General features: G+C 43.8%; 2 protein-coding genes across 3 annotated transcripts; both read left to right on the forward strand.

The window, feature by feature from the left end:
• Positions 1–13,482: 13,482 nt before the first annotated feature.
• Positions 13,483–24,889, forward strand: LOC135556332 (protein NDNF-like). 2 transcript variants are annotated; one of them, XM_064989451.1, is made up of 4 exons: positions 13,483–13,548; positions 20,439–20,642; positions 21,092–21,216; positions 22,758–24,889. In XM_064989451.1, exons 2-4 carry the CDS (start codon positions 20,443–20,445, stop codon positions 24,149–24,151), a joined length of 1,719 nt encoding a protein of 572 aa, XP_064845523.1. In that variant the 5' UTR covers positions 13,483–13,548; positions 20,439–20,442; the 3' UTR covers positions 24,152–24,889. The 2 variants fall into 2 exon arrangements, with proteins under 2 accessions (XP_064845523.1, XP_064845522.1); XM_064989450.1 differs by lacking the exon at positions 13,483–13,548 and adding an exon at positions 13,843–14,252.
• A 21,346-nt stretch (positions 24,890–46,235) lies between these two features.
• Positions 46,236–119,476, forward strand: prdm5 (PR domain containing 5). The gene is made up of 16 exons (XM_064989453.1): positions 46,236–46,501; positions 47,268–47,351; positions 50,752–50,874; positions 52,507–52,675; positions 52,790–52,967; positions 53,651–53,749; positions 53,886–54,007; positions 55,365–55,444; positions 57,769–57,853; positions 57,950–58,107; positions 69,339–69,432; positions 82,077–82,237; positions 86,448–86,541; positions 106,176–106,261; positions 113,950–114,054; positions 117,009–119,476. Exons 1-16 carry the CDS (start codon positions 46,403–46,405, stop codon positions 117,171–117,173), a joined length of 1,902 nt encoding a protein of 633 aa, XP_064845525.1. The 5' UTR covers positions 46,236–46,402; the 3' UTR covers positions 117,174–119,476.
• The last annotated feature ends 24,703 nt before the right edge of the window (positions 119,477–144,179 follow it).

Here is a 144,179-nt window from a genome sequence, read left to right on the forward strand (position 1 = left end):
ATAGACTCAATTAACTTAGAAAATCAGCTCCTACTGAGTAAAGTGTTCGATAGGTAGTTTCACAAAACAATATGCCTTTTGAACACTTCTTTGAACATTTGTATATATGAAGTTGAAGATATAATATTAAAAACAGCTGTGCTGAATCTTATCTTGTTGGTTATTTTCTGGTGTTTTATGGAACATTTAGCCTGTCAAGCATTACATAAAACAATATTACATATACAGTAATATATAGATAAATTATATTCATTTGTTGGTGAAGCTTGAACTTCCATTCTTGTAAAAGGAGAATAAAAATAACCATCAAAATTGAAATAGCTAATTATTTTAGAAGTAACTTAGTAACTTTTACTCTGAGTACTTTTTACATGTGCTACTTTTTACTTTTACTTTAGTAGTTTTTTTACACCAGTACTTTTACCTCTACTTGATTTCATTAAAGTAGCAGTACTACTACTTGAGTAGGATTTTACAGTACTCTTTCCACCCCTGGCCTCAACATCTTGCTAAATTTATCTGAATTTCTGTTGATGTCCATTTTGAAAGTGCTGAAGGAATACCTTGTTGCAGCTCATTTGCTTGCACTTGCTTATACTTAATGATATAAGAACCAACATTATGAATTTACTTAACATAAATGTAAAAATGTTGGTATGGTTCAAAAGTCAAAACTCATGTTGGCGTTCGTTCTATAGAAGGACAATGCAGTTCTTATCGACTTACACAAATCCACAAGGAATCAGTACAAGCCACATTTGTTTATGCAAGTCAGCCATATGAGCTATGGTTTTAAAAAGTCCGTAAATGAGGCTGAACGAACTGTTTCGCTGCCAGACGAAGCTCCGCTGAGAGCCAAGTGTAGCAGTGGTAAGGATTCACTCCATGGTGTTGAAAGGAAAGCCTAAGAAAATGAATTTACATGTGCTCTATCTGTGCTTGGAGTTCAAGAAACTTAACCCAAAATAAGCAAGTAATGTCAAAAGTCCTATTGAAACATTCAGTGAAGGTGTTAAGGACGTTATTCACAAACCTCCAAATAACCTATCATTTCCGTTCTCAGAGCATTAATAAATCCTCCCAGGAAAACATTCAAACATCCAGAGAAAAGAGCTCTCAGAACCTCCCTGCAACCTAAAAATAAACATTCCCAGAACAGGCAAAATGTTCATTTCTGTTCTCATATCATTTAAAAAACTTTACGTTTTACCTGTCGGGAAATGTATGGCCTCGTTACCTCAACCAATGTGAAACCAAAAAATTAACTTCCAAAGAACCAAAAAAAAAATGTGCCAGCTGGGATACTAACTTTTCTTCAAACAGCCAGTAGAATCTGGGTGCTTCAAATTAACAGTCCAGTATTTTTCTCATCTCACAGCAAGTGACGGAATTCCAGTATGAGGTCCAAAGACGCTTGTCAGCAGACGATGATCAGTAAGAACGGTGAACTTCCTCTCATACAGATACTGGTGAAACTTATGCACTCCAAAAACTGTGCCTAGAGCTTCTTGTTCTCTGTGCGTAGTTCCTTTCTGCTTTTTTCAATGTCCTCGATGCGAAAGCGATCGGCTTCTCTTCATCAGAAGGCATAATATGGGACACGACTTCTTCCACACCATAGGGACTAGCATCACAAGCTAGTTGGATGGGCAATGACAGATCGAAGTGCATCTACCTCAATTTCACTCGTGTTTCCTTGGTTTTCATGACTGCTTCTTTGCATTGTTATGTCCATTTTCATGTTTTGTCCTGTTAAAGCACTTGATGCAGCGGCTTCAGCTTCGTTGCGGAGCTCGGAATGAAGCTTTCATTGTAATTGAGTAACCCCAGGAAAGTACGCAGTTGGCTGACATTCTGAGGAGCTGGGATGTCCAAGATCTCCTTGACCTATGTTGCTCCCGCTAGCTAGCAAGGAGGACTCTGGAAGGCAGGGGCAGAAATAGTCGGCGAATACTGTTATTTTCCTTTTGACAGATATTCAAAAGTGTCACACAAGCATGAAGATTTATTTTGACACAATGGGGTGCTCGAGGGGGGGTCGTTCCTGCGGGGGGGGGGGGGCCTTCCTGTGCTGTAGATCTGAGCGGTACTGTAGATCTCGGTTTGCTTTTGGACTCAGAAAGTGATCTTGACTCAGAATCCAGACTGTAGGCTACCATTGAAAATAACCGTTTTAAACTTCGAAAACCGACTTCTTCCAGATAGAATAGTTCCCGAAGGTTCAGACTTACTCGTCGCCAGTCTTTTGTTATTTCTCGTGGGTTTCATAACCACGTCTTTATAATTCAATAATGATGAGACAGGAGATAGGAATTCAGTCCAGCCATTTATCTGGAACCTGATCATCGACAACATATGCAAACCCCCATGATGTTCTGCGGCACAACCCCAAAACACCACACATACTGTATTGTATAACCCTCTATGCTTTTTACTTCTACATACTACATACAGTCAGTGCATCTGATACATCATTACAGTGCTAATGAATACATATAGACCTGTTAGTTTTATAGATCTGGAGAGTTTCATCCAAACTCAGTGTAAGTTCTGTTTGCTTAGTTAGTGCTGCTGTGTATGATTGTATAGTAAGTGCTCTTTTAACAGGTTTCATGAGAAACCCAGATGAGGTGCTATAAAGAACACTGTACAGCAGATAAGCAAGGAGCCTCCGAGGAGGCACTAAATATGATGCCAGAAAAACATTGAGATCTGGAAGAATGGTTTCCTTTTTCTCAAGTACTTTTCCTGTTTCTCCACAGCAGACCTCACTTTAAGGGCTAGTTACATTCCTGTCTCTATGCAGAGCGTGCTCTACAGCTTGTGTTGGGGGGCTTTGTGTCGGCCTGTGTTTATGTGTAGACCGTGGGGGCTATACGAGGTCGTATCTGTGTGTGTACACAGGGATTACAGCACATGACAGTATGTGTGAGGGTACGGTCATAGTTTCTGTTTGAGCGTATATGGGTTGTTCTCTCTAAGCTTAGAGACTAATATTTGTGTTGAGTGTTTGTGCTGACCAGGACTGGTCCTGCTGTTCCAGCTGTAGAGGCTGACCTGACCCGGTCCAGTGGTCCAGCTGGAGATGATGCTGACCTGGTCTGGTCACTGGCAGCTGTTCTGATGGACGATAGAGGGAGGTCAGGGCCCTGTCAACCACCAGGGGGCACTGTTCCCTAGGCATACACTGCATGGGATCAGAGAGAGAGAGGGATAGAGAGAGAGAGAGAGAGAGAGAGAGAGAGAGAGAGAGAGAGAGAGAGAGAGAGAGAGAGCATGGTCAGTGATGAAATCAGTGGAGGCTGCTGAGGGAAGGAGCCTACAAGAAGGGCTAATCAGAGAGTTAGATGACTTTGTTAAATATAAGTAATTCATCATCTGATACTGATACAGCCAAGTGTCTTCCTCCGTTAAGACTGTCGATGTGGTTTGGAAGGCTAAGTGTAGGTTTGAGTCGGGACTGCGATAAACTTCTTAACAATAACTGCAATACTGCCATCGGTAGGACGATAACGAGAGCGCAACCTGTAATCCTTCTCTATTAGTCTTCGTAATGCGTGTTCTCCAATCAATTAACCATAACGCATATGTGACATAGTATATGACCATAAAAACGCATGTGAAACATTTTAGGCTTACATTTAGGTGTACACCTCCATGTAATATAGCCTATGCAACATGATTATGAGGCCATAGCAGTGTGTTTGTCTCCAAGGCTGAATAAAGAGAGAGCTCCTTATTAAATTCATTCTTAATCCTCTTTTTCAACCTGTTGGCTGTACGCTACATCCCTTCTACACACTAAAATAATAAATGCAATTATACATTTAAAATGGGGAAAAAACCCTACACAGAGTGCAATTTGACCAGTCAGTCAAAAACATGTGATGAAGTAGCTTTGATTATCAGAAATTGCTGTTGGCCTTACAGTACCAGTCAAAAGTTTGGACACACCTACTCATTGAAGGGTTTCTTTATTTTTAACATTTACTACATTGTAGAATAATAGTGAAGACATCAAAACTATGAAATAACACATATGGAATCATGTATTTTCCAAAACAGCGTATATATTTTATATACTTTGAACACTCTTGGCATTCTCTCAAGCTAGATGCCCTCAATATCACACAAATTATCAAGGAACCCACCAGGTTACAACCCTAAATACTTAAACATGGGCACCCTCATATATATTATCCTGACCAACTTGCTGTAACGGCTTTCTTTATGTGAAGGAGAGTCGGACCAAAATGCGGCGTGGCTATTTAGATTCATGTTTAATAAAACAAAGGAAACATGAATCAATACAAAAACAATAAACGTAACGTGAAAACCGAAACAGCCTAAACTGGTGCAAACTAACACAGGAACAGGAACAATCACCCACAAAACCCAACACCAAACAGGCTACCTAAATATGGTTCTCAATCAGAGACAATGACTAACACCTGCTTCTGATTGAGAACCATATCAGGCCAAACATAGAACTAGACAGACTAGCCATGCAACATAGAATGCCCACTCAGCTCACACCCTGACCAACCAAAACATAGAAACATACAAAGCAAACTATGGTCAGGGTGTGACAATTGCCCTCCAAATGCACCTCTGCTGTTTTCAATCAGGATCTCAGCGATTACTGCCTCATTGCCTGCATCCGTTATTGGTCCACGGTCACTGTCAAACGCTCCCTAAAACACTTCTGCGAGCAGGCCTCTCTAAACGACCTGGCCCGGGTATCCTGGAAGGATATTGACCTCATTCCATCAGTAGAGGATGCCTGATGGTTCTTCAAAAGTAATTTCCGCACCATCTTAAATAAGCAATCCCCTTTCAAAAAATGTAGAACGAAGAACAGATATAGCCCTTGGTTCACTCCAGACCTGACTGCCCTCGACCAGCACCTATATATCCTGTAGCGTACTGCACTAGCCTCGAATAGTCCCGGCGATATGCAACTTTTCAGGGAAGTCAGGAACCAATACACACAGTCATTTAAGAAATCAAAGGCTAGCTTTTTCAAACAGAAATTTGCATCCTGGAGCTCTAACTCCAAAATGTTCTGGGACACTGTAAAGTCCATGGAGAATAAGAACTCCTCCTCCCAGCTGCCCACTGCAGCTGTCACCACCAATAAATCCACGATAATCAAACAGAAAATATGACCGTGCACTCACACATGCTGTCATGTGCTGTAATCCCTGTGTACACACACAGATACAACCCCGTATAGCCCCCACTGCCACCACCGATAAATCCACGATAATCAAGAATTTCAACAAGCAATTCTCTACGACTGGCCATGCTTTCCTCCTGTCTACCCCAACTCCGGCAAACAGCTCTGCACCCCCTGCAGCAACTTGCCCAAGCCTCCCCATTTCTCCTTCACCCAAATCCAGATAGCTGATGTTCTGAAAGAGCGGCAAAATCTGGATCCTTACAAATCAGCCGGGCTAGACAATCTGGACCCTCTCTTTCTAAAATGATCTGCCGAAATTGTTGCAACCCCTATTACTAGCCTGTTCAACCTCTCTTTTGTATCATCTGAGATCCCCAAAGATTGGAAAGCTGCCAGAGTCATCCCCCTCTTCAAAAAGGTTGACACTCTAGACCTAAACTGTTACAGACCTATATCCATCCTGCCCTGCCTTTCCAAAGTCTTTGAAAGCCAAGTTAACAAACAGATCACTGACCATTTTGAATCCCACCGTACCTTCTCCGCGGTTTCTGAGCTGGTCATGGGTGCAACAGAGTCACGCTCAAGGTACTAAACGATATCATAACTGTCATTGATAAAAGACAGTACTGTGCAGACATCTTCATCGACCTGGCCAAGGCTTTCGACTATGTAAATCACCACATTCTTATCGGCAAAATCAACAGCCTTGGTTTCTCAAATTAATGCCTCGCCTGGTTCACCAACTACTTCTCAGATAGAGTTCAGTGTGTCAAATCGGAGGGCATGTTGTTCCAACCTCTGGTCTCTATGGGGGTACCACAGGGTTAAATTCTCAGGCCGACTCTGTTCTCTGTATATATCAATGATGTCGCTCTTGCTGCGGGCAATTCCCTGATCCATCTCAACGCAGACGACACCTTTCTGTATACATCTGGCCCTTCTTTGGACATTGTGTTAACTAACCTCCAAACAAGCTTCAATGCCATACAACTCTCCTTCCGTGGCCTCCAACTGCTCTTAAACGCTAGTAAAACTAAATGCATGCTCTTCAACCGATCGCTGCCCACACCCGCCCACCCGACGAGCATCACTACTCTGGATGGTTCTGACTTAGAATATGTGGACAATTACAAATACCGAGGTGTCTGGTTAGTCAGTAAACTCTCTTTCCAGACTCATATTAAGCATCTCCAATCCAAAATTAAATCTCCAATCAGCTTCCTATTTTCTAATCAAAGCCCCCTTCACTCACGCTGCCAAACATACCCTCGTAAAACTGACTAACCTACCGGCCTTCGACTTCGGCAATGTAATTTACAAAATATCCTCTACTCAGAAAACTGGCTATCACAGTGCCATCTGTTTTGTCACCAAAGCCCCATATATTACCTACCACTGCAACCTGCATGCTCTCGTCGGCTGGCCCTCGCTACATATTCGTCGCCAAACCCACTAGCTCCAGGTCATCTATAAGTCTTTGCAAGGTAAAGCTCTGCCTTGTCTCAGCTCACTGGTCACCATAACAACACCCACCCGTAGCACGCGCTCCAGCAGGTATATCTCACTGGTCATCCCCAAAGCCAACACCTCCTTTGGCCGACTTTCCTTACAGTTCTCTGCTGCCAAAGATCGCTGCACCTGTACAAAGCCCATCAGTAAATAGCCCATCCATCAAACTACCTCATCCCCATATATTGTAATTACTTTGCTACTATGGCCTGTTTATTGCCTGATCTCCTTTCTCCATTTGCACACACTGTATATAGATGTTTATATTGTGTTATTGACTGTACTTTTGTTTATCCCATGTGTAACCTTGTGTTGTTGTTTTTTGTCGCACTGCTTTGCTTTATCTTGGCCAGGTCGCAGTTGTAAATGTGAACTTGTTCTCAACTGGCCTACCTGGTTAAATAAAGGTTAAAAGAGGTGTGCCTTGAATTCTACATAAATCACTGACAGTGTCACCAGCAAAGCACCCCAACACTTCCTCCTCCATGCTTCACAGTGGGAACCACTGTCATCCCTCCACCTTTTTGGTTGGAATCAAAAATCTCATATTTGGACTCATCAGACCAAAGGACAGATTTCCACCGGTCTAATGTTCATTGCTCATGTTTGTTGGCCCAAGCAAGTCTCTTCTTATTATTGGTGTCCTTTAGTAGTGGTTTCTTTGCAGCAATTTGACAATGAAGGCCTGATTCACGCAGTCTCCTATGAACAGTTGATGTTGAGCTGTGTCTATTACTTGAACTCTGTGAAGCATTTATTTGGGCTGCAATTTCTGAGGCTGGTAAGTCAAATGAACTTATCCTCTACAGCAGAGGTAAGTCTGGGTCTTCCTTTCCTGTGGCGGTCCTCATTAGAGCTAGTTTCATCATAGCGCTTGATGGTTTTTGCAACTGCACTTGAAGAAACTTTCAAAGTTCTTGAAATTTTCTCGGATTAACTGTAAATTCTTGAAGATGGATGGTTGTTTATATTTGTTTATTTGAGCTGTTCTTGCCATAATATTTGTATTTTTTATTTGTATTTTTTTTATTTCACCTTTATTTAACTAGGCAAGTCAGTTAAGAACAAATTATTATTTACAATGATGGCCTACCCCAGCCAAACCCAGACGACACTGTGCCAATTGTGCGCCACCTTCTGGGACTCCCAATCACGGCCGGATGTGATTCAGCCTGGATTCAAACCAGGGGCTGTAGTGACGCCTCTTGCACTGAGATGCAATGCCTTAGACCACGGCGCCACTCAGGAGCCCATTTAACCAGCATGGCTACCACAGCATTCTGCAGCGATACCCCATCCCATCCGGTTTGCGCTTTGTGGGACTATCACTTATTTTTCAACACCTCCAGGCTGTGTAAGGGCTATATGACCAAGAAGGAGGGTGATGGAGTGGTGCATCAGGTGACCTGGCCTCCACAATCACCCGACCTCAACCCAATTGAGGTGGTTTGGGATGAGTTGGACTGCAGAGTGAAGGTGAAGGCAGCGAACAAGTGCTCAGCATATGTGGGAACTCATTCAAAACTGTTTGAAAAGCATTACTCTTTAAGCTGGTTGAGAGAATGCCAAGAGTGTGCAAAGCTGTCATCAAAGCAAAGGGTGGCTACTTTGAAGAATCTCAAATCTAACATGTATTTTGATTTGTTTAACACTTTTTTTGTTACTACATGTTTCCGTATGTGATTATTTCAGAGTTTTGATGTCTTCACTATTATTCTACAATGTAGAAAAGAGTAAAAATAAAGAAAAACCCTTGAATAAGTAGGTGTCCAAACTTTTGACTGGTACTGTATGTTAAGGATGCTTCCATGAACAAGTGTTGAAACACGTCCAACTCCGTCTACGATTTTAGTTGGCTGATATGGAATTTGTTACAGGAAATAATCACGGCCGTATGGTGAGGTTAGCATAGGGCTAAATCTGCAGGTTTATGTCATCGGAACAGCTAACATGTAGCCTTTGATCAAATGCCTCTACGTCAACGATTTAAATTGGCTGATTCTTAAACTTAACCTTGATCTTTTTCTAGTGTTTGCATGTATGGCCCCCCAGTGTTTTCCTGTTAGCAGCTCTTCAACGACACATTGTTTATTTGAACTTCATGTTAATTCTGTAAATGGGTGAGTTGTGTAACCATGCTGCTGTGCTGCCAGTGATGCAATGCTTCCTCTGAGTGTGTCCTCCTGTGGCCTGGACGAGAGGCAGAGTAGGAAGTCAAGCTCTCCTCCACTCGTCTCACTCTGACTCTCCCCGGCTGTGTTTACAAAGCACATACCATGCCTCTGGCTGCTTTGCTCTAGAGTTGCAGTAAAAAGGCCTGGACTAAACGTCTGTGTGTATACAGTATATTTGTGTGTGTGTGTGTGTCTGTGTGTGATTGTGAATCCAAACTTTGGGCTATGTTTATGTCTACTGTCCCCTGGGTATTTTGGGCACCACTGACATGCTGCTCCATTATTGGATAATAAGATGAAGTCGGCCGCTGACACACCGCACTCTTATTGGATAAGAGGAAGTTAGACACTGACACGATATTCACTCTTCACCCTTGTCTTCTTTCGTCTGGCTTCAATTGGAGCTTTTCGTCTTCTACCTCAGTCCCCCGCACCTCTCTGATTCAGAGGGGTTGGGTTAAATGCGGAAGACACATTTCAGTTGAAGGCATTCAGTTGTACAACTGACTAGGTATCCCCCTTTCCCCATGATTGAAATATCATTTTTAGAGAGAAGGAGGGCAGGAAGGATAGACACATTTTTCAGAACAATTAATCATTCATGTCACTAAAAAGTCCAGTGATGTTAATCTGTGTGTCCTGTTTCTGAGCATCTTCAGCTGCGTTTAAACAGGCAGCCCAATTCTGATCTTTTTTCTACTAAATGGTCTTTTTCAGAGCTGCTTGGATTGTTCAAAAGACCAATTAGAGAGAAAAAAATGATGGATTGCTGACACAACCAGAGATATATTAAAACTGTTAGTCCAACAGAAGGGGCTCTTCCACATAGTTTATGGTCTTTTACAGGTGTCTTTCATCTGAGCGATATTTACTGAAAGACAAGTTGTGTTCAGATAAAGTTTACTTACTGCTATCATCCTCCCCTGCCTCTTTCCTTACCTTGAACTGTAGCCCCCTTTGCTTCTCTCCCACTCTGCTCTCCTCCTTGGAAACTTTGTAACAATATATTTTGCCAAATGTCTTTGAATGACTAGAAGAAGAAGTAGTGGCCATTGGAGGTCAGAGTTCAGCCTTTATGCCTAATCCGTCCCTGGTCCCTCTGGTCCTGTCACAAACACAACAGGACAACAGGAAGGGGAAACCATAAATGGTGAAAGCTGTTTACACAGCAACTGTTGCCATGGCACAAGCTAATGTCTGTCCAGAGTAAATGATTAGCTGTGATGTGTAGTGGACTGCTCTGTTAGCCAGCAGGGGACACTGGCCAGGGAACAGCCTCCTAGTTAGCATTCCACAGCTCTGAGGAGGAGACCCATAGATAACCTAGAGAGTGTATGTGTGTGTATCTCGGAGTGTGTGTTTCTGATTTCGTATGTTTATGTTTTTTGTCTGGTGTCCATGTTTCTCCCTAACAATTATCTTATTGTATCTAGTGTGAATACACCCCCCCCCTCACCCCACTAGCCACCACCTCCACACACACTAAATACATTCCAGCCTGATAAGCTATGGCATTCCATCCTCCCTGCATTAATAGCTTAGGGGAGTAGTTGAGAAGTGTGTAAGGGGAACATTTAAAAGAGGTAACAATCAGTCATTGCCGTACAGCATCCCCCAATGCTAACAGACTCCAGGTCAGTGATAACAATGACTCTCGGAGAGAACGCATCTCCACTCTGACAGGCTGACCAATCCAGGATTAGGTGCATAGAGATGCATGCTGATGAATGTTAGGAGTGGGCTATAATAATGTATGGGCTGAATCTGACTCAACATTACAGTAAGCATTTGAATGGAATGTATGTCTAGAAAAAGTACACCACTTTAACATAATGTTTTTAATCACAATTGGCTATAGGTAGTGTAATGCTAAAAGGTGTCTAATAGTTTTCCGGTATGTGCATGGAATGCTTTTGTCAGTGAATGTGTGTGAAAACGAGATACTAATCAGCCCTGCAATGCGGCTGAAGTACAGTGGAGAGAATTATGCCATGAACATTTTTCACCTCTTTATCCCCCTCAGTCCTTTTCCCATCTGTGGTATAATGTCCTTACTGTGGATACTTTCCCAAATCTTTGTCATGTCAATAGCCAAACTGTTTTCTGTCTCGCTCTCTCTGAGAGTGAGAGAAAGAGATAATGTGTGTTTGAGATTGTCCCTCCCCAGAGTGGATTCCTTTTCCTAGCTCAGGGGTGTAGCCCAGACCAGGTTGAATTTGGCACCAATTTGAATCTGGTCTGTGTGAGTGTATGTGTATGAGAGAGAGAGAAGGGGAGGGAGAGAGAAAGAGAGAAAGAGAGAGGGATAGAGAGAAGCTGGTCCTGGGGCTCTGTGGGATCGGTTTGTGTTTGCTGCCGACAGCAACACAATTAGATCCAACCAAATCATGAGAAAACAAGAAGAAAATTACTTGACACATTGGAAAAATAACAAAGAATACAGAGCAAACTAGAAATCTACCTGACCACTGTGACTGACTCAAAATGAAAGAAATCTTTGACTATGTACAGACTCAGTGAGCATAGCCTTGCTATTGAGAAAGGCCTTTGAAGGCAGATCTGGCTCTCAAGAGAAGATAAGCTCTGTGCACACCGCCCACAAAATGAGATGGAAACTGAGTTTCCTAACCTCCTGCCAAATGTATGACCATATTAGAGACACATATTTCCCTCAGATTACACAGATCCACAAAGAATTTGAAAACAAATCAAATTTTGATGAACTCCTATATCTATTGGGTGAAATACCACAGTGTGCCATCACAGCAGCACGATGTGTGACATTTTACTAATAGAAAAGATCAACCAGTGAAGAACAAACACCACTGTAAATACAACCTATATTTATGTTTATTTATTTTCCCTTTTGTACTTTAAGTGTTTGGACATCATTACAACACTGTATATAGACATAATATGACATTTGAAATGTCTTTATTCTTTTGGAACTTAGAAGTGTAATGTTTACTGTTAATTTGTGTTGTTTGTTTCACTTTTGTTTATTATCTATTTCACTTGCTTTGGCAGTGTAAACATATGTTTCCTATGCCAATAAAGCCCCTTAAATTGAAATTGAATTGAAAGAGAGAGCAAGCGAGAAAGAGAGCGAGCGAGAGAGCAGCAAGTGAGAGAGAAAGAATGGCTTTGCATTATGCGGAGTGATAGCAGGATGTGAGATGCAAGGTCAGGAAGTCAGGGGTCTGGAGCTCTACTTCAAGTTGCTCCCAAATCATTTATCAAACTTGACACAACCTTCCCTACAGGATCCAGACAGTCCGGACCATGCAAGGAGCCAGGAGTGGCCTGCACTTGCCCACCTACCACTGTGGCAGCATAGTCTGCATAAAACCCTGTGCGCTGACGAGACCACTTCGCCATGGCGGCAGCCATGTGCCCGGAGAACCGTTAGTTTACAGTGGACACAACAAGAGCCATGTCCATAAACTTCGTGTGTTTGATGTATTTGATATCATTCCGCTCCAGCCATTACCACGCGCACGTCCTCCACAATTAAGGTGCCACCAATTTCCTGAGATAGAAAGTCCACTCGGTAATTCCCTAGCCAGTGCGCTAACCAGTCTAGGCTAGTGTGCGCGGATTTACGCCTCCAGAGAGACCACTGACGCTAGATGATGCTGTTGCACCAAGGCGTCTCACTCAATGTTTTTTACTTTAATTGCGGTATGTTTGTTAGGCCTACTTACTGTCTATACTGATACTATAATGTGCGAAATTACGCATATATATTTGTTTTTGGCTGAAAAAATATATTATATATAGAATAGTCTACGCATATTGAATTAGTCTGCATTAAGTGATGTGATTAGGCTAGAGGTCAAATTGGAAATGTATGATGGAAAATTATCTACATATTTAGGCCAGACTGTTCTCTAACATAATGTTAAATAATTGCCAAGTTCTCTCCTATCCAACGTTGCTTTCCTTTTTCTCTCCCCTTAACGAGGTAGAGTATGCTAACCCTTCATATATACTATGCATTATTGCTACACTTGTTCCTGCTAATGCGTCAAGGGATTCGGGGTAATGAAACAAAAGTTTTAAACGGTAACGCTCCAATCTATTTTCTGGACGGGTGGGATAAAGGCATCATTTTACTCGGGCTACTTTGCTGAGCTCGGCAACCCCCATGAAGTCGTAAATTATTTACAATTCACATCACCGACAGAACTGAGTCAAAGGCTCTTATCTTGGATAAATATTTACTTCCCTGGGTTATGGCCCGGGAACAGACAAAAGCATCTCTGTACCGCCGGCGTTTTCACACCTTTAGGCTACACGGAATAATGTATTGTAAGCAACAAAAACACATTCGGCCCAGTCGAATTGTTTTGGTATAAACACTCCGGACAAACGAAAGCAACCCGGAGAAAACGCTCTTTATGGATACATTACACATAAATTACACACGACAGATGAAGGAATAAAATGGTTGTGCTTACACATCTATCTAGGCTCATGATAAAACACAGAAACTCTAACCCGAGGGTTGCGTGACTTTGAAAAGGGTCCTACCCAAGTGTGCTCGTTTTCTGCGCGCATTACGACGTACGTAAACAGCTCACAGGGGATCCCCGCTCTTAAAATAACAGAGGTGAAGACACCAGATCTATGCCTTGTTTTGCTTTGCTCTAGGTTTACAGACACGTCTCTCAAGTATTTCTGGTAAGTTCAACCTTAGTGTTCGCCTGGTAGGGATATTACCTTATTCGATGGAAAAATGTTTTTAAAGTTTTATTTTGAATGCAAAGAAAAAAGGTTTAATACAATGTATGTAAAACGTGTGTAATTGTCATCCAATTTATACAAATTAGGTCTACTTGGTATGGCTATAGCCATTCAAAGTAAATCCAAAGTAATGTAGAAATATAGGTTTTTCATTCATAAAGTGATGTCAGTTTAAGTTCATGTCTGTGATAGGTCCGTTGCTGGTTCTGGCTGGTCTCTGGTTGGTTTTTTATTTGTTGGGGTTGTGATGTCCAGGAGGAGTGGGCTGGTTATCGGAGTGCACCAAGGGAGAGCGCAGAGACAGAAGTTCGCACCAGTTTGCCAGTCGGAATCTCAATAGCAGCCGCGCGACAGGGGACGGACGCGCAGCCAGAACTCAGGATACCTACCCACTCAGATTCTGAAACAAGGCTCAACCCTCCAGAACTGCCACCAACTAACCAGACCTGTAATCCCATTGCCACCATACAAGAACTGACTCGAGGAATCTATTGGACAGTGAAAAGGACAACTGTTTTGCGTTTTTTTTTCCTTCATTTTTTACATTTTTTATTGTGGTCTCATAATTGTTTCGCTGGTTAGGAAAAAGCAACATATTCATACAACTTTCCAACTATTTTCATCATCCCTAAAACTGAAAGGTAAGACGCTCATTCACAAAATACTTTAAATGTATCAGTGGCTCTTTAGATCTCTGTTTTATATAAATATCCCATGAAATAGCCTAAACTTACGAATGCCAAATCACATCGATTGAAAACGCTGCTTTCGGGCAACATTTTGTAGTAGCCTGGTCTACTCTATATGGTTTGTGGAGCGCTTTTTGAAGATAATGAGACGGTTCCATAAAAAAGAAAAACAGAGAGGGACTCTCCGATTAAATAACGCTTGCCTTTGAAAATACTGCCAGATAGAGGGGAAAGGGTTTTGTGGTTTACAACTCCGGGAAGTTAAGGTTTTCAAACACATTTCAATCAAGCCCGGGCTCGCATGATCTTTTAATTTGGTTTCCTTAGTTTGGCTGTGGCCATTATTTCACTTGGCAAGGTTAATGTCGCGCAAAAAGGATAAACTTTTGAGTGAGTTGAAAAGGACACGCGGAAGGCAGTGTCCTCGAGCTCGGGGCTCTGGACCTGAGGCGCGCTGCTTTGTGCTCTTAACTGGGTTCCCATGCTCCCAGGGGTGACGGAGCACCCTCCAAAGCCGCCAGACGCAATTCACCAAGATGCGTTATCACCCCATTCTATAGTGCGTGGCATACATTCTCTTCACGTGCCCTTTTTATGGTGGTGCTGCCGATGCAACATGCCACACATGTTGGGACATTGTTTTTTTTAAATGGGACATCAGTTTTTGGAATAGTTTTACTCAACCCCGTGCGAGCCGCCGCACCTGCACAATAACCGCTATCCTGCTCTGATTACTCTCTTACACAATATATTCACATTTGGAGACCCTTAAAAATCTTCTTAAATGTAAAACAAACTACTGCATTTTTTTAAAACAATTGATCATTGATCATATAAATCCTCTCTTATTAACTTTTTTTGGAAATACATTTATTTGAGCCGTAATAAGATATTTTTCATTGATTAAACGTGTTATTCGTTTATAAATAATTTGTATAAATGAATGCATTTTACGTTATGAATTTTACGCAAGGAAATCAGAAGGGAAGGAATTCCAAGTTAGTGCTTCTGTTATTCACCTCATCCATCCCTTGGTGAGACTTGTTTTTCCCCCAGCTGCATTCCCTATTGGGCTCAGGAGTATAATGAGAGACAGACTCAGAATGGGAATTTGAATAACTGTATTTAGTAGCAGAGAGAAGCCACACTGCCTCCCGTACTTTCTCAGGAGAATGAATCATGAACAAAAAGTCTGAAAATGGGAAGGTCTGTGTTGCATACCGTAACTAAACCGTGATTTGCATATGAAAACTCTGGGCTGAAAGAATTCCGCCAGTGTTGCTACTGCAATTTATGCGTCCGGAGAAGTGACGAGCTGCAGTATATACAGTCTTCTTCTCGTTGCGTTTGCTTTGTGCGGACCGCTGGAGTGGGATGTCACGTCCAGAGTCGTTGCTGGAAGATTAAGGACATAGCGACAGGTTTTTAGTCCCTTCAATTAAACTATTCATTTTATCCACCCACACCCTCTCCCAGTGTCCAAAACATTCACTCTGCAAATCCCTCATTATGCCTCTTCAAATGGACACAAGCAGAGGCAGTGCCCTCAGACTGACGGATCTCTCTCCTGAAGAAGGGGTCTGTGCTCTCTGCCCAGTGGAACATAATGGATACATGACTGCCTCATTTCCCACGATGCTGGTCTATGCCCTTATCGTTGATATGCTGATGGGCAGAAAGTGGACCACTTCTTTCCCATGGGGCTTTTTGTGGGCTAATCTTGTGTGCGCTTCCCTTTAGTCATAATGACAGCAACGAAGTGCACATCAGTCAAAGGTGCGCCCCTCATTTGAATGGCTCATTTGTTGTGCAGTAATAGAAAGTGCCCTATGACCTGACCCGCTCCACCAAGCAACATTCCAGGATGCCGTGCTAACCGCTGCCTCGCTCAGAGATGGACCATAAAACAGAACAAGAGAGAGGCAGGCAGGGATGGAAAATAGGCTCCCCTTCCTGAACATGCTATTGTGCCAGCAGCAGCAAAGTCTTTGAGTCTTTGTGGGCTGATGATGATGATGATGTGGGTGGTTTAGAGACAGAATATGAGTGATGATGTAGACTTATACACACTCTGAGGAATTTGACGGTTTAGAAGACATACACAAACAGAGAAACTCACATTGTGCACAGACAAAAGTTCTGCCCCTGGACAGAAGCCTAAACCACAGTCTCTACCAATTCATTAATGAGCTGTTTGGCTCTCCAAGAGCACCAGACGTGCTCTGGGTTTGGCTCTCCATCAGAATGGGCCCAGGTTATGTGTGGTTGATTCCATCTCAGGCTCTTAGCCCTCAGCCCAGCCTGCCTGTCTGTATTCCCAATGATTGTATCCCCAATCACAGCAGTGATGGAGTCTGCTACTGAAGAACTACCGACCGACCGTAAATCTGCCTTCAGAGCAGCTTTAAGAAATCAAACAAAGGCTCCAGGTCCTGTGAGCCCTGCCAGGCGTCTTCTTGGGGAGAATCTGAAATGTCTCTTTATTTGTGTTGAAATGAAAGTGTATTTGTTTCCTTCCCGTCCTGCTAATGAGCTCCATGTGGGAGCTGGCATGAGGTTTACCCGTCCGTCCTGACAGGGAGTCATGGAGCTGGGTGTGGGAGGCTGGAGGGAGGATGAGGTTGGGACTGCTGCTGGATGGAGAGGGCAAATCAGAGAAGACTTTGGAGGGATGGAGAGACGGTGGGGCGATGTGGTAGTGTAGCGGTAGTCAGAGGCCTGGTATACACACTGGCAGGCAAAAATGCAGACACGCACACACAATCTTCTTTTACATACATATGCTTACACACACGCACGCACGCACGCACGCACGCACGCACGCACGCACGCACGCACACACACACACACACACACACACACACACACACACACACACACACACACACACACACACACACACACACACACACACACACACACACACACACACACACACACACACACACACACGCAGAGGCCCTTACACACACTCCACATGGGTCTTTCAAGTTGGAAATGTGGAGGGCAGGACTATTGCTGGGCCGTGTGAATGACAGGCGTAAGCTGCTCCGTTGTGCATACATGTTCTCTGTCACTCAGAAACACTGGTTAGGTGTGCTAGTTATCAGGCTGTGCTGGGCTAGCTTCACAATGACTGACTGACTGACTGACTGACATCTGGAATACCAGCTGACTCCCTGACTCACCAACTGATCTCAAACTGTACATACATATAGTATATAGTTCAGAAATTCACACTGGCTATCTACTCCGATTTCAGAGCACTCTCGTCTGAGTGTGCCAGAGCGCAGAATAACTGATGAATTTATGAATGCTCAACACCCGTTGAATATGGCCGGTGTCAGTAATATTCGGCAAAAAAAGTGCAATTAAATTGTTGCCAGCAGCCCAGTTACATTCATCAACACTCTGGATAACATGAAAACAGCCTAACCAGCTCTGCAGGGTGAGTAAAATGGTCAGAGTGAGGTGTTCTCTGATTTGTGTCTTTAAGTAGCTAGCAAGCTAGCCAACGTTAGCCAGCTTGGGTGCTTGACTGCTGTTGTGAGATCAGAACGCTCAGATCAACCCTACTCCTCGGTCAGAGTGTCCAGTGTAGTGCGAAACGCTCTGACTTTACAAATGGACAATCGGACAATGCTATGAATTTACGAATGCCCAGAGCGCACTCCAGATTAAATTGACGAACACACCCATAAAAACATTCATAAACAAACATCTACGTCCTACAACCAAACTGACCACACACAATGACTTCTTTATCATGTAATACATTTAGTTTGTTTAATGTATGGATTGATTGAGACATAAAAATAGTATCCACGAGTTCATCCAGAGGTATCCCTTTAGCATTGTTATCTGGCTAAGTTGTCATACACATAGTTCTGGTAAAGGCATGATATAGGCACAGGGTAAACACTGGTTCATTTGTTGTTGTCATAGGAGAACTAACCATAATTGTAAAGTCATATAATTTAGATGGTTATTACGTAGTTATTACTATGGGTCAAACAGTTGAACTGTGACATACCTTTATTTCCATCAATTACTATCTTAATTATGCTTTGTGCACCTAACCTGTTCAGTATTATCCTTACCCCCCCCCCCCCCCCCCCCCCCTACCCCTACCCCCCTACCCCCCACCCCTCAAGCTGCCACAACTTACCATTTATTATGCATTAGACTTTTTCTTTAACAACCAAAAGAGCTTCAAGTTTTGAACAAAGTTCCAGTCGTAGTGACACTGAAAAATAAATGAATATATAAATATACAAAAAACAGCAGCAAAACAAAGTTGACACGATTGTGGCCGGCTCTGCCTTCAAATTATCCTCCCCCCAAATTACTATCATACATTCTCCCTCACTCTAATTAAACATTAGGCTTTATTTGTTCCAGATGCAGCTTTTTTGAAGTTTTATTTTGGTAAAGGGAGCCTGTGAATGGTAGAGGCAGGCCTGCAGACTCATGCATGCACAAACATTCCAGATTCCAGCCTGCATGACCCATACATACTGCCTGTGCTGCACCACACAACCTCAAGGTCTAGACATTAGCACAGTCAAATCCAACTGTTTTAATGTGCAGGTGTCATCTTTCAGCAGTGGCTCATACATGAGATCGGAGCCTGGATAGAGGAACGTAGCATTTAGTGGTAACGCTTCTCAGACTTGGGATACTGCAGCACTTTGAGCAACTCAAACCAAAGCCATTGGTTTAAATCAGTATTACCACACGCGGTGGGCAAGTTGCTTACATTGGAAACAGCACATCAAGTGCATGTTGGATTATGCCACAAATGTTTGCAAGCAAATCTGCTGGACGATTCCACACTAATTAATAATTGAGAGCGCACATGTCCCATATCTGATGACATCAGTCCAGTAGTGTCATTATGTGGGCTTGGTGCAGCTGAGACTGGGGTCTCTGGGAGCCTCTGTGCTTTGTTTTGGGGCTGAAGAGTGAGAGACAACTCTGTAGAGCTCTGTACATACCACCTCAGGACTGTCTCGAGTATTAATAGACATGTCTTTGTTCCGACCGACACGCTTCTGAAGTGGAATAAGACAAGCGGAGATAAGCATCTTCTCTCTGTGAGTCAAATCTCAAAGTACCACTTAGAAGGCTTTCCTCCACCTCTCTGAAGTCAGGCTGAATGAGGGAAGGCTCAGCTCAGACACGAGAGGCCTAAAGGGACAAATTGACACAGCTATCAAGGGCTTTTCTCTGGCTTGTGTTTTCAAAGGAAGACAATGTAGTAACGAAGCCATGTTTATAGCATGGAAGCATGTCCAGCTTTGGGTTCTCTGGTTTGACTTATCTGTCTTTCCAGAGGGAGGGAGGAATGATAGGATAGGATGTCTGTGTGACAAGGACAGAAAGAGAAGGGATAGAGATTGTTTGTGTGTGCAAGAGACAAAGATGAGCTATATTTGCAACAGAAAAATAGATGGAGAGCTCGGGTGGAAAAGAAAGAGGGAGCGAGAAAAGGAGAGCAAGAGGGGTCATTAAAAGGACACACTCTCACTTGCTGTAAATGACAGTAAAGTATCTGGCTAATCTGCTATCATTATCCTGATTAAATCACCAGGGATTTGCCTTTCCCATCAGCTGCAATCAATGTGGCCAAATCAATAGACAGAGGATATCTGAGTGTTCCTGATCTTCAGTGAGCTGCAAAGACCTGTGTACTGAGCCACGCCCCATAGCCGTGGGGATATCTACTGAACAGTACAGTTTAGCGGCTAGTGCCAATCTCTTCTCCTCTTCTATCCCCTTCAATCTACTTTCTCTGACCTTGGGGGAACCTTTCTCACACTCGCCACTGTATTCCTCTTGATCTTCTCCCTCTTTCTGGTCCAAAGTGTCTTTTCTCTTTTTGTCTGCCTTCCACTTTCTCTCTTTTTCCAAGAGATGGGGCCTCTGTCCATCTCTGTCTCTCAGTTTCCTCTCTTTGGCAGCGAGTTACTGGTTTCCCTTCCATTCTGATGGACTTAACAGGCACAACTGGAAGTACATTTTCAAGTTCCTCTTCCAAGCATTGATTGAAAGATGTCCAATATTCACTACTTTTGCTTTTCTAACGTGAATTCTACTTGTTCTGATGGTCCTGCATGTCTGATTTATGTGTTGCAGGAGGATGAGGCTGGATTTTGGACCTCAGGGCTGGCCTCTGGCCCTGGCTCTACTGCTGGGGGTTGTAGTGGGCCAGAAGCTGCCCACGCGAGACGAGGGCCTGTTCCAGATGCAGATCAGAGACAAAACCCTGTTCCATGATTCCTCCATTATCCCAGACGGAGCCGAGATCAGTGGATACTTGTTCAGGGACACGCCCAAAAGGTAATGAGTTTAGGTCTATGTAAAGACAGCCGTCACTATCAACAACCATTACCAACATGTAGGTTTACTGCTCCAAACATGTACATGTACTGTATGTCTTATCTTACCAAATGCATGAGGCCAGGTTGTGTATCGCTCAAAGACAGCGTCGTAGCCTTCCCCCACTAAATAGCACTGTAGGCTCTGTATGATGACTTATGGCAAATGGATGCATGGGGAATATGGAATGCATTGTAATGTATACTAGGATGAGGAAATGCATTATAGATGAGAAAGAGATGTTCATGTGATTTAGGTCATGTCTGCCGATAGAGGCCCATGTCATTAGCATTCCATAGAGTGGCCATAGACTTAGTGTGTAGAGTGATTTCAGTAGTTAAACCTGCAGTTAACCCTGCGTTCTGTTTGATCCCTGTCATTTACCTGGGCAATACTTCTTGTTTCTGAAGGTACTACTTTGTGGTGGAGGAGGACAACACCCCACTGTCTGTGACGGTGACACCATGTGATGCTCCTCTGGAGTGGAAGCTAACTCTGCAGGAGCTGCCTGAGGAGGCCAGTGGAGAGGGATCAGGTATTTACATAAACATGATTTATAGAACTGATAGCTAATGTAAATTGGGCTATTACACTAATTACATTGTAAAACTTGTGTAATATATGTTTGATGTACAACAAGTACATCAACAATCATCTCACTAATTTATCAGGATGAACATAAACTAACAGCAACATAAACATTTGATTGATATAGTTTTGAATAAAATGAGAAAGACTTTGTACATTTTGTTGTGGTTGGGCCGCATTGCTGGTGGGCTTTTTTGGTGTGGTTGTGATATGGTTATTAACTAACTAGTGACACAATGTCTGAACTGACCACACTGAAGTCTGAATTGACCACACCTCTGTAGTCTGTGAAAAGGGCACAGAGCTCTGAGTAGAACAGACTGCCCTTGGCTGGCTGGTTGGTTGGCTGGCAGACAAACACAGTGTATGAGTAAAGAGTTTAGAATGTGATTAAGCCTTCCTCATTCCTCCCCCATAAACATTTTTATATAGTTAGGTACAATAACCCCCCTTGTCCATTCCTAACGTATACTCCCTTTGTCCTCCAAAGGGAAGACTCTCTCTCTCGCTCGCTCTTTCTCAACCCTCTCATTCTCACACACTCAGTCACTCTCTCTCCATCTGGACATTGTCTTAGAAACACAAGAAATCAATCAACTCCCTCAAGCCCAGTCCCATTAGAGCACAGACATGGACTGCAGCGGTGGTTTTAGAGTGTGCATAATGTGAGGGTGTGAAAGTACATGTGTATGCACGTGTAGGACTTTATGAGTGTGCACGTGTAGGACTATATGGGTATGCATGTGTCTGTGCCAATGAATAAATGGGCTCCTTGCCTGATACCACCTGCTTTTTTGATGTTCACTCACTGTCCCAATAGATTATACAGTAGAATAGAGACTAAATACTGCAACACAGTTCATCTCCAATATGTGCTACACATGGCAGCTTAACATAGACCGAGCAGCCATTCACATAGGCTGAGTGGAGCACTAGCCGTCAGGATTGCATTAGTTTCCAGTGTAAATATACAAATGCACAACCTCTGTCTGTTCATATGTTTGCTCCTCTCTTTGCTGAATGTCTCGGCCTCAGATCGGATCTTTCAGCATTAATTTAGAACACCGTTGAGCACACTCTCTGGTTGACAAGCATAATATTATGTTTCCTTGCTCAGCTGAAATAAGGCCTGTGACTGACTCCCTCATAGATAGGCTACAAGGTGCCTCTTTGTAGCACAGCTTCACAAGTTCCCAGGAAGGGCCAAGTGAATACCAGCCTAGGATTTTTGGGGATGTTTAGAGTGAAAACATGGTCGCTGGCTCATGAGGGGCTAATCGTCCGTACGGCTCGGAGAGAGCTTTACCATGACCTCATCAGGATCAACACATTAAACGGGTCATTTTTAGCCACCTGTGGAAATTATTTTACTTCAGAGCCCGAAAAAAATTAAATAAACATTAGGGGAGGTTAGCAAAAAATATCTCAGGAGGTGATGGGGATGCTATGATATGAAAGGAACTCATGTTAAGTTTGTGTGTTTTCCAGGTGAGCCAGAGCCCTTGGACCAGCAGAAGCATCAGCAGGTGACAGTAGATGAGGGCACAGAGCTCTTCTCCTACAAGGGGAACGATGTGGAGTCCTACGTGGCCACCAGCTCTCCCTCCGGCCTCTATCAGCTGGAGATGCTCTCCACAGAGAAGGACAGCAACTTCAAGGTGTACGCTACCACCACCCCAGCGTCTGACCAGCCCTACCCCGAGCTGCCCTACGATCCCCGGGTGGACATCACCGCCCTGGGCCGGACCACTGTCACCCTGGCCTGGAAGCCCACCCCTACAGGCGTTCTGATGGGCCAGCCCGTCCAGTATTGTGTGGTCATCAACAAGGAGCACAATTTCAAGAGCCTGTGTGCTGCCGAGGCTAAGATCAGCGCTGACGATGCCTTCATGGCCGCTCCAAAGCCAGGCCGGGACTTCAGCCCCTTCGACTTTGCTCACTTTGGCTTTGTCCACTCAGACAATAACTTAAACAGAGGTCTCACCAGCAACAAGATCTCCCGTTCCTACACAGCCAAACCCAAGGCCTCTGACATTCAGAAAGTCTGCATCGGGAACAAGAACATCTTCACTGTGTCGGACCTGAAGCCGGACACTCAGTATTACTTTGACGTGTTCGCTGTGAACTCTGCCACCAACACCAGCACCGCCTACGTGGGCACCTTTGCCCGCACCAAAGAGGAGGCTCGGCAGAAGACGGTGGAACTGAAGGATGGCAAAGTGTCCGACGTCTTCATCAAGAGGAAGGGCAGTAAGTTCCTGCGCTTCGCCCCTGTCTCCTCCCACCAGAGGGTCACTCTGTTTGTACATGCCTGTCTGGACTCTGTTCAGGTGCAGGTTAGGCGTGATGGCAAGCTGCTGCTCTCCCAGAATGTGGAGGGTGTACGGCAGTTCCAGCTGCGAGGGAAGCCCAAGGCCAAGTACCTGATCCGTCTGCGAGGCAGCAGGAAAGGAGCGTCCACCCTGAAGGTGCTGGCCACCACAAAGCCCAGCAGCAAGCAGCCCTTCCCATCGCTACCCGAGGACACACGCATCAAGGCCTTCGACAAGCTGCGTACCTGCTCCTCTGCTACTGTGGCCTGGCTGGGAACGCAGGACCGCAACAAGTTCTGCGTCTACAAAAAAGAGGTTTCCGAGAGCTACGGCGAGGAGCAGCGGCGCCGTGAGCAGAACCAGTGTGCCGGGCCTGAGACGCGCAGGAAGTCAGAGAAGGTCCTCTGCAAGTACTTCCACAGCCCAAACCTGCAGAAGGCCGTTACCACGGAAACCATCACAGGGCTGGAGCCGGGCAAGACCTATCTGCTGGACGTTTATGTTGTGGGCCACAGTGGTCACTCAGTCAAATACCAGAGCAAACTGGTGAAAACGAGGAAGTACTGCTAAAAGACTGCACAGAATAAATCTATTATATATATATATATATATTAAAAAAGTTTTATTTAACTCTAAGTGATATTCTACTAAGGAGTGTATACAGACTGACCACTCACACAGCTGATGAGCCTGTGGCAGAGACTTAACTGTTTGCAGAGGGAGATATCAACCTGTATATTTATGTTTACATTTCATTGTTGGCATGTTTTTGGGCGATCCATAAGTGAGAGGTGCTCACCTATGGATCGCCTTGTGCTTGGGGTCCCAGAATCTCGTTGCCAACAGGGAGACTTCACAGCTTCAGAGAAGATACTGTTTCATCTTGTGCATCTCTCTGTTGCTGCATGACTCTTGCTTTTCTCTGTCAAAATGGTTTGTTACTTCAGTTTGAATTTAAGTTGACCTGCAGAGATAAAATAGATAACAGCCGTGTATAGTTCTCTCAGTGCATCATTTACATTTAGGAGAGATTTAAATTATTTTATACTTCGCCTCTTTTGATTTGATTGTTTGTTTTTATGGATCATGATGACTATTACTGTTATGAAGAAATCATTCAAATTCTATGAGGAAATTGTCATTGTGGAGACATTCCGTTGTGTAACTCAGCCAGTGTGTGCTCTAGAGCCTGTCTGTAAATGTGTTCTGTGCTGGAGGTCTGTGTGTTACCACTGTATCGCTGTGTGTGTCACATGTACAGAGTTGTCCTGCCAATATTCATGTACATAAACACTAAATATAGAACAAGTCATCCCTGTGTCACCCTGGGTGTCATGTTCTTCTGTGGGCTAGTTAACATCACATACTGTAGATATATGGAGGGTGTCAGACAGCACTGCACCAGTGTATCAGCAGAAAGGAGAATAGGAGTGTTTATAGATTTTACATTAAGCCTACATTATGTCCACGTACGCATAACGTGATCCTTGATATAAATGATTACTGACATAGGGCCAATTTCCCATGGCCATGCAGTACCAGAGTGAATGGGACTGCCAGAGTGAACTATTTGGATGAACGTATTTGAATGTTGGTAAATGTTGTCATATGCCAAGTGTCAAAAGTTGCCAAAAGTACTCTCTACACCGGAACAATGTAGAACTAATGTCACATCAGTGTCTGCAATCGTTTCGTGTTTACATGTGTTTTAGGATGTAGGGTAACAGTTTTAACCACACATACAGTACACTTACCACATATAAGAGAAGAGGAGTTCAGCATGCACTGACACTCACCGACAAAGACACAACCACACACACATCCACACGTTGTAATTAAGAGTGGTCACAGTTGAGTGGAGAAGTCCTGACTGTTGTGGCTAAGAAAAACAGCTGTTCCTTGTGACTCTCCATGTTTCCATCACAACTCGATTCTGAGCAGTAACGCTCTTATTCTCCACCACAACTCCCTGTCAATCAAACAACCCCGTTCAGAGGAAGCGTACAGAAGGCTCCATCTGGCTTACATTAACCTGCTGTTGCCCTGGAATAATGTGGAGCTCCCAGAGAGCTGTGGGAATGTCATGGACAGGCCTGTAAACTCCTACTAATAAAGCCAGTAAGTAAAGAATGTCATGAACAGGCCTGTAAACTCCTACTAATAAAGCCAATACGTAGGGAATGTCATGGACTGTAAACTCCTACTGATAAAGCCAGTAAGTAGGGAATGTCATGGACAGGCCTGTAAACTCCTACTGATAAAGCCAGTAAGTAGGGAATGTCATGGACAGGCCTGTAAACTCCTACTTATAAAGCCAGTAAGTAGGGAATGTCATGGACAGGCCTGTAAACTCCTACTGATAAAGCCAGTAAGTAGGGAATGTCATGGACAGGACTGTAAACTCCTACTGATAAAGCCAGTAAGTAGGGAATGTCATGGACAGGCCTGTAAACTCCTACTGATAAAGCCAGTAAGTAGGGAATGTCATGGACAGGCCTGTAAACTCCTACTTATAAAGCCAGTAAGTAGGGAATGTCATGGACAGGCCTGTAAACTCCTACTGATACAGCCAGTAAGTAGGGAATGTCATGGACAGGCCTGTAAACTCCTACTGATGAAGCCAGTAAGTAGAGAATGTCATGGACAGGCCTGTAAACTCCTACTGATAAAGCCAGTAAGTAGGGAATGTCATGGACAGGCCTGTAAACTCCTAATGATAAAGCCAGTAAGTAGGGAATGTCATGGACAGGCCTGTAAACTCCTACTGATAAAGCCAGTAAGTAGGGAATGTCATGGACAGGCCTGTAAACTCCTACTGATAAAGCCAGTAAGTAGGGAATGTCATGGACAGGCCTGTAAACTCCTACTGATAAAGCCAGTAAGTAGGGAATGTCATGGATTGTAAACTCCTACTGATAAAGCCAGTAAGTAGGGAATGTCATGGACAGGCCAGATTTAGTCTGCGCGCAGACCGAACAAGCGCGACAAATGTAAACTCCTACTGATAAAGCAAGTAAGTAGGGAATGTCATGGACAGGCCTGTAAACTCCTACTGATAAAGCCAGTAAGTAGGGAATGTCATGGACTGTAAACTCCTACTAATAAAGCCAGTAAGTAGGGAATGTCATGGACTGTAAACTCCTACTGATAAAGCCAGTAAATAGGGAATGTCGTGGACTGTAAACTCCTACTGATAAAGCAAGTAAGTAGGGAATGTCATGGACCGTAAACTCCTACTGATAAAGCCAGTAAGTAGGGAATGTCATGGACTGTAAACTCCTACTGATAAAGCCAGTAAGTAGGGAATGTCATGGACTGTAAACTCCTACTGATAAAGCCAGTAAGTAGGGAATGTCATGGACTGTAAACTCCTACTGATAAAGCCAGTAAGTAGGGAATGTCATGGACTGTAAACTCCTACTGATAAAGCCAGTAAGTAGGGAATGTCATGGACTGTAAACTCCTACTGATAAAGCCAGTAAGTAGGGAATGGTGATGTGGACCGAGTGAGGGTTAAAGGCAGCGTCTCACGCTGAATCTTGGGAGAGAACTACCATCTAAAGCCCGAACAAGGCCCTCCCCCTAACTGTCTGAGAGGAATGTCATGTCATGGACTGTAAACTCCTACTGATAAAGCCAGTAAGTAGGGAATGTCATGGACTGTAAACTCCTACTGATAAAGTCAGTAATTTGGGAATGTCATGGACTGTAAACTCCTACTGATAAAGCCAGTAAGTAGGGAATGTCATGGACTGTAAACTCCTACTGATAGAGCCAGTAATTAGGGAATGTCATGGACAGGCCTGTAAACTCCTACTGATAAAGCAAGTAAGTAGGGAATGTCATGGACAGGCCTGTAAACTCCTACTTATAAAGACAGTAAGTAGGGAATGTCATGGACAGGCCTGTAAACTCCTACTGATAAAGCCAGTAAGTAGGGAATGACATGGACAGGCCTGTAAACTCCTACTGATAAAGCCAGTAAGTAGGGAATGTCATGGACAGGCCTGTAAACTCCTAATGATAAAGCCAGTAAGTAGGGAATGTCATGGACAGGCCTGTAAACTACTACTGATAAAGCCAGTAAGTAGGGAATGACATGGACAGGCCTGTAAACTCCTACTGATAAAGCCAGTAAGTAGGGAATGTCATGGACAGGCCTGTAAACTCCTAATGATAAAGCCAGTAAGTAGGGAATGTCATGGACAGGCCTGTAAACTCCTAATGATAAAGCCAGTAAGTAGGGAATGTCATGGACAGGCCTGTAAACTCCTACTGATAAAGCCAGTAAGTAGGGAATGACATGGACAGGCCAGATGGAGCCTTTCGCTTACTAGTCCAACACACTAACCACCAGGCTACCTGCCACCTGTAACAAGCATCCTCTCCCACTGTTTTTTATTATTATTTTTATTTCACCTTTATTTAACCAGGTAGGCTAGTTGAGAACAGGTTCTCATTTGCAACTGCGACCTGGCCAAGATAAAGCATAGCAGTGTGAACAGACAACACAGAGTTACACATTGAGTAAACAATAAACAAGTCAATAACACAGTAGAAAAAAAGGGTCTATATACATTGTGTGCAAAAGGCATGAGGAGGTAGGCAAATAATTACAATTTTGCAGATTAACACTGGAGTGATAAATGATCAGATGGTCATGTACAGGTAGAGATATTGATGTGCAAAAGAGCAGAAAAGTAAATATATAAAAACAGTATGGAGATGAGGTAGGTATAATTGGGTGGGCTATTTACCGATAAGACTATGTACAGCTGCAGCGATCGGTTAGCTGCTCAGATAGCAGATGTTTGAAGTTGGTGAGGGAGATCAAAGTCTCCAACTTCAGCGATTTCTGCAATTCGTTCCAGTCACAGGCAGCAGCAAACTGGAACGAAATGCGGCCAAAGGAGGTGTTGGCTTTAGGGATGATCAGTGAGATACACCTGCTGGAGCGCGTGCTACGGGTGGGTGTTGCCACCGTGACCAGTGCACTGAGATAAGGCGGGGCTTTACCTAGCATGGACTTGTAGATGACCTGGAACCAGTGGGTCTGGTGACGAATATGGAGCGAGGGCCAGCCGACTAGAGCATACAAGTCGCAGTGGTGGGTGGTATAAGGTGCTTTAGTGACAAAACGGATGGCACTGTGATAAACTGCATCCAGTTTGCTGAGTAGGGTGTTGGAAGCTATTTTGTAGATGACGTCGCCGAAGTCGAGGATCGGTAGGATAGTCAGTTTTACTAGGGTAAGTTTGGCGGCGTGACTGAAGGAGGCTTTGTTGCGGAATAGAAAGCCGATTCTGGATTTGATTTTCGATTGGAGATGTTTGATATGAGTCTGGAAGGAGAGTTTACAGTCAAGCCAGACACCTAGGTACTTATAGATGTCCACATATTCAAGGTCGGAACCATCCAAGGTGGTGAGCACAGGGTGGTGAGCACAGACCAACACCGGACATCCATGGACGTTGAAAAGTAGTTGAAATTTGGTCTGGACCATACAAATATGGTCTTGTTTGGGGGCAGAGCTTATTACAATAATAGCCAGTGTGTAGAATAACACCCAATAATACCCAGGAAGAGAATGCTATTCATTTCCATAATTATGCACTTTTGTATAGTTCAGATCAGGGACCCACGATGTAATTCCGTTGCTTAATTACTTTACCAGATGTAAATCCAATTCACCTACCATACTGTAGTTCAGTAACCCCCAAAAAAATTTCAAACCCAAGGTGTCTTGTCATAGCTGACACACCATTCTTTCTGCAGACATCTTTGAGTCTCAATTCCGAGCCGATATTTAACTGAGTTTTTGCAAAACGTGGTTGCCTAAAAGACAGATGGAGATTGTATCCTAACTCTATCACTGGGCTCCGGTGTGGTGCAGCAGTCTACGGCACTACATCTCAGTGCTAGAGGTGTGACTACAGACCCTGGTTCAATTCCAGGTTGCATCACGACTGTGATTGGGATTCCCATAGGGTGGAGAACAACTGGCCCAGCTTTGTCTGGGTTAAGGTTTTTCTGGTGTATGCCGTCATTGACTCCTTAAACAAAAAATCACCAAACTTTGCATCTGGAAAGATATTCCAGTAAATGTGTTTTTTTGTGTGACATTTTCTGTGTAAATTGTTCAAAGTAGTCATTCTGCATAGAGTTGTTTGGTTTGTTAAACTTTTAAATAGACAACGTTTTTTTTGTTTGGCATACACATTTTATTAGAACATCAGAGTGTAATTCAGTCTGGTGGGCTGTGCATATTTGTTTTTTAACATGGTAATGCTTTGATTTGTGAGTTATGTATACTGTATATGCAGCTGAATGAAGAGTGGAGACATCCATAACACTACAGGTATGGTAGAATGGCAGACTTGTGCGACGGAGACTCAGCTTTGATCCTTGGCCAGAGTTAGCATGACTTGCCTGCCCCTCAAATTCACTATGCTGGTGTCGGGAAGTTACCTAGGCCAGTGTGAGGCATGACAGACTGCTCTGAGGCAAGGGCCAGTTTAACAATCACAGGACTGCTAGTTGAGCACAAACGCAGCAGGTAGACATTAATATATTGTCAGAGAAACAATATATTATTATGTTAGAAGTATAATTACAAAAGATACATGGCAGTGTGTGAGCATATACAGTCATTTTTTGCCTAAAAAATACCGGGAATAATTTCTAATTTTATTTATATTTATCCCAAGAGTCTCGGAATGTACCTCATAAATCGGAAGTGCCTATTTTAAAGCGTTTACAATCAAGATATGGTCACTATGCCAGGGTTCTCCCAAAATTAGATTGTCCCTGCGCAACATTACAGGCTTGGCTGCTCCACTATGTAAAGATTTCACAGCTATTAAGTAATCATACAGTAACTGATCGCTAATGACATCGTTGTGAATTGCGAAACAGGCCTTTCATAAATTCCGAGCGTTATCTTGTTCCTCAATAATTTCAGCGCATTTCAGCAGTAGGCCCTAGAGACAGAGCGTGCTCTGGACTCGGAGCGTGCACCCCGAGTAGGCTATAGCGTTTTCGAATCATACAAACTTTCTAATTGCAGTCAAACAAAAGTCAATTGACTAAAGTTGCTAAACTTGCTACATAACCTCCAACGAACTACAGAATATATTCCATTTGGCAAAATGGAGTTGATGATTATACGGATAGCAGATGAGCTCATGAATAACTGGGAGATGAATAGAGGAACTTGTTTAATGTCAAGGTATTTTAACGGGACCAACTCTTCTTTTTTTAAAGCCCATATCTACCTACTCTCGTATCGTTAGTTGATCACACATTGTCTACGGAAACTCTCATAAGGGCAGCAAAACGAGACAGCAGGGGAAATGTTATAGCGGTATTTTGACATGCATAGGCGAGACGTGCTTTGATAATGCAACCTATGGATTACAGAATAAAGTTAGGAATTTTCATGCGAGACATGAGTCAGGATTTTGGGTTTCAGTGGGATTGTAAAAATAGGAAAATAGCCTAGGCTCTATATAAGGCTACTACATGAGTCACTACATTGATAATTCACTTGATTTAGGCCAAATTATTTCATGCTAAATTATTAGCAAACGAATACATGAGCTACCACTTCCACTTGTCCAGCCAGAGATCTTCCAAATATACATACAGAGATTCAGTTTAACAAAATCACATTGATTGATTTTCAGACAAGTCACGGGCTTTTGTTCGGGAGTTGAAGATCAACATCCAATTGTATAACATGCTAGAAAAAAAATTCTGATCAGCTAATATATGAGCAAACTAGAATAAAGAACATCATTAGCACTCATCTCAATTTAGCTAACATTTCCCCGTGCTAATTGTTACCAAATATCCAAAGGGAGATTCAGTGAAAACAAAATCTGACACTAATTGATCTGATCATTTCTGATTTATCTAGTCGCCCCATGCTTGTGTCTAAACGATGCTGAAATAATCTAGGTGACCACATACGACTATTGCTTTATATTAGTATAAAGATTGGATACGATTTTGGGAGTTTCAGCATGAGTAAGAATTTGATAAATGCCTTCAATTGTATTAGCCTACTTTATTCCAATATTTCCATTCAGTTGATCATCACCAAGGTGAGTTTTCTGCTTTCTGCGCTTTTTCTATGCCTAATGGCTGTTTTCTCATTTCCTCACTCCTCTACAGCCCACCTCGGGAGCTTTGTTCTCAACCCCAGTTTAAATCAATATAGCCTGCTGTAGTGTTTTCTAAAAATCTGTATTTTTATCGGGTTTGGGAGCATTTAATTGATGTGATGTAGAACCAGGCCTGGGCCAGTAAATCAGCTAGGCTAAAGGCTTCCATGCAACAACAACCTGTTTGGAAAATGTGCTTTTTTCTTTTTTGAAAATCTGCGGCAGGCATGTTGTGTATTTTGTGGAGTTGCATAAATTCGACATTGGGGGACACATTTTGTCTTGTGATTTTATTTTTTCTGGAAATGTGAAGATTTGACACTCCAGGGATCCTGGTAATTGTTAATGTACAATTTTGTCGAGTTTGTGAAGGAGAAATAGCCACTAGAGAGGCAGGTATGCATACAGACCCACAGAGACAGACAGCCATGCACCTCACACACATGCACACACACACACACACACACACACACACACACACACACACACACACACACACACACACACACACGCACACGCACACGCACACGCACACGCACACACACACACACACTAACACACAGCCTCTGTTCATGACACTCTCATGTGATTTGAAACTAAAGAATAACATGGAACGCTTCTCAGAGATGATTATCCCTTTGGCAGAGAAAGCAGTGAAACTGTAGACTCTCTGATGACTGTTATAAGCTTTGTGGAGCAGAATGAGGCCAAGGCACCTAGGCTACTATCCAAGGCACCTAGGCTACTATCCAAGGCACCTAAGCTACTATCCAAGGCACCTAGGCTACTATCCAAGGCACCTAAGCTACAATCCAAGGCACCTAGGCTACAATCCAAGGCACCGAGGCTACTATCCACGGCACCTAGGCTACTATGGGAAAATAAGACGTGGACTGAGTACGGGTTTAGTCAGACATTTCAGCTCCACACTGGGGCCAACTTAATCTTTTTCTAGGATCTCAACACCATAACGTGGGCATTGCGATTTTCCAAATTAGTGTAATACAAATCATATACACATGCACATGCGCACGAACACACACACGCATACTGAGCCCTGGCAGGACAATACAGAGGGGTAGACTATGATGAATATGATTCTACTTTTGCGTCTCAGGGTATAGATCATTGTTGGGGTTCTGCTACAAACCAGCATAAGGTCAGGCAGGCGGAAGTCTGGGGATGATGCCCAGAGCCATCCCTAGCCCTCAGTGTCCTGTCCCAGGGCAGGGAGAGAGAGACCTGTGACCCCTGTCTTCAAACGATCTCCATCTGCAAACCCCAGCTGAAGGACTCAACCAATGTATGGCTGCAGTGATAATACACTAACACTGAATTCCTTGTTTAAACTGCCGGTCATTTACCATCTAGGAGTGTGTGTGTGTTTCAGTGTGTCTATGCATGTCTGCAATGTGTACTAAGTCTATTTAGGTTTTATGTATATGTATGGAGCGTGAGTTGTATGAGTGTGTGTGTGTGTGTGTGTGTGTGTGTGTGTGTGTGTGTGTGTGTGTGTGTGTGTGCACGTGCTCATGAGTGTTATACATGAACATGAAAGGAAACATGTGTTTGTGTACACTTATTACAGTATGAATGCCTAGGAGGACCCTCGTAGGGGTGGTCCCTCGGTTCTCTGCTCACTCCTAAGTGCCTGTAATTTCTCACCCTTCATCAGTACTGTAATCTCTGTAGACGCCCTCTGAAGAACCTTCTCTAACAGGGTCCGCCGGGGACCAGGGGTTGACAAACGAAAACATAATTTATCCAGTGACCTCGGAGCTGCAGGAAATGGTTTGCTGGCTGTTTTACAATAGCCTTGAAATAGGGGGTTGGGGTGGTAGGGGACTGAGGGGGTTTGTGAAACCTGAAAAAGTGGTCTGGCCTCTAAACCTACAGTATCAGGTTTGAGTATTTCAACAAAAATGCACTCATACATTTGGAAAATCCTGTATGGAACCATTTGTGTGTTTGCCAAACTGAGGTTTCCCTGCAGTGAAAATATTTAGAAAAAAAGAAACTGAAAGTGTTTATTTCAGGTCAATCTTCTGCCATGTCCTAAATGTGATTTCTGTGCTCTGTGGCCCTCTCGTCATTGGCAGTACAGAGAGAGGATGACTGGATCCTAGGTTCCATGGCTCTTTGCTCTTTGTGTTCTAAGTCTTGGTCCTGTTTTGTTAGTGATCTTCTGGCCTTTTTTGATTCAGTATAATGGTCTGATAGATGATATGATAGGACCCTGTTGCTGATCTAACCTGAATTTAGCAGTCCGGGTAAATCCAGCTTTTTTGCGACCTACTGAAGAAGGCACATTAACACAAGACATGATGAAAAGCCCAGGGAAACCGGTGGCCATGTTATGATAGTGTGTCTGTCTGACTGTGTGTCTGACTGTGTATCTGAATGTGTGTGTGTGTGTGTGTGTGTGTGTGTGTGTGTGTGTGTGTGTGTGTGTGTGTATGGTTACTGGTCAACAGTAGATGACCAGGGTTGGTCTGGATCACCTAGGGGTAGTCATGAAAGCTGAGTGAAAGTTTATGGGTAGGGGGGTTCTACAGGGGTCTAAAGAAGGAGAAAGGGTTCATGGCCTTTAATCGTCTTGGTCCTGACCCTCCCGACCGTGGCACTGACAGGGATGTCAGAAGGGGACAGGAGGGGAAGGGGGGCTGGGGGCACAGAAAGAGCCTCTCAGTCCACTGGTCTCTCCTGTCATCCAATAGATCCACGTAGACTTCCCCCCTACTGCTCTTCTATAATGTCAGTGGGGTCTTATAGCACACCTGGAACACAGGCTAGCGGTTAGACAACCTCAAATACAAAGGTGAACTGAGACAATACACAAACAGACGAGGAGAAACAGACAAGAATTTTAAAGAATACGAAGATTAGTTCCTTCAGGTCTCGTATGATATAAAGTAAGGGACAAGTTGGAGCCAATTTTGTTACCGTTTCAACTGCATTTCAAGGTGGCATGTACAGTTTCAGCATGAACAATGTGTCCGCTTTGAATTCATGGCGATTTTGTGTAAGTAAATATGGTAGGCTAACGCACACAAACAGACACACACGCAAAGCATTGATTATTGATCATGCAGATAGCAGAGCAGAAAAGGCTGTATTAAGACAGATTTAAATCAAATCAAATCAAATTTATTTATATAGCCCTTCGTACATCAGCTGATATCTCAAAGTGTTGTACAGAAACCCAGCCTAAAACCCCAAACAGCAAGCAATGCAGGTGTAGAAGCACGGTGGTTAGGAAAAACTCCCTAGAAAGGCCAAAACCTAGGAAGAAACCTAGAGAGGAACCAGGCTATGTGGGGTGGCCAGTCCTCTTCTGGCTGTGCCGGGTAGAGATTATAACAGAACATGGCCAAGATGTTCAAATGTTCATAAATGACCAGCATGGTCGAATAATAATAAGGCAGAACAGTTGAAACTGGAGCAGCAGCACGGCCAGGTGGACTGGGGACAGCAAGGAGTCATCATGTCAGGTAGTCCTGGGGCATGGTCCTAGGGCTCAGGTCCTCCGAGAGAGAGAAAGAAAGAGAATTAGAGAGAGCATATGTGGGTGGCCAGTCCTCTTCCGGCTGTGCCGGGTGGAGATTATAACAGAACATGGCCAAGATGTTCAAATGTTCATAAATGACCAGCATGGTCGAATAATAATAAGATAGAACAGTTGAAACTGGAGGAGCAGCACGGCCAGGTGGACTGGGGACAGCAAGGAGTCATCATATCAGGTAGTCCTGGGGCATGGTCCTAGGGCTCAGGTCCTCCGAGAGAGAGAAGGAGAGAATTAGAGAACGCACACTTAGATTCACACAGCACACTGAATTGGACAGGAGAAGTACTCCAGATATAACAAACTGACCCCAGCCCCCCGACACATAAACTACTGCAGCATAAATACTGGAGGCTGAGACAGGAGGGGTCAGGAGACACTGTGGCCCCATCCGAGGACACCCCCGGACAGGGCCAAACAGGAAGGATATAACCCCACCCACTTTGCCAAAGCACAGCCCCCACACCACTAGTTAGACTTTGCATATAATTTAACAGTTCCATTTCACATCACACTGTTGATAGAAAGAATGTTTCTCACAATTATTCATTTCTGGAAAGAGGAGTGGGTTTTGGCAGGTAATCTTGGTAAATCGTGGTAACCCGGTTCCTGCCAGCATGCCACGTTCACGTAATAATCGAACTAGGAACCTCTAAAAATTCTGACTCGCTAACTGGTTGAATGTGGCACGTGTATATCTACAACCAATTAGCAAGTTGGACATTTCAGAGGTTCCTAGTTCCAACTAGCACATGAATGCGGCATTAAACCCAAATGAGCACCAACATGTGAAGTTCCATCCTAAAATTCGGAATAAACTAAATGTTTGATTTCTGGTCAAACAGATGAAAAAGGAGTCTTAGACCATATCTACCAGAAAAGTCTTAAAAGGTATTAGAAATACACCAAAATACATTAATGTTGAAGTTAAGACCCCTGCCAACTAATTTCAACATTTATATTTAATTTTTCAGAAATGATTTGCCTTCTGTAAGTTTATGAAATATTTCATTGTATCATGTCATTTTGTTACAAAAAACCTGCAAACCGTTAAGATATTTTCAAATTTCCCTCCCTCATGAGTGAAGAATAACAACAGAATAATACACCAAAATGCAATGGAGGATATTGCATTTTTCTACATTTGTATGACAAGTCGGGATACATCACAATGAATACATCACATATCTATAATTACGCATTTACAGTGCCTCCTTATTCTAAAACGGATTAAAAAACAAAAATCCTCAGCAATCTACACACAATAACCCATAATGACAAAGCGAAAGCTGTTTTTAGAAATGTTTGCAAATTTATATACAACAAAAAAGAAATACCTTATTTACATAAGTATTCAGACCCTTTGCTATGAGACTCGAAATTGTCCTGATTCCATTGATCATCCTTGAGATGTTTCGACAACTTGATTGGAGCCCACCTGTGGTAAATTCTATTGATTGGACATGATTTGGAAAGGCACACACCTGTCTATATAAGGTCCCACAGTTGACAGGGCATGTTAGAGCAAAAACCAAGCCATGAGGTCGAAGGAATTGTCCATAGAGCTCCGAGACAGGATTGTGTTGAGGCAAAGATCTGGGGAAGGGTACCAAAAAAATATCTGCAGCGTTGAAGGTCCCCAAGAACACAATGGCCTCCATCGTTTTTAAATGGAAGAAGTTTGGAACCACCAAAACTCTTCCTAGAGCTGACCGCGCGGCCAAACTAAGCAATCGGGGAGAAGGGCCTTGGTCAGGGAGGTGACCAAGAACCCGATGGTCACTCTGACGGAGCTTTAGAGTTCCTCTGTGGAGATGGGAGAACCTTCCAGAAGGACACCTATCTCTGCAGCACACAATCAATCAGGCCTGTATGATAGAGTGGCCAGACAGAAGCCACTCCTCAGCAAAAGGCACATGACAGCCCGCTTGGAGTTTACCAAAAGGCACCTAAAGGACTCTCAGACTATGAAAAACAAGATTCTCTGGTCTGATGAAAACAAGATTGAACTCTTTGGCCTGAATGCCAAGTGTCACGTCTGGAGGAAACTTGGCACCATACCTACTGTGAAGCATGGTGGTGGCAGCATCATGCTGTGGGGATATTTCTCAGTGGCAGGGACTGGGAGACTAGGTAGGATCGAGACAAAGATGAACGGAGAAAAGTACAGAACGATCCTTGATGAAAACCTTCTCCAGAGCACTCAGGACCTCAGACCTCAGACCAGGGTGAAGCTTCACCTCCCAACAGGACCATGACACAGTCAAGACAATGCAGGAGTGGCTTCGGGACAAGTCTCTGAATGTCCTTGAGTGTCCCAACCAGAGCCCGGACTTGAAACCGAAACCAAAAATAGCTGTGCAGCAATGCTCCCCATCCAACCAGTCAGAGTTTGAGAGGATCTGCAGAGAAGAATTGGAGAAACTCTGCAAATCCAGGTGTGCCAAGCTTGTAGCGTTATACCCAAGAAGACTTGAGGCTGTAATCGCTGCCAAAGGTGCTTCAAAAAAGTACTGAGTAAAGGGTCTGAATATATTTATATAAATGTTATATTTCCATTTAATTCTTTTTTTTTTATATGAGCAGAACATATCTAAAAACATGTTCTTGCTTTGTCATTATGGGGTAATGTGTGTAGATTGATGCGGAAAAAAATATTGAATTAATTTTAGAATAAGGCTGTAACCTAACAAAATGTTGAAAAATTCAAGGGTTCTGAATACATTCTGAAGACACTGTATGTACAGTATAGTACAGATCAGGGACCCACGAAGTCATTCTGTTACTGTCACTATGGTATCAGATATTAATCCACTTAATTTACTGTTGTCCACTTAATTTACAGCTTATTTTTTCTGAAGACATCTTGGAATCTTAATTCAGAGTAGAAAATTGACATCTGCACTGTTCTTCAAGTATTTGTGTTTTTGTAAACTTTTCAGTGACAGTTTTTAAAAGTAGTCCTTGTGAATCCCGCCGAAGATGGTGCCTCTTCCTGTTCGGGCGGCGCTCGGTGGTCTTCGTCACAGGCCTACTAGCTGTCATCGATTCCCTTTTTTGTTTCTGTTAGTTTGGTCTGATTGGTTACACCTGTTTTGAGTTTAGTTTTGTTTGTGGGCTGTTTATGGGCACGAGGCCCCACTTGTTTTCTGTTCATGGTGTTGGATTATTTGTGGATTCTATTTTTCCGGACAGTTTAATCCTGTTTGTTTGGACTCTGTATTTTATGCGCCCTTGTGTTTGGCATGTCCGTTTTCACTGTCTTTGGAATAAAGATCCACGTTCTGAACTACACGCTCTCTGCGCCTGACTCCTCCACCCACTACTCCTAGAAGCCGTAACAGTAGTTGAATGGCTTGTTTAGCTTTGCAATCAATGGTTTTGTTTTTAAAGTGAAAGAAATTGTCACTTCAGTGTCATTCTGTTACCAATGAATTGCCCTTATACTATGTGAGAGAATAAAATGGTAGTAAAGAAATGTTTTGTTTTTGTGTCTTTGAAAGGAGAAATATACACAAAATAGACACCGTTTAAATTTAACACTGAAAGGGAAACAAACAATCACCAGCTTTACTAGGATTTGGACGATGGAGTCCAGAGTGCTGAGTCTTAAACAAATGTTCCTACCCATGGAAACTCATCCTCTTTCAAAGAAACAGAGCAGATATGTATGCCAGTTCATTGACTCTCCAGTAAACAAGAACATCATGACGCAAAGGCACTGTGGTAACCTAGTCAACTCACACTGATCATGTGAATCAATCATGGCAGTGCGGAACACGGACCCATAATGCAACAGGAAGTCATTAAGATAAACAAGAGCTACAAACACTGTAAACAACACTATCACAATGCTGACACAACACTGATTAGAGAGAAAGGAGATTTGTTGAAGATGTGCATCCAACAACATATACAGTTCTTCAGACAGACAAACACACCAACAGAACCAGAGTATATGTGTACTTGATGACACTAATCTCTGTCCTGCGGGGTAAAAGTCAACAAATCAAGGTGTGTGATGTATTTCTCCCTCACTAATGGTCTGAGATTGAGTTTGAACTGAGACCTAATGTATTTGTGTATAGTCTCTCATCCACCTTCCACATGTGAAGTCACTTAGACAGTGTGATGTCCGCCTGCACAGATGGTTTCTAAATACAGAAAGGTATATTTTCTAGTAAATTGGCCGTAGTATCATACTCTGACATAGATAGGCAGATTAGGAGGTACATGAGGTCTACAACGTAGAAAAAGTGCAAGATGTTTAGCTAAGGATAGCAAATCCACCATATTAACATACACACACACACACACACACACACACACACACACACACACACACACACACACACACACACACACACACACACACACACACACACACCAGAAGCCATAAAGAGAATATACAGAAAATATTGGGACAGCAATTGGATCAGAGTACCATAGTTCTTTGAAAAGGTTATTTTAAAGCAATGGAAACAAAATGCTGATTTTGGCTCAGTGTTGCCCTAGAGCAGTAACTGATATTATGCTGTACACCCACTGTGATTGGGTTCCTACTGTTAGGCCAACACTTTTACCTTCTATCATAAGGGGTTCATAAAACTCCAGGTAAGCTAGTTTGGTAGAGGAAGGCCAAGTCAATTAGCACGAAACAGCTGCCATGACTGTTTATGCCTCGTTTGCTAAGTCAAACGACACCGCTGGTTCTGCTCACACTGCCCTACCCTGTGCTCTGACCTCTTTCTCCCCTCTCTCTCCAGATGAAATCTCGCTTCTTGTGACGGCCGGCCGCCCAACAACCTGCCCGCTCGACCCTATCCCCTCCTCTCTCCTCCAGACCATTTCCGGGGACCTTCTCCCTTACCTCACCTCGCTCATCAACTCATCCCTGACCGCTGGCTACGTCCCTTCCGTCTTCAAGAGAGCGAGAGTTGCACCCCTTCTGAAGAAACCTACACTCGATCCCTCCGATGTCAACAACTACAGACCAGTATCCCTTCTTTCTTTTCTCTCCAAAACTCTTGAACGTGCCGTCCTTGGCCAGCTCTCCCTCTATCTCTCTCAGAATGACCTTCTTGATCCAAATCAGTCAGGTTTCAAGACTAGTCATTCAACTGAGACTGCTCTTCTCTGCATCACGGAGGCGCTCCGCACTGCTAAAGCTAACTCTCTCTCCTCTGCTCTCATCCTTCTAGACCTATCGGCTGCCTTCGATACTGTGAACCATCAGATCCTCCTCTCCACCCTCTCCGAGTTGGGCATCTCCGGCGCGGCCCACGCTTGATTGCGTCCTACCTGACAGGTCGCTCCTACCAGGTGGCGTGGCGAGAATCTGTCTCCTCGCCACGCGCTCTCACCACTGGTGTCCCCCAGGGCTCTGTTCTAGGCCCTCTCCTATTCTCGCTATACACCAAGTCACTTGGCTCTGTCATAACCTCACATGGTCTCTCCTATCATTGCTATGCAGACGACACACAATTAATCTTCTCCTTTCCCCCTTCTGATGACCAGGTGGCGAATCGCATCTCTGCATGTCTGGCAGACATATCAGTGTGGATGACGGATCACCACCTCAAGCTGAACCTCGGCAAGACGGAGCTGCTCTTCCTCCCGGGGAAGGACTGCCCGTTCCATGATCTCGCCATCACGGTTGACAACTCCATTGTGTCCTCCTCCCAGAGCGCTAAGAACCTTGGCGTGATCCTGGACAACACCCTGTCGTTCTCAACCAACATCATGGCGGTGGCCCGTTCCTGTAGGTTCATGCTCTACAACATCCGCAGAGTACGACCCTGCCTCACACAGGAAGCGGCGCAGGTCCTAATCCAGGCACTTGTCATCTCCCGTCTGGATTACTGCAACTCGCTGTTGGCTGGGCTCCCTGCCTGTGCCATTAAACCCCTACAACTCATCCAGAACGCCGCAGCCCGTCTGGTGTTCAACCTTCCCAAGCTCTCTCACGTCACCCCGCTCCTCCGCTCTCTCCACTGGCTTCCAGTTGAAGCTCGCATCCGCTACAAGACCATGGTGCTTGCCTACGGAGCTGTGAGGGGAACGGCACCGCAGTACCTCCAGGCTCTGATCAGGCCCTACACCCAAGCAAGGGCACTGCGTTCATCCACCTCTGGCCTGCTCGCCTCCCTACCATTGAGGAAGTACAGTTCCCGCTCAGCCCAGTCAAAACTGTTCGCTGCTCTGGCCCCCAATGGTGGAACAAACTCCCTCACGACGCCAGGACAGCGGAGTCAATCACCACCTTCCGGAGACACCTGAAACCCCACCTCTTCAAGGAATACCTAGGATAGGATAAGTAATCCTTCTCACCCCCCCCCCCCTTAATGACTTAGATGCACTATTGTAAAGTGGCTGTTCCACTGGATGTCAGAAGGTGAATTCACCAATTTGTAAGTCGCTCTGGATAAGAGCGTCTGCTAAATGACTTAAATGTAAATGTAAATGTATCTGTATTAATCATAGATAAAAGCAATGTCATGGTGGAAATGCAATTATTGTCATCAAGCTTTCAATTAGTCTGGTTTAATAGGCTGTCAAGTATGTGAGGAGAGACGGACCAAGGCGCAGCGGATGTTGAGCTCCACATATTTATTATAAAGTCGAACTTAGCAAGAACAAAACAAATAAATCAATAAACTAACAACGAAACGTGATTACGTGGTGCACATGCCAAAACACAAAATAATATCCCACAAACACAAGTGGGAAAATGCTACCTAAATATGATCCCCAATTAGAGACAATGATTACCAGCTGCCTCTAATTGGGAATCATACAAATCACCAACATAGAAAAATAAACTACAACACCACCTAGAAATAATAAACTGGAATACCCCCAGTCACGCCCTGACCTACTACACCATAGAGAAACAAGGGCTCTCTATGGCCAGGGCGTGACAGTACCCCCCCCCCCCCCCAAGGTGCGGACTCCGGCCACAAAACCTGAAACCAAATGGGGAGTGTAGGGTGGGTGATTAGGGTTGGTGGCGGCTCCGGTGCGTGTCATTGCCCCCCCCCCAGACCCCGGAACCGACCATGGCGCCAGGCTGAACGACGTGCCCGTACTGGGCATCGGCGCAGAGGAAGGCTCGTGCCTTGGAGCTGGGCTGGTAGCCGTGCCTGGACTGGTCACCGGCACTGAGGAAGGCTCGGGCCTAGGAGCGAGACTAGATGCCGTGTCTGGACTGGACACCGGCGCAGAGGAGGGCTCCTGCCATGGAGCTGGACTGGATGCCGTGCTTGGACTGGACACCGTCGCAGAGGAAGACTCCAACCTCGGAGCGGGACTGAGCACCATTCCTTGACTGGACACCGTCACAGAGGAAGACTCCGACCTCGGAGCGGGACTGAGCACCGTGCCTTGACTGGACACCGTCGCAGAGGAAGACTCCGACCTCGGAGCGGGACTGAGCACCGTGCCTTGACATCGGCGCAGAGGAAGACTCCGACCTCGGAGCGGGACTGAGCACCGTGCCTTGACTGGACATCGGCGCAGAGGAAGACTCCGACCTTGGAGCGGGATTGAGCACCGTGCCTTGACTGGACATCGGCGCAGAGGAAGACTCCTGCCCTGGAGTGGGACTGGACACCTTGCCTGGAAGCTCTGGGCCGTCGACCGCAGATACCTGACTGTGGACCGTCGTAGGAGGTTCTGGACCGTGGACCGTCGTAGGAAGTTCTGGACTGTGGACCGTCGCTGGAGGCTCTGGACTGGGAACCGTCGCCGGAAGCTCTGGACTGGGAACCGTCGCCGGAAGCTCTGGACTGGGAACCGTTGCCGGAAGCTCTGGACTTGGTACCGTCGCCGGAAGCTCTGGACTGGGAACCGTTGCCGGAAGCTCTGGACTTGGTACCGTCGCTGGAGGCTCTGGACTGCAAACCCTCGCTGGCGGCTCTGGACTGCGAACCCTCGCTGGAGGCTCTGGACTGCGAACCCTCGCTGGCGGCTCTGGACTGCGAACCCTCGCTGGCGGCTCTGGACTGTGAACCCTCGCTGGCGGCTCTGGACTGTGAACCCTCGCTGGTGGCTCTGGTCTGTTAAATGTCGCTGGAGGCTCTGGACTGCAAACCCTCGCTGGCGGCTCTGGACTGCGAACCCTCGCTGGCGGCCCTGGACTGTGAACCCTCGCTGGCGGCCCTGGACTGCGAACCCTCGTTGGCGGCTCTGGACTGTGAACCCTCGCTGGCGGCTCTGGACTGTGAACCCTCGCTGGCGGCTCTGGACTGTGAACCCTCGCTGGTGGCTCTGGACTGTTAAACGTCGCTGGAGGCTCTGGACTGCGAACCCTCGTTGGCGGCTCTGGGCTGTGAATACACACTGGAGGCCTAGTGCGTGGAGCCGGACTGGTGACACACACTTCAGGGTGAGTGCGTGGAACTGGCACAAGACGTACCGGACTGGGGAGGCAAACTGGAGGCCTGATGCGTGGAGCCGGCACAGGTGGCACCGGATTGGTGACACGCACTTCAGGGAGAGTGCGTGGAGTTGATACAGGACGTACCGGACTGGGGAGGCGCACTGGAGGCCTGATGTGTGGAGCCGGCATAGGTTGCACCGGACTGGTGACACGCTCTTCAGGGCGTTTGCGTGGAGCAGGCACAGGATGTACCTGACTGAGGACACGCACTTCAGGGCGAGTGCGATGAGGAGACACAGGACGTACCGGACTGGGTAGGCGCACTGGAGGCCTAGTACGTGGAGCCGGCACAGGTGGTACCAGATTGGTGACACGCACTTCAGGGAGAGTGCGATGAGGAGACACAGGACGTACCAGACTGGGTAGGCGCACTGGAGGCTTAGTGCGTGGAGCCGGCACAGGTGGTACCGGACTGGTAACACACACTTCAGGGCAAGTGCGAGGAGGACAGGACGTACCAGACTGGGGAAGCGCACTGGAGGCCTGATGCGTGGAGTTGGCACAGGTGGCACCCGACTGGTGACACGCTCTTCAGGGCGAGTGCGAGGAGAAGGCACAGGACGTACTGGGCTGTGAAGGCACACTGAAGACCTGGTGCGTATAGCCGGCATCAATTGTAACGGAACGATGACACACTTCGCATGGTGAGTGCGAGGAGCTGGCACAGGACGTACTGGCCTGTGGAGGCGCACTGAAGACCTGGTACGTAAACCCGTCAGAAATGGTACCGAACAAATGACACGCTTCTCAAGGAAAGTTTGGAGAGCTAGCACAGGACGTACAGGGCTGGGAAGGCGTACTGGAGACCTGGTGCGTGGAGCCGGCACAGATTTTACCAGACTGATAGCACGCTCCTCAGGACGAGTACGGAGAGCTGACTCAGGTGGCATTAAACTGATAACATGCTCCTTAGGGCAAATGTTGTGTATCCTTCACCAACTCAACAACTCTCTCCATTCTTTCTCCTCCAATATCTCCATCCACTCACTGACGGTCTCGGTTAAGACATTTACTTTGTACATGACACAAGTCATTTTTCCAACAATTGTTTACAGACAGATTATTTCACTTATAATTCAGTGTATCACAATTCCAGTGGGTCAGAAGTTTACATACACTAAGTTCACTGTGCCTTTTAACAGATTGGAAAAGTCCAGAAAATGAAGTCATGGCTTTAGAAGCTTCTGATATGCTAATTGTCATAATTTAAGTCAATTGGAGGTGTACCTGTGGATGTATTTAAAGGCCTACCTTCAAACTCAGTGCCTCCTTGCTTGACATCATTGAAAAATCTAAAGAAATCAGCCAAGACCTCAGAAAACAAATTGTAGACCTCCACAAGTCTGGTTCATCCTTGGGAGCAATTTCCAACTGCCCGAAGGTACCAAGTTCATCTGTACAAACAATAGAACGCAAATATAATCACCATGGGACCACACAGCCATGATACTGCTCAGGAAGGAGACGTGTTCTGTCTCCTAGAGATGAATATACTTTGGTGTGAAAAGTGCAAATCAATCCCAGAACAACAGCAAAGGACCTTGTGAAGATGCTGGAGGAAACATGTACAAAATTATCTATATCTACAGTTAAACGAGTCCTATATCGGAATAACCTGAAAGACCGCTCAGCGAGGAAGAAGCCACTGCTTCAAAACCACCATAAAAAAGCCAGACTATGGTTTGCAACTGCACATGGGGACAAAGATCGTACATTTTGGAGAAATGTCTTCTGGTCTGATGATACAAAATAGAACTGTTTTGGCCATAATGACCATCATTATGTTTGGAGGTAAAAGGTGGAGGCTTGGGTCTTCCAAATTGACAATGACAATGACCCCAAGAATACTACCAGAGTTGTGGCAAAGTGACTTAAGGACAACAAAGTCAAGGTATTGGAGTAGCCATCACAAAGCCCTGACCTCAATCCTGTAGAAATGTTTTGGGCAGAACTGAAAAAGCATGTGCGAGCAAAGAGGCCTACAAACCTGACTCAGTTACACCAGTTCTGTCGGGAGGAATGGGCCAAAATTCACCCAACTTTTTATGGGGAGCTTGTGGAAGGCTACCCAAAACGTTAGACCCAAGTTAAATAATTTAAAGGCAATGCTATCAAATACTAATTGAGCGTATGTAAACTTCTGACCCACTGGGAATGTGATGAAAGAAATAAAAACTGAAATAAATCATTCTCTCCACTATTATTCTGACATTTCACATTCTTAAAATAAAGTGGTGATCCTAACTTACTAGGATTAAATGTCAGGAATTGTGAAAAACTCATTTGAAATGTGTTTGGCTAAGGTGTGTGTGAACTTCCGACTTCAACTTTATATACAGGGTAACCGCGATGACCTGCTTAACGTTAGTTTTGGCACGTATTTGTGGTTACCGTTTGTCATCTAAAGTTAGGGGACAGAGGGACTTCAAAGTGCACGAGCATCCTTCACTAAATATGTAGCTCCTGGTAACAAACTTTCAACCAATCAGGACGCTCCGCTACAGTCTTACAGCAAGAGTGGAAGTTGAACCTGGACCAAATTACGGAAAAACAACCCGCTGAAAACTCTCTGCTCTGTGCGAAAACAGACAATATTCATTACTTTTGCCGTCGGCATTGTTTCGAATGATCACTTTAGGGATTCGTTTAGAGTAATGACAATGTTGGGTATGTATGTGCCAGATAGATTTTCTTTGAAGTCATCTAAGGTCCAGGATGGAATCGGGCTTTACACGGCGAGACGAGTGAAAAAGGTTTGTTCTTTTGGCCAAGACAACTTTGTATGTTTTGGGTATGAATACATTTACCAACGTGCAAAACTAATTCGGTGAAATAGAGAAATAGGCAGTTTTCTGTTCGCATTTTGTGTTCTTTTGCGAGTCGCTTCCAAAACCTAAAGCCGTAGCCTACACGAAAGCTGCTCTGACGTAAAGTGCCACGTAGCTAGATACTGTAACTGTGATTTCAGCACTACTGTAGCTCACTCCACCATGTCCAGTCAAGACTCTCGTATGTTACACTTTAACACATTTGTTGATACATTATAACATTGCTTCATTGCATATTGCTGTCATTTAACTTTCATACTCAACATTAATCGGGTTTTATAGGCTATTCCACAATTTTGTACCAAAGTTGACAATGGTGCATTTTTTTTAAAACTTGAAGTTAATTCATTATGTAATCTCACATTGTTCCAAACTTAAACGTGAAAGCTTCATTCATTTGGAACACATTGATTCCCCCCCTCCCCCCTGTAGCATGTTCTAACTAGTCTACTACTATTAGTGGGTCCAAGGTGAAATGCATAGGATGGATTCAAGAACAATACTATTTATTATAATACTATATAGTCCTATACTGTTGTACAACTGCACATTTTTTGGGGGCCATTATTACATCGCACAATTTATATATGGTTACCTTCACATAGCCCCTGACAGTTCTGGACAAGACCTCTAGTAAAAAATAAAGTGAATATCCTGTACCCTATTTCTGACAATGTGTGTTTTTTCCAAGGGGGAAAAGTTTGGCCCTTTCGCTGGAGAAAAGAAACTGCAGAGTGAGCTGGATGAGAGCACGGACACCAGACTGATGTGGGAGGTGATAGCACTGCAGTCACAGCACATATTTCTCTTCATAGGCACAATAGATAGATGATAAATATACTATATACACTGAGTGTACAAAACATTAGGAACTCTTGCTCTTTCCATGACAAACACTGACTAGGTGAAAGCTACTGTATGATCCCTTATTCAAATCAAATGTATTTATATAGCCCTTCGTACATCAGCTGATATCTCAAAGTGCTGTACAGAAACCCAGCCTAAAACCCCAAACAGCAAGCAATGCAGGTGTAGAAGCACGGTGGCAAGGAAAAACTCCCTAGAAAGGCCAAAACCTAGGAAGAAACCTAGAGAGGAACCAGGCTATGTGGGGTAGCCAGTCCTCTTCTGGCTGTGCCGGATGGAGATTATAACAGAACATGGCCAAGATGTTCAAATGTTCATAAATGACCAGCATGGTCAAATAATAATAATCACAGTAGTTGTCGAGGGTGCAGCAACTCAGCACCTCAGTCAGTTGGCTTTTCATAGCCGATCATTAAGAGTATCTCTACCACTCCTGCTGTCTCTAAAGAGTTGAAAACAGCAGATCTGGGACAGGTAGCACGTCCGTTTAACAGGTCAGGATTCCATAGCCGCAGGCAGAACAGTTGAAACTGGAGCAGCAGCACGGCCAGGTGGACTGGGGACAGCAAGGAGTCATCATGCCAGGTAGTCCTGAGGCATGGTCCTAGGGCTCAGTTTCTCAGAGAGAGAGAAAGAAAGAGAGAATTAGAGAGAGCATACTTAAATTCACACAGAACACCGGATAAGACAGGAAAAGTACTCCAGATATAACAAACTGACCCTAGCCCCCCGACACCTAAACTAATGCAGCATAAATACCGGAGGCTGAGACAGGAGGGGTTCGGAGACACTGTGGCCCCATCCGATGAAACCCTCGGGCAGGTCCAAACAGGAAGGATATAACCCCACCCACTTTGCCAAAGCACAGCCCCCACACGACTAGAGGGATATCTTCAACCACCAACTTACCATCCTGAGACAAGGCCGAGTATAGCCCACAAAGATCTCCGCCACGGCACAACCCAAGGGGGGGCGCCAACCCAGACAGGAAGATCACATCAGTGACTCAACCCACTCAAGTGACGCACCCCTCCTAGGGATGGCATGAAAGAGCACCAGTGGACCAGTGACTCAGCCCTGTAATAGGGTTAGAGGCAGAGAATCCCAGTGGAAAGAGGGGAACCGGCCAGGCAGAGACAGCAAGGGCGGTTCGTTGCTCCAGAGCCTTTCCGTTCACCTTCACACTCCTGGGCCAGACTACACTCAATCATATGACCCACTGAAGAGATGAGTCTTCAGTAAAGACTAAAGGTTGAGACCGAGTCTGCATCTCTCACATGGGTGGGCAGACCATTCCATAATAATTGAGCTCTATAGGAGAAAGCACTGCCTCCAGCTGTTTGCTTAGAAATTCTAGGGACAATTAGGAGGCCTGCGTCTTGTGACCGTAGCGTACGTGTAGGTATGTACGGCAGGACCAAATCAGAGAGATAGGTAGGAGCAAGCCCATGTAATGCTTTGTAGGTTAGCAGTAAAACCTTGAAATCAGCCCTTGCCTTAACAGGAAGCCAGTGTAGGGAGGCTAGCACTGGAGTAATATGATCAAATTATTTGGTTCTAGTCAGGATTCTAGCAGCCGTATTTAGCACTAACTGAAGTTTATTTAGTGCTTTATCCAGGTAGCCGGAAAGTAGAGCATTGCAGTAGTCTAACCTAGACGTTATTGATGTCACCTGTTAAATCCATGTCAATCCGTGTAGATGAAGGGGAGGAGACAGGTTAAAGAAGGATTTTTAAGCATTCAGATGGGCCTTCGCGCTTCAGCAAACAAAGGAAAGGAGGGAGGTTCAACAATAATGACAGCCACCATGAGAAGAGCTTACCAAGAACAACTTCCAAAAGGACTAATTTGAGGTAAAAAGGAGTTGGAGCACTCAACCAAAAAAAGGCAGTGTTTAGCACCTTAAGGATCAACAGTGTCTAAGGAGTAGTGCCAGAATCGCCTATGTATATTTTGACATGGCATTTTAATTAACGAGACACACCCTTTCTCTCATTATTTTGTGTTATTATTTGCCATTTACCTTGAAACATATTATCATTATACTTGTTTTACATTGTTGTGTCTCAATGGGTTAATGGGATATAAATAGGAGCTACGTGCAGTGGTCAGGTCACTGAGGAAGATGTCCAAACGTCAGTCACCTGTTCGCGTCCTGTACAATGGATTAAAGTGAGCAAAAATAAATCAATCTCTGCCTTTTTTTGGTTGGGTGCTCCAACTCCTTTTTGCCTTGAATTAGTCCTTTTGGAAGTTGTTCTTGGTAAGCTCTTCTCAAAGATTTTTAAGCCTTGAGAAAATTGAGATATGGATGGTGTATGTGTGCCATTCAGAGGGTGAACGGGCAAGACAAAAGATTTAAGTGCCTTTGAACGAGGTATGGTAGTAGGTGCCAGGCGCACCGGTTTGAGTGTGTCAAGAATTGCAATGCTGCTGGGTTTTTCAAGCACAACAGTTTTCCATGTGTATCAAGAATGGTCCACCATCCAACATCCAGTCAACTTGACACAACTGTGGGAAGCATTGGAGACAACATGGGCCAGCATCCCTGTGGAAGGCTTTCGACGCCTTGTAGAGTCCATGCCCTGACAAATTGAGGCTGTTCTGAGGGCAACTCAATTATACACTCAGTGTATAATACAATGCATTATATTTATTTTCAGTGTAGGCCTACCATTATAATGAAAGGATAAATAGTTGAATAAATGCACTCTCTTGAATTCTGTGGCAGTTCAGATACAGCACAGGTGATGCCTAATCGGAGCAGCTAGTTTGATGCACATACTCTTCTTGACTGTAGAGTCTTGGCTTGGCAAACTCCACCCATATGTTGTACTCTGTTACATTTACATTACATTTAAGTCATTTAGCAGACGCTCTTATCCAGAGCGACTTACAAATTGGTGAATTCACCTTCTGACATCAGTGGAACAGCCACTGTTAATCAATGTGCAATTCTGTTTTATCCCCATCATGAGTTTTTGAATTGATTTGATATAAGGGACATGCTTAATAACATTTCTGATCAGTGAGATTATGTGTATCTGTAAGCCATAAATAATTCAGGTGTGGTTACATCTGAAATGACAGTATAATCATCTAGCAGCCTATAACTGTCATGTTATATTGGATCGAACCACATTGTTTTATATCACAGGTTTTTTTTCCATAGCAACTGTGATTTAGTTTGTTAAAACTGCATGTCCAGATGAACAGAAAGCTAGATCAAGATGCTAAACCTGTATGGAAATAAGACATGTCAACAGTATTTCATGTCCTTGATAGGCATGTTTGTTCTCTGTTGCAGGTCCGAGGTAGTAAAGGCGATGTGCTCTATGTGTTGGATGCCAGTAACCCTCGCCATGCCAATTGGCTGCGGTTTGTCCACCAGGCACCATCGCAAGAAGAGAAGAACCTGGCAGCCATCCAGGTACAGCCCCACTCTGAAGATAGTAACACCTTCAGACCTATCTCCATAGGGACAGACACAGGAAGAGCTCTGTGTGAGCACACATCTCAGAGAGAGAGGGGGGGGGGTGGAGATGGACATCGGAGAGAAAACGATAGAAGAGAAGAGGGAATGTTAGTGAGTTGAGATAGATAGTGGGAGTGAAGTGAAGATGGAGAATATGGATTTTCTTGTTTTGTCTGCCTGTGCAGATCGCACCATGTGCTGCTGATCAAACCTGCCATATCAGAAGGAGATATGAAGGTGGTTTTGCTTGATGACAATAACATGAGGTGTCTTTCGTAGCTGTAAGTAACTTCCACCCGGTGTCTGAAATTACGATGAAAATCCTCTCTAGTACCTTGTGCATCGCTTACATTCTAACAGATGAACATCCCTTCTAAATTGAACAAACCATGTCCGTCACTGTGATTAAGATCAGATTCATTACATCCATAATCCCACAAACATAGACAACCCATACACAATCAGATCTATTAGTCAAAGTCATGAACACACACATCATGTGTGTGGGAGGCAGGTAGCCTAGTGGTTAGAGCGTTGGACTTGTAACCGAAAGGTTGCAAGATCGAATCCCTGAGCAGCTGACAAGGTAAACATCTGTCATTCTGCCCCATTCGGCAATTAACCCACTGTTCCTAGGCCATCATTAATTAAGGTAAAAAGAAAATGTGTCCCTGGCCTTAGCTTTAAACTCACAAACACCTTTCTTTTACTGTCCTTGTGGGGACCAAACATCCCTTCTAAATTGAACAAACCATGTCAGTCACTGTGATTAAGATCAGATTCATTATATCCATAATCCATAATCCCACAAATATAGGATTTTCCCATTCAAAATCCTATTTCCTCTAATTTAAACCCCTAACCCTAACTCCTAACCCTGAGCCTAATTGTAACCTTAAACCTAACCCTAAGCCTAAAATATAAGTTTTCCTTCTGGGGACCAGCAAAATGTCCCCACTTGTCGAATTTTCCTTTGTTTTACCATCCTTGTGAGAACTTCAAGGATAGTTCAACCGAACACACTCTCTTCTCTCTCACACACACACTCACACACACACACACACACACACACACACACACACACACACACACACACACACACACACACACACACACACACGGTTTGGCCTGGGAAATGTCAGCTCTCTAAGAACGTAATGGTTCACTAGAGGAAGAAGGGAAAACAACTGTAGAAGGAAGGGAAGAAGAACAGGACCTTTGGTCGTCTGGCTGAGGTTCTGTCATTAATTCCAGAGTGCTAAAAGTGATTACTTATTCAAAGGTCATTCATGTGTGTTAGAGCTCTGTGTTACATCAAAAGTGACATTTATTGTGTTTTACCCTGTTAAATTAATATATATGTCTATTTATAAATCCCTTAGCCAAAAGAAAATTACGCTTTGATTCCGTTAGAGCATGACCTTTAGGTATATGGAAGTTAATGACGACATGTTTAGGATTTTGAGTGCTTGACCTCTGACCTTAATCAAGCCTTAGCAGACGAGTGTCTAGGTTCAATGAGTTCAACCTTCAGCTAACCCCTTTTCTTCCTCTGTGTGTGTGTGTGTGTGTGTTCTGATCTCTCAGGATGGAGAGAATATCTTCTACCTGGCAGTGGACGACATTGAGACAGACACAGAAATGCTGATAGGCTACCTGGACAGTGATATGGAGGAAGAGGAAGAGGATGAGGAAGAGGAAATCATCAAAGAGGAAGATGAAGACAGCAAAGAGGCCAAACATCTTATTGAAATGGGTACATGCCTATCAAAGTTTTACACCAACCATGTTTATAAACCCTGTTTTGTCAGTCCAACAGTTTGCTTGAAGTGTGTAATATGTGCGCGCGTGTGTGTGTTTGTGTGTATAGAACTGGTGATCAAGAAGGAGGACCACCCGTGCCTGCTGTGTGAGAGCAGCTTCCCTAGCGAGGAGATCCTAGCAGCCCACCTCCAGAGCCTGCACCAGAGACCAATCACAGAGGAGAAAGAGTACAAGTGCAGGAACTGTGGCAAGAAGTTCCCCATCAAACAAGCCTTGCAGCGCCAGTGTGTAGCCTACATCATCTCTCTACTCTACTTACCTGACATTCTTTGAGTTACACAGAAGTATGCTACCAAATGGATCATATAGTGGAACTGACAGATTTGCACACACTCCAGTAAAAAATGTACCCGATTCATCCTCTCTATTAGTCTCCTTGTTATAAAAAAGATCTAACTTTAGATTTAACTAGGCAAGGCAGTTAAGAAAAAATGCTTCTTTAGGCAAAACACGCCTCCTGCGGGGAAGGGGGCTGGGATTAAAAATACATTTTTGAAATATAGGACAAAACACACATCACGACAAACGAGACACCAGAACACTACATAAAGAGAGACCTAAGACGACAACAACATAGCATGGTAGCAACACATGACAACATAGCATGGTAGCAACACATGACAACACAGCATGGTAGCAACACAACATGGCAGCAGCACAACATGGTAGCAGAACAAAACATTGTACAAACATTATTGGGCACAGACAACAGCACAATGGGCAAGAAACTAGAGACAACAATACATCACGCAAAGCAGCCACAACTGTCAGTAAGAGTGTCCGTGATTGAATCTTTGAATGTAGGCCACTTGGATATTTTTTTTGTATAGTATTTTCTTCTACAGCATTTCTGTTAATATCTTTATTACCCCTGTCTGACTCTACACCTCCTTTATCTTCCCCTCAGTGTTCTGCACTGTGCTGAGACCCTGGGTCATTCAGGAGACTCCTCCAGAGGCCAGCACCAGTGTTCCCTCTGCCACATCACCTTCAGCTCAGAGTCCAGGTAGGCCTACATAACTAGAACACAAACCCACATAGTAGCATAACATGCACACAGGGGATGCTATCTGTCTGAGTTGTTGTATGAGTTCCTGTGTGTGTGTGTGAGTGACTTGTGTCTGTATTCCCTGTGCGTGTAGTTATGACCAGCACAAGGAGGCGTGTAGAGGAGACGCCAGGTTCATCTGTAAGGCTGAGAGCTGTGGGAAGAGGTTCAAGAGCAAAGACGCTCTGAAGAAACACAAAGGGAACGTCCACACAGGTCGGTCTCCGTCTCACACACACGCAGGTAGTCATTATATACAGACGCAGCCAACAATGATGATGAGTAGAAATGCGTATCTTCCTTGATCTTTTAACCGGTCTGGTCAGTATCAGGAGTGTGTAGGCGAGGGGGGATGTGGTTTAACTCTACACATGTGGCACACGTGACTCATAAATAAATGTTGAGAAAGGGGGAGTTCAGGTTTCATCACTATACTGAATTGAGCTTTAATTGTCCAGTAAATTTGTCGATGAGCCCAGTGGTGGCAGACGGCTTTTATTAGTGTCTTGTTTATGCTACGTCTTGGTTGCCCCGACAGTCGGAAGAGAACATAGTCAGGTCCAAAATGAATGGCACCCTTGATAAAGATGAGCAAAAAAGACTGCATGAAATAAATAATACAAATACTGAGCGACGTTGTGTGCTAAAAAACATGCTAAATTATGTTATTTTATACAAATACAATTGCTCAGAGAAACCGATTTTGTTTAACAAGTAATACAAATAAAATACAGATAGGGGTCAAAATGATTGGCACCACTGATTTCAATAATACTCCAGCACCCTCCCCTTGTGAGGATGACACTGAGCCTTTTTCTAGAATGTTTCATGAGATTGGAGAACACATTGGGAGGGATCTTCTGTCAAATATGGTGGTGGATCTTCAATGTTATCAGGCTATTTTGTGTCCACTGATCCTGGGGCCCTTATTAAGGTCAATGGCATTTTGAACTCTACCATGTACCAGGACATTTGAGCTAAAAACCTTGTTGCCTTGCCAGGAGGCTGACACTTGGCCTTCCAGCAACACAATAACCCTAAGCACCCATCAATATCCGCAAATCAATAGTTAATTAATCACACTATCAACATTTTTCAATGGCCCTCCCAATGTTTGTCATGAAACATTTTAGAGAAGGCTGTGTTGTTATCCTCCCAAGAAGAGGGTGCTGGGGTACTGAAAACAGGGGTTTGCCAATCATTTTGACCCCTATCTTTTTAAAGGTTGTCAAAACAAAATCTCTTTCTCTGAGAGATTGTATTAGTATAAAATAATATAATTTTCCGATTTTTTTTTTGAACATACAGTCAAGGGTGCCAATAATGTTGGACCTGACTGTACATCTGGTAGTTCAACTTTGACCTCAAGTGATTATCTGATTCAATATGTGTGTTTGTCTGGCTGTGCTTCAGATGGAAATGGCTTTGCTATCAGGTGAGCGATGATGCTGTTCACTAACATGTGGAATGCCCTGACCATTGTTGTCATTGCTAGCCACCACATTATCACACTGTAAATTGAGACATGTAGAGCAGGATTGGTCACTCTGCTTGTCCAATCATTGTGTTTCAGGAAGTTCCAGGCGGAAGCTTATGTGCACCATCTGCAACAGGAAATGCTCCTCCTTACTGAATCTCCAGGAACATCGTAAGGTCTGGCTCCTACCTACAACATCACTGTCTCACCTTCCTAACTGTCTCACTGTTACACTGTCTCTGGCCAACCCTTAGCCTGTATTCCTAGACACAGTTTGGTCCTTCAGAGATCTGGAAGGACTGGATAGGTGTAAGCTGTATGTTTTATTGGCCCCACCTATCCCTCTGGTATTAGGGTCCGGGGCTAGTGGCCATGTCTCTTCCTTTAAGGTCTATTTCCTTCATATCCATCCATCTTTTTTTGTTCAATTCCTTTGTGTCCCTATCCCTTTCCTAATCCCATGCTCACCATCTGCTCCTGTCTCACTCTTCTTCTCTCTCAGTAGGAGTTTGGCTTTATGCTAAATTTGTTACATTTTCTGACCGTGAGACAGTAGAGAAAGGTTGGTTTTTATTTCACAAGCTCATCCCCACAGACTCTCATGAAACTTAAGAGGCATGGCGAGTAGACAACAAGGCTAACCCTGGCGTCAGGATTCTTCCTCTCAGAGATTGACCCCTTTAGGAAAAAAAATAAAACGGAAAAATGACAGGACCACAAAACCATTATATTACATTACTTTTAGAGATTAATGGAGGTAAGGTATTCCCATCACAAACTATCTCACAGTGAGGCATTTTCATCTGCATGAAATGAAATATGTTTGCAGTGAGTTATTTGATTGGTTTGTGATTGGTTTGGCTTCCCAACCAAATGAGGGTTTGATATTTATGACCAGTGAACTCAGCTGGTGTTTGGGTAAGGCTTCATTTTCCCTGTCAACATCCATCCAATAGATTAGTCAGAAGACATTACTATTACTCCACTCTAATGAACTGAACAGGGTCAGAAGGGATTCATCACGAACACACTTTATCAGCAGCTGTTAATCATTAAGAAATGTTTAGATAGTTCTACAACAGATCAATCCACCTATCAACCAACCAACCAATCAACCTGCCAGTCAGTCAATCAGTTTTTATATTGTGTTTCTAAACTTCCACCTTATGTATTTGAGTGCGTTGCCATATTCTGACCTTTTTCATGCTGTCAAAAGTCAGTTCTATAAATTCTATATGTGGTACATGTGAACTTGAAGAAGTTTTTAGCGGTATTTGCTGTGTTAATGTTTTTGTCTTTGTGAGAGGCTCTTTCCTCATTGACAGTAGTCACAGAAAAATGTGATTTGATAGGGAGATGTGGGTCAGTCACAAACTTGAATTCAATGAGTGCTTCATTCTTCTCTTGTATGACGTAGGTTATTCAGAAAGGTGTTAAAAGTCATTGGAAGAATCATTTTCGGAGGTTTAAAAAGCATTACGCAAAGAAAGAGGAAAGAATTGTTGGAGCGAAGTTCTATGGAACAGAAGACATATTACTGCTGAACTTCAGACAAAGACACTTTAGAACGTAGCACAAGAGTGATCAAACTTTCCATAAAGACAAGTTTGCACAAAAGCTTCTTAAACCAGCTATTGTGATAATTTGCCTGAACTGCTCAATCTTAGTTTTATTATAGAAGCTCTGAGCAGAGGAGATATTCAGTCTTAGCTCTTCTGCCTAATGCTACAAAATGCTATCAAATGTGCTATTGTTACAACCATGCTCAGAGCAGACGAGGGATTCAAACTTTTCAGCAGTTTAATTATATTTCTGTGTGCAGAAGTAGTTGTGTAAGGAGTAAAAGTGTGACTGTGTGTCTCTGAATGTACTCTCCTACCTGCAAGTGTGGAAAAGGTCACACAGTGTCATGTACAGAACACAGCGAGCCCAGAAATGCTCTCTTTCTGTGTCACCTCCAGGGTTGGGGTCAAAAACATACCATTTCAAATATGTGTTTGATTATAACTCAAAGATGTCAAACAGATTTATTTGTTGTTGTAATGAGATGTTAAGATTGTTCACTTCCATACTGCAGTGTTTGATCTAATGCATTCTGATAAATGTATTTTTTCTGATATTTAAAAACATTAAGGGAATTATTATTATTATAGACAACCCACAACATGATCTTAGAATATTTCCTTACCAATGTAATTATTAAATTTATTTTTTTAGAAGAATGAGTTTTAAAAAGCAAATGGTTCAGCCTTATGCTACATGGTTTTGGTAACCATACATAAAAAAAAATGTCTATGGCGACGTGTAGAATAAATAAGCCATTTGAATTTCATTGAATTAAATTCTACCTCCTTTCATTGAAGTTGAATTACAATTCTGCTTCCTTGGAATTAGAGCAATTCAGAATTGACCTCAGTACGGATCACTTTACACCACAATCTCTAACTCTTACTTAACCACCCTGTGTGTCTGGTCTTTTGGGTACTGTATGTATCTCTAGGTACACGAGATATTTGACTGTACTGCCTGCGATAAGAAATTCATCTCTACCAATCAGCTCAAGCGCCACATGATCACTCACTCGGGTAAGACTCTGTACACTCAGTATACAATGTCTGAGTGTAGCTCTATCTCACTATCTCTCCCTCACTCTCTCTGATTGTCTGTCTGTCTCTGGTTAGAGAAACGTCCGTACACCTGTGAGATCTGCAGTCGTTCGTTCAAGCGTCTGGACCAGGTGACGGCCCATAAGATCATCCACAGCGAAGACAAGCCCTACAAGTGTAAGCTGTGTGGGAAGGAGTTTGCCCACCGGAATGTCTACAAGAACCACAAGAAGGTGAGCAGGGAACAGGGAGGGTCTGAAAGCTCCAGATTTAAATGGGTGGTTATTAATATGCAAGTTCTATAATGCTGAAACTGAGGCAAGATTTTTAAGTGATGACATGTTTAGCATAGTCTCAACAAGCACATACAGTGCATTCGGAAAGTACTCAGACCCCTTTACTTGGTTTCCTCTATTGTAATCGCTAATTTTTCACCCCAGCTGCCAAAGTAACCCTGATTCAGATGACCATCCTATCCATGCTAGATTACGGAGACATAATTTATAGATCGGCAGGTAAGGGTACTCTCGAACGGCTAGATGGTCTTTACCATTTGGCCATCAGATTTCCCACCAATGCTCCTTATAGGACACATCACTGCACTCTATACTCCTCTGTAAACTGGTCATATCTGTATACCCGTCGCAAGACCCACTGGTTGATGCTAATTTATAAAACCCTCTTAGGCCTCACTCCCCCCTATCTGAGATACCTACTGCAGCCCTCATCCTCCACAAACACCCGTTCTGCCAGTCACATTCTGTTAAAGGTCCCCAAAGCACTCAGTTCGCTGCAGCTAGTGACTGGAATGAGCTGCAACAAACACTCAAACTGGACGGTTTTATCTCCATCATGGATACTCTTACTGACTGTTGTGGCAGCTTCGGGTAATTCTTTACTTATTTATTTTTATTTCACCTTTATTTAACCAGGTAGGTAAGTTGAGAACAAGTTCTCATTTACAATTGCGACCTGGCCAAGATAAAGCTAAAGCAGTTCGACACATACAACGACACAGAGTTACACATGGAGTAAAACAAACATACAGTCAATAATACAGTAGAAACAAGTCTATATACGATGTGAGCAAATGAGATGAGATAAGGGAGGTAAAGGCAAAAAAAGGCCATGGTGGCAAGGTAAGTACAATATAGCAAGTAAAACCCTGGATTGGTAGATTTGCAGTGGAAGAATGTGCAAAGTAGAAATAAAAATAATGGGGAGCAAAATAAATAAATAAAATACATTTGATAGGGAAAGAGGTAGTTGTTTGGGCTAAATTATAGGTGGGCTATGTACAGGTGTAGTAATCTGTGAGGTGCTCTGTCAGGTGGTGCTTAAAGCTAGTGAGGGAGATATATGTAAGGGTTTCCAGTTTCAGAGATTTTTGTAGTTCGTTCCAGTCATTGGCAGCAGAGAACTGGAAGGAGAGGCAGCCAAAGAAAGAATTTGTTTTGGGGGTGACCAGAGAGACATACCTGCTGGAACGCGTGCTACAGGTGGGTGCTGCTATGGTGACCAGCGAGCTGAAATAAGGGGGGACTTTACCTAGCAGGGTCTTGTAGATGACATGGAGCCAGTGGGTTTGGTGACGAGTATGAAGCGAGGGCCAGCCAACGAGAGCGTACAGGTCGCAATGGTGGGTAGTATATGGGGTTTTGGTGACAAAACGGATGGCACTATGATAGACTGCATCCAATTTGTTGAGTAAGGTATTGGAGGCTATTTTGTAAATGACATCGCCGAAGTCGAGGATTGGTAGGATGGTCAGATTTACAAGGGTATGTTTGGCAGCATGAGTGAAGGATGCTTTGTTGCGAAATAGGAAGCCAATTCTAGATTTAACTTTGGATTGGAGATGTTTGATGTGGGTCTGGAAGGAGAGATTACAGTCTAACCAGACACCTAGGTATTTGTAGTTGTCCACGTATTCTAAGTCAGAGCCATCCAGAGTAGTGATGTTGGACAGGCGGGCAGGTGCAGGCAGCGATCGGTTGAAGAGCATGCATTTAGTTTTACTTGTATTTAAGAGCAATTGGAGGCCACGGAAGGAGAGTTGTATGGCATTGAAGCTTGCCTGGAGGGTTGTTAACACAGTGTAATGTATTGCTGTCACTACCTCCTTGCCTTTTTTTGCTGTTGTCTGCGCAAAATAATGTTTGTACCATGTTTTGTGCTGCTGCCATGTTTTTGCTTAATGTTGTTGTCAGGTGGTGTTGATACCATGCTATGTTATCTTAGGTCTCTCTTTATGTAGTGTTGTGGTGTCTCTCTTGTCGTGATGTGTGTTTTGTCCTATTTGTTTTATCCTAGCCCCTGTCCCCTCAGGAGGCCTTTTGGTAAGCTGACATTGTGAACGAATTTGTTATTAACTAACTTGCCTAGTTAAATAAAGGTTAAATGAATATCCCTTTTTCCACATTTTGTTATCTTACAAAATTATTCTAAAATGTATGATCGTTTTTTCAATCTAAACATAATACCCCATAATGACAAAGCGAAAACAGGTTTTTAATTTTTTTTGCAAATTTATTACAAATAAAAAGCAGAAATACCTTGTTTACATAAGTATTCAGACCCTTTGCTGTGCGACTCGAAATTGAGCTCAGGTGCATCCTGTTTCCATTGATCATCCATGAGATGTTTCTACAACTTGATTGGAAGCCACCTGTGTTAAATTCCATTGATTGGACATGATTTGGAAAGGCACACACCTGTCTATATAAGGCCCCACAGTTGACAGTGCACGTCAGAGCAGAAGCCAAGTCAGGAGGTTGAAGGAATTGTCCTTAGAGCTCAGAGACAGGATTGTGTCGAGGCACAGATCTGGGGAAGTGTAAAAAAAATGTTATGCAGCATCCCCAAGAACACAGTGGTCTCTATCATTCTTAAATGGATGAAGTTTGGAACCACCAAGACTTTTCCTAGAGCTTGCCGCCCAGGGCAAACTGTGCATTCAGGGGAGAAGGGCCTTGGTCAGGGAGGTGACCAAGATCCCAATGGTCACTCTGACAGAGCTCCAGAGTTCCTATCTGGAGATGGAAGAACCTTCCAGAAGGACAACCATCTATGCAGCACTCCAGCAATCAGGCCTTTGTGGTAGAGTGGCCAGATTTAAGCCACACCACAGTAAATGGCACATGACAGCCTGCTTGGAGTTTACCAAAAGGCACCTAAAGACTCTCAGACCATGAGAAACAAGATTCTCTGGTTTGAAGAAACCAAGATTGAACTTATGAAAGCCAAGCGTCACGTTTGGAGGAAACCTGGCACCATCCCTACTGTGAAGCATGGTGGCAGCATCATGCTGTGGAGATGTTTTTCAGTGGCAGGGACTGGGAGACTCGTTAGGATCGAGGGAAAGATGAACGGAGCAAAGTACAGAGAGATCCTTGATGAAAACCTTATGCTCCATTACGCTCAGGACCAGAGACTGGTGTGAAGGTTCACCTTCCAACAGGACAACGATCTTAAGCACAAGGCCAATACTACGCAGGAGTGGCTTCAGGACAAGTCTCTGAATGTCCTTGAGTGGCCCAGCCAGAGCCTGGACTTGAATCCAATTGAACATTTCTTGAGAGACCATTAAATAGCTGTGCGGCGACGCTCCCCATCCAACCTGACAGAGCTTGAGAGGATCTGCAAAGAAGAATGGGAGACAATCCCCAAATATACATTTGCCAGGCTTATAGCGTCATACCCAAGAAAACTCATGGCTGTAATCATTGCCAAAGGTGCTTCAACAAAGTACTGAGTTTTTTTCAGTTTATACATTTCCAAAAACCTGTTTTTGGTTTGTCATTATGGGGTATTGTGTGTAGATTGATGAGGTAAAAACACAATTTAATACATTTTAGAATAAGGCTGTAACGTAACAGACTGGAAAACGTAATGGGGTCTGAATACTTTCCGAATGCTCTGTACATACACATAAGCAAACACAGAAGCATACTCTGACTGGTTCAGAGCTAATATTATTATTGGTAGCCTAAAACCAGAGGTCTCTTCAGTTGTCTTTGGGGTTCTGAAGGGTCAGTGGCCTGTCTCCCCCCTGAAGACTCCCATGTTTACCTAAGGGAATGAGGTGTCACTCAAACACAGGTCAGAGCAGGGGAACAGATAAACACAAGCACTTTGAACCTAAGCCCCTCAAGCTACTTGTCTTCATCAAGTCAACAAACCAAATCAGCCATAGAGCCTAACCCAAGCTCTATCCACAACACCAATGGTCACACATCTGATCCCACATCAACACTGACTGGAGACAGCGCTCAGATTGAACTAAGATGAGAAGTTTAGAGAACTGTTTAGATATATTTAGCGGGTGTCAGGACTGTTAGCTCTGCAAGCTGTTCTCATGAACCGACTGCAAACATTAGATACTTATTCACTCTATATCAATACATTTAAATAGAAAAGAAGGAAACTGGTACATTATGTACAGTGGGGAGAAGAAGTATTTGATACACTGCCGATTTTGCAGGTTTTCCCTACTTACAAAGCATGTAGAGGTCTGTAATTTTTTTTATCATAGGTACACTTGAACTGTGAGAGACGGAATCTAAAACAAAAATACAGAAAATCACATTGTATGATTTTTAAGTAATTTCATTAGAATTTTATTGCATGACATAAGTATTTGGTCACCAACCAACCAGTAAGAATTCCGGCTCTCACAGACCTGTTAGTTTTTCTTTAAGAAGCCCTCCTGTTCTCCACTCATTTCCTGTATTAACTGCACCTGTTTGAACTCGTTACCAGTATAAAAGACACCTGTCCCCACACTCAATCAAACAGACTCCAACCTCTCCACAATGGCCAAGACCAAGGAGCTGTGTAAGGACATCAGGGATAAAATTGTAGACCTGCACAAGGCTGGGATGGGCTACAGGACAACAGGCAAGTAGCTTGGTGAGAAGGCAACAACTGTTGGCGCAATTATTCGAAAATGGAAGAAGTTCAAGATGATGGTCAATCACCCTCGGTCTGGGGCTCCATGCAAGATCTCACCTCGTGGGGCATAAATGATCATGAGGAAGGTGAGGGATCAGCCCAGAACTACACGGCAGGACCTGGTCAATGACCTGAAGAGAGCTGGGAGCACAGTCTCAAAGAAAACCATTAGTAACACACTACGCCGTCATGGATTAAAATCCTGCAGCGCATGCAAGGTCCCCCTGCTCAAGCCAGCGCATGTCCAGGCCAAGTCTGAAGTTTGCCAATGACCATCTGGATGATCCAGAGGAGGAATGGGAGAAGGTCATATGGTCTGACAAAAATAGAGCTTTTTGGTCTAAACTCCACTCGCTGGGTTTGGAGGAAGGAGAAGGATGAGTCAACCCCATAAATACCATCCCAACTGTGAAGCATGGAGGTGGAAACATTCTTTGGGGATGCTTTTCTGCAAAGGGGACAGGACGACTATACCGTATTGAGTGGAGGATGGATGGGGCCATGTATCGCGAGATCTTGGCCAACAACCTCCTTCCCTCAGTAAGAGCATTGAAGATGGGTCGTGGCTGGGTCTTCCAGCATGACAATGACCCAAAATACACAGCCAGGGCAACTAAGGAGTGGCTCCATAAGAAGCATCTCAAGGTCCTGGAGTGGCCTAGCCAGTCTCCAGACCTGAACCCAATAGAAAATCTTTGGGGGGAGCTGAAAGTCCATATTGCCCAGGGACAGCCTCGAAACCTGAAGGATCTGGAGAAGGTCTGTATGGATGAGTGGGCCAAAATCCCTGCTGCAGTGCAAACCTGGTCAAGAACTACAGAAAATGTATGATCTCTGTAATTGAAAACACAGGTTTCTGTACCAAATATTAAGTTCTGCTTTTCTGATGTATCAAATACTTATGTCATGCAATAAAATGCAAATTAATTACTTAAAAATCATACAAATTGGTTTTCTGGATTTTTGTTTTAGATTCCGTCTCACAGTTGAAGTGTACCTATGATAAAAATTACAGACCTCGACATGCTTTGTAAGTAGGAAAACCTGCAAAATCGGCAGTGTATCAAATACTTGTTCTCCCCACTGTATATACCAAGATATACCAAGATGTAGAGACTACAGGAGGTAGGTGGCACCTACTTCCGGCACCGACAGAGATGGCCGCCTCACTTCGCGTTCCTAGGAAACTATGCAGTTTTTTTACGTGTTATTTCTTACATTAGTACCCCAGGTCATCTTAGGTTTCATTACATACAGTCGAGAAGAACTACTGAATATATGAGCAGCGTCAACTCACCATCAGTACGACCAAGAATATGACTTTCGCGAAGTGGATCCTGTGTTCTGCCTTTCACCCAGGACAACGGAATGGATCCCAGCCGGCGACCCAAAAAACGACTTCGTAAAAGAGGGAAACGAAGCGGTCTTCTGGTCAGACTCCGGAGACGGGCACATCGTGCACCACTCCCTAGTATACTTCTCGCCAATGTCCAGTCTCTTGACAACAAGGTTGATGAAATCCGAGCAAGGGTAGCATTCCAGAGGGACATCAGAGACTGTAACGTTCTTTGCTTCACGGAAACATGGCTCACTGGAGAGACGCTATCGGAGTCGGTGCAGCCAGCTGGTTTCTCCACGCATCGCGCCGACAGAAACAAACATCTTTCTGGTAAGAAGAGGGGTGGGGGCGTATGCCTTATGGCTAACGAGACGTGGTGTTGTCACAAAAACATACAGGAACTCAAGTCCTTCTGTTCACCTGATTTAGAATTCCTCACAATCAAATGTCGACCGCATTATCTACCAAGGGAATTCTCTTCAATCATAATCACAGCCGTATATATTCCCCCCAAAGCAGACACATCGATGGCTCTGAACGAACTTTATTTGACTCTTTGCAAACTGGAATCCATACATCCTGAGGCTGCATTCATTGTAGCTGGGGATTTTAACAAGGCTAATCTGAAAACAAGACTCCCTAAATTGTATCATCATATCGATTGCGCAACCAGGGCTGGCAAAACCTTGGATCATTGCTATTCTAACTTCCGCGACGCATATAAGGCCCTGCCCTGCCCTCCTTTCAGAAAAGCTGACCACGACTCAATTTTGTTGATCCCTGCCTACAGACAGAAACTAAAACAAGAAGCTCCCACGCTGAGGTCTGTCCAACGCTGGTCCGACCAATCTGATTTCACACTCCAAGACTGCTTCCATCACGTGGACTGGGATATGTTTCGTATTGCGTCAGACAACAACATTGACAAATACGCTGATTCGGTGTGCGAGTTCATTAGAAAGTGCGTTGAAGATGTCGTTCCCATAGCAACGATTAAAACATTCCCAAACCAGAAACCGTGGATTGATGGCAGCATTCGCGTGAAACTGAAAGCTCGAACCACTGCTTTTAATCAGGGTAAGGTGACCGGAAACATGACCGAATACAAACAGTGTAGCTATTCCCTCCGCAAGGCAATCAAAGAAGCTAAGCGTCAGTATAGAGACAAAGTAGAATCTCAATTCAACGGCTCAGACACAAGAGGTATGTGGCAGGGTCTACAGTCAATCACGGATTGCAAAAAGAAAACCAGCCCCGTCACGGACCAGGATGTCTTGCTCCCAGGCAGACTAAATAATTTTTTTCCCGCTTTGAGGACAATACAGTGCCGCTGACACGGCCTGCAACCAAAACATGCGGCCTCTCCTTCACTGCAGCCGAGGTGAGTAAAACATTTAACCCTCGCAAGGCTGCAGGCCCAGACAGCATCCCCAGCCGCTCCCTCAGAGCATGCGCAGACCAGCAGGCTGGTGTGTTTACGGACATATTCAATCAATCCCTATCCCAGTCTGCTGTTCCCACATGCTTCAAGAGGGCCACCATTGTTCCTGTTCCCAAGAAATTTAAGGTAAATGAGCTAAACGACTACCGCCCTGTAGCACTCACTTCCGTCATCATGAAGTGCTTTGAGAGACTAGTCAACGACCATGTCACCTCCACCCTACCCGACACCCTAGACCCACTCCAATTTGCTTACCGCCCAAATAGGTCCACAGACGATGCAATCTCAACCACACTGCACACTGGCCTAACCCATCTGGACAAGAGGAATACCTATGTGAGAATGCTGTTCATCGACTACAGCTCGGCATTTAACACCATAGTACCCTCCAAGCTCGTCATCAAGCTCGATACCCTGGGTCTCGACCTCTCCCTGTGCAACTGGGTACTGGACTTCCTGACGGGCCGCCCCCAGGTGGTGAGGGTAGGCAACAACATCTCCACCCCGCTGATCCTCAACACTGGGGCCCCACAAGGGTGCGTTCTGAGCCCTCTCCTGTACTCCCTGTTCACCCACGACTGCGTGGCCACGCACGCCTCCAACTCAATCATCAAGTTTGCGGACAACACAACAGTGGTAGGCTTGATTACCAACAACGACGAGACGGCCTACAGGGAGGAGGTGAGGGCCCTCGGAGTGTGGTGTCAGGAAAATAACCTCACGCTCAACATCAACAAAACTAAGGAGATGATTGTGAACTTCAGGAAACAGCAGAGGGAACACCCCCCTATCCACATCGATGGAACAGTAGTGGAGAGGGTAGTAAGTTTTAAGTTCCTCGGCATACACATCACAGACAAACTGAATTGGTCCACCCACACAGACAGCATTGTGAAGAAGGCGCCACAGCCCCTCTTCAACCTCAGGAGGCTGAAGAAATTCGGCTTGTCACCAAAAGCACTCACAAACTTCTACAGATGCACAATCGAGAGTATCCTAGCGGGCTGTATCACCGCCTGGTACGGCAACTGCTTTGCCCACAACTGTAAGGCTCTCCAGAGGGTAGTGAGGTCTGCACAACGTATCACCGGGGGCAAACTACCTGCCCTCCAAGACACCTACACCACCCAATGTTACAGGAAGGCCATAAAGATCATCAAGGACAACAACCACCCGAGCCACTGCCAGTTCACCCCGCTATCATCCAGAAGGCGAGGTCAGTACAGGTGCATCAAAGTTGGGACCGAGAGACTGAAAAACAGCTTCTATCTCAAGGCCATCAGACTGTTAAACAGCAACCACTAACATTGAGTGGCTGCTGCCAACACACTGACTTAACTTCAGCCACTTTAATAACGGGAATTGATGGGAAATGATGTAAAATATATCACTAGCACTTTAAACAATGCTACCTAATATAATGTTTACATACCCTACATTATTAATCTCATATGTATACGTATATACTGTACTCTATATCATCTACTGCATCTTTATGTAATACATGTATCACTAGCCACTTTAACTATGCCACTTTGTTTACATACTCATCTCATATGTATATACTGTACTCGATACCATCTACTGTATCTTGCCTATGCCGCTCTGTACCATCACTCATTCATATATCTTTATGTACATATTCTTTATCCCCCTACACTTGTGTGTATAAGACAGTAGTTTTGTATTTGTTAGTTTGATTACTTGTTGGTTATTACTGCATTGTCGGAACTAGAAGCACAAGCATTTCACTACACTCACATTAACATCTGCTAACCATGTGTATGTGACAAATAAAATTTGATTTGATTTTAATTTGGGAGGACTGGTTCGTAGTAATGGCTGAGCTGAATATGTGAAATGGTATCAAATACATCAAACACATGGTTTGATGCCATTACATTAGCTCTGTTCCAGCTATTATTAAGAGCTCTCAGCAGTCTCCACTGGTAAAGAGGAGTAGTGTTCAGTGATGCCGTGTACCTTAAAACTTCTTATGGCTGGGGGGCAGTATTGAGTAGCTTGGATGAATGTGCCCAGAGTAAACTGCCTGATACTCAGGCCCAGAATCTAATATATTACATATTATTAGTAGATTTGGATAGAAAACACTCTGAAGTTATTAAAAATGTTTTAATGATGTCTGTGAGTATAGCAGAACTCATATGGCAGGCAAAATCCAACCTGGGACAAAATCCAACCAGGAAGTGGGAAATCTGAGGTTTGTAGTTTTTCAAGTCATTGCCTATCGAATATACAGTGTCTATGGGGTCATATTGCACTTCCTAAGGCTTCCACTAGATGCCAATAGTCTTTAGAACATTGTTTCATGGTTCGACTATGAAGGAGGGGGGAATGAGAGTTCTTTCAATCAGGTGTCTGGCATGAGCTGATCATGAGCGCTCCCGTGAGAGCGACATGCGTTCCATTGCATTTCTAAAGACAAAGGAATTCTCCGGTTGAAACATTATTGAAGATTTATGTTAAAAACATCCTAAAGATTGATTCTATACATCATTTGACATGTTTCTACGAACTGTAATGGAATCTTTTGACTTTTCGTCTGACCTGCGCGTTGTGAATTTGGATTTGTGAACTCAAGGCGCGAACAAAAATGAGGTATTTGGAACATAAATGATGGAATTTATCGAACAAAACAAACATTTATTGTGGAACTGGGATTCCTGGGAGTGCATTCTGATGAAGATCATCAAAGGTAAGTGAATATTTATAACGCTATTTCTGACTTTTACTGACTCCACAACATAGTGGATATCTGTATGGCTTGTTTTTGTGTCTGAGCGCCGTACTCAGATTATTGCATGGTGTGCTTTTCTGGTAAAGCTTTTTTGAAATCTGACACAGTGGTTGCATTAAGGAGAAGTTTATCTAAAGTTTCATGCATAACACTTGTATTTTCATCAACATTTATGATGAGTATTTCTGTAAATTGATGTGGCTCTCTGCAAAATCCCTGGATGTTTTGGAAGCAAAACATTACTGAACGTAATACGCCAATGTAGACTGAGATTTTTGGATATAAATATGAACTTTATCGAACAAAACATACATGTATTGTGTAACATGAGCTCCTATGAGTGTCATCCGATGAAGATCATCAAAGGTTAGTGATTAATTTTATCTCTATTTCTACTTTTTGTGACTCCTCTCTTTGGCTGGAAAAATGGCTGTGTTTTTCTGTGACTAGGTACTGACCTAACATAATCGTTTGGTGTGCTTTCGTCGTAAAGCCTTTTTGACATCGGTCACTGTGGTGGGATTAACAACAAGTTTATCTTTAAAATGGTGTAAAATACTTGTATGTTTGAGAAATTTTAATTTTGAGATTTCTGTTGTTTGAGTATGGCGCCCTGCACTTTCACTGGCTGTTGTCACATCAAACCCGGTAGCGGGATCTAAGCCATAAGAAGTTTTTAAAGGCATACCTCTGGATTTTAGCAATGACTATTCCCCCCCCCCCCCCCGTACACACACACGAGCCTCCATAGCCCAATATGCTAACTAGAGTTAGCTAGCATGCAGTCATTGTGCTAACACTAGTTAGCATTGGTTCATGAAACTACCTCAAACTTCTTTCATACACTAGACACAGAAACCTAAAAATTGTATCCACAAGTTCATATGACTCTGGGGAAGTTGATAAAGGGCCTCATTTGCTAAAATCCTGAAGTATCCCTTTAACCATGAGTGCTTTCCTGTTCTTTCTCCAGACTCACTCAGAGGAAAGGCCCTTCCAGTGTGAGGAGTGCAAAGCCCTGTTCCGCACTCCCTTCTCTTTACAGCGCCACCTACTCATCCACAACAGTAAGTATAAGTGTGTTTGTGTGTGTATCTCTGAGTGTAAGAGTGGGTTCATACTACCTTAACTGACTGTAGCCACTAGTACCTACATTCAAGGCCCCTACCAACACATAAGCTTACGGTTCCCAAATCCCTATAGATGCTATAGCCCTTAGTTCAAACCTCTCTTTACCAGCAGATACTGAGGGCTTCCACAGCCTCCTTCTGGTCTTTTGTGGTCCTCCTAGCCCTGAGTGTCATAGTCCTGCAGACAGAGACAGTGGTCCTTGAGGACTGAGGAGCCCTGCAGACAGTTGGTCTTAGCAGGATGGAGTCCTGAATGGTCTCCGAGTCGAGACAGATGATACAGAGATTGTGAAGCTCAAGGCATTTCCTTCCTGTGTCTCTGGATACAGATCACTATTCACACAAATCAGTGGGATACTGGACCATGGGGGCTGGTATTATGAATCAGGTGCTTATGTGTGTGTGTACGTGTGTATGGGGAAAAAAGAGAATGAGAGAAATAGCATGTGGGAAGAAAGTGCATGAAAGTCCGTATATATACTGTACAGTACCAGTCAAAAGTTTGGACACACCTACTCATTCAAGGATTTTCCTTTATTTTTACTATTTTCTACACTGTAGAATAATAGTGAAGACATCAAAACTATGAAATAACACATATGGAAACATGTAGTAACTAACAAAAAATGTTAAATCTAAATATATTTTTTATTTTATATTCTTCAAAGTAGCCATCCCTTTTCCTCAATGACAGCTTTGCACACTCCTGGTATTCTCTCAACCAGCTTCACCTGGAATGCTTTTCCAACAGTTTGAAGGAGTTCCTACATATGCTGAGCACTTGTTGGCTGCTTTTCCCACACTCTGCGGTCCAACTCATCCCAAACCATCTCAATTGGGTTGAGGTTGGGTGATTGTGGAGGCCAGGTCATCTGATACAGCACTCCATCACTCTCCTTCTTGGTAAAATAGCCCTTCCACAGCCTGGAGGTGTTGGGTCATTGTCCTGATGAAAAATACATGATAGTCCCACTCAGCGCAAACCAGATGGGATGGTGTATTGCTGCAGAATGCTGTGGTAGCCATGCTGGTTAAGCGTGCCTTGAATTCAAATAAATAACAGACAGTGTCACCAGCAAAGCACCCCCACACCATCACACCTTCTCCTCCATGCTTCCAGTTTCAAAGTTCAAAGTTCTTGAAAATTGACTGACCTTCAGGTCTTAACGTAATGATGGACTGTCGTTTCTCTTTGCTTATTTGAGCTGTTCTTGCCATAATATGGACTTGGTCTTTTACCAAATAGGGCTATCTTTTCTATACCACCCCTACCTTGTCACAACACAACTGATCGGCTCAAATGCATTAAGAAGGAAAGAAATTCCACAAATTAACTTGTAACAAGGCACACCTGTTAATTGAAATGCATTCAAGGTGACTACCTCATGAAGCTGGTTGAGAGAATACCAAGAGTATGTAAAGCTGTCATCATGGCAAAGGGTGGCTGCGTTGAAGAATCTCAAAGAAATTGTATTTTGATTGGTTTAACACTTTTTTGGTTACTACATGATTCCTATGTGTTATTTCATAGTTTTGATGTCTTCACAATTCTACAATGTAGAAAACAGTAAAAAGAAAGAAAAACCCTTGAACGAGTAGGTGTGTCCAAACCTTTGACTGATACTGTATACAGAGAGAGAGTAAATATCAGTGTATGTGTTCTGTGTGTTTATGAGATTTGTGTGTGCCCCTCACAGTGAGAAAATGAACCACAGCTGTCATAGCATTTTGACATGAAATAAAGTTGTTGATTTAAAATCAGTGGCTCACATAATAATAATAGATAGTAACAGCAGTGGTGAATGTGCATGTTTGGAGAGTCAATGCAGGCGGTTCTAAGGTGCAGGCGAGTAGACAGCTAGGTTCTAGCTGTTCAACAGTCCGATGGCCCGATGGTAGAAAAGAGACCTGATGTTATTTGCCTAGCTGGGGCGGTTACAAGGCCCTCCCTCCCCACCCCTTCAGCAAATCAGATCATGCTGCCATTCTACTTCTCCGCCTATAGGCAGAAATTAAAGCAGGAAACATCCGTGGTAATGACTGTACAAAGCTGTTCTGGCCAATCAGAATCTATGCTACAGAACTGTTTAGAAAAATGGGAAATGTTCCGGGTCGCCTCCGACAATAACGTCAACGAGTACACAGACTCAGTCACGTGGTTCATTAGGAAATTCATAGATGTTGGCCCAATAGTAACAATGGTACAAATCCCAAACAGAAAACGCAGTACAGGGACAAAGTCTAATCGCAATTCAATGACTGACGCCAGACGCATGTGGCAAGGACTACTAACAATTATGGTTTATAAAGGGAAAACCAGCTGCATGGTGAACCCCGGTGCCTCTCACCTAGACGAGCTACCCTGCTAACAGTTCTAGGGAAATACAGAGAATCTTGTTTCTCATGGTCTGAGAGTCCTTCGGGTGCCTTTTGTCAAACTCCAAGCGGGATGTCATGTGCCTTTTACTGAAGAGTGGTTTCCGTCTGGCCACTCTACCATAAAGGCCTGATTGGTGTAGTGTTGCAGAGTGGTTGTCCTTCTGAAGGGAGCAGGTAGCTGACTGGTGGTGGCTATTCAGCAACCTGATGGTCTGAGGGTAGAAAATATTGGCCAGTCATTCAGTTTTTGGCATGATGTGTCTGAGTGATTAAAGCAGGGAGAACAGGGCATGGATTGGGTGACTGGGGTCCCTGATGATCTTCTTGGCCCTCCTGCAACACCTGGTGTTTTAGGTGTCCTGTAGGGGAGGTAGTGTACACCCAACAGTGCGTTTGGTTTCCTTACCAGGCTGTAATGCAGCCCGACAGTATGCTCTCGATGGTGCTCCTGTAGAACACTGTGGGGGTCCTCTGACACAGGCCAAATTTCTTCAGCATCCTGAGGTTGAAGAGTTGCTGTCGTGCTTTCTTCACCGCGGTGTTGATATGGTTGGACTATTTCAGCTTCTCTGAGATGTGTGTGCAGTGGAATTTGAAGTTATTGACTGTTTCCACAGTGGGCCTGTTGATGAGGGTGGGGGTTTGTCCAACCTGGTTCCTCCTAAATTCCCCAGTTTCTCCAGGCAGTACGGGACCATGGACTCATGCTGCTTATGCCAAATCCTGACGCTGCCATCAACATGAGACAACAGAAACAGGGATTTGTCAGATCAGGCAATGCTTTTCCTCTCCTCATTTGGCCAGTGTTGGTGATCGAGTTCCCACTGGAGCCACGTCTTCTTGTTTTTAGCTGATAGGAGTGGAACCTGCTGTTGACGTCTGCTGCAATAACCCAACCGTGACTAGGACCAACGAGTCGTGCGTTCCGAGATGCCGTTCTGCACGTCAGTTGTTTTGCTATGTTTTTTTGCCTGCTTGTTGCCCACCTGTTAGCCCGCACAATTGTTGCCATTCTCCTTCAACTTCTCATCAACGAGCTGTTTTCCCAACAGGACTGCTGCTGTCTGGATGGTTTTTGTTTGTCGCACCATCCTCTGTAAACCCTGGACACTGTAGTGTGTGAAAAGCTCAGGAAACCGGCCATAGCAGCGAACCATTTTAATGAATGTGGTGGTGTACCTAATAAACTGGCTAATGGTCCCAACTGAACCAAGACTGAACTGATTATCGAGATTATCGAAGCGGCGATATGGTGTATAATACAATTTTGGAATTAATGAATAAGTTAACTGGTGAGAATTTCTTTTTATGATGAGAAAACATTGTTCTATGTCACCTTCCAGTTCAACTGTTCTCCAAAACCTAGGAGTTCTGTTACAGATGGAAGTGACCGCAGGTGTCGGACAAGTTAGGTTTGGAGTAGAGAGTGGAGACCAGTCCAACAGATTTGGGAGTATTCAACCAGGGCATGGGTGGCATCAAGGGAATCCCAGGGTACTGCGTATGCTTTTAGATCCGAGCGGAGACTAAGCAACAACAAAAAAGGAAGTCACTGGGAGATTATATGATTCTTTGAGGTCTTGAAAAGTTCCAATACTAAAATGATCAAAGATGTCACTGAGGGTGAAAATATTTCTATTAGACCATTGAGGAAAAACAAAGGGTTTGAGCCTGATAAGATTAGGTTATTGTTCCATCATGGAGAATGGCTGTGAAAAGGGAATGAGATCATGACATCATGAGATGTCTATTGGCCTGTCTCCACACTTTGACTGCATTAGCTATTATTGGACCCATTCAGAGATAGATGTTTGTTTAACCTTTTAACTTTAAGTGTTTGAGACTTGAAGAGCCCTGTCAAGATAATTTGGTGTTTAGAGTAGTTACGATGTAGAATATTGATTTTGCCTTCCTACAAGAGACCCATTTGACAGCCAATGATATCGATAGATTTCAGATAAAAAAAAATAAAAAAAGATAATAGCGTACTCTTGTGCCACCCCCAAAAGACAAAGGGTGTTATGATTGTAATTAACAGGAAACTTCCTATGAAGGTGGGGGTCTCTGGGGGATACACTGAAATATTGTATTATAATGCCTCTGTTGTTATTAATGGCACTAAATCATGTTTTTTGTCCTCTATTCATGCACCATATTCTTTTGATGAATCCTTTTTTAAGACGTGAAGCTTTTTAGACTTCCCACATTTTTTAATGCACAACCAGGGGTAGACCCACATACATTATGGGAAGTAGCTAAGTGTTGGGGTGGCAGTGTAGCCTAGTGGTTAGAGCATTGGACTAGTAACCGAAAGGTTGCAAGTTCAAATCCCTGAGCTGACAAGGTACAAAAAATCTGTCGTTCTGCCCCTGAACAGGCAGTTAACCCACTGTTCCTAGGCCGTCATTGAAAATAAGAATTTGTTCTTAACTGACTTGCCTAGTAAAATAAAGGTAAAATTAAAAAAAAATTGCATTAGAGACATTTGTAATTCCTTCTCATCACATCAGATTAAAACACACAACCTTCAGATTTCTTCATTAGAGTGAAATAACCCATCTAGAGTTGATGCAAAAGTCTAACTATACTGAAGATGGGAAGGCAGGTAGCCTAGTGGTTAGAGCATTGGACTAGTAACCGAGAGGTTCCAAGATCAAATCCCTGTGCTGACAAGGTAAAATTCTGATGTTCTGTACCTGAACAAGGCAGTTGACCCACTGTTCCTAGACCGTCATTGAAAATAAGAATTTGTTCTTAACTGACTTGCCTAATTAAATAAAGGTAGAAATATGGGAAGATAGAACTCACCACATTTAAAATTGAGCCGAATGGTGACTAGTTCTAGGGCTGAATGTATTAATTTTAAAACAAGTCTATGAGAACATGATAATGTGACGATGAGAATGTGGATATACTGAGTAGGCACAGTGAAACTGAAGCAAACTGAACATTTTTTAATGTATTGATGTGATTAAGAACAATAACAGTGAACTTTGTACCTTCCGTCCCATATGAATCATACTTTAACTACTTTGTATTCCAATCTGTATACCTTGGAGTTTCCCGAAGACTCTAGGAAGATGTTATCTCTTTTAAGTTCCTTGGATCTTCCTTCCATTTCTGTTAATCAAATCAGTCTATTAGATGCCCCCATCTCCTTGGCAGAACTGAAGACTGCCTTAGATTCAATGTCAAAATCCAAGTCACCAGGGTTGGATGGTATCCCTCCTAAATTATTGTTGGCTGTGTGGGATTCAGTCTGGTTTGTATTACTGGACTCAATCGGCCACTCACTGGAGATTGGGAATTTCCATAGGGTACCAAACACATCTCTTATTTCCTTGCTATTGAAAGGTGGAAAGGACCTGCTTGATTGTTCAAGCTACAGGCCCTTATCAATTTTGAACTGTGATTTAAACTCTTTGTGAAGGTCTTGTCAAAAAGATTAGAGACTTGCATATCATCATCATTGGTTAATCCTGACCAATCAGGATTCATAAAGGGTTGGTTGGCCTCGGACAACATACTCCGCCTATTCCATATTGTAAACTCTGCTGTCCTGATTAGATATAGAGAAGGCATTTGATGGTGTGGAATAGGGGTATTCATGAACTGTTTTGGAACGTTTTGGGTTTGGTTGATCATTTATTAGTGTGATCCGCACCCTATACATCGACTGAACTGGCCGTATCCAAATTGGCCATTCCGCCGCCCCAGAGTTTGTCCTAAGAATATCATATCCACACAACAGGGTTGTCCTCTGAGTCCTGGCCTATTTTCCCTTTCATTAGAACCGCTAGCCCAGGCCATTAGTCAAAATATTAACATCTTGCCTATTAAGATCAAAGAAACAGTCCACCATATCTCCCTGTACGCTGATGACATCTTACTATATTTGTCCGATGTCTTTAATTCTATACCACACGTACTTGACCACTTTAAGGATTCGGCTTTTTCTACGGCTATAAAATTAACTGGTCCAAGTGTATCTTAATGCCTCTAAACCCCACAGCCAAACAAATGACATTACCCTCTTTACCTATCACTTTAGAATATAAGGGATTTACATACCTGGGCATTCATAATTCAATCCAATTTGCAACTCATGATGAATGAGAAGAAAAAATAATGATATTGGGGGAAAAAGGTTTTGGTAATAAAAATGAATGTCCTCCCATGTATAAATGTCCTGTTTTCAATGCTTCCCCTTCCTCCCCCATCTTCATTCTTTAAGGACATGGATATCTTGAGGATAATGGGAAACATCAGAGAATTAGTCTCTCCACCTTACAATGCCCCAAAAAGTTTCCCTTTTAAACTCTACTATGGGGCATTTCAGCTGAGGTCACTGAGTATTTGGCTTGACTCTCCATCTGATGTGCCTTGGTGGAAAATAGAGGAGTCCAAGTCTCATGTAATTAGAATTCAGCACCTTCCTTGTTCTGGGTTAAAGCATATAAATGCCCATAAATGTATTCATTATCAATTTACTAACAGGTTTTATTTTACCCCAGAGCAAAAGTTCAAGATGAAGCCTATGGATAGTGATTTATGTAATAAATGTACCCAATCTGAGCTGGGCAATAATATGTTTATGTGTTGGAGCTGTGTACCAGTCTCTTTGGGTTAGTTAATATTTGAATTGTTATTCTTGGCAGGAGCCTACCTGTTTGCCCATCCCTGCTCCTGCTGGGTTGCAGCCCTAGCATTTAGTTATCTTATGAAGAAAGGCGGATTGTTATGGCTGCAATAATAGCAGGAAGAAAAACGATTCTAAGGAGTAGGTTTGAACCGGGTATTGCCCTTTGCAGATGTTGGTTGCTTATGAACTTGGACATTGCACAGCTGGAAAGATTCACTGCCAGACTGTGTGGGGCCAAGCCCGAAACTCTGGTCAATTGGTCACATGGTATCTCCCACTTGCAAGAGCTAATTTAACAACAATGTTTGGTCGTGCGGATGGGAGATAGCATTGCCATGCTCAGTCTTTAATCTATTTTCCTATGTGGCTCTGGGTTGGTAGCCTTTGAGAATTAAATTTGAATAGATCGATTTGTATTTGGAAATACTGAAACATATGTCTTTTAATCTGTTTAGAATTTTTTTTATTTGTATGTTTTTTTGTGTTTTTACATTTACAGTTTGGTTTCTTCCTATTGAACTATACAAATTTATATTGTATCTTGATACTGTAATTATCTAGGACATGTGTAACGACGTTCTTCGTTTGTCGAAAGAGAGTCGGACCGAAATGCAGCGTGTTTGTTACTCATGTTTAATAGTGAAAACAAATAACGAAGCTATACATGAAATAACAAATAAATACAAAACAACAAAACGGAACGTGAAACCTATTACAGCCTGACTGGTGAACACTAACACAGAGACAGGAACAATCACCCACGAAATACAAAGCGAAACCCAGGCTACCTAAATACGGTTCCCAATCAGAGATAACAAGAATCACCTGACTCTGATTGAGAACCGCCTCAGGCAGCCAAACCTATTTAACACACACCCCATAATCAGCTACAATCCCAAATACTACAAACCCCAATAAGAAAATACAATACATAAACCCATGTCACACCCTGGCCTAACCAAATATATAACGAAAACACAAAATACAATGACCAAGGCGTGACAACATGCAAGAAAAACAAATAAATCATTCTTCACAAAAATAAACCCTCAAAATTGCTGAAATAAGTGAATACTGAGATTAAATGACACAGACATGGAGTACATTTACATGCACACTAATAATTTGATAGTAAACTGATTATGGCAGTAGGCCGAGTATGGCATTACTCACTTAAACACCTTACTCTGCTTATCTTAAACGCCGTAAGGTCATAATCGAAGTAAGCATATGCTGATTAAAACACCTGGGTTTCTAAACATTCTTTCGAGTTGTTAGGGCATGTAGACACCTTAATCAGAGTTGCAGAGGTGTATTTGATCTGCACATGTGCCAGCACCAGCAGCGCTAGCTTCCCTATTTTGCATGAGTGAAGTGAATTTGGGAAGAACTGAACAAACTGTATAGTTTCGAACTCAAAAGAATCAAATAGGCTTCCCAAACATAACATGGTCACGGTGGTGGAACTTTTATTTTGATTGGTGATTTTCTGCATTTATCATAGTCCCATCAGGTTGCCTGATTTTCAGATGTGTCCATGTAAATAAACAGCATTATTAGGGAAATCGTTATTTTTGCAACGCGTGTGTGCAGTAGCGGTGCGTGGGTAAAATCACTGGTGAAGCCAAGCCAGAAAAAAAGTGATATTACAACCTATGTGTTGTGATAATTGTGTTTTTTTCTCTATAACCTGTTATTTCTTATGCCTTGTGAGCGTGATACTGTAAATAGGCCTAAAGGCAGAGACAATAATATTCAGTGGGGCAAAAAAGTATTTAGCCAGCCACCAATTGTGCAAGTTCTCCCACTTAAAGAGATGAGAGAGGCCTGTAATTTTCATCATAGGTACACTTCAACTATGACAGACAAAATGAGAAAAAAAATCCAGAAAATCACATTGTAGGATTTTTAATGAATTTATTTGCAAATGATGGTGGAAAATAAGTATTTGGTCACCTACAAACAAGCTTTCTGGCTCTCACAGACCTGTAACTTCTTCTTTAAGAGGCTCCTCTGTCCTCCACTCGTTACCTGTATTAATGACACCTGTTTGAACTTGTTATCTGTATAAAAGACACCTGTCCACAACCTCAAACAGTCACACTCCAAACTCCACTATGGCCAAAACCAAAGAGCTGTCAAAGGACACCAGAAACAAAATTGTAGACCTGCACCAGGCTTGGAAGACTGAATCTGCATTAGGTAAGCAGCTTGGTTTGAAGAAATCAACTGTGGGAGCAATTATTAGGAAATGGAAGACATACAAGACCACTGATAATCTCCCTCGATCTGGGGCTCCACGCAAGATCTCACCCCGTGGGGTCAAAATGATCGCAAGTACGGTGTGCAAAAATCCCAGAACCACACAGGGGGACCTAGTGAATGACCTGCAGAGAGCTGGGACCAAAGTAACAAAGCCTACTATCAGTAACACACTATGCCGCCAGGTACTCAAATCCTGCAGTGCCAGACGTGTCCTCCTGCTTAAGCCAGTACATGTCCAGGCCCGTCTGAAGTTTGCTAGAGAGCATGATCCAGAAGAAGATTGGGAGAATGTCATATGGTCAGATGAAACCAAAATATAACTTTTTGGTAAAAACTCAACTTGTCGTGTTTGGAGGACAAAGAATGCTGAGTTGCATCCAAAGAACACCATACCTACTGTGAAGCATGGGGGTGGAAACATCATGCTTTGGGGCTGTTTTTCTGCAAAGGGACCAGGACGACTGATCCGTGTAAAGGAAAGAATGAATGGGGCCATGTATCGTGAGATTTTGAGTGAAAACCTCCTTCCATCAGCAAGGGCATTGACGATGAAACGTGGCTGGGTCTTTCAGCATGACAATGTTCCCAAACACACCGCCCTGGCAACGAAGGAGTGGCTTCGTATGAAGCATTTCAAGGTCCTGGAGTGGCCTAGCCAGTCTCCAGATCTCAACCCCATAGAAAATCATTGGACGGAGTTGAAAGTCCGTGTTGCCCAGCAACAGCCCCAAAACATCACTGCTCTAGAGGAGATCTGCATGGAGGAATGGGCCAAAATACCAGTGTGTGAAAACCTTGTGAAGACTTACAGAAAACATTTGACCTCTGTCATTGCCAACAAAGGGTATATAACAAAGTATTGAGATAAACTTTTGTTATTGACCAAATACTTATTTTCCACCATAATCTGCAAATAAATTCATTAAAAATCCTACAATGTGATTTTCTGGATTTTTTTTCTAATTTTGTCTGTCATCGTTGAAGTGTACCTATGATGAAATTTACAGGCCTCTCATCTTTTTAAGTGGGAGAACTTGCACAATTGGTGGCTGACTAAATACTTTTTTGCCCCACAATATATTTTACCTTTATTTAACTAGGCAAGTCAGTTAAGAACAAATTCTTATTTACAATGATGGCCAAACCCAGACGACGCTGGCCAATTGTGCTCCGCCCTATGGGACTCACAGTCACGGCCAGATGTGATGCGGCCTGTATTCAAACCAGGGACTGCAGTGAAGCCTCTTGCACTTAGATGCAGTGTCTTAGACCGCTGCACCACTCCGAAGCTCGAAATAAGAAGACACAGTGGCAGAATGAATTCAACCACACCTTTGTTTCATCACAAAACCGGAGAGCAACATCTATTCGGTGAAGTCCACAAAGCATATAGCATGTAACAAACAGTTACATAACCTACAGCATGGTCAAGAAAGTTAATGTTTCCTACATTTTCAGATTACTACACTTCTATTGATTTAGAACCATGTCGAGTTACAGAAAGTCACAAAGGAAACAGGAGCTGCCTCCACTATTTCAGCACCATTTCAACATCATCAAAACACCTCTGCTTAGTTTAATACAGTGACAACTAAAAGATACCAAAAACAATTTAGTCCAATCAACGTAAGCTAAATATCATGTGGCTGTCCATGGTTCTAATTTGTCTGTGTGTGTGTTTGTGTGCGCGTTTGTACAAGTAGACAAAACATGTTGACTCACTCTACTTGTAGAGAAACGCCAATGCCATCCTCCTCTCTTTCATGTTGACGAAACAGTCTATGACTGTTTTTACAGTACAGTCTTTTATTTTTTTGTTGTTCTAGCCTACCTTGCTAAAATGCTTGCTCGCTAGCCTAACTTCCTTTCATGAGCAACAATTAAATATTTCTCTGTGATAGGAGTGAAGCCAAATCCAAGCTGGCATGTCTTGACACTTTTTGCTGGTGCGGCAGGACCATTAACAGTTGAACTCACTCAGTTTAGCTCAACAGTAATTGACTATTATTTAATACTTTTTTATCATGGGAGGCCAAATACTCACTGGCTTCCCTTGCATTCAATGCTGCGGGCGGCAACAATGTCATACTCTTTATGACCAGATCGCATCAGATAGATGGCCTACACATACAGAGACAGAGGGGCTCTGTTTCGCTCGCTCGGATGCTTTCTCCAGTGAGATACATTCAGCCTCTTGCGAATTGAAGGACAATTATGACAACACAGAGACAACATTTCTTGGTAAACATTTTTGGGGGAAACCTGGCTTCCCTTAGCATCCATGAATACACGCCACTGACCGTGTGCATATGACCAATACGCATTGATTTGATTTGATTTGACCTTTAAAGTAGGGTCAAATGTCACTCTCTGTGTTAAGCCCTCCACAGAATACCCCTTCATCTCATAATCAGTCATGTTTGTGAATGACTTAAAACCTCAGCATTAATGAAGTCTGTGTCTGGTTGAGTACCTGACTTTAATATTAATGGAGGGAATGGTTTTATTTGACTACTAGAGCATTAAAGGACACAGGCCTCTACTTGTGTCCTACTTTATTGTGCTGACCATCATGTTCATTCTTCGTAATGGGAGAATGAACACACGTTTGGGGCCAAGGCTCACTCTGCCAAGCATACACGCTCTCCAAACCACTCGATGGAAACCAACCCACTGATCCCTCTATAATGGAAAAAGGCACTTTTCAACAAAAGCCTCTGTTGTATGGAGTCACTGAGTTAAGGCGTGAAGAATAACACCATGCTATAGTCTATATGGCTCTGGTTTGGGAACAGCTGACAGATGTGCTTTTGTTTAATGTCAGAGTGATGTCTGGTGTTTTTAATGTTTTTAAGTGAATGAAAAATGTAAGTGTTGGTTGGTGTCTTTTATTGCTGTGAAATAAGAGACGCATTCGAAGAGCAAGCAGCTCTGTATGATCAGCGTCGGTCTGTTTCTGTCCTCTCCTTCAGTCTGGGTTGCTATGGATGCAAGATGAACATCATTTTTGAGAAAGGGTACAAGGTAAAGGTATAAAAATAAGTACAGTCCAGATCATTTGTAAAGAAAATTGCAGGGAGCAGTAATGTAAGACACAATGTTCTTTAGCCCATACAATTGGCCTGGAGAAATTGTTTTCAGGCCTACTGTGAGTGATGGTTATGCTTTCACAGATACAACAATGGATCCCTCCCTTTCTTGTCATTCTCCCCAGAAAATAAGAGGGTGCAGAAATAAGTGACAGAAAGTTGCTCTTTCTTTACTGTGTTGGGTTGGTCTTTTGTCATTTCTGAAGGTGAGAGGACATTCAAGTGTGACCAGTGTGACGCCACCTTCAAGAGGAAAGACACACTCAACGTGCACATCCAGGTGGTGCACGACGGACACAAGAAGTACAAATGTGACCTGTGTGAGAAGGCTTTCGTCACCCCCTCTGTTCTCAAGAGCCACAAGAAGGTGAGTTCAGCCAGTCTGACGTACTGTAGAGCCCAGTCCAGACATTGTCAGTCTCTCCTTGAGCAAATCCTCTTTCAAAATAATGATCCTGTATGTTTGTGTTTTTTCCTACATTTCCTATGTAAGAATGTCCTTCAAATGTTAAAGGATAGGTTCACCCATTTTTAATGTTATATTGTTTTTGTGTATCTCTGAGTGATGTTCTATCGATTCCCTGGGTCATTTAATGTTTTCATGTGTATCTGAGTTATAGGGGTTCAAGCAGGTAGAAATATGGCCAGTATTACATACCACCATGGTCAAGTCTCTATCACTACACTGGAAGTTAATAAGAATACGACTTTTAGATAGCGAAAAACATCTATCATACACATCAGATTTCAATACTGGCCGATGTCTTCTCTCAAATGAGCCATTGAACATACTTTTTAGATATTATATTTTTACCTTTATTTAACTAGGCAAGTCATTTAAGAACAAATTCTTATTTTCAATGATGCCCAAGGAACAATGGGTTAACGGGTTGTTCAGGGGCAGAAAGACAGATTTTTACCTTGTCAGCTCGGTTACAAGTCCAACGCTCTAACCACTAGGCTACCTGCCGCCCTGGAGATAGAAAGGAGAGAATTAGAAAACAAATCAAATGTTGATAAACTCCCATATCTATTGGGTAAAATACCAGTGTGCAATCACAACAAGATGTATGACCGTTTACCACAAGAAAAGGGCAACCAGTGAAGAACAAACACCATTCTAAATATTATATACAAAACTGTATGTAGACATATGACATTTGAAATGTCTTTATTCTTTTGGAACATTTGTGTTTACTATACATTTTTTAATGGTTTATTTCACTTTAGTTTATTATCTATTTTACTTGGTTTGGCATTGTAAACATATGTTTCCCATGCCAATAAAGCACCCTAAATTGAATTGAAGAATTCCATTAATCAAGGAACGTATAACTCCCAAACCAGCAGACTGTCGGCCAATCGAATTGCTAAGCTTACCGTCACACAATGCATTCTCAAAGTCAGTGTATATGTTGAGGAAGGTGCCTGTTGTCACGATTCCAAAGCTATACGATACTACAAATGGCGAGTTAATTATCTCCAATCTCTGAAAAGATTTGTCATGTTATACTTCTTGTTGATGAAATTCATGCTAATGTAAATGTTGAGTTTTTGAGCTAGCGCCCAATAGACTCTCATTCACTCTTTGAAGCAGAGCTCTCCGTGTCCCAGAATTGTCCGGAATGCACCGGTGCCCCCAATGACTTAGCACGGGCAACATTCCCATCTCCTCAAAATTCTATCTGCCGTTGCAAATGTTAGACTCCACTCTGAGGCACATCGATCTGCAGGTTGAACATGGTGACGTTGTAGACTCCTAAACTGATAGTGCAGTTTGTTTAGGCGATTGTACAGCTAACTACGTCACATGCTGATATTGTCTTTGGTTTTATTGTGTGTAGCTACTTTGCTAACTAACTAGCAAGCCAGCTCATAGAGAGAGCATTGCATTGTGGATTTTGTAGTCGACTTGAGCTGCAACAGATTTCCACGATGAATTTCCATGTTGCTAACAACCTTATTTATAACGCCAAAAGGAAACATTTTTTCACAACAAATGTTGTTCTCACATATTAGTGTTAACACAGTAAATGAAAGGAATGAGTGGTTTTGGGTGGATTTTTCCAGAAAAGTAGAGAAAATTGACATTTGATGTTTTCTTGTGATCTCTCTTGTATGCTGGACCGGAACTAGGCTACAGTGTATAGTCATCCTCCACCATTGTTCCCAATGCAGCCCAGGAATCATCCGGTCTCTGTTTGTAAATTACACATGGCATTTAGTACATTAGATCCACAGGGTTTCAAAGCACAGGACAGATCCCAGAGCAGATTGAGGCTGGTAATCTGACATTGCCCGCTTGGTTTATGGATTAGATTGAGACCAAACAGTTTCTTGGCACATGGCAAAGAAACAAATCAAACATAACATGGCCTTAGCACAGTAGGACTGAAAACAGACAGGCACATGAGTTGTCTCTCGGTCGGTCGGTGTTCAGAGACTGGAGACTGCTGAGAGAGTGCTCGGTTCTGGCAGTGATTAAAGACAGGTAGCTGACCTCAGAAACCTGGCTGGGACTGAACACCAGGGTCGGGTCCTATTTCCTTTGTAGTGCACTACTTTTGACCCAGGGCCCTGGTCAAAAGAGCCTAAACCTCTGGTTAAAAGTAGTGCACTAAATATGGAAAATGGTGCCATCTGGGACACAACCCAGAACTCGGACTGGGGATCTGGGGAAAACATGGAGTACATAGTGCTCTGTGTGCTGTAGTATACTATACAGAGGACAGTCTTTATCCTCCATTTCCTATTCCACTCATGGCAAGAGACTATGGATCGTCTTGTTCCTGTCATCTGTGTTTGTTTTCCTCCAGGTGCTTTTGTCAGTGTGCTGTCTGCGTGTCCTCTCAGCTGCCAGGTTGATCTGAAAATGAACAGTAATGATGTGTTTCTCTGGCAGCCCTAGTTTAGTCTTCCTCTCAGAATACCCTTAAATTGCCGTAATCATTCTTAAAGGCAGAGATGTGTGTACATGGAGCATTTGTGCGGTGTGTGTGCACTACCTGTACTGTACCTGTACATTGTTTATTCTGCACTGCATTTGTTTGTGTTTATGTTTTGTGTGTGAAAAAATTATGGAGGTGTTAGCCAAGTTATTAATGTCACATCCGTACTATTCATATTAAAAGGATGGTGTAATGTTTATGTATAACCCCAATACTTTCCCAAGGTCTGTTTTGGAACATAATGTTCCCCAGTGAAAAATATGAAGTCTTTTATGAAGTAAGAATGCAAACAACAAACCAAACAACTGTACATTGAGGCATCTGGGAGACATCTGTCCGTGTTTGTGTGTCTCAGAGAGGGAGAGTGAAGGAAAGGGTTTATGTAACCGAAGGCCGATAGTGTGGGGAGGATGGAGAGAAGAGGATGGTGGAAAGGAAAAGTGGTATTCCTGTCTGTATTGTTGTACTGCTGTTTAAACTGTCACACAGAATTTGAGCTTCTAATAGTTGTGTTTATTCTGGGGAATTTATATCAGGCCAGCAGCAGAATTCACATCATACTTACCTTTCAGCAGGAAGAAAGAGAAAGAAAGAAATAATGAGAGAGAGGAAGTCAAGGAGAATGAAGGAGGAGAGAGAGAGGGAGGGTGAGAGACATTTAGCCTTGCTGAGGGGTGCAGCACGCTCCTCTTTTTGCACACATTTTCTGCAGGGTATACATACAGTGCCCGTCAATATGGACCTCAGAGAAAAGACTGACCTGAGTGTGTTTTTCGAAGCGAGGACAGGAGGAGGGAGAGGGCAGGTCGAGCAGGGGAAGAGGAATGCAGGCAGAGCAGATCCCTCTGGTCTCCACCCTGCTCCTCACCCTCAACCTCCTGGCTCTTTGACTCTAATGATAGGCCTGCTGAATCGTTTGGATTCTTTAATCCAGCTTTCCGCAGAGAGACTGAAACCACCCTAATGTCAGCCTGTAGAGTTCCAATTGGAGAGCTGGAGAGTTCCCACTGGAGAACTGTAGAGTTCAGAGCTCACAGAGTTCTCACTAGAGAGCTGTGGAGTTCAGAGCCTGTAGAGTTTCCATTGGCGAGCTGTAGAATTCAGAGCCTGTAGAGTTACAATTGGAGAGCTGTACAGTTCATATGAACACCAGTGTTTAGTAACAGTGTCTAGCTCTTTCTGTGCCATGCAGATTCCTGTCTAGCACCAGGGAGGTCTGGTCTCTCAGTGGGCACTCCCAGTGCTGAACAGATCTCTGGTTAAATGACTGACATCAAATATTTGTCAGAAGACCACCCTTGAATACACCCTGAAAGGGGGTCGGCTTTGAGGCTTTGTAGCTTTTGAGTGACAATATATATTAAACAACTTTGACAGCTTATCCAACACTTTATTTAAAAAGACGTTGTAAATGGCATATAACCATAGGGCATTTAACTGGAATGGAACCTTTCAAAGTTTCTCTGTTTAGTATCCAAGAGTTTTAGCAGAGCTAATAGTATCCAAGTGGTTGGTATGCTCTAACAGTGATCATCATGTGCTTTGTAACGAGGGAAAGATGTACCACTGAATGTTACAATTGTCTTTCCTAAATACCGACAATATGTTTTCTGATCTTTGCCGTACCAGACGCACACAGGGGAAAAGGAGAAGATCTGCCCATACTGCGGACAGAAGTTCGCCAGCAACGGCACTTTGAGGGTCCACATCCGCAGCCATACAGGTCAGTGGCCCTGCCATAATAAGACAATATATTATCATCATTGTTTAGTTAAATTCATCAACTGTCATTGAACGTCACATAAAACGGTGTAAGATAAACACCAATCCAGTCTACCAGATCCACACAAGGCCAGTCTGCTCCCCTAGATCCCAGTGGTAACATTATCCCAAAGTGGATGTTCATTAAATTGCCTTTAACTGGAGAGCCACACATTCCAGTCTGTTTCCTTACCAACAGACTAGCGCAGAGACCTGGCACAGTTACACACACTCCATCTACCCCCTTCTCCCTCCCTCCTTTTCTTTCTGTTTCTCTACATCTACTTGTCTGTTTGGCTCTTGTCTTTCTCCCACTTAGAGACTCTCCCCTACCTATCTTTCCTGCTCTCTCCCTATCCTCCTCTTGCCCTCCATGTATTTGAGATTGAATCCTCACTCCAGTCCACTCATCTTGTTTTCATGCCACAGATACATCAGCTGAAATCATCTCAAACTAAGTAGCTCCCAACAAACAATGGTTGTTTTCTTTCCCAATTCCCTTCATCTCGGGAATGTGTTTGCAGCTTTAGTACTAACGATTTTCCCCAGGCTTTTCTGCCATTGAGATCCAAAGCACACAATCAGTGCTATCACATCCTCACTAGGGCATCTATCACTATCACAACCATCACTGCTATCACTGACCACCATCCCATTTAATTAACTATGTCTCATCTTCCAATCATAGCTCCCTAATCAGGGCTCTAGACTATGATTAAGCAATCGAAATGCCTTTTGACAGTTTTAATGAGCTTGCTCATATATTTATTAGCCTAATCTTTTTATTTTTTATTCCACCTTTATTTAACCAGGTAGGCTAGTTGAGAACAAGTTCTCATTTGCAACTGCAACCTGGCCAAGATAAAGAGAAAGAGAGATACTCTTTCTCTGCAAGAAGAGATACTGGTGTGCAAAAGAGCAGAAAAGTAAATAAAATAAAAACAGTATGGGGATGAGGTAGGTAGATTGGGTGGGCTATTTACAGATGGACTATGTACAGGTGCAGCGATCGGTTAGCTGCTCAGATAGTTGATGTTTAAAGTTGGTGAGGGAAATAAGTCTCCAACTTCAGCGATTTTTGCAATTCATTCCTGTCACTGGCAGCAGAGAACTGGAAGGAAAGGCAGCCAAATGAGGTGTTGGCTTTGGGGATGATCAGTGAGATATACCTGCTGGAACGTGTGCTATGGGTGGGTGTTGTTATCGTGACCAGTGAACTGAGATAAGGTGGAGCTTTACCTAGCATAGACTTATAGATGACCTGGGGCAGGTGGGTCTGGTGACGAATATGGAGTGAGGGCCAGCCAACGAGAGCATACAGGTCGCAGTGGTGAGTGATATAAGGTGATTTGGTAACAAAACGGATGGCACTGTGATAGACTGCATCCAGTTTGCTGAGTAGAGTATTGGAAGCTATTTTGTAGATGACATTGCCGAAGTCGAGGATCGGTAGGATAGTCAGTTTTACTAGGGTAAGTTTGGCGGCGTGAGTGAAGGAGGCTTTGTTTTGCGAAATAGAAAGCCGATTTCTAGATTTGATTTTGGATTGGAGATGTTTAATATGAGTCTGGAAGGAGAGTTTACAGTCTAGCCAGACACCTAGGTATTTATAGTTGTCCACATATTCTCGGTCGGAACCGTCCAGGGTGGTGATGCAAGTCGGGCAGGCGGGTGCGGGCAGCGAACGGTTGAAAAGCATGCATTTAGTTTTACTAGTGTTTAAGAACAGTTGGAGGCCATGGAAGGTGTGTTGTATGGCAGTGAAGCTCGTTTGGAGGTTAGTTAGCACAGTGTCCAAGGAAGGGCCAGAAGTATACAGAATGGTGTCGCCTGCGTAGAGGTGGATCAGGGAATTGCCCGCAGCAACATCATTGATATATACAGAGAAAAGAGTCTGCCTGAGAATTGAACCCTGTGGTTGCCCCATAGAGACTGCCAGAGGTCCGGACAATCATGCCCTCCGATTAGACACACTGAACTCTGTCTGCAAAGTAGTTGGTGAACCAGGCGCGGCAGTCATTAGAAAAACCAAGGCTATTGAGTCTGCCGATAAGAATACGGTGATTGACAGCCTTGGCCAGGTTGATGAAGACTGCTGCACAGTACTGTCTTTTATCGATGGTGGTTATGATATCGTTTAGTATCTTGAGCGTGGCTGAGGTGCACCCGTGACCGGCTCGGAAACCAGATTGCACAGAGGAGAAGGTACAGTGGGATTTGAAATGGTCAGTGTTCTGTTTATTAACTTGCCTTTCAAAGACTTTAGATATGCAGGGCAGGATGGATATAGGTCTGTAACAGTTTGGGTCTAGGGTGTCACCCCCTTTGAAGAGGGGGATGACCGCGGCAGCTTTCCGAACTTTAGGGATCTCGGACGAGACAAAAGAGAGGTTGAACAGGCTGGTAATAGGGGTTTAAACAATGGCAGCCGATAGTTTTAGAAAGAGAGGGTCCAGATTGTCAAGCCCAGCTGATTTATACGGGTCCAGGTTTTGCAGCTCTTTCAGAACATCTGCTGTCTGGATTTGGGTGAAGGAGAAACTGGGGAGGCTTAGTTGAGTAGCTGCGGCGGGGTGGGGGTGGAGTAGCCAGGAGGAAGGCATGGCCAGCCGTTGAGAAATGCTTATTGAAATGTTTGATTATCATGGATTTATCAGTGGTGACCGTGTTACCTCGCCTCAGTGCAGTGGGCAGCTGGGAGGAGTGCTCTTGTTTTCCATGGACTTGGACAGGATGCAAGTTTCTGCTTGAAAAAGCTAGCCTTTGCTTTTGACACTGACTGCGTGTATTGGTTCCTGACTTCCCTGAACAGTTGCATATCGTGGGGACTATTCGATGCTATTGCAGTTTGCCACAGGATGTTTTTGTGCTGGTCAAGGGCAGTCAGGTCTGGAGTGAACCAAGGGCTATATCTGTTCTTAGTTCTGCAATTTTTGAAAGGGGCATACTTATCTAAGATGGTGAGGAAATTACTTTTAAAGAATGACCAGGAATCCTCAACTACGGGATAAGGTCAATATCCTTCCACAATACCCGGGCCAAGTCGATTAGAAAGGCCTACTCGCAAAAGTGTTTTAGGGAGGTTTTGACAGTGATGAGGGGTGGTCGTTTGACCGTGGACCCATAGCGGATACAGGCAATGAGGCAGTGATCGCTGAGATCCTGATTGAAAACAGTGGAGGTGTATTTGGAGGGCAAGTTGGTCAGGATAATGTCTATGAGGGTGCCCATGTTTACGGATTTAGGGTTGTACCTGGTGGGTTGCTTAATGATTTGTGTGAGATTGAGGGCATCTAGCTTAGATTGTAGGACTGCCGGGGTGTTAAGCATATCCCAGTTTAGGTCACCTAACAGAACAAACTCTGAAGCTAGATGGGGGGGGGGCGATCAATTCACAAATGGTGCCCAGGGCACAGCTGGGAGCGGAGCGGGGTCGATAGCAGGCGGCAACAGTGAGAGACTTATTTCTGGAGAGGTTAATTTTTAAAATTAGAAGTTCAAACTGTTTGGGTATAGACCTGGAAAGTATTACAGAACTTTGCATGCTATCTCTGCAGTAGATTGCAACTCCTCCCCCTTTGGCAGTTCTATCTTGATGGAAAATGTTGTAGTTGGGGATGGAAATCTCAGAATTGTTGGTGGCCTTCCTAAGCCATGATTCAGACACAGCAAGGACATCAGGGTTGGCGGAGTGTGCTTAAGCAGTGAGTAAAACAAACTTAGGGAGGAGGCTTCTGATGTTGACATGCATGAAACTACGTCTTTTTCGATCACAGAAGTCAACAAATGAGGGTGCCTGGGGACACGCAGGTCCTGGGTTTACCTCCACATCACCCGAGGAACAGAGGAGGAGTAGGATGAGGGTACGGCTAAAGGCTATCAAAACTGGTAGAGCTTTGGGGACAAAGAATAAAAGGAGCAGATTTCTAATACCTATTCATACCTATTTTGTTAATGACTTAGTCTAACACCATTTTATTGCCAGCTCAGATCAACTCAACCTCTAGTTTCCAAAAGCATAAAATAAAGAGTGTGAAGGGGGTGTCTGCAAAAGTGCATACATATGTACAGTGTTACTTCCGGCGCCGACAGAGATGGCCGCCTCGCTTCGCGTTCCTAGGAAACTATGCAGTTTTTTGTTTTTTTACGTGTTATTTCTTACATTAGTACCCCAGGTCATCTTAGGTTTCATTACATACAGCCGAGAAGAACTACTGTATATAAGATCAGCGTCAACTCACCATCAGTACGACCAAGAATATGTTTTTTGCGACGCGGATCCTGTGTTCTGCCTTACAAACAGGACAACGGAATGGATCGCATGCAGCGACCCAAAAACGACTCTGAAAAAGAGGGAAACGTGGCGGTCTTCTGGTCAGACTACGGAGACGGGCACATCGTGCCCCACTTCCTAGCATTCTTCTTGCCAATGTCCAGTCTCTTGACAACAAGGTTGATGAAATCCGAGCAAGGGTAGCATTCCAGAGGGACATCAGAGACTGTAACGTTCTGTGCTTCACGGAAACATGGCTCACTGGAGAGACGCTATCCGAAGCGGTGCAGCCAACGGGTTTCTCCACGCATCGCGCCGACAGAAACAAACACCTTTCTGGTAAGAAGAGGGGTGGGGGGTGTATGCCTTATGGCTAACGAGGCATGGTGCGATGAAAGAAACATACAGGAACTCAAATCCTTCTGTTCACCTGATTTAGAATTCCTCACAATCAAATGTAGACCGCATTATCTACCAAGAGAATTCTCTTCGATTATAATCACAGCCATATATATCCCCCCCCCCCACCCAAGCAGACACATCGATGGCTCTGAACGAACTTTATTTAACTCTTTGCAAACTGGAAACCATTTATCCGGAGGCTGCATTCATCGTTGTTGGGGATTTTAACAAGGCTAATCTGAAAACAAGACTCCCTAAATTTTATCAGCATATCGATTGCGCAACCAGGGGCGGAAAAACCTTGGATCACGACGCATATAAGGCCCTGCCCCGCCCCCCTTTCGGAAAAGCTGACCACGACTCCATTTTGCTGATACCTGCCTACAGACAAAAGCTAAAAAAAGAAGCTCCCACGCTGAGGTCTGTCCAACGCTGGTCCGACCAAGCTGACTCCACACTCCAAGACTGCTTCCATCACGTGGACTGGGACATGTTTCGTATTGCGTCAAATAACAACATTGAGGAATACGCTGATTCGGTGTGCGAGTTCATTAGAACGTGCGTTGAAGATGTCGTTCCCATAGCAACGATTAAAACATTCCCTAACCAGAAACCTTGGATTGATGGCAGCATTCGCGTGAAACTGAAAGCGCGAACCACTGCTTTCAATCAGGGCAAGGTGTCTGGTAACATGACTGAATACAAACAATGCAGCTATTCCCTCCGTAAGGCTATCAAACAAGCTAAGCGTCAGTACAGAGACAAAGTAGAATCCCAATTCAACGGCTCAGACACAAGAGGCATGTGGCAGGGTCTACAGTCAATCACGGACTACAGGAAGAAATCCAGCCCAGTCACGGACCAGGATGTCTTGCTCCCAGGCAGACTAAATAACTTTTTTGCCCGCTTTGAGGACAATACAGTGCCACTGACACTGCCTGCAACGGAAAAATGCGGTCTCTCCTTCACTGCAGCCGAGGTGAGTAAAACATTTAAACGTGTTAACCCTCGCAAGGCTGCAGGCCCAGACGGCATCCCCAGCCGCGCCCTCAGAGCATGCGCAGACCAGCTGGCTGGTGTGTTTACGGACATATTCAATGAATCCCTATACCAGTCTGCTGTTCCCACATGCTTCAAGAGGGCCACCATCGTTCCTGTTCCCAAGAAAGCTAAGGTATCTGAGCTAAACGACTACCGCCCCGTAGCACTCACTTCCGTCATCATGAAGTGCTTTGAGAGACTAGTCAAGGACCATATCACCTCCACCCTACCTGACACCCTAGACCCACTCCAATTTGCTTACCGCTCAAATAGGTCCACAGACGATGCAATCTCAACCACACTGCACACTGCCCTAACCCATCTGGACAAGAGGAATAACTATGTGAGAATGCTGTTCATCGACTACAGCTCGGCATTCAACACCATAGTACCCTCCAAGCTCATCATCAACCTCGAGACCCTGGGTCTCGACCCCGCCCTGTGCAACTGGGTACTGGACTTCCTGATGGACCGCCCCCAGGTGGTGAGGGTAGGTAACAACATCTCCTCCCCGCTGATCCTCAACACTGGGGCCCCACAAGGGTGCGTTCTGAGCCCTCTCCTGTACTCCCTGTTCACCCACGACTGCGTGGCCACGCACGCCTCCAACTCAATCATCAAGTTTGCGGACGACACAACAGTGGTAGGCTTGATTACCAACAACGACGAGACGGCCTACAGGGAGGAGGTGAGGGCCCTCGGAGTGTGGTGTCAGGAAAATAACCTCACACTCAACGTCAACAAAACTAAGGAGATGATTGTGGACTTCAGGAAACAGCAGAGGGAACACCCCCTATCCACATCGATGGAACAGTAGTGGAGAGAGTAGCAAGTTTTAAGTTCCTCGGCATACACATCACAGACAAACTGAATTGGTCCACTCACACAGACAGCATCGTGAAGAAGGCGCAGCAGCGCCTCTTCAACCTCAGGAGGCTGAAGAAATTCGGCTTGTCACCAAAAGCACTCACAAACTTCTACAGATGCACAATCGAGAGCATCCTGGCGGGCTGTATCACCGCCTGGTACGGCAACTGCTCCGCCCTCAACCGTAAGGCTCTCCAGAGGGTAGTGAGGTCTGCACAACGCATCACCGGGGGCAAACTACCTGCCCTCCAGGACACCTACACCACCCGATGTTACAGGAAGGCCATAAAGATCATCAAGGACATCAACCACCCGAGCCACTGCCTGTTCATCCCGCTATCATCCAGAAGGCGAGGTCAGTACAGGTGCATCAAAGCTGGGACCGAGAGACTGAAAAACAGATCGATACCATCTACTGTATCTTGCCTATGCTGCTCTGTACCATCACTCATTCATATATCCTTATGTACATATTCTTTATCCCCTTACACTGTGTATAAGACAGTAGTTTAAGAATTGTTAGTTAGATTACTTGTTGGTTATTACTGCATTGTCGGAACTAGAAGCACAAGCATTTCGCTACACTCGCATTAACATCTGCTAACCATGTGTATGTGACAAATAAAATTTGATTTGATTTGATTTCGAGAAAGTATTCAGACTCCTTGACCTTTTCCTCATCAATCTACACACAATACCTCATAATGACAAAGTAAAAACGTTTTTTTAGAAATAAAAAACGGAAATGTCACATTTACATAAGTATTCAGACTGAGTACTTTGTTGAAGCACCTTTGGCAGCGATTACAGCCTCGAGTCTTCTTGGGTATGATGCTACAAGCTTGACACACCTGTATTAGGGGAGTGTCTCCCATTCTTCCCATCCTCTCAAGCTCTGTCAGGTTGGATGGGGAGAGTTGCTGCACAGCTATTTTCAGGTCTCTCCAGAAATGTTCGATCGGGTTCAAGTCCGGGTTCTGGCTGGGCCACTCAAGGACATTCAGAGACTTGTCCCGAAGCCACTCCTGCATTGTCTTGGCTGTGTGCTTAAGGTCATTGTCCTGATAGAAGGTGAACCTTCACCCCAGTCTGAGGTCCTGAGCGCTCTGGAGCAGTTCAAGGACCTCTCTGTACTTTGCTCTATTCATCTTTCTCTCGATCCTGACTAGTCTCCCAGTCGCTGCTGCTGAAATAAATCCCCACAGCATGATGCTGCCTCCACCATGCTTCACCATAGGGATGGTGCCAGGTTTTCTACAGACGTGACGCTTGGCATTTAGGCCAAAGAGTTCAATCTTGGTTTCATCAGACCAGAGAATCTTGTTTCTCATGTTCTGAGAGACTTTAGGTGCCTTTCATGTGCCTTTTATTGAGGAGTGGCTTCCGTCTGGCCACTGTACCATAAAGGCCTGATTGGTGGAGTGCTGCAGAGATGGTTGTCCTTCTGGAAGGTTCTCCCATCTCCACAGAGGAACTCTAGCACTTTGTCAGTGATCATCAGGTTCTTGGTCAACTCCCTGGCCAAGGTCCTTTCCCCTGATTGCTCAGTTTGGCTGAGCGGCCAGTTTAGTTTTTATATAGACAGGTGTGTGCCTTTCCAAATCATGTCAAATCAATTGAATTTACCATAGGTGAACACCAGTCAAGTTGTGGAAACATCTCAGGGATGATCAATTGAAACAGGATGCACCTGAGGTCAATTTCGAGTCTCATAGCAAAAGGTCTGAATACTTATGTAAATAAGGTATTTCAGTTTTGTTTTTTTTGATTAGCAAAAAATCTTTAAAAAAAAACAGTTTTGGCTTTGTCATTGTGGGATATTGTGTGTAGATTGATGAGGGTTATAAAACAAATTAATCAATTTTAGAATAAGGCTATAACGTAACAAAATGTGGAAATGAATACTTTCCAAGTGCACTGTATGTGCTTGTGTGTGTGGCAGTGTGGGACATGGCTGAGTCTGGTTTGTATTTATATCTAAACAAAAGAGCGGGCCATGGGGGAATGCAGGGGGAAGGGTGGGAGCGGAGGGGACACCTCAAAGAAAGAAAGGAGGAAGGAGAGAAAAGGCCACTCCAAAGAAAGCATCCAGCAGGATGACCCTTGACCCTGACTGGCTGTAAATCTGTCCTCTCATTCTATAGCCCAGAACTCACTCGCCCAAGCTTTTATTGTTTCTTGAGTAAAGAAAAATAAGATTGAGGAAAAGTGTGAGTAGTTCCCATAAAAAACCTTGACAATGCTCATTTTGTTCTCTCACATTGATGAGTAATTGGTTGGGCATACAGTTCTTTCCAGAGTAATTTGAAGTGTTAGTTAGTGTAGCATAATACATTGAATATACATTGGATGCTTAGTATGGGCTTACAAAGGATTCTGTATGAACTGAATCAGTGGTGGGGGTATTTTAATTGGGGTAGAGTCCAGTGGCGGTCGGTGCCATTTAAGATGAGGGAGGACGCAAGTGTTTTTTCATGAGCATGGCCTTATTTCTATTATAACATATTGGATGACTGTCATTCATATTCCATTCACCCAGTTCAATGTAACAGCGATAGGTTTAGGCTACTACATGATACTCAAATTTTCCCTGTACCCATCACAATGTTGCTACAACCTAGCCTATGAATGAAAGTTTACTACGTAGGTGCACAGGTCGAGAGAAATTTGAGTAATCAAGGTGACAAACATTGACACATTCAATACTGCCGTGCACACTCTTGCCTGCATCTAGCTGATCTAGGGTGTAATTATTAGTCACAACAGTTGACAACGAGAGTGTCTATTGGACAAATTTAGGTATTTTTATCCCCGTTTTTGTTCCGTGTGCTTCTTTTTAGGAAAATAATATATACAGAATCGTCGGAATGAATACACCCCTGATCTCACGCAAATGCAGTTCACTTTCATAGCAGACACATGCATACAATACAGAATGATCGTTGTAGAATTTCTTCTTGCATCTAGGCACTCTCCTCAACTTTTCACTTCACTTGTGGAATTCAGTGCACAATACATCAGTTGTCTGAGACCAGGCGAAAAAACCTTTCCAAGCCAAACCTTCATATCATAACCGCTAACCACTACACACAGCCTTCATCATTGTCACCATATTATGTCATAGCCAACATAGCTACTAGAACTAATGCATTAATAAACCTGCTACAATCATGCAGTACAGTCACAAAGGCATTTAGCAGTTACACCGGCGGGCCCCGTTGGCAATACATCTATAAAACCAAACACTTACCTTGACTTGGAAGAGTTCCAGTGTTGGATAGCCAGCTAGCCAACATAGCATCCCTCTCTGTTTGAGCCAAGTGTTTGAGTAGGCTTAACAAGCTAGCTGCATTCCCTTGCTAAGTATGTGAAAGTTAAAAAACAACAACTATGAAATACAGCTAGCTTTCTCCATCTCTCGCTTCTCCTTCATTTTTGAAGAAATGAATTTGCTCAAAACTGTTCAAAAATTGTCTCTCTTTGAGTCAACTTCTCATCACATTTTATGCCCTGCAGTGCTACCTAGCTGTAGCTTATGCTTTCAATACTAGATTAATTTTCTGATCATTTGATTGGGTGGACAACATGTCAGTTCATGCTGTAAGAGTTCTCACATGTTGAAGGACATCCTCTGGAAGTTGTCATAATTACTGTGTAAGTCTATGGAAGGAGGTGAGAACCACAAGCTTCCTAGGTTTTGTATTGAAGTCAATGTAACCTGAGCAGGACGGAAACTAGCTGTACTCCGGCTACACCATGGTGCTACCCTATAGAGTGCTGTTGAGGCTACTGTAGACCTTCTTTGCAAAACAGTGTGTTTTAATCAATTATTTGGTGACGTGAATATACGAAGTATAGTTTTATCTAAAACTATCTTACATTTTTCTAAAATTCCCTGAGGAGGATGGTCCTCCTCTTCCTCCCATGAGGAGCCTCCACTGGTAGTCTCTCTTCTAGTTGTTTGACTTCCCTGCAGGGAGGAAGATGGAGGAGTGACTAATAAATTGCTAGATGTCTGGTTGGCTTTGTTAAGTACAGTTAAAAAGCAAGGTGCTGAAAGACTAGTGTTGTCTCAGTACTCCACTAGGTATGGTTTTGTCCATGTGGCTGCTAGTTCTGTAAATAAACCTTTAACGTGGCTCCTCTTCCTGTCAATAATCTCTTTTAAAGGAAGCCTCCAGCTGAGGTTAAAGGCCCGTGTGTCGACAGTCTCTCTGGATGGTACAAAGTTAAACGCCTGGTATTGTTTGTTTTTACATTGTCCCCACACAGGAACAGCACAGCTTCACTTATTTACCTGGTAAACACTAATCACACAGGATGCTTTGTAAGGTTTTTCCTCACAGCGATTTTCTGTGAGCGGTCACTCAACACTCTGGTCATCAATTTTTCGCTGGTCATGGTGAAATTGTCTATGTGTTTGGCCATCACATTCATTTTGGATGTGGTTTGGCTAACACGTGGTTTCATGGGATTTATCAGATTGATTCCCACACCTTCTACCAGCCAGACGGACAGGGTGGGACTTCTCCCGAGAGAGTGTACTGCCGACGATGTCAAGGCATCCTGGCGAGTGGCAACATCATTCACCTTAGAGAGGAGGGAACCTTCCCTGCCACTCACAATCAAACTCCATGTCTGGAACTCAAATTATAACTTATTTCATTCTAAACTAAAGCAAAGAGGGGGACTCCCTCATATTCTCATTAGCAGGTTATTCCAGAGAGTATGACTCTTCCAGAGAGTCCGTCCCTTATTTGATGATTAATGTTGGCATAAGACTGGTGTAAATGCAAATGACCATAAATAGATCATAGGTCAGTGTGATAGTTTTCTACAGTGTGCAGTGATGTTGTATGACAGTCCTGTGGTTGACTAAGGTGCTTACGCCCAAGGAAGTGTTCACAGAACCCAGTGCCCACTGAGTGTCACTGACATCATAGTACATGTCATAATTTGTTGCTCACAAATTGTCACTATTATAGAATCACCCAGTTCAACTATTTAGTGTCTCTAAACAGAGAAGTTCTTTGTGTGATATTTTGATTCAGTTTATGGAAATGTAACATTTAGGGCTCCTAATGTATGACTGGCTCATATTACGTCTAGTAAAACAGTGAACTTTGCGGTTATTGTTCAAACAGGCGTCATTGAAAACGAGATAAATTGGCAGTTTGGTTTAAAAACCCTGTGTCCTCCATGTAAGACATGAGTTGAGTAAAACGGTTGAGTCATTCCACCTTTGACCCATCACTCTGCATGATATGTGTAAAGATATTGTACTGCATGTCATCATAAAGACAGTGAAGCAGATGTCTTTAGTTTCCCTCGAAAACGGCCAGAAAAGACTGAGTAGTGGTGTGTCTAATGGACTGAAGACGATCGGTAATTCTAAGGGACATGTACTCTGCTGGAGTCCAGTGTCTTCACAGTTGTTAAGTATGCAGTAGTCTCTCCGGGCACAACGGGATTCAGATGCAATCCAAATGTACATCTGGCAGACCTCTGGGAACACTGACGGACCACTTAGCTAGTAGCTATACCAGCTACTAGTTAACGTTAGGAGCTGGATTTTCCTGTCTTTGCAATTTGTTTGTTTGCGCTCGTTAGCATTTAGCTAAAAGCATCCATGAGAATTCGCTATTACTTTTACCTTGCGTGCTATGCTGGTAATAATGTAAATCCCGGGGTGGCAGAAGAACGGTATAACGGTTTGAAAATCTGGATACCGCCCATGCCTAGTACAACCCTCTCCTTCTCTCCTCCTCTTCTCCTCCCCCCGACTGAGGGGTAGTTTCCACTGAACAAGGTGTGTGGTGAGGGTTGTTTCAAAAGTGTGGGTCATTATTGGGTGTGTGGTAGATAGAGGGCAGGGTGTGAAGTTCTCTGATACAGGTTGTCTCACATCGGCCAGTTTTAAGAGAACCGTTTGGGGAAGTAAATCAATCTTTGGAGGCCCAGGTCATAATAGAAAGGTCAAGTGTAAAGTTGTTGGGCATTTCTGGGGCTGATCAAAGTCAAATCGCTTATCGGCTCAAATGGATCGATATCACATTACCACAGTGGCCCCTGTCGGCATGCAGAGAGCGAGAGGGGCCGAGGAGGGCCAATGTCTGGCTGGACTGGAGGAAGCCAGGAATTAATTTCTGATGGACAGCGCTAATGTCTTTCAGACCAGGGCCTGGAGCTACAAAGCGTTCTCCGTAACACGAATGCTGTGTGGCAGGCATGCGACGAGCAAGACCATCTGTTTACCAGACACTCACGCACACACAAGCACACACACAGGCACACTGTCAGAGGTGCCAAACGGATCGATTAGCAGACAAGGGGTGTGAGGAGCACAGTGGGGGGGTGGGTGGCAGGAAGACTCAGGGTCACAGGGAGATGGTGTCCCATTTCAGCACATGCTAAATCAGTTACCATCTCCACCACACAAAGCCCAGCCTCCTCACACAATCCACAAACCATCTCACTCAATCTAGATAATAAGTGGATGGTTTCCAATTACGGTAGTGTTCAACTGAAAGTTGATAGCGCCTCTCATATGAACCGTACCAGCTCAAGGAAATGATTCCTGAAATGATTGCTATTTCTGGTCCATGTTTGTATCCTGTAAAGGATTGAGCTGACCTTTTCAGACTATTCTGGATGTCAGGCATGTGTTAGAGAGAGCTGGTCTGGTTTGATGTGAGCGGTGCCAAAGAGTTGGGGTTGTGTGTCAGTCAGCTGTGGATGAAGCATAATGTTACTGAACATGTACGTTTGATTGTAGCGAACACATTGTATTGCTGCTACAATGGTGAGAACTACTGCCCGAGCTCTCTATTTGCAGGGTGTGGGTGTCTGTACAGTGTATCAGTATATCAGCCTCGTCCTCTGCTCTTACCCAGAGGGATGCGCTCTAAGCCACAGAGCAGAGCACACTGTGCCGACCATATTAAAACACTAATGCCTTCTTCCAGGCCTTAATCTGATACCCTGCCATGCTTACATAACAGACAGATTCTCTCTCCTCCGTCTCTATGCCCATCTGGGATTCAGATTTTCCTGTTTGTCAACAAAGGCCTTCAAGAGACTGAAATTGAGCAGAAGGATTTTTGGGGTTTGGGGGTTTGAGCTGCCGTCTCTGCACATTTCTGAATGCGTGATCATTCTGTACTGTACGAGGCCTGTTGTTATCCCTTTACAAGCTATGTGTTGGATGGATGAAACAGGACAGTACTGCTCTGTCCCTCCCTGGTCCTGGTTAGCTCCCTTGTGGCCACTGCTGGTTTATGAGGACAGCAAAGCGATGGCTAGCCTAACTTTGACTGGCAAAAATGTACTGGGTTGGAAGAAATGGTCAGACACAATTGAAAACAAACCAATAGAATCTCATCCTTGAGTTAGAGAGGACTTAAACAGATTGGAAATGTTTTTCCTCCCCTGAAAATGAGTGAATCTGTAAAGGATGCACCCTCGCTGACTGCTCTACTCTCAAAAGAGTCTGGTAATAGACAATGCCCTACAATAATGTAGTGTTTAACCTGAAACCACATAATCCTGTACAGTACATGATGGATTTGAGTTGAGTTTGTGTCAGTGGGGAATTAGCCCCAAACAGAGCTAAATGTTTATTATGGGTGATTATTTCTCTGCTGATGTTCTCTCTCTCTCTCTCTGGGTGGTTGTGGTTCCTCTGATTGGATAGGCATCTCTGCATGTTAACTCCCTGTCTCTCTGGGACACTCATCTTATTAACCTTATTACATACAGGAGCAAAACATCTCCTCCATCAATTCCTCCTCTATCTAATTAAAACACTCTCGCTTTTTCCTCTTCAAATTTGAGTCAGTGAAGAGGTATTAGACTACAACAAAGTGTAGGAGGAATTAGATTGTGGTACCCACAAGGACACACACACACACACACACACACACACACACACACACACACACACACACACACACACACACACACACACACACACACACACACACACACACACACACACACACACACACACACACACACACACACACACACACACACACACACACACACAGTCATCAGTATCTCTTAAGGCGGTGTTTTATTAAGTTACCATTTTGCTGTCTCACTTCTCCCCCTGGAACTGTTCTATTTACAGTGGCAGGAACAGCTCTTATTCTAAGGGGACTAATTTTGTCCAAAATACCCTGATTCTATTAACCCAGAAATGAGCCAAAATAGTCTTGTCTTTAGTTTCATACATTGGTGTTACCTGGTCGTGACTGTTGTGGTCTAGTTACCTATAATTTACTGCGGTTCTCTGTGAAAGGAATTTAATTCTCCTGACTTCAGTTGTTCAGAAGCAGTAAAATACAGTGCCTTCAGAAAGCGTTCACACCCCTTGACTTTTTCTTCATTTTGTTGCGTTACAGCCTGAATTTAGATTTTTTTAGGTCTCTGGCCTACACACAATACACCATAATGTCAAAGTGGAAGTATGTTTTTTGACATTTTTACAAATGAATTAAAGATGAAAAGATGAAATGTCAATACGTTTTCAACCCCTTTGTTATGGCAAGCCTAAATAAGTTCAGGAGTAAACATTTACTTAACAAGTCGCATAATAAGGTGCATGGACTTACTCTGTATGAATAATGGTGATTAACATTTTTGAATGACTACCTCATCTCTGTACCCCACGCATACAATTATCTGTAAGGTCCCTCATTCTAGCAGTGCATATCAAACACAGATTCAACCACAAAGATCAGGAAGGTTTTCCAATGCCTCGCAAAGAAGAACATCTATTGTTAAATGGATTTTAAAAAAGCAGACATTGAATATCCCTTTGAGCATGGAGAAGTTATGAATTACACTTTGGATGGTGTATCAATACACCCAGCCACTACAAAGATACAGGCGTCCTTCCTAACACAGTTGCCGGAGAGGAAGGAAACCACTAAGGGATTTCACCATGAGGCCAATGGTAACTTTAAATCAGTTAGAGTTTAATAGCTGTGATAGGAGAAAACTGAGGATGGATCAACAACATTGTGGTTACTCCACAATACTAACCTAATTGACAGAGTGAAAGGGATGAAGCCTGTACAGAATAGAAAAAATATTCTAAAACATGCTGTTTGCAACGAGCCACTAAAGTAACACTGCAGAAAATGTGGCAGAGCAATGTCCTGAATGCAAAATGTTAGGTTTGGGGCAAATACAACACATTACTACAGTTGTACCCTCTCTGTATTTTTAAGCATAGTGGTGGCTGCATCATGTTATGGGTATGCTTGTAATCATTAAGGACTGGGAAGTTTTTCATAAGATAAAACAAGAAACAGAATGGAGCTAAGCACAGACAACATCCTAGAGGAAAACCTGGTTCAGTCTGCTTTCCACCAGACACTGGGAGATTAATTCACATTTCAGCAGGAAAATAACAAGACCAAATCTACGCTGGAGTTGCTTACCAAGAAGAAAGTGAATGTTCCTGAATAGCCGAGTTACAGTTTTGACTTAAATCTACTTGAAAATCTATGGCAAGACCAAAAAGTGTTTGTCTAGCAATGATCAACAACCAATTTGACAGAGCATCAAGAATTTTGAAAAGAATAATGGGCAAATGTTACTCAATCCAGGTGTGAAAACCTCTTAGAGACTTACCCAGAAAGACTCACAGCTGTAATTGCTGCCAAAGGTGCTTTAATAAAGTATTGACTCAGGATTGTGAACACTTACGTGAATTAAATATTTCTGTGTTTCATTTTCAGTAAATGTTTGAACATTTGTTAAAACATGTTTTCACTTTGTCATTCTGATGTATTGTGTGTAGATTTTGAATTCAGGCTTTACTTACTACTTTCTGAAGACACTGTAACCATGGTGGAACCCCAAAATACTACCTTAGTAATTGCACTGTATTTTCCTTTGGAAGGGGTATTTTCACTGCGGTTATATGAGTTACCTCATATTCCATATATAGGTTGGTAAATCAGTGCTGGTTGTGCTATCTGGGCTGCGGATCAGCTCTGGGGTAAATAGATCCACGTGTCTGCTGGCTGTTTGACTGACAGCCTGTCACATCCTCTTTGCCATCGTACAGAGCGTGCTCAGATAGGATCTCTGGGAGTTAGGCTGGCCTGTCTTTGATCCACTGGGCCCGGGCTCAGCTCAGCCGGGCCAGCATGACTATGGGTTGTAGTGTGTTCTTACTTTGGAGCTATGTATTTTCATGAGACAAGCGGTACTACTGATTGTGAGGCCTTTTCTCTCACTAGAAAGAACACATGGATTAGTGTGACAAATAATCAATCATTATTTCCTCACATAAAACTATAAGCAGATTTGTGAGTGTGTACCATTTTATTTTATTCGAATAAGATAAAAGCAGGGTTTTCTAAACTCGGTCCTCGAGACCCCAAGGGGTGCACGTTTAGTTTTTCGCCCTAGCACTACACAGCTGATAATTTGAATCAGCTGTGTCGTGTTAGGGCAAAAACCAAACCGTGCACCCTTTGGGGTCCCGAGGTCCAAGTTTGGGAAACGCTGAATAAAAGGATATTTGACTTTATCTGATTCTGAGAAGGTTTGTGGGAGTTATGTTTGCTTTTCTTCATCATTGCCCAGTGAGGATCTTCTCAGAACACATCTACATTATAATAACCTCTACCCGAACCTAACAACCATAGAATCCCTTCATAATTGTAGTTCCTGTGAGGACCTAGAGCCTGGAGAAGGGTTTCCCTGCATAGAAAAGCATCAGAGCACAACCAGAGGCAGAGGGAGAAAAGGGCCTTGAGAAGAACCAGATTTATGCTCAGCACAGGTCCACGGACCAACTTACTATTGAGAGTTAGAATAGTAGAATGAATACACAAGATGCAATTAAAAAAATGTGGCTGTGCATCAGCAGTTTTTCTCTTGTGTCACTTACTGACATTCACTCACTCATGTCACCTAACATTGTTTAGATTGGTAAATTAAAAACTGCAAACATTTCTCTCTTCCCCATGGCAAAATGAGTAGAATTGTATGAAATGAGTTAATACTGCAACGTATTTTCTATGCCCAGTGCTTCATTTGTAAATTGGCAGGTGCCGGAACAAAAAGTTTGTAGCCTCGGGTCCGGGAAGACCTTTTTTATGTATTTATACATCATTTTACATGACTGCAGTCTTTGGCAGAATCTTTTTCAATGCCGAAAAATGTATTGAAATGACAGGCCACTTTGACACTGAAACTGAGATCATTAAAAATGTCTTGAATCCATCAATAGCCAAGGCCGAGGTGTGTGGAGACACACATATTGTACAATATGAGGAGGACATTATAGTCCTAAAAAAGCTTTCCAGATTAACTGAATCATCCAATGATGCGCAGCTCACTCATCAGCGATGGCTGATGCCCTTGTGTCAAAAGCCTCTCTCTTGTTTTCCTTTGCAAAACAATGCTGCTTGCTCAATAAGCCTATTTGGAAGTTGGTAACATATTTGGTAGCCTAAAGGCAGATTAGTCTTCTCTTTTCAGCGGGAGCCATTTGCTTTCCAATCTGTGTTTTCCCACGATTGTATTTGTAATATTGTGAAAGCCCTGTTTTGGCTGCATGCTATTCACTGACAGATTTGCCACATGTTCCCAACTGTAGGCATGGCCTGTTATTGGGCTACACACAATCCACAGCTAGACACATTTAAAAAATAAAATAAAAATAAGCTATTGATCTTCTGTGACTAAATTATAGGTTTACTCCAGGTGTAGTCTTCTGAATTATTGCATTTCTTTCTGAACAGACAGCAGTAATTCTATAACTTCTTGGCAAATGTATTTCAATTCATCAGGGCTACTGCCAGAACCTCCAGTACCCTTCCCGTGGCTATGAGTACATAAATACAACGCTGGAGAGATGAGTTGCAGGCTAATGTCTATCAGAGCAGAGAGAGGGAGAGCAATCATAGAAAGTAAATGGCATTCTAGTTCTGTGAGAGATACCGGCATGCTTCTCTCTCTCCCCACAGCAATGGACATGCATTTGTCTATAGGCTACAATGTTGTGCAATCCAAAAACCTGGGCCGGACTCTCTCAAATCAATTCTTATCAGGCACGTTTTCACAATGTTTTTTAGGGGGAAGGGGAATTACAGAGGAGGCAACTCGAATTAACCCTGATTGCTTTTATTACATTTTTTACATTGCAAACAGTGAAAAAAAGAATTATGCCATGAGGGGTACCAAATCCTGGCAAATGGGTTCCTGGAATGAAACAGTCTAAAACTGAGAGGTGCCAGATCCTGTTCCGGCAGGATCCGGCTCAAATTAAGCACTGTCTACGCCCCATGGCAAAATGTGTAGAATTGCAGGAAATGAAGTGTATAAAACTTTGCTATCAGGAAGGGGGCTGTTCAAATGTTTTGCTCGCAAGGGCCCCCAAAAGGCTAGGACCAGCTCTGACTGCATGTGGGTATGGATGTGGGTACGCAGACCCATGATCCACTGCGGCCCTCATGATGAGTTCAGATTTTTTTGTGGCCCCCATCAGTGTCAGAGTGCAGTGTAGTGCATCGGTGCATGGCAGCGCCAGCAGCTCTAGTTTAGGGGCAGGGGTGGCATAAACATGAAGATCTCCCCTCCCGTCTTTCTGCGGCACTGCATCAGAGCTGGAGGCCCGGCCGGCAGGAAACAGATAACTTTGATCAGGGTCTGCATGTGGCCAGCCGCAGCGCAAAAATTTGGATTTTCCCCCTACATTTTCTTCATGCCTCCAATTCCTCTGAGCTTAGATCTGCACTGTTTGAAGATTACCGTGGTCATAGTAGTTTTGGGTGGATGTGTGTGTATATATGTCTAGTGTTTGATCATTGTGTAGTATTTTGTGTTTCAAAGAGTTTTTTGCATACTGCCTAGTGTGTAGACAAATGTGTGCTTATCTAAACTACTTAAGAGCATCTGCACACTGCATTTGTAATTATCTCTGTATTGATTTTGATGTTTCCTTCTCGCTGATGTGTGTCGATCCTTCTGTTGATGCTTCTCTCTAGGTGAGCGGCCATACCAGTGTCCTTACTGTGACAAAGCATTCAGCAAGAATGATGGACTGAAGATGCACATTCGCACACACACTCGGGTAAGTCTCTTTTCCACACCCACTTCTACCACACACTCTCTCCTCTCTTTGTTCCAGGCACAGTTTGAGGTGTTGGTGTTTCTCTGCCACATGGAATTGGTTAGATTTCCCTTTACCTTCTTCTCCTCCTCTTTCCATTCTCACACCCCTATGCGTGTATGTGTATTCACACATGTATGTCTCTGTATGTATTTGAGTGTAAAAACCAGTCATGAAAGCCAAGGAATAGTGATGGGGGGGAAATGTATACAGTTACATATCACAATATCAGGTTTGTACAATATTATATCAATATTTGACTCCCAAGTCCCCAGTTTCTTTTTTGCTATTGTAGTTAGTTATCTAGTGCTAGTCGGTTGTACCTGAACCAAAACTCTGATATTTTTCATTCTATAGCTTGTTCTCCATCTTCTTTTTAAATAGTGAGCCAACATGTTTTCAGCGCTTTTATTTAATGACTGATCAAAACTCATTTATTCATTGCTCTCTCTTGTCTCTCTGTAGTAGACATTGTGAGCAATATGTTTGGAACATCAAATCGCAGTATAGAATCTAGGGCTGACCCCATTTAGTCGACTGGTCGGTAGAAATGGTAAGATATATTGGTGTTGGGGGGGTCGGGAATATATATATATTTTTTCTGGTTAGGCTATCTTGATCTCTGGCTCCCTCTTGAGTCATTTGTGTGTCTTAGTTATTTAATCAAACAGCGTGCTTAAGACATCAGACAAGTTTTAGTATTTATAGTTGATTTTATAAAAACACATAGGGTGTGTCTATATATGGAAAAATAGATATTTAAACATTTTGACCAATGACTCGATTTGACTAATATTTTTTTGAGGGGTATGTGACAGCCCTAATCGAATCACAATACATATCGTATCATGATAATATCGTATTGTGAGGTCCCTGGCAATTCCCAACCCTACCAAGGAATAACAGTAACATTCTGGATCTGTTTTCGTTGAGAGCTGTTTTTGCTGCCGGATGTTTTTAACCTCCAAATGAGCTAGGAAATAACTTCTTACTATGACATGACTTATGGTGTATTCCATAAGTCACATGTATATATCCTTAAGCATTCTTTTCTGTTTTTATGTAGGAAAATCTACACATGCTACTGTGTTTATATTTACAATTGTGTGTGTCTAAGATACACTACGTGACGTGTGCGGACACCTGCTTGTCAAACATCTCATTCCAAAATCATGGACATTAATATGGAGTTGGTCAACCCTTTGCTGCTATAACAGCCTCCACTCTTCTGGAAAGGATTTCCACGAGATGTTGGAACATTGCTGTGAGGACTTACTTCCATTCAGCCAAGAGCATTAGTGAGGTCAGGCATTGACCACAGATTTGGAAGCACAGAATCGTCTTGAATGTACAGTTGAAGTCGGACGTTTACGTACACTATGGTTGAAGTCATTAAAACTCGTTTTTCAACCACTCCACAAATTTCTTGTTAACACACTATAGTTTAGAACATCTCCTTTGTGCATGACACAAGTAATTTTTCCAACAATTGTTTACAGACAGATTATTTCACTTATAATTCACTGTATCACAATTCCACTGGGTCAGAAGTTTACATACACTAACTTGACTGTGCCTTTAAACAGCTTGGAAAATTCTAGAAAATGATGTCATGCCTTTAGAAGCTTCTGATAGGTTAATTGACATCATTTGAGTCATTTGGAGGTGTACCTGTGGCTGTATTTCAAGACCTACCTTCAAAATCAGTGCCTCTTTGCTTGACTTCATGGGAAAATCAAAAGAAATCAGCCAAGACCTCAGAAAACAAATTGTAGACCTCCATAAGTCTGGTTCATCTTTGGGAGCAATTTCCAAACGCCTGAAGGTACCACGCTCATCTGTACAAACAATAGTATGCCAGTATAAACACCATGGGACCACGCAGCCGTCATATCTCTCAGGAAGGAGAGATTCTGAGATTCCTAGAGATTAACGTACTTTGGTGTGAAAAGTGCAAATGAATCCCAGAACAACAACAAAGGATCTTGTGAAGATGCTGGAGGAAACCGGTACAAAAGCATCTATATCCACAGTAAAACGAGTCCAATATCGACATAACCTGAAAGGCCACTCAGCAAGGAAGAAGCCACTGCTCCAAAACCGCCATAAAAAGCGAGACTACGGTTTGCAACTGCACATGGGGACAAAGATCGTACTTTTTGGAGAAATTTCCTCTGGTCTGATGACCAGTTATGTTTGGAGGAAAAGTGGGAGGCTTGCAAGCCAAAGAAACCCATTGTGAAGCACGGGGGTGGCAGCATCATGTTGTGAGGGTGCTTTGCTGCAGGAGGGACTGGAGCACTACACAAAATAGATGGCATCATGAGGTAGGAAAATTATATGGACATATTGAAGCAACATCTCAAGACACCAGTCAGGAAGTTAAAGCTTGGTTGCAAATGGGGTTTCCAAATGGTCAATGACCCCACGCATACTTCCAAAGTTGTGGAAAAATGGCTTAAAACCTCTAGTGACACCCCATCCCCCATCCCGGGACCGTTGTCATCATCTGACACTAATTAGCATAACGCAACGGATATAAATAATAAATTCCTAGAAAATATTCCTATTCATGAAAATCACAAATGAAATATATTGAGACACAGCTTAGGTTTTTGTTAATAACCCTGTCATCTTAGATTTTCAAAATATGCTTTACAGACAAAGCTAGACAAGCATTTGTGTAAATTTATCAATAGCCTAGCATAGCATTTTGTCCAGCTAGCAGCAGGTAACTTGGTCACGGAAATCAGAAAAGCAATCAAATTAAATCGTTTACCTTTGATGAGCTTTGGATGTTTTCACTTAAGAGACTCCCAGTTAGATAGCAAATGTTCCTTTTTTCCAAAAATATTATTTTTGTAGGCGAAATAGCTCTGTTTGTTCTTCACGTTCGCTGAGAAATCGACCGGAAATTGCGGTCACTACAACTCCGAACAATATTCCAAATTAGTCCCATAATACCGACAGAATCATGGCAAACATTGTTTATAATCAATCCTCAAGGTGTTTTTCAAATATCTATTTGATAATATATCAACCGGGACTGGTGGCTTCTTAGTAGGAGAGAGAGAAACAATGGCCGCATTTGTCCTTTACGCACCAAACACTATGAGAGACTTCAGCTGACCACTGACGCAATGTTGACGTTCAGGCTCATTTTTCAAAATAAAAGCCTGAAACTATGTATTGTGACACTAGACACAGTAGGGAAGCCATAGAAAAAGTAATCTGGTTGATAGCCCATTCACTGCTCAATAGGGACGCATAGGAACGCAGAGCCTTCTAAATAAGAGTCCCTTCCTGTTTGGATTTTTCTCAGGCTTTCGCCTGCAACATCAGTTCTGTTATACTCACAGACAATATTTTTTCAGGTTTGGAAACTTTAGAATGTTTTCTATCCTGTCAATTATATGCATATTCTAGCATCTTGTCCTGACAAAATATCCCGTTTACTACGGGAACGTTATTTTTCCAAAAATGAAAATACTGCCCCCTATTCACAAAAGGTTAAGGACAACAAAGTCAAGGTATTAGAGTGGCCATCACAAAGCCCTGACCTCAACCCTATAGGAAATGTGTGTGCAGAACTGAAAAAGCGTGTGCGAGCAAGGAGGCCTACAAACCTGACTCAGTCACACCAGCTCTGTCAGGAGGAATTGGACAAAATTCACCCAACTTATTGTGGGAAGCTTGTGGAAGGCTACCCTAAACATTTGACCCAAGTTAAACAATGTAAAGGCAGTGCTACCAAACACTAATTGAGTGTATGTAAACTTCTGACACACTTGGAATGTGATGAAATAAATCAAATCTGAAATAAGTAATTCTCTCAACTATTATTCTGACATTTCACATTCTTAAAATAAAGTGGTGATCCTAACTGACCTAAGACAGGGAACTTTTACTAGGATTAAATGTCAGGAATTGTGAAAAACTGAGTTTAAATGTATTTGGCTAAGGTGTATGTAAACTTCTGTCTTCAACTGTATGCTGTAGCGTTAATACTTCCCTTCACTGAAACTAAGAGGCCTAGCCTGTACCATGAAAAACAGCCCCAGACCGTTATTCCTCCACCACCAAACTTTACTGTTGGCACTATGCATTCGGGCAGGTTGCATTGTCCTGGCGGCAAGCTTTACACCACTCCAGCCGACGCTGGACATTGATGTGTTGATCTTAAGCTTGTGTGCGGCTGCTCGGCCATGGAAACCCATTTCATGAAGCTCCCGATGAACAGTCCTTGTGCGACACATTGCTTCCAGACGTAGTTTGAAACTTGGTAGTGAGTGTTGTAACCGAGGACAGATTATTTTTATGCGCTTCAGCACTCGGGCGTTCCCGTTCTGTGAGTTTGTGTGGCTTACCACTTTACCCCCCTTGAGCCGTTGTTGCTCCTAGACTGTTCCACTTCACAATAACAGAACTTACAGTTGACTGGGGCAGCTTTAGCAGGGCTGACATTTGACGAACTGACTTGTTGGAAAGGTGGCATCCTATGACGGTGCCACGTTAAAAGTCACTGAGCTCTTCAGTAAGGCCATTCTACTGCCAATGTTTGTCTATGGAGATTGCATGGCTGTGCGCTCAATTTTATACACCTGTCAGCAACGGGTGTGGCTGAAATAGCCAATTCATTTGAAGGGATGTCCACATACTTTTGTGTATATATGGTGTACCAGTCCCAGGTGTCCATAAATGCTTATCTACCCATCTCCAGCACTACGCTTTAGTTGATCTGCTCCATGCTCAGCCAAGCTGTAGAACCTAACACCCAGGAATAGAGGTTCACACACCTCTGCCAGGCAGCCAGGAATAGAGAGGAGTCCTGTCTTGCCAGTCAGTGTCTCGCTCTGCAAACATGAAAGCTGAAGGACTTTTTTTTTCCATGAGGAGATTCCAGGACACTCACGTAGGCTTCTCCCACAGTTATTTTTTTAAGTCTGGGGAGGATAATGATTACTACTTAGAGCTGTATATGGTTGGACTAGAATACATCCACATGTAATAGCAATCTCACAGCAGACACTGAGCACATTCTGAGAAGTTTTGACAGTTTGAAAGACTGTGATTGGGTTCCTGACTGTACATTGTGAGGACATGACAGGTGTCGTTAGTGTTGATACGATGAGCATGTCAATGTACACTGACTCAGAGCTTGGACCAAGCTGCTCAGGGTGGGGAGAGGAAGAGCATGGTCACCCTGCTCTCTCATGAGGTCATTTCCTGCCCGTGCCTCTGCATACTTCTCTACCCACTGAAGTTCTCCACCTAATCACCGCTTTCCATGAGATGTGTGTGTGTGTGTGTGTGTGTGTGTGTGTGTGTGTGTGTGTGTGTGTGTGTGTGTGTGTGTGTGTGTGTGTGTGTGTGTGTGTGTGTGTGCCATGGTACTGTGTATTTATGTACAAATATTTATTTATTTATGACTTTTTACATGATCGTTAATTCATATGAGTATGCCCTGTCGGTTTTGTTGACACGTTTCAAGTACATTTCCTGTTTGCTCAAGCACACATCGGTACGTTGCACTCTATGAACCTGGACTGCAGGTACAGTATAAAGCTTCTGACCTAAAATAGTACAGTGGAAACAGGCAGCTGGCGGCACAGGGACACTCCTATCAGCTCCTATTCTCTAGCGAGGACTTGATGAAACATTCATGTTTGAATTGAGACATGGCTTTGTGTGTCCCCGGCTCTGTCTTTGCTCAGAGCACCGTGACTGCAGTAGTGAAATATGGGCTGAGCTGACACACAGCAGAGAGCTGGACGATGAAGTCACCCCTCAGCAGAACAAATGCCATTTGGCTGAAGGAGCTCCAGCTCAGTGTTAATGTATAGTTTAGAGATGGATCTGTTTAGAGTTGTGTGTTTATCCCACATAGCAAACCATCGGCAACTACAATAGAACACATGTGATTCGTATAAAGCGTCTGACATGTTGCCTGGTCAGAGATTTTTTATTAATCTCTTTAAGTTTCTCTGATGGTGACAAGAGTGATCTGACTGTAAACACACTGATTAAAATTCCACTGGTTCCCTCTGTGGGGGTGCCTGTTTGATTTTGTTTGACTTTGGCCCAGAGTTCTGAAGTTCCATCAGAATCTTCCAAGCTCCTCTGTTTTCAGTTTGGAAACCTCTGAACGGGTTTTACTGTAACACTTTTTCATTGGTCAGTTATAGCTGGTCCCTTTTGGTCCAATATAGCAGTCTCTGATTGGTTCATCACAGCATTAAGTGAACGGACCAGCTTAGATGGGTATTAGCAATATGGCAGTTGCTCCACCTTGCCCTCTAGTAGGCTAGGCGTAAGCATCAACATATTGCTAATTACCTCCAATTCTTTCAAAGCCATAAGAAGTGCCTAGGGGTTTATGGGTTTGATTTTGTATTGGATTACAGAGGATGTTGGTTTAGAGATGACCATTGACCACGTTTGATATGAAATGTGATCCTACTGGATCTCTTACAGTACATAAACAGAGCTTTATCCCTCCATTCATAACCCCGCTGGCTCCTGACTGGACAGATTCAGAGATGAGCCAATCAGAGTGTCAGGTTGAATGTCACAAGGGTGAACATCTGCCGAAGAGCAGATACAGATGTTACTGGGGTCACAGTGATGCATTCTGGGTCCTCCACATCACCCCTATACATCTGTGTGTTTTCTTGACCTCTGAACTTGAACCTTTTTTGGTTTTCTGTATGTCATTCAGGAGGAATTTTTCCCCTAAGTGTGAAAGTGATGCTTAGAAAAGTGATACCAATTAAACTAGCAGGTTTATCTGGCGGTTTACAATACACAAACCGTCACTTATGTTCTGGTTTGGTCTCCACACCCAAGTTACTCACACACCCACACACACTGTTAGGCGTCTCTCGTTTTCTTTCTCACTCTCACTCACACTCACACACACACTCATACACACTCACTCATATACACACACTCACAGACATATGCATTGAACCTGATCTTTACCTCCGGTTGTATCCTGTGTCATTGGCCACTCCTTGTCCCGCCCACATGATAGCTCTTTTCCCAGGACCCTTACTTCCTGTATTCACCCGGTTCCCATGACAACTGCGCACTAAATGGGTAGAGACTTTGCTATCAGTGAGTCTTGTCAAAAAGAGCCACAGAGTGACTGTCCACCCAGAAAATCACACACACACACACACAAAACACACACCCCCACAGAGCGATAGGAGCTTTTGAGTGACACCCAGACAGGCCTCTGAAAGGCACAGAGGAAATGTTCTTTGGTAAACTGATGAGGTGTGGAGAAGAGGGTGATATTCTACAGCCCCAGTGAGCCGGCGCACTGGTACATGTTCAAAGGGCTTTTCTGTGCCGTGTTTTCTTACGCTTTAGAGGGATCCATGTGTTCCTTATGGCCCCATACGCTTGCCATTTCCTCCCTACTGCAGGGGCTGTACAATCTCTCATTTCATATCTTCATAAACTCACTAGGGGGGCGGTGGGGTTTGAAGTGAGAGGATATGAGGGTGTGTGTGTGATTGTGGGTGTCCATTGTGTGAGAGTCCATGTCTCTGTTTGAGTACAGTATTTGTGTATAGTATACGGGTTGGCTGTGTGTTGAGAGGTGATCTGTCTGTAAGTGTGCGTTTGTTTGTGTGTCCCTGCAGGAGAAGCCATATAAATGCAGTGAATGTAACAAGGCCTTCAGTCAGAAGAGAGGTCTGGACGAACACATGAGAACCCACACCGGAGAGAAACCCTTCCAGTGTGATGTAAGTTCTGGGCCTTTGAAGTTGCTCCGCCGTTTCCTGATTGCTAAGTAAAAGACGCACAACCAAAACTTAAGAACGGGAAGCATAGAAATAGTGCACATAGAACAGATCTACCACTTCTTAGACATGCTTTCAAGTAGAATTATAGATCTATAAATCACATTTCAATGTGAATTTGGTCAGGTAGCACCAAAAGTTACATATTTCCACTTTAACCATAACTCCAAATGGTGTGGGGATACAGTACCAGTCAATTTTATTTTATTTTTTACTATTTTCTACATTGTAGAATAATAGTGGAGACATCAAAACTGTGAAATACATATGGCATCATGTATTAGCCAAAAAAGTGTTAAACAAATCAAAATATATTTGAGATTCTTCAAAGTAGCCACTCTTTGCCTTGATGACAGCTTTGCACACTCTTGGCATTCTCTCAACCAGCTTCACCTGGAATGCTTTTCCAACAGTCTTGAAGGAGTTCCCACATATGCTGAGCACTTGTTGGCTGCTTTTCCTTCACTCTGAGGTCCAACTCATCCCAAACCATCTCAATTTGGTTGAGATCGGGTGCTTGTGGAGACCAGGTCATCTGATGCAGCACTCCATCACTCTCCTTCTTGGTCAAATAGCCCTTCCACAGCCTGAAGGTGTGTTGGGTCATTGTCCTATTGAAAAACAATTGATAGTCCCACTAAGTGCAAACCAGATGGGATGGTGTATCACTGTAGAATACTGTGGTAGCCATGCTGGTTGTGTGCCTTCTAAATAAATCACAGACAGTGTCACAAGCAAAGCACCCCCACACCATCACACCTCATCCTCCATGCTTTACGGTGGGAACCACACATGCGGAAATCCGTTCACCTACTCTTTGTCTCACAAAGACACGGCAGTTGCAACCAAAAATCTCAAATTTAGACTCATCAGACCAAAGGACAGATTTCCACGGTCTAAAGTACATAGCTTTTTTTTTCAAGTCTCTTATTCTTATTGGTGTCCTTTAGTAGTGGTTTCTTTGCGGCAATTCGACCATGAAGACCTGATTCACGCGGTCTCCTCTGTACAGTTGGTGTTGAGATGTTGGTTCCCTGAACTACGTGAAGCATTTATTTGGGCTGCAATCTGAGGTGCTGTTAACTCTAATGAACTTATCGTATGCACTTGAAGAGACTTTCAAAGTTCTTGAAATGTTCCGTATTGACTGACTTTCATGTACTCAAGTAATGATGGATTGTTGTTTCTCTTTGCTTATTTCAGCTGTTCTTGCCATAATATGGACTTTGTCTTTTACCAAACAGGGCTATCTTCTGTATACCACCCTACCTTGTCACAACACAACAGATTGGCTCAAATGCATTAAGAAGGAAAGACATTCCACAAATTAACTTTTAACAAGGCACACCTGTTAATTGAAATGAATTCCAGGTGACTATCTCGTGAAGCTGGTTGAGAGAAGGCCAAGAGTGTGCAAAGCTGTCATGGCAAAGGGTGGCATTTTTGAACAATCTCAAATATATTTTGATTTGTTTAACACTTTTTTGGTTACTACATGATTCTATATGTGTTATTTCATAGTTTTGATGTCTTCACAATTATTCTACAATGTAGAAAATAGTACAAATAAAGAAAAACCCTGGAATGAGTGGGTGTGTCCAAACTTTTAACTGGCACTGATTGTATGTGTACATATGTGTGTGTCCGTGCTTTTGTGTCCAAGCTTATGTATGTGTGCTTGTGTGTGCATGTACTCTGCTCAGCCAGACTGTGGCACGGGGCCAGATGTGGGCTAAAACTCAATATGAGGAAGATAAAGATCTCTCTCCTCTGGAGAGGTCTAGTCGACTGATCTCACGTAAACACATTGAGAAGATCAGAGGGAGAAATTACCCTCTGTTTATAATACCGCAGGAGTAATAATGATTCTCAGAGAGAAACACGCGACCACGGGTCCTGCTGATGCTCTGGAAGGATCTTTTAAGACCTGTTAAAGTCTCTGGATCCCCCTCACTTTCCTCTTACCATGTCTGGAAATTGAAAACATCTTTCCTTCCACTGTTTTTATTCTGTTTTATGGAAGACCCACAACTGTGTCTTTTTAAATTACTATAGTTTTACATCTCAAAGCCAATCAAATTGGCTGTTTCCTTAACCCTCAGAACCCTCTGACATGATGGGTCTTTTAAGCCCAGACTGGCTGGGTTAGCACTAGGGGGTTCGGGAAACGAAGGACAGCACTGTTATCAGTTAAGGCCATCTCTTTATTTTTAATAATTTCAAGGATGTGTTTGAATTCAATTTATGAAATGCATTGTTGATTCACTATTAAAGACTTTCAGTGCAATTCTTTTGGTATTTTGTATCTCCAGCCGTCTATGTGTTATGATGCGCATCCTAAATGGTGATTAAACCTGGTTGATGATGTGATCACAGAAACACACACTCTGTCACAGAAAGGTTTACCGCTTGTGAACTTTAGGGGACTACTGTTTGCATTTTGAATGGATGATATTTAAGTGTGAAGAAGACATGCTGGGAAGCCTGAGTCCGGGTGTTGAACTGCTGCACCCATGCCAATGCAGGATTAAGGTGACTGGTAGTGTGAAATGGAGTGGGTTTTTTTGGGTGTGAAAGTGATAATTTGTGATGGATGTTATGTTTAATTTAATCCCTCTTTATGTCAGGGAAAATAGGATTTCTATCTAAGCCTTCTCTCGTGTGATTTCCAGTACCAATTAAATGTGGTTCAGTCAGCTGGCTGTACCCATAATATGGATTGTAAAGCTTAATATTGCTTTGCAGCATACTTGTTTAGTTTAGGACTGAATTAATTCAGTAAGATCCATCAGAGAGCTACTATAACAGAGATGTGTATGTATTGTAGTTAAGGTCTAATCCGTTCTAATCTCTAACAGAGCTAACTAACACACTTCTCTCTCCTCTGCTCTCTGTAGGTGTGTGATCTGTCGTTCAGTCTGAAGAAGATGCTGAGCAGGCACAAGCTGACCCACAACCCCAACAGGCCCATGGCAGAGTGCTCGCTGTGCCATAAGAAGTTCACCAGGAACGACTACCTCAAAGTGCACATGGAGAATGTTCACGGGGAGACAGAGGGCTAGGACCCATCTACTGTATATGATACTACTGAAGATAAACTACAGTGAACTCCAAAAGTATTGGCACAGTGACACATTTTGTGGTTGTTTTGGTTCTGTACTCCAGCTCTTTGGATATTAAATGATACAATGACCATGAGGTTAAAGTGCAGACTGTCAGCTTTTCTTTGAAGGTATTTTCATCCATATCAAAATTACAGCACTTTTTGTATAGTGCCCCCATTTTAGGGGACCAAAAGTATTGGGACAAATCCACTTACAGTATGTGTATTAAAGTAGTAAAAAGTTAAGTATTGTGTGCCATATTCATAGAGCATAATGACTACATGAAGTTTGTGACTACAAATTTGTCAGATGCATTTTGTTTTGGTTGTGTTTTAGATTATTTTGTGCCCTATAGAAATGAATGTTAAATAATGCATTAGAAACATATTCTATTCTTATTTACAATAAAAGTGACTACAAAATGACACAATTTACCATTCATTTCTATTTGGCACAAAATTATCTGAAACACAACCAGAATAAACAGCAAATGCATCCAACAGGTTTGTAGCTTCACAATCTTGATGTAGTTGTTGTGTGCTATGAATATGGGACCAAATACTTAACTTGTGGCTACTCTAAAACACATGCAAGTGAATTTGTCCCATTAATTGTCCCATTAATTAATTTGTCCCATTAATATTATTTCAAATCCAAAGTGCTGGAGTACAGAGCCAAAGCAACAAAACATTTATCTGTCCCAACACTCCTGGAGTTCACTGTATATTTACAGTGTTAAACGTACAGGATGTCCTGCTATGCATTTCAGATGGAGCAATAAGCAGTCTTTTCTTTTTACGATTAAATATATACAAATGCAAAATATGGAAAAGATTAGAATTCAATATCGGAACATATCCTGCACATAGGAATTATGGAGTATGGAGTACATATTCAATTCACAGGGGGTTTGGATGAGGCGCAAGACCCACGCTGTTCTGATCTGCTTCCAAACCGCTCTTCTCTTCCTGTTTATACTTTACATTCAATTGAGGTTTAATAGGAAAGTTTGGGAGTGGCATGTCCAGACAATTCAGCGCGATACAATAACTAGCCTCGCTCCAAAAGTCTCTTTCCTGCTTATCGGCTTCTAGGTTCCCGTCTTATGCCAACCGTACCGTGCCTTACTCCGTTCCAGCTATATGACCAGGTAACACACTTCCCAAAGAGTTTGAAAGACATAGATGTTTACCAAACACAGCCAGCCTACTCCCTTCCTCCAGCCCACGCATTGTCTGGAAATGCAATAAATTCCTTATTACTGTTGTCAAAGTTACTGTTACTGTTTGTCAAAAGAAGAGCAACAAAATGTTCATAATACTGTATTTCATGTCTGCTAAGACTGTTTTATATGGTTATTTCATATATTGAGGGACCAAGCAGTTTCTTTCTGTTTATACTCCTGTTTTTTAAATCCTGTATGTTAAATGGATAATGTATTTAATGGATGGTGCAATTGTGTATGTTTATCTGTTCTTTTTATATGGTCAGACCATAGCCTTCCTGTGTTCCACAGACTGTTACACATTTTGTATCTTTTACTATTCATCTCAAACTGTGAATATTTCACATCACACTTTCCTGTTTTGAAATGTACTTCATAAAAACCTCATTACTTACCAAACAGCCATTTACTCTGTTAATTCTAAGTATGTGTCGATTAACTGTTGACGTTGGGGTATTTCGGGAAAACACTTGAGTTGATTAAATTTGCTCGCTTTGTTGTTGTTAATTTTACCCTTATTCTTGGTTTGGCTAGCAGTCTGCTGGGAGCCTAATTGAAGTGTTTTCCCCCCCAGTGGCCACAGTCACCACTGATCACCGCTGCCTGATCTCTACAGTTCCCACTTTGCCTGATCTAAAGCAACCCACTAAAGAGGCTATCTGATGGTTGCTCTACTCTCTTCTCTCCTCTCGCTATAAAGGGACTCACTCGGACTCATTTCTCACACTACCCACTGCTGAAGCTCCTGATAGGCTGTTTTGAAGAGTTTACTGAGTCTGTGAGAATTTCCTGAATGGCAGCTGGATGCTGGATCAGACTCCCAGAGCTGGGAGTCTCTAAGCTTGTCATCAAATAGTCTGTTAAGAGTGGGTATAAATCCTGTCATGTTTGACAGTCAGTCTCCGCAAACACATACTCTGGTTTATAAAACCAATGCATTCGGCATGTTTATTTTCTGTGTTTGGGTGCTTGTTTGTGTTGTTGTTTTTGTGCAAAATCCATCAATAAATCAGATATATTAAACTGGTAACACCAACCCCCCCCCAGAGACTGATTAGGCTTATGCTACTCTTGTGTGCTAAACACATGGGAGAGGGTGGATATGGGAAGCGACATGTACAGAGGCGCATCTCCATTCAAAGTCCCAGTGTTCCTGAGGACTGGGCGGCTGGCTGTTCTGCAGGATTCTCAGATCAGATGTGGCCATGTTAACCTCCACTCCCTCTGAAGCTGGGTTCACCACATGGCTGTCTGGGCCGGGCGTGGTTCAGCCAGCACACAGGTCCCTGCACACACTCTGCCCACTGGGCCGGCTGTGCTCGCTGTCTGTGCCCGCTGTCTGCTCTTAGTGGGCAGGCCTCAGGGCTGAGCTGACGCTCTCAAACTGTAATTTTTGTTCATATTGTAAACAAAGTATGGGGGCTTTTCTCAAACGTGGAATGACCCTTTCCACACCTCAACGCAAAGTTTAGAGGGTTGATGGCTTAGACGGTTGATGGCTTTTCCCTTACCAGCGTGTGTTTTCATGGGACAGCCCCCCATCTCCACATACAGAGCTGTAGTATCATGCACACCGGGGCTTCCAGCAAGTCAATGTGTTTCTAATTACATGTTTTACTGGAAGCCCCAGTTCCCTGCTCTGCCTCCCCATCTGTGAGTGTGACCAGACTGGGCCCAGACCAGACCAGCGTCCACCCACAGCTCCCCACGCCAGCTACGCCCACTGCCATGGAGTGTCATTACCACACCAGCTGGGGTTTACAGCAAAACCACCATCACGTCGGGAATCACACGGACAATGTTGTCTTGCCACACTGTTTGGCCGCCGTTGCCGTGGTAACGGATAGTCCGGAACACTTCCGTGACCAGGGGAATGCGGAGTTGTTGGGTGCCCATGTGCAGGGTGCCATCCATGTGTATGTTGTGTAGGAAGGGTGTGTGGGTCTCTTCTGGGCCTCTGTACCAACATTCCTGGATATTCCTTTAAAGCTGGGTACCAAAAAACCCTGATGCCCAAAACCACTTAGATGTCAAGAACTTGACAGTCAGTAAGACGACACCAGCAGGAAAAAGAGTCGTAGAAAAGTGTAGTAAAGATAATTGAGTGTTGTAGGTGGAGAAAGATGAAATATCTCTAGTTTGACCTCAAAGCCTCTGCTGGTCAAAGAAAGCACTGCAGTGGAATACTCACCACAATTGTATCTGTCCTTGTTCTGTGTGTGTGTGTGTGTGCGTGTGCGTGTGCGCGTATTTAAATGAGGAGACGATCTATCCTCATCTCCAGTCTCCCAGACTGCATGGAAAAGGAGGGGTCTATCAGGTCAGGTAGACAGGGATTATTTAATTAGTAGCAAATTGGGAAAGGCATATCCCCCAATTCCCAGCCTCACACACGCACCAACATAAACGCTTCCTGAAGATTCAAAACATGAGAAATGCATTTTAGAAAATGGTATCCTCCTCTAACAGTATTCAGCCCAGTATCACAAGCAATGCATTTATCAATCAAATGTATTTTATAAAGCCCTTTTTACATCCATTCATAGATGACCAGCAGGGTCAGATTATAACCATGGTGGCTATAGAGGGTGCAACAGTTCAACACCTCAAATCTCAGTTGGCTTTTCATAGTCAGGGAAAAGTGAGAAAGGAACAGTGGTGTTCTCACATTGTTTGAGAAGATGCAGATTTGGAGTTTAGACATTGTGTTCTTATTGATTTACTTTAAATGCCAGGATGTGGGACTTGATTTGAACAAGATGCCTCAGACTCCAGACTGAGGCTGAAGCTCGTGAGAAACGCCGTGAATGTAACAATGTACAGAGAACAAAGCTGGACAGGCATTGTCCCAAAACAATGTTCAGTTCAAGAATGTCAGCTTCTTTTAAATGACTGTTTTTCCAGTTCTGTCAAATACGCTGTTCCTTCTGAGCAGTAACTGTATTTCAGGCCTGGGCTCTGAAATACAGGCTCTAACCAATATCTGATAAATGTGTTGAGGTTTCTCTTGATCCAACAAACACTCTTCCCCTCTTTTTCTCTCGGCGGAGAGAGGGGGATGATGAGAGGGGAAAGAGGAGAATTGGACAGAGGTCTAGAGGCAGGATGAGAGAAAAGTAAAATACCACAGAGAAAACCTGGATGTTGATAATGAATGTCTGAAGAGCAAAAGGCATCAGTCAGTAATTCCACCTCTATAGCCCCAGCGGTCTTCAGTCCTGTCATCGGGTGCATTGCGTGTGCCTTCACTCTGCAGTGTCATTCGTGACCACAGCCCCATCTGCACCTTTACAAGCCACGACCGGGAGAGACTTGGGGAATGTCGTCGAGCACATTATCATACCTAAAGAAATGGAGAATCTCCTCTGCCCTGTTCATTTTAAACTGAAACAGACATCAGGTGTGCTCTTCACGATGAGACCTTGTGTAGAGAGCTTGTACAGTATACAGATAAAATGACCAGGGTCCAACTTCACACCTCACATAACAACTGAGGGCGATTCCACGGCAGCTGGAGCAGAAAATATTTGCGGTATCTCAGAATGTTCTGCCAATTCTCACATAGAAACTTCATTGAGAAGAATTGTGTTTGAAATGCTTTGACACTAAGATGTTGTCTGTCATGTACGGTTCACATATCATGGGGTCTTACAGTAGGAATGTATCCAGTAGGTCTAGAATGGCCTAAAATGGCAACTTTCATCAAGTGATGCAAATGTAAAAACATGTCAAACATTCTTCCTCCCAATGAAGTTTCTATGTGAGAATTGGCAGAACAATCTGAGATACCAAAAAACATTTCCGCTGTCGTGGAATCGCCCCTAAGAGGATTGAACTTTTCTCCATCCAAAATGTTCTTGACAAAAACTCACTTTAACATAAAACCCTATCAAATTCTGAGCGTTTGCCAAGGTTCAATGTAGCTCACGAAACTAGAAACAAATGTCAAGAGCCACCACATAATCTAATTCAACACATAATTTCTTATTAGTTTGGGAATGTTTGGGAAGGCTGTTGCTGTGTAATGGCTGTCTCTCCTCTCCCCAAACCAGAGCCATCTTTACAAAATCCCATTTCCTTCCCACAATGTTCACTGATAGCTGTTCTGGGAATTAGGTGATTGGTGATGACAGAGAAGCCTTAATTGGTCTAGTCTAAACATTTGTGCGAATGTGATGAGAGTTCCACCCTATTTCTTCTCTTTTGCATTTTCTACTCATCCCTTTACCTGCCTCCTCCCTCTCCTTCAGTCTTCCCTCTCTCTTTCTTTTTCTCTGTCCTCCTAAACACGTCTTTCAGGGTTCGGCTACAGTGAAACGCCCAGCACAAATCTCCCAAGAGCACGCTGGAGCTTATGAACCAGTTAAGACAAGATGCCAAGGGTAATGACACGCAAAGAAATGTTTCAACGCCAGAATACACAGAGAGACATACACTGAGGCCCAAGGGCTCACCCACACAGACATGCACAATAGCACGGGTAAATGTAGCCATTGACTGACTCACACCATTTGTGCTTTGATACATTATCAACACAGGCGCGCAGAACCACAAGTAAATACATGTAATGATATGTAATATCAGTAAACAGCAGGGAGTTGAATGTTAACACTGACATAAGGCTGTAGTTGTCCCTTTGTAGGATGAAGCTCTGTTTTAGATTTGTGTTTGTGTTTGAAAGTGAGCTGGTTGTACAGTCCCACTTGTGGGAGAGATGGAGAAACCAAACACCAGACTGAAGGTCTGTTTCCCGTCAGAGCAGGGAGAGGAGCAACCCTAGGATACACACCTTTTATGTGCTGACTTAGCCTGCACTGAAAACACACACACACACACCCACCCAGAGCTGTGACTTAGACACTGAGAATGACATGCAGTGTCTCTGTCCTTTTCACAGCTATGTGAGGTGAGACAGGGCCTCTGTCTGAGCTCTTTACATTAGACACGCTGAACCTGCTACTCCCAGACCACACACACAGGCAGACACACACACATACGTGCACTGAATGGTAATTCCCCCAGCATACAGGGACATTATGCAAGGGGAGTAACTCTGCTGTCAGGATGAACAGCTGCCTGGCCCAAAACACATCTATCTTTCACAGGAAGTTATTGGTCAAACAAATGTAATTAATCCAGTGTGTCTGTCTTTTTTGTTTGAGCCATTTGACCGTGACTGCATCTTTCAAACACACTCTAACACACCCCTATACACACTGTCCACACACTCAAACACAGTTCACATGATTCAAACACGCACACACACACACACACACACACACACACACACACACACACACACACACACACACACACACACACACACACACACACACACACACACACACACACACACACACACACACACACACACACACACACACACACACACACACCACACACACACACACACAGAAGACAGAAGAGCAACTGACTAGGTGTCCCCTTTCCCTATATACACACCCAGCTACTGTAGAGTGGAGACAGAAGAGCAACAGACTAGGTGTCCCCTTTCCCTATATACACACCCAGCTACTGTAGAGTGGAGACAGAAGAGCAACTGACTAGGTGTCCCCTTTCCCTATATACACACCCAGCTACTGTAGAGTGGAGACAGAAGAGCAACTGACTAGGTGTCCCCTTTCCCTATATACACACCCAGCTACTGTAGAGTGGAGACAGAAGAGCAACTGACTAGGTTTCCCCTTTCCCTATATACACACCCAGCTACTGTAGAGTGGAGACAGAAGAGCAACTGACTAGGCATCCCCTTTCCCTATATACACACCCAGCTACTGTAGAGTGGAGACAGAAGACCAACTGACTAGGTGTCCCCTTTCCCTATATACACACCCGCCCTGTGCAACTGGGTACTGGACTTCCTGACGGGCCGCCCCCAGGTGGTGAGGGTAGGTAACAACATCTCCTCCCCGCTGATCCTCAACACTGGGGCCCCACAAGGGTGCGTTCTGAGCCCTCTCCTGTACTCCCTGTTCACCCACGACTGCGTGGCCACGCACGCCTCCAACTCAATCATCAAGTTTGCGGACGACACAACAGTGGTAGGCTTGATTACCAACAACGGCGAGACGGCCTACAGGGAGAAGGTGAGGGCCCTCGGAGTGTGGTGTCAGGAAAATAGCCTCACACTCAACGTCAACAAAAATAAGGAGATGATTGTGGACTTCAGGAAACAGCAGAGGGAACACCCCCCTATCCACATCGATGGAACAGTAGTGGAGAGAGTAGCAAGTTTTAAGTTCCTCGGCATACACATCACAGACAAACTGAATTGGTCCACTCACATAGACAGCATCGTGAAGAAGGCGCAGCAGCGCCTCTTCAACCTCAGGAGGGTGAAGAAATTCAGCTTGTCACCAAAAGCACTCACAAACTTCTACAGATGCACAATCGAGAGCATCCTGGCGGGCTGTATCACCGCCTGGTACGGCAACTGCTCCGGCCTCAACCGTAAGGCTCTCCAGAGGGTAGTGAGGTCTGCACAACGCATCACCGGGGGCAAACTACCTGCCCTCCAGGACACCTACACCACCCGATGTTACAGGAAGGCCATAAAGATCATCAAGGACATCAACCACCCGAGCCACTGCCTGTTCACCCCGCTATCATCCAGAAGGCGAGGTCAGTACAGGTGCATCAAAGCTGGGACCGAGAGACTGAAAAACAGCTTCTATCTCAAGGCCATCAGACTGTTAAACAGCCACCACTAACATTGAGTGGCTGCTGCCAACACACTGACACTGACTCAACTCCAGCCACTTTAATAATGGGAATTGATGGGAAATTATGTAAATATATCACTAGCCACTTTAAACAATGCTACCTTATATAATGTTACTTACCCTACATTATTCATCTCATATGCATACGTATATACTGTACTCTATATCATCGACTGCATCCTTATGTAATAAATGTATCACTAGCCACTTTAACTATGCCACTTTGTTTACATACTCATCTCATATGTATATACTGTACTCGATACCATCTACTGTATCTTGCCTATGCTGCTCTGTACCATCACTCATTCATATATCCTTATGTACATATTCTTTATCCCCTTAAACTGTGTATAAGACAGTAGTTTAGGAATTGTTAGTTAGATTACTTGTTGGTTATTACTGCATTGTCGGAACTAGAAGCACAAGCATTTCGCTACACTCGCATTAACATCTGCTAACCATGTGTATGTGACAAATACATTTGATTTGATTTGATTTTGTAGAGTGGAGACAGAAGAGCAACTGACTAGGTGTCCCCTTTCCCTATATACACACCCAGCTACTGTAGAGTGGAGACAGAAGAGCAACTGACTAGGTGTCCACTTTCCCTATATACACACCCAGCTACTGTAGAGTGGAGACAGAAGAGCAACTGACTAGGTTTCCCCTTTCCCTATATACACACCCAGCTACTGTAGAGTGGAGACAGAAGAGCAACTGACTAGGTGTCCCCTTTCCCTATATACACACCCAGCTACTGTAGAGTGGAGACAGAAGAGCAACTGACTAGGTGTCCACTTTCCCTATATACACACCCAGCTACTGTAGAGTGGAGACAGAAGAGCAACTGACTAGGTTTCCCCTTTCCCTATATACACACCCAGCTACTGTAGAGTGGAGACAGAAGAGCAACTGACTAGGTAACCCCTTTCCCTATATACACACCCAGCTACTGTAGAGTGGAGACAGAAGAGCAACTGACTAGGTTTCCCCTTTCCCTATATACACACCCAGCTACTGTAGAGTGGAGACAGAAGAGCAACTGACTAGGTTTCCCCTTTCCCTATATACACACCCAGCTACTGTAGAGTGGAGACAGAAGAGCAACTGACTAGGTTTCCCCTTTCCCTATATACACACCCAGCTACTGTAGAGTGGAGACAGAAGAGCAACTGACTAGGTAACCCCTTTCCCTATATACACACCCAGCTACTGTAGAGTGGAGACAGAAGAGCAACTGACTAGGTTTCCCTTTCCCTATATACACACCCAGCTACTGTAGAGTGGAGACAGAAGAGCAACTGACTAGGTTTCCCCTTTCCCTATATACACACCCAGCTACTGTAGAGTGGAGACAGAAGAGCAACTGACTAGGTTTCCCTTTCCCTATATACACACCCAGCTACTGTAGAGTGGAGACAGAAGAGCAACTGACTAGGTTTCCCCTTTCCCTATATACACACCCAGCTACTGTAGAGTGGAGACAGAAGAGCAACTGACTAGGTGTCCCCTTTCCCTATATACACACCCAGCTACTGTAGAGTGGAGACATGAGAGCAACTGACTAGGTTTCCCCTTTCCCTATATACACACCCAGCTACTGTAGAGTGGAGACAGAAGAGCAACTGACTAGGTTTCCCCTTTCCCTATATACACACCCAGCTACTGTAGAGTGGAGACAGAAGAGCAACTGACTAGGTAACCCCTTTCCCTATATACACACCCAGCTACTGTAGAGTGGAGACAGAAGAGCAACTGACTAGGTTTCCCCTTTCCCTATATACACACCCAGCTACTGTAGAGTGGAGACAGAAGAGCAACTGACTAGGTTTCCCCTTTCCCTATATACACACCCAGCTACTGTAGAGTGGAGACAGAAGAGCAACTGACTAGGTTTCCCCTTTCCCTATATACACACCCAGCTACTGTAGAGTGGAGACAGAAGAGCAACTGACTAGGTTTCCCCTTTCCCTATATACACACCCAGCTACTGTAGAGTGGAGACAGAAGACCAACTGACTAGGTGTCCCCTTTCCCTATATACACACCCAGCTACTGTAGAGTGGAGACATGAGAGCAACTGACTAGGTTTCCCCTTTCCCTATATACACACCCAGCTACTGTAGAGTGGAGACAGAAGAGCAACTGACTAGGTTTCCCCTTTCTCTATATACACACCCAGCCACTGTAGAGTGGAGACAGAAGAGCAACTGACTAGGTTTCCCCTTTCCCTATATACACACCCAGCTACTGTAGAGTGGAGACAGAAGAGCAACTGACTAGGTTTCCCCTTTCCCTATATACACACCCAGCTACTGTAGAGTGGAGACAGAAGAGCAACTGACTAAGTGTCCCCTTTCCCTATATACACACCCAGCTACTGTAGAGTGGAGACAGAAGAGCAACTGACTAGGTTTCCCCTTTCCCTATATACACACCCAGCTACTGTAGAGTGGAGACAGAAGAGCAACTGACTAGGTGTCCCTTTTCCCTATATACACACCCAGCTACTGTAGAGTGGAGACAGAAGAGCAACTGACTAGGTTTCCCCTTTCCCTATATACACACCCAGCTACTGTAGAGTGGAGACAGAAGAGCAACTGACTAGGTGTCCCCTTTCCCTATTTACACACCCAGCTACTGTAGAGTGGAGACAGAAGAGCAACTGACTAGGTTTCCCCTTTCCCTATATACACACCCAGCTACTGTAGAGTGGAGACAGAAGACCAACTGACTAGGTGTCCCCTTTCCCTATATACACACCCAGCTACTGTAGAGTGGAGACAGAAGAGCAACTGACTAGGTTTCCCCTTTCCCTATATACACACCCAGCTACTGTAGAGTGGAGACAGAAGAGCAACTGACTAAGTGTCCCCTTTCCCTATATACACACCCAGCTACTGTAGAGTGGAGACAGAAGAGCAACTGACTAGGTTTCCCCTTTCCCTATATACACACCCAGCTACTGTAGAGTGGAGACAGAAGAGCAAGGCGGAGGTCCTGCTTCATAACAAATGGCTCACTCCCATATGCATTGTGGTTTCAGTGCTTTGCAAACCCAGACTGCCTCTGTTGCACTGAGAGCAGCTTATCTGAACACATACATACTCTCACGTGTATTTACTTAATGATGTTTCTTCTGGGGACATCAAGGGTGACATTATGACGCTATGATGGCAGAAAATATTGGTAGTATTGTCACATTAGATGTGAATTGCCCATACCTAATATTCTACTTTGGACGCCATATTGAATTTGGTGATATCCATGGTGGCCCCTGGACATATTTCAAATGATATGAGCTCAAGATGCCAAAGCCACTGAGAAACTTTCAACAGTAAATGGCTGTCGCCTGTCTATTACACTCCAACCACTGGAGGCTGCTGAGCGGAGGACAGCTCAAATTTGATGTATTTGATACCATTCCACAATTCCGCTCCAGCCATTACCACAATCCCCTTGTCCTCAATGAAGGTGCTACCAACTTCCTGGGACTCAAACTAAAGATGACTAAAACAGTACTACAAAAGACAGCACTGTAACAGTACGTTGCCATGGTAAAAAAAAGCAGCACACATGTACAGTACAGATGTCCTATCTTCATTTGCCCAGTTTCTTACAGCAGGAAAATAATCCAGCAGCAACAGAAAATGTGAATTATTATGTGGATTATAATTCATTCACATTTTTGTTGATGCATTTTTATTCACGATAAATCAGGTCAGACATTTTAAAGTGGAAATTACAATTTTAGAAGCCTTTTTAAACCTTGAATACGCTATAATTTGCATTTCCTGCTGCACAGGAAAATGATCTGCGACAACAGTGATCAAAGTATGAGATCAGATAGTGCTCTCCCTCACTGCCTCTGTGCTGCCCGGTGATTTACAGAGACATGCGTTCATGTTCACTTGTTGGTAAGCTGCTAAAATAAGGAAGTGTATTAGATACCTGCTCCCGGAGCGAGCGGTGGTCTGGGAGCCATCAGCCTTGATCCCATTACTCAAGTAGCCCAGCCCTGGACAGTCCTGTCAGCCTGAAGGATGAAACACAGACAGAGAGAGGCTGACCTGGGGACAGAGTGGCCGGGCCCTTCACCCAACCATCCATTATTCCCTTGTTATAAATACAAACCTGGCTGTCCACACTCTGCAACTGGAGGAACCAGGCTTCTGCGTACTGTAAGCCACAGTCAATAGCTGATAGCATCATGTGCATCATCTTTGCAAGGAAGAAAGTGATCACACACAACGGACCACAACGATGGGATTAAAAACAGGCACAGAAACATGACATGCCCTACTGTTGTTTGTGTTCATCGGATAGATAGACAACAACCGGACATTGAATCTAAACAACCATTGAATATGAAAACGAATGAAAGACCCTGATCCTATCCTCAGATTCCATTGTGTGTGACTGAGACTGTTTACCTCTATGTCCTTGAGATAGTCTTTGATGTGTGGGGTAGACCAGGGCCCTGTGTCTAAACTCCAAACCTCTCTCGATCTGCTTCAATAACACACAATGGTGTGTGTAGGACTTTCCACTTGTTTCTCCCCGTGAATGTGGGCAACCCGCATATTTAACCTCTGCAGCAAACCATTACAATCACTGATCTCACATCTCTTTATCCAGCCAGTTAGTTTAAACTGATACCATCACCAGTTTACTCATGCACAACACAACTGTGGACCGCTCACGCTGCAGTGCGCTATACCACTCTGTAAGAACCATTGTGCTCCGAGTCATTTCAAACGGCGTGTTCTTCACGGCCAATGAGCAGTGAGCGTCTCCTCCCAAGCTCCATTAAGCAGAGGCAGAGTTATTTATCGGTTCTGAACGTCGCTGGCCACAGGTGCAGTCTGACCTACAGACCAGGGCTTCAGGGGCGGCCGGGCGGCCCACCAAACACTGGGGTCTCAGAGGGGAGAGGTATTAGGGGCAGGGCTGTACAGTAGGCCTACAACACTGTGGGGTCCAATGGTCAGGTCACTGACCTCACTGTGACCCCAGGGCTCGAGGATTGAAGGCTTATAGTCTATGTGGAGTAGTTGGGCTGAAGATGTTTACTGTAAAATGGATGATACAAGATGCAATAGAAAAGCATAACAAAGCACATCAGCACCCGCAATCTAACTTGCTTGAGGCGCTTTTCTAATAACCTCACATGTAACTCCCATAAACAGACGTACATCACTCTAAACCCATCTGCAATCTAAACCTAAACCCATCTGCAATCACTCTAAACCCATCTGCAATCTAAACCTAAACCCATCTGCAATCACTCTAAACCCATCTGCAATCTAAACCTAAACCCATCTGCAATCACTCTAAACCCATCTGTAATCTAAACCTAAACCCATCTGCAATCATTCTAAACCCATCTGCAATCTAAACCTAAACCCATCTGCAATCACTCTAAACCCATCTGCAATCTAAACCTAAACCCATCTGCAATCTAAACCTAAACCCATCTGCAATCACTCTAAACCCATCTGCAATCTAAACCTAAACCCATCTGCAATCTAAACCTAAACCCATCTGCAATCTAAACCTAAACCCATCTGCAACCTAAACCTAAACCTATCTGCAATCACTATAAACCCATCTGCAATCTAAACCTAAACCCATCTGCAATCACTCTAAACCCATCTGCAATCACTCTAAACCCATCTGCAATCACTCTAAAACCACATGCAATCACTCTAAACCCATCGGCAATCTAAAGGGAAGATCTATGAATCTTTAGACTAATGAAATATAATCTGCTCAGGTAAACAATCCAATCATTGAATCAAAAACCTTCCACGATGCACTAGCAAGGTACATAGCTTGAGTGGCGTTAAATGAATGTTTTACTTGGGTGGAGGCAGTCCAAGGTGGGCTTGAAGCTGCATGGCGTTTCCTTTGGTTCTTCTGGGTGGAACACCCCACTGCTTAACAACAGATACTTTAGTGATTTATAACATTCAGTAAGTCATTTTCATTTCCAATAAATCTCTCACTCCATCATTTTTTCACAGCAACATACGTTTGTGTAGGATGGAGTTGTAAGGCTTTTTAAAGCTGCTGTGAAAAGTCATAACTTATCTGCCGACATACATGTTGTTCCATTTGCGTTCGATACTTTTCATGTGTCCTCGCTGCGTCTGAGATAACTCAACACTTAATGTCTTTGAGAGCACATTTGTTAAGGATTACCGTTCATTTAACAGATTTTTGAAATGGTTTCTCATCTTCAAAGCTTTGCCAGTTAGTTTCAGTAGCCTCTGCTCTCGGCCTCTACTGCTCTGGAAGTCAAAACCACTTTAATTGTAGTTTATGATTATGCCATTGAGCTTTAAAAACAATACGTAACTCTAGGCACCAACATTAAAACATGCAGCTTTCATTTGTCTACCTGTTTGGGAGAGAGATGGGGAAGTGGCTGCTTCAGAGACGTCTTGTTTACAGTTGGACCATCATGGTGAGGCGTGTGTTTAGAGCCGAGAGCACACTCTACCCCAGGTCACCTCTAACGCTTTTGATTCTCCCTCTTTGTTCTGTGATCTGAAATGTGTTCCAGTTTGAGTTTCATTAAAAGCATGTCCTGAAATTGGATCCATCCCTTTGTACACCAGCTAGTCCAAGAGGAACAGTGTGCAATCTAACTGGAAGCAGACTGGCCTCATCTCGGCGGATGTGTGGACATTGTTACATTAGTGTTGTGTGTGTGTGTGTGAGTATGTGCATGCGTGTGTGTGTGTGTGCATGCGTGTGTGAGTATGTCTCAGTACCTGGGAGTCAATCTGGACCAAAGTGTCACTTTCTCCTGTGAAACATTATCCTAGTCTTACAAGGCCTGACGGCTACACATTTATTCAGTGTGCATGACATCATCATAGTACATTGCACCCCTCAGACACATGAATGGTTATTTCACCCTCTCCTCTGGCCAAGGACAGAGTACAGCACACTTACCATCCCCTTTCCACAGGAACCAAGGGCAGAAAAACAGGTCACTGTCAGAACTAACTGGCCCAGGATGACACTGACAACAGTGTACAAGACTCACTGTACCCACTGCTATTGCTATGTTGTATGTCGGTAAGATTTGCATTTACTTAGGTTGCTGCCGCACGTGTACAATGCAAATGGCATCAAAGGGTTGTTTCTCCATCAATTTAGTTTTTTGACGCCTTTTTAGGGTGCAGACCAAATTTCTAAAAATGCCCATACCTTTGAATTTTTTAAACATTCCGTACTTTTAAATTCCAGCCTGAGAAATCCCTTCAGAATAAACCAGGTGTGAAAGCATCCTTACAGGAAAGGACATATAGCCCAAATGGCAGAGTAGGAATGATTTAAATCCTTTCTTATTGAACAACCAAATCCTTGAGCTGGTGTACTATGTGTGTCCCAACTACTTGAACTTCAACACAATGAGGTCGTGGTTTGCCCCTACACAAAATCGCAGGAGATTCACACTCCCAGCCTATAGGAAAGCAGAGAAATGTCTATGAGAATGCCTACGTACCAGACCCACAGAAGAGCTTCCAGATGTGACAGGTCAGCATCAACGGCACCCACCGAAGGGGGGATGAGTGACAGGCTCTCAAAGTGGATTGAAACATCACTCAGGCAGAGAGAGAAAAAGAATCGCCTCTTCAGTGCCAACCCGTGTGTGTATCTATCAACACAAGGGCATGCTTCAGTTTATGCGTGTGAAAGTGGCAGTGCTTTTCTGTATGCTTATGAGCATGTCTTTGCGTGTTAAGGAAGTGTGTGTCTGTTCGCATGTGTATACTGTTAGCTTGCGTACATACACTAGAGTAGATGTGTTTGTGAGTAGCACGTCTTGCTCGAAGCGGCTCAAATGGAATGTATAATCAGACAGGGGAATCCCAGATAGAGGACTAAAGAGTAGGAATGCTGAATTCCTGAGCGTGAGAACAGGTCCAGACCAGACAGCCAGTCCCTCTGATGGAACAGTTCCACTGGGGCTCACGCAGTCGGGGAGAGGATTAGCACATTTCACCTACCCAGGGTATAACCTCCTCAGCCAGAAGGTCAACACCAAGACATACGCCTCCATTATGGCTCAAAGGTATCATTCAGGGCACATGTCCATTCTGGCTCAAATGGCATTAGGGAAAGGATTAGGACCTGCAGTTTCATGCTGGGCACAAAGTTACTCTCCCAACAGCCAGGCGGGGCAGGCAGGCAGCTAGCCATATGTCAACCAGATGCTGCTGGCCTTACTCCCCTTCAAAGAAACAATTAGGGACAATTATCGCAACATATAAATGAATTTCATCCATGATTAAAATGTTTGGTGAAGGGGGGGAGCTGGACTGTACTGCCAGGTGGTTGTAATCTTGAAGTCAGTCGTAGTGGGGCTTCAAAACAATTGATGGAGAAAGAAAAAAGCTGCCAAGCTGTTTATTCAGGCACTTGTGCGTCTGGTCAAGTGTACCCCCCCCCCCCTGTGCTCCACGTTCACCCCACCAGCAAAGGCATCTGTCCTCTAGCTAGTACTGATTTAATGGAGGTCATTCATTTTAATAGTGCCTCATTTCAAACTCCAATAATTAAGGCATGTAGTGCTCTCATCTGGGTGGTAGTGTTGCGGCAGGGCAAGCTCTCCAAATAAACAGTCCCCCCGCAAGCAGCGGGTGTCTCAACCACGCCGTAATCCACCCAGTTGCCCAGTTCACGGTCACAGAAAGGGGAAAACTCAGCCCTGCTCCTCGAAAGAGAAATCTAAACCATGTTAGGGAGATGAAAACCACATTTTGGTAATCGGCAAGGAGGAGGAGGACGGGGTGGCTGGGGCTCAGTGCACTCAGGATAACAGAACAATCAAGTGTAATTGTGTTTGAAATGTGGAGAACACAGGAGGAACCGCCAAACGATACAATGAAAGTCTGATGTCAGCCCTCTTCCACCCAGAGTACATTATTATCGTCCACAACTCTATCCATCTCCAGCAACACACAAGCCAAGTAGAGCCCCCCCGGCCAAATCCTCCCCTAACCTGGAAGACGCTGGGCAATTGTGCACCGCCCTATGGGACTCCTGATCACGGGGATCGGGGTTCCGACAGCCCGGGATTGTCCTATAGCCCGGGATCGAACCCGTAGTAGACCGCTGCACCACTCAGGAGGCCTCAGGAGGCCTATTATGATATGGTAAATCATGCCAGGTTCACAAGTGAGGAAATAATATCAGGGAATATCAAATAATTACTATTATCAACAGTTTCAATGGTTATTAGTGATTTTTGCTGGTATTCTCTGTTCGACTTCAACATACATCTGTTAATCTTCGGACTTGAAACCAGGTAGTGTGTCTCCCGTGCTGTAGGATAATTTATGTGTTTACGCCTCAGATAAAGACATTCATCTCTGAGGTGTGTCACCTACCCAGCATGCCTTGCCGTTTCCTGGCGTCAGTCTGCATAACGTTGATGCACGATCTGTGAAGAGCAGGATTGCTTTATCTTCCGCGTGGTGACACGGGGTGGTCGTTTTATCTCCTGCGCAGGAAGCACGTGATGCTCCACCATCGCTCCTGGCCTGTCTGCCCGGAGAGGGCCCGATGAAAGCACAGGGCCACATGGACAGAGCACATCCATCAGACCTACAGCCTGTCAGAGCAACAGGCCCAACAGGAGCACAGGAGAGTCATACTCTGCCCCTGGGAGCACCAAGGTTCCTGGCCAGGTTCAATGAGGCTTTATCTCACCGACGCTACACACAGACATATGCCCACATACTAGTCCACGAAAGCAAAAAGGTACATACAACATATGCTCCCACCGGGAAGTTCACACTTGAATTCTGCCTGTGACACATGTTAAACACTTCCTGCTGTATATATTTGTACTTGAAAGTGCACATTCACTCACACCCCATGTGGTGGACGGAGGAAGACATTCTTCCCTGTTCAAAGAGGGATTTCCTCTCATGGTTCTACATCTCTACAATTGTACTCTACTGGGACACTGTTCATACAATGCTGGATGATAGAGGACACAGTCATTATTGGATGGGCGGTTTGTCTATTATTAAAAATGCTGAGGCACGCTCATATGCAATGCACACACACATCACAGTCCCATAATATCAGTCATATGGTTGACAATGACTTCCTGGGTACATCAATAGAAACAACATGAGACAACGACATGGAAATGTTTGGTGTTCTCTTACATTCCGTTGAGTGACTAAGGAGCTTTGAAGTGGCTTTCCAGGGCTGATGATGGGCATGTAGCCCAGACACACAAAGCAAATGTTTCAATTTTCACAAAACAACCCTTCATCCTCCACAGACAAAAAGGCAACAATGCTGCATCAATTGCTGAGACAATTGCACAAGCACTCACACCAGAATTTATTTCAACAAGCACTTTATGAGTTCCATAAGTTATCCTAAGGGCTTAGTGACGCACAAGTCTGTGATCGCGCAATTATTTTCTCTCTCTTTCTCTCTCTTTCTCTCTCTGTTTACTGATTGTTTCCAAACACTGAAGGGGAAGTCCAGCTGGAGACTGTAAAAATAAACTCTCCATGTTTTAAAATGGGGAGATTAGCCCTTTTTTATGGGTTTCCTTTCATGTTCGTGTCCCTGTGTGTCCAACCTGGTGAGGGAGAGCTGGTTCAGAACAGAACAGAGAGAGGAAGGTGATGTGCTCTGTATGCCAGAATGGGAATGTGTAGGAGTGAGGTTTTTGAAGTGATGAAAAACACTAATTGGCAAGGGAGCAGAGAAGGACCTGCATGCTGCCAGATGTTTCGGTAAAACACATTTCTGTGTTCTGTGTGTTCTGCAGGTCCGGAGTGAGGTGTCGGCGGCCTACACATGTAGAACCAGAAACACTCGCAGCAGTCCAGGACCAGCTCCTGATGCCATTTTTAGCTTGCTGTGGGCACAGGGCAAACCTTGCTTCCTGCCTGACTACACGGCTGGGTTGCATGTTGCATCACATTTAGTCTGACTGGTCAGCTATAAGACTGTACCTGTATGTCCTTATGTCCATAAGACTTCTGGATGTCCATAAGGTACACTGAAGCTATACTAATTCCATTACAGTGCTTCCTTGTTTTAGTGGCATGGTTAAACAAAGGATGTTGATGGATTCATAACGGGGCCATTTATCCCAATCTCAATCTTAATCGTAATCTTTCAACATGGCCATTATCTTCAGGTTGATTTGTACTGCTTCACAAAGCCCTTATCTGCTCTGTCTTCTCGGTATAAACAGGTAAACAGAGAGAAAGACTTCCTTTCATAAACTGTGAACGTGATGTCAGTTGGGGAAGCACAGTGACATTCAGAGTCAGGTCATGGACTACAGGAGGGTTTGGGGCTCTCCTGTCTTAATCTCAATGGCCTGCTCTGTTTTCACCTATCATGAATGGTTTGTATGTTGAGCGATAAAGATGATTTTTCACGTCCTCAGCTCGGCCTATATTGCACAGCTCCGGCTTTAATCACGTGTAGTATACTGTATCATGTATACATTTGTTCACCTATATTACTGCATATAAGACATAATTACACTGCCATATCACTTACATTAACTTCGTAGACATAATAAATGCTGGGGCAGTTTAAAAGAACATGACTTTGGAGATTAGGTTTCATTTACCATGTTCATCAAGTGCTAAACAAAAAGTGTTTGGCTTAATTGAGTTTGTAAGGAGCAAGTTCTTGTCGTAGCTGTCTCCCGGTTTTCAACAGTCTGTCATTCTCTTAAGAAACCCATTACTCTTCACTCATCACTCTGGGAGGAGAAGACATGGAAAAAAGCATCTCAAACCGAAGCGTCTGTGAGGGTAATTACAGTAAGCTCTGTTTAATAAGCAGCGTACGTGTCATGTGTTTCAGTTGGGCCTCTGTAAGTGGAGAGAGGAACCTTCAGAAGCCCTGAAATGCCTGATGTGTATGTATAAATGTATACTGCTGCATGCCAATGCTGAAGTGAGGAAATGTCTTACTCTATGGTGCCATGGAACGATTTTCTTTGGCTGTGATCGGATCGCCTGTTTAGGTTATGTTGGCTGTGATTGGATCGCCTGTTTAGGTTATGTTGGCTGTGTTCGGCTGCCATGTTGGATTTGTCTGGTGCAGATGGGAATGGGAAGAATCATGATATGATTCCAGGTTTTATGATTGTGAGTGATGTAAGAAAAATGCATACATTTACAACATAAGACATTCTCTCCTGTCTAATTGGACAAAGACGCTAAAGTCTAAACACATATGATGAGATTTTTTATCAAGTGCTGAATTACTGAGAGAACTAATTGAATATTGATGAACATAGTTGGGGTTAAATATCAAATGGCCCATGAGGAGTCAGTGGTGCCAAAATACATTTCATGTCTCCATTGTTTTTTTTTCTGTTTTTTTGGATTTCAGTGAGGTCCATAAGGTCCATACAGATGTAGGATCTTAATTTGAGCCAGTTTGCTACAGCAGAAAAACATTCATGCAGCAACAAGAAACCGGAAATATTATTTGGATTATAATTAATGGATATTTTTGTAGGCTTTGATACATTTTTGGTAAGGTAAAATCAAGTCTGGTATTTTAAAGTGAAAATTACAAACATCTGAAACCTTTTAATACCTCAAATACATATTTTCAAAGTTCTCGCGCAACAGGATGATCAAATTAAGATCCTACATCTGTACCAACGTCATAGACACGGTGACCTTTCCCTTTCACTAAATCAAACAACAGACAGACTGACAACAGCATTCACTGCATTCACTTGTTAACAACTTTGTTTTGAAATGTGTTGTTACAGAAAATTAGTTATTTTGTGGTTTTGTTAAAGTTGATTTTGAAAACTAAAAATATAGGCTTTTTCCCACCAGGTGGGTCTATTATTCCAACTTTGGTCTGACTTCCCAATCGTTATCAAGTCATATATACAGTGACCTCCAAAATGATTGGCACCATTGATAAAGATTAGCAAACAAAATGAAAATACTGAGCTATATTATATGCTACTTTGTTTTCAAGGCATAGGGTTTGCTACTTTGAAGACTCTCAAATATAAAGTATGTTTTGGTTACTACATGATTCCATGTGTTATTTCATAGTTTTGATGTCTTCACTACTATTCTACAATGTAGAAAAAAGCATAAATAAAGTAAAACCCTGTAATGAGTAGGTGTGGCCAAACTTTTGACTGGTAGTGTAAGTATTCAGACCCTTTACTCAGTACTTTGTTGAAGAACCTTTGGCAGTGATTACTGCCTTGGGTCTATGGTATGGTGCTACAAGCCTGGCACACCTGTATTTGGGGAGTTTCTCCCATTCCTCTCAGAATATCCTCTTTAGCTCTGTCAGGTTGGATGGGGAGCATTTGTCCCGAAGCCATACCTTCATTGTCTTGGCTGTGTGCTTAGGGTCGTTGTCCTGTTTGAAGGTGAACCTTCGGTCCAGTCTGAGGTCCTAAGCACTCTCGAGCAGGTTTTCATCAAGGATCTTTCTGTATTTTGTTCAACTTTTCCTCGATCCTGACTAGTCTCCCAGTCCATTCCGATGAAAATGATCCCCACCACATGATGCTGCCACCAACATGCTTCACCATAAGGATGGTGCCAGGTTCTTCCAGACGTGTCGCTTGGCATTCAGGCCAAAGATCTCAATCTTGGTTTCATCAGACCAGAGAATCTTGTTGAATCTTGTTGTCACCTCCTTGACCAAGGCCCGTCTCCCCCGATTGCTCAGTTTGGCTGGGTGGCCAGCTCTAGGAAGAGTCTTGGTGGTTCCAAACGTCTTCCATTTAAGAATGATGGAAGCCATCATGTTCTTGGGGACCTTCTTGGGGTGGCAGGGTTGCCTAGTGGTTAGAGCATTGGACTAGTAACCGGAAGGTTGCAAGTTCAAACCCCTGAGCTGACAAGTTACAAATCTGTTGTTCTGCCCCTGAGCAGGCAGTTAACCCACTGTTCCTAGGTCATCATTGAAAAAAAGAATTTGTTCTTAACTGACTTGCCTAGTTAAATAAAAAATTCAATGCTGGAGACATTTTTTAGTACCATTCCCTAGATCTGACACTTGACACAATCCTGTCTTGGCGCTCTATGGACAATTCCTTCAACCTCATGGCTTGGTTTTTAAAAAAAATCAATTTTATAGCAAAATTTGGAAAAGTTCAAGAGGTCTGAATACTTTCTGAACGCACTGTATACTGTAGATATAGTGTATATACTGTACCTGTCAAGGTTTGGACACACCTACTCATTCCAGGGGTTTTCTTTATTTTTACTATTACCTACATTGTAGAATAATAGTGAAGACATCAAAACTATGAAATAACACAAATGGAATCATGTGGTAACCCAAAAAAGTGTTCAACAAATCTAAATATATTTTATATTTGAGATTCTTCAAACTAGCTACCCTTTGCCTTGATGATGCCCTATGGGACTCCCGGGTGGCTCAGGTGTCTAAGGCACTACATCACAGTGCTAGAGGTGTCACTACAGACCCTGGTTTGATCCAGGGCTTGGTATTTAAGAATTTGTTCTTCACTGACTTGCTTAGTTAAATAAACAATTTTAATTTTAAATGACAGCACATGACTTTGCACACTCTTGGCATTCTCTAAACCAGCTTCTGAAGTAGTCACCTGGAATGCATTTCAATTAACAGGTGTGCCTTGTTAAAAGTTAATTTGTGGAATTTCTTTCCTTCTTACTGCACTTGCGCCAATCATTTGTGTTGTGACAAGGTAGGGTTGGTATACAGAAGATAGCCCTATTTGGTAAAGCATCTGTATGGCAAGAACAGCTCAAATAAGCAAAGCGAATCGACAGCCCATCATTATTTTAACCTGTTGAAACTCTGGGGGCGCTATATCATTTTTGGATAAAAAGACGTGCCTGTTTTAAGCGCAATATTTTGTCACAAAAATATGCTCGACTATGCATATAATTGGTAGCTTTGGAAAGAAAACACTCTGACGTGTCCAGAACTGCAAAGATATTCTCTGTGCGTGCCCTAGAACGTGAGCTACAGGCAAAACCAAGATGAGACGGCATCCAGGAAATGAGCAGGATTTTTGAGGCTCCGTTTTCCATTGTCTCCTTATATGGCTGTGAATGCGAGAGGAGTGAGTCTGCCCTTTCTGTCGTTTCCCCAAGGTGTCTGCAGCATTGTGACGTATTTGTAGGCATATCATTGGAAGATTGACCATAAGAGATCACATTTACCAGGTGTCCGCCCGGTGTCCGCCCGGTGTCCGCCCGGTGTCCGCCCGGTGTCCGCCCGGTGTCCGCCCGGTGTCCGCCCGGTGTCCGCCCGGTGTCCGCCCGGTGTCCTGCGCCGAAATTGGTGCGCAAAAGTCAGCTGCAAGTATTTTTCCATGGAATTCAGAGAAGAAAGCAGGCTTCCACGAACGATATATCAATGAAGAGATATGTGAAAAAACACCTTGAGGATTGATTCCAAACAACGTTTGCCATGTTTCGGTCGATATTATGGAGTTAATTCGGAAAAAGTTTGACGTTGTAGGTGACTGAATTTTCGGTTCGTTTCGGTAGCCAAATGTGATGTACAAAACGGAGTGATTTCTCCTACACACAGACGCTTTCAGGAAAAACTGCGCATTTGCTATGTAACTGAGAGTCTCCTCATTGAAAACATCCGAAGCTCTTCAAAGGTAAATGATTTTATTTATTTGGTTATCTGGTTTTTGTGAAAATGTTGCGTGCTAAATGCTACTCAAAATTCTAAGCTAGCTTAGCATACTCTTACACAAATTAGTGAATTGCTATGGTTCAAAAGTGTTATGAACTTGAGTGAAGACCCAAAAGCGGTTTTAACAGAAAACAGAGTTCTTTAATGAAAATACAGGAATGGCATAAATCCTCTTCCAACGTTGTCAGCGGAACAAAAAGAACGTTAGTATAGTGCAGGATGCTCCTGCCAGGCAGACTCCGACAGGACAGGACAAGGTGGAAGCAAACGAGACGACAGCTTGCTTCTGGCATCAAAAAACACAAACAAGGATCAGACACTGAAAGTAGCAGGAACAGAGAAAGAAATAGAGACCTAATCAGAGGGGGAAGAGAGAACAGGTGTGAAAGAGTGAATGAGCTAGTTAGAGGAGATGTAGAACAGCTGAAGAATGAGAGACAGAGAAGGTAACCTAAAAAGACCAGCAGAGAGAGAGAATGAAGAGAAAGGACAGGAACAGACATAACAAGACATGACAGTACCCCCACTCACCGAGCGCCTCCTGGCGCACTCGAGGAGGAAACCTGGCGGCAACGGAGGAAATCATCGATCAGCGAACGGTCCAGCACGTCCCGAGAGGGAACCCAACTCCTCTCCTCAGGACCGTACCCCTCCCAATCCACTAGGTACTGATGACCACGGCCCCCGAGGGCGCATGTCCAAAATCTTACGAACCCTGTAGATGGGTGCGCCCTCGACAAGGATGGGGGGAAGGGACGAGCGGGGGCGCGAAGAACGGGCTTAACACAGGAGACATGGAAGACCGGGTGAACGCGACGAAGATAGCGGGAGAAGAAGTCGCACTGCGACAGGATTAATGACCTGGGAAATACGGAACGGACCAATGAACCGCGGGGCCAACTTGCGAGAAGCTGTCTTAAGGGGAAGGTTCTGAGTGGAGAGCCATACTCTCTGACCGCAACAATATCTAGGACTCTTGGTCCTACGCTTATTAGCGGCCCTCACAGTCTGCGCCCTATTACGGCAAAGTGCCGACCTGACCCCCTTCCAGGTGCGCTCGCAACGCTGGACAAAAGCCTGAGCGGAGGGGACGCAGGACTCGGCGAGCTGAGATGAGAACAGCGGAGGCTGGTACCCGAGGCTACACTGAAAAGGGGATAGACCGGTAGCAGACGAGGGAAGCGAGTTGTGGGCGTACTCTGCCCAGGGGAGCTGTTCTGACCAAGACGCAGGGTTACGAAAGAAAGACTGCGTAAAATGCGACCAACAGTCTGATTGGCCCGTTCGGCTTGACCGTTAGACTGGGGATGAAAGCCGGACGAGAGACTGACGGAAGCCCCAATCAAACGGCAAAACTCCCTCCAAAATTGAGACGTGAACTGCGGGCCTCTGTCGGAAACGACGTCAGACGGAAGGCCATGAATTCGGAAAACATTCTCGATAATGATCTGAGCCGTCTCCTTAGCAGAAGGGAGCTTATCGAGAGGAATGAAATGAGCCGCCTTAGAGAATCTATCGACAACCGTAAGAATAACTGTCTTCCCCGCTGATGAAGGCAGTCCGGTGATAAAATCTAAAGCGATGTGAGACCACGGTCGAGAGGGAATGGGAAGCGGTCTGAGACGGCCGGCAGGAGGAGAGTTCCCAGATTTAGTCTGCGCGCAGACCGAACAAGCGGCGACAAATCGACGCGCGTCACGTTCCCGAGTGGGCCACCAGAAACGCTGGCGAATGGAAGCGAGCGTACCCCGAACGCCGGGGTGGCCGGCTAACTTGGCAGAGTGGGCCCACTGAAGAACGGCCGGACGAGTAGGAACGGGAACGAACAGAAGGTTCCTAGGACAAGCTCGCGGCGACGGAGTGTGAGCGAGTGCTTGCTTTACCTGCCTCTCAATTCCCCAGACAGTCAACCCGACAACGCGCCCCTCAGGGAGAATCCCATCGGGGTCGGTGGAGACCTCAGAAGAACTGAAGAGACGAGATAAAGCATCAGGTTTGGTGTTTTTGAGCCCGGACGATAAGAAATAACAAACTCGAAACGAGCGAAAAACAGAGCCCAACGAGCCTGACGCGCATTAAGTCGTTTGGCTGAACGGATGTACTCAAGGTTCCTATGGTCAGTCCAAACGACAAAAGGAACGGTCGCCCCTCCAACCACTGTCGCCATTCGCCTAGGGCTAAGCGGATGGCGAGCAGTTCGCGATTACCAACATCATAGTTACGTTCTGACGGCGATAAGCGATGAGAGAAAAACGCGCAAGGATGGACCTTGCCGTCAGAGAGAGAGCGCTGAGAAAGAATGGCTCCCACGCCCACCTCTGACGCGTCAACCTCAACAACAAACTGTCTAGAGATGTCAGGTGTAACAAGAATAGGTGCGGATGTAAAACGATTCTTAAGAAGATCAAAAGCTCCCTGGGCGGAAACGGACCACTTAAAGCACGTCTTAACAGAAGTAAGGGCTGTGAGAGGAGCTGCCACCTGACCGAAATTACGGATGAAACGACGGTAGAAATTAGCGAAGCCCAGAAAGCGCTGCAGCTCGACGCGTGACTTAGGAACGGGCCAATCAATGACAGCCTGGACCTTAGCGGGATCCATCTTAATGCCCTCAGCGGAAATAACGGAACCGAGAAAAGGGACAGAGGCGGCATGAAAAATGCACTTCTCAGCCTTCACATAAAGACAGTTCTCCAAAAGGCGCTGGAGGACGCGTCGCACGTGCTGAACATGAATCGAGAGAGACGGAGAAAAAATCAGGATATCATCCATGTAAACGAAAACAAAAATGTTCAGCATGTCTCTCAGGACGTCGTTAACTAGTGCCTGAAAGACAGCTGGAGCGTTAACGAGGCCGAAAGGAAGAACCCGGTATTCAAAGTGCCCTAACGGAGTGTTAAACGCCGTCTTCCACTCGTCCCCCTCCCTGATGCGCACGAGATGGTAGGCGTTACGAAGGTCCAATTTGGTGAAAAACCTGGCTCCCTGCAGGATCTCGAAGGCTGAAGACATAAGAGGAAGCGGATAACGATCCTTAACAGTTATGTCATTCAGCCCTCGATAATCCACGCATGGGCGCAGGGACCCGTCCTTCTTCTGAACAAAAAAAACCCCCGCTCCGGCGGGAGAGGAGGAGGAGACAATGGTACCGGCGTTGAGCGAAACCGACAAATAATCCTCGAGAGCCTTACGTTCGGGAGCCGACAGAGAGTATAATCTACCCCGGGGGGGAGTAGTTCCCAGAAGGAGATCAATACTACAGTCATACGACCGGTGTGGAGGGAGAGA

Source organism: Oncorhynchus masou, chromosome 15, assembly GCF_036934945.1.
Source record: "Oncorhynchus masou masou isolate Uvic2021 chromosome 15, UVic_Omas_1.1, whole genome shotgun sequence".
In the NCBI taxonomy this organism is placed as follows: Eukaryota; Metazoa; Chordata; class Actinopteri; order Salmoniformes; family Salmonidae; genus Oncorhynchus; species Oncorhynchus masou.

Excerpts from the sequence above, each read along its gene's own strand:
- LOC135556332 (XM_064989451.1), top strand. The coding sequence starts at position 20,443 with ATGAGGCTGGATTTTGGACCTCAGGGCTGGCCTCTGGCCCTGGCTCTA. Across the intron at positions 20,643-21,091 it reads TTCAGGGACACGCCCAAAAG|GTACTACTTTGTGGTGGAGG; the intron begins GTAATGAGTTTA and ends TTGTTTCTGAAG. Across the intron at positions 21,217-22,757 it reads GGCCAGTGGAGAGGGATCAG|GTGAGCCAGAGCCCTTGGAC; the intron begins GTATTTACATAA and ends TGTGTTTTCCAG.
- prdm5 (XM_064989453.1), top strand. The coding sequence starts at position 46,403 with ATGACAATGTTGGGTATGTATGTGCCAGATAGATTTTCTTTGAAGTCA. Across the intron at positions 50,875-52,506 it reads AGAACCTGGCAGCCATCCAG|GATGGAGAGAATATCTTCTA; the intron begins GTACAGCCCCAC and ends CTGATCTCTCAG. Across the intron at positions 55,445-57,768 it reads ATCTCCAGGAACATCGTAAG|GTACACGAGATATTTGACTG; the intron begins GTCTGGCTCCTA and ends ATGTATCTCTAG.